The sequence below is a fragment of the Schistocerca gregaria genome, chromosome 7, assembly GCF_023897955.1.
Source record: "Schistocerca gregaria isolate iqSchGreg1 chromosome 7, iqSchGreg1.2, whole genome shotgun sequence".
Classification (NCBI taxonomy): domain Eukaryota; kingdom Metazoa; phylum Arthropoda; class Insecta; order Orthoptera; family Acrididae; genus Schistocerca; species Schistocerca gregaria.
This window is the reverse complement of record NC_064926.1, coordinates 79730100-79874278: the sequence shown is the minus strand read 5'-3', so window position 1 is coordinate 79874278 and position 144179 is coordinate 79730100. Positions and strand designations below refer to the sequence as shown.

At 42.2% G+C, this 144179-nt stretch overlaps 1 protein-coding gene across 4 annotated transcripts; it reads left to right on the top strand.

The window, feature by feature from the left end:
- The first annotated feature begins 44679 nt into the window (after nt 1-44679).
- Nucleotides 44680-129793, top strand: LOC126281694 (trans-1,2-dihydrobenzene-1,2-diol dehydrogenase-like). Of its 4 annotated transcripts, none has more exons than XM_049980862.1 (6): nt 44680-44756; nt 51532-51733; nt 79853-80144; nt 105032-105281; nt 119615-119762; nt 129524-129793. In XM_049980862.1, exons 1-6 carry the CDS (start codon nt 44724-44726, stop codon nt 129628-129630), a joined length of 1032 nt encoding a protein of 343 aa, XP_049836819.1. In that variant the 5' UTR covers nt 44680-44723; the 3' UTR covers nt 129631-129793. The 4 variants fall into 4 exon arrangements, with proteins under 4 accessions (XP_049836819.1, XP_049836820.1, XP_049836821.1 ...); XM_049980863.1 differs by lacking the exon at nt 44680-44756 and adding an exon at nt 45271-45509; XM_049980864.1 differs by lacking the exon at nt 44680-44756 and adding an exon at nt 45434-45527.
- The last annotated feature ends 14386 nt before the right edge of the window (nt 129794-144179 follow it).

The window sequence follows — 144179 nt, the reverse complement described above, 5'->3', positions numbered from 1 at the left end:
CTTTAAAATTATCCATTTTCTTTTTTAAATTTTCTAACCTACCTGCCCGATTAAGGGATCTGACATTCCACTCTCCGATCCGTAGAACGCCAGTTTTCTTTCTCCTGATAACTACGTCCTCTTGAGTAGTCCCCTCCCTGAGATCCGAATGGGAGGCTATTTTACCTCCGGAATATTTTACCCAAGAGGACTCCATCATCATTTAATCATAAAGTAAAGCTGCATGCCCTCGGGAAAAATTACGGCTGTAGTTTCCGCTTGCTTTCAGCACACCCGTTCGCACACCGGCCGCGGTGGCTGAGCAGTTATAGGCGCTTCAGTCCGAAACCGCGCGACTGCTACGGTCGCAGGTTCGAAATCTACCTCAGGCATGGATGTGTGTGATGTCCTTAGGTTAGTTAGGTTTAAGTAGTTCTAAGTTCTAGGGGACTGATGACCTCAGATGTTAAGTCCCACAGTGCTCAGAGCCATTTGAACCATCAGCCGTTCGCAGTACCAGCAAAGCAAGGCCGTTTTGGTTAGTGTTCCAAGGCCAGATCCTTCAATCATCCAGACTGTTGCCCCTGCAACTACTGAAAAGGCTTCTGCCCCTCTTCAGGAACCACACGTTTGTCTGGCCTCTCAACACATACCCCTCCGTTGTGGTTGCACCTACGGTACGGCTATCTGTATCGCTGAGGCACGCTAGCCTCCCCACCAACGGCAAGGTGATGGTCAGATTTCATGGGGGGTTGAGATGTGGTACTACAGACGAATACTGAAAATTATGCGGACTAATAAGGTAAGGAATGGGGAGGTTCCCTGCAGAATCGATGAGGAAAGGAAGATGTGGAAAGCATTGATAAGAAGAAGTGACTGAATGATAGGACATTTGTTAAGACGTCAGGGAATAAATTCCATGGTAGTAGATGTAGCGTTAGAGAACAAAAACTGTAGACACAGGTAGCGATGAGAATGCGTCAGGATGCATTTGCTACTCTGAGGCGAAGAGGTTGGAACACTAGATAAATTCATGGAGGAGGGGAGGGGGGGGGGGCAGCGGCACATCAAATCAGTCAGAAGACTGATTACCCAAATAAAAAGATAGGTGTAAATTCGAAGGCTAATCATAGGTATTTTTATACACTCCTGGAAATGGAAAAAAGAACACATTGACACCGGTGTGTCACACCCACCATACTTGCTCCGGACACTGCGAGAGGGCTGTACAAGCAATGATCACACGCACGGCACAGCGGACATACCAGGAACCGCGGTGTTGGCCGTCGAATGGCGCTAGCTGCGCAGCATTTGTGCACCGCCGCCGTCAGTGTCAGCCAGTTTGCCGTGGCATACGGAGCTCCATCGCAGTCTTTAACACTGGTAGCATGCCGCGACAGCGTGGACGTGAACCGTATGTGCAGTTGACGGACTTTGAGCGAGGGTGTATAGTGGGCATGCGGGAGGCAGGGTGGACGTACCGCCAAATTGCTCAACACGTGGGGCGTGAGGTCTCCACAGAACATCGATGTTGTCGCCAGTGGTCGGCGGAAGGTGCACGTGCCCGTCGACCTGGGACCGGACCGCAGCGACGCACGGATCCACGCCAAGACCGTAGGATCCTACGCAGTGCCGTAGGGGACCGCACCGCCACTTCCCAGCAAATTAGGGACACTGTTGCTCCTGGGGTACCGGCGAGGACCATTCGCAACCGTCTCCATGAAGCTGGCCTACGGTCCCGCACACCGTTAGGCCGTCTTCCGCTCACGCCCCAACATCGTGCAGCCCGCCTCCAGTGGTGTCGCGACAGGCGTGAATGGAGGGACGAATGGAGACGTGTCGTCTTCAGCGATGAGAGTCGCTTCTGCCTTGGTGCCAATGATGGTCGTATGCGTCTTTGGCACCGTGCAGGTGAGCGCCACAATCAGGACTGCATACGACCGAGGTACTCAGGGCCAACACCCGGCATCATGGTGTGGGGAGCGATCTCCTACACTGGCCGTACACCTCTGGTAATCGTCGAGGGGACACTGAATAGTGCACGGTACATCCAAACCGTCATCGAACCCATCGTTCTACCATTCCTAGACCGGCAAGGGAACTTACTGTTCCAACAGGACAATGCACGTCCGCATGTATCCCGTGCCACCCAACGTGCTCCAGAAGGTGTTAGTCAACTACCCTGGCCAGCAAGATCTCCGGATCTGTCCCCCATTGAGCATGTTTGGGACTGGATGAAGCGTCGTCTCACGCGGTCTGCACGTCCAGCGCGAACGCTGGTCCAACTGAGGCGCCAGGTGGAAATGGCATGGCAAGCCGTTCCACAGGACTACATCCAGCATCTCTACGATCGTCTCCATGGGAGAATAGCAGCCTGCATTGCTGCGAAAGGTGGATATACACTGTACTAGTGCCGACATTGTGCATGCTCTGTTGCCTGTGTCTATGTGCCTGTGGTTCTGTCAGTGTGATCATGTGATGTATCTGACCCCAGGAATGTGTCAATAAAGTTTCCCCTTCATGGGACAATGAATTCATGGTGTTCTTATTTCAATTTCCAGGAGTGTACATCATACTGGCATTAGCACCGCATGGTGAAACTTTAATACATCTGGAAAGACTGTGTTTCTGCTAGCCATAGCTGCAAGAGCTCAATACAACATGTTTCGCAGCCTTTGTTCTAAGAATGAGGACACATGAAATGATTTCAATTATCCAGCGGATCAGCTTGAAATCCCACCATCAGATCGGCTGTAAAGGACCTGCCAGAATCGCTGTTTCTAGTGTACTGTAATCGATTTCGACGTTATGTTTCAGTCATACAGCACATGGTTTTATAAACCATTATTCATAGGTCCTGATTGTCTTTTTCAAGTAAACTACGAAGGCATGTTACTCCATCTTGCCATTACCGAATAAACCATTAAAACTACATTCTTCCACAACATGTGCACATCCAGCTAAAAAATGTAACATTTAATTTATGTATTCTAATTTTATGAGCCATAACCAGAAAAGATGTCATGATCAACAACATATAACCTAGTATTATTTCCCAAGTCGACATATTACAGAACAACGTGAGAGCAGCGTATAAGAGAACTTTATCTGGTAATTGTCTAAGTCTACTCAACACTCATGGTCCCCTTTACGAATTACGAAGGTATAATTGGTTCTATAGATCTGTCAATAAGACAGCCAGGCAGTCTAGAGATGCACAGTTGTTCTCTGCGTCCTCATATTGACAGTGACCAGAATTTTCCGTGTTCTTAATGCCATCAATAAATCCTTATGCGGAAGTGTTGTGTCCCATACTGGGTTGCTTAAGTCGAATTGACAATCATCCAGCCTAGAGACATTCCACTTTAGAACTGTCAGCATCACTGTTTCGTAGCTCATGTAATCGATTTCCTGGTTAACTAACTAAAACTGTAGACATTTGGAATGTAGCTTTATAACCAATTACCAGACGAGACCACATGGAATGTATCAGCAGCCACAGAAGTCAACAGTATGTACTTAAATTCTCCTGAAGATGCCAGTTTAGACTTCAAGTCAGTCCTAGTATTTCGTAAATGTGAAGGACAAACATTGGAATGCAGCTTAGCATGGCATTATGACCACCAATAGCAAATGCTTTTTTACTAATGATGATTTTTCACTCTAGTAGCATAAAACCATCAGGTAAATGATGACACTACCACTTACGTCATCCTCTGCTCGTAACATTCTACAAGCGACTGGAGTTGTAATCCAATTACATTATTCTATGTGTGCTGAGGATGCCCAAGGACCACTGGGATGGGCCATGGTTCCGGCAACGACAAGCAACTTACACTCAAGACGGTAGCACTTTCAGTTATATCCTGTGAGTGCTGATGTATTTAACTTCCTTTACGTGTGCTGCAACGTGAATAAGCCAAGGATGGGGGTAGGGTATTTGTGAATTTTTTTAAGTATGCAAGATGTTACCAAAAACCCATACTAATGGAGAAAATCAACTTTAAAGGCAGGCATGCCACTTTATACCAAAACAGTAATTGCGTATTATTAGAATAATAATAACGTATTACCGTAAAACGTTAAACAGAGGATGGCGACAAGGGGTTGCAGGATGATAGATAAAACTATTGGGCGACCTTTGCGTTTCAGGTGAGACTAACCTACCGCAACAGACATGGCGATGAGGCATGAAGCGGTATCTACACTGACTGTCAATTCTATCATCCACGGCCGATGTGAGCTCACTTTCCTCCAACACAGCCCATGTCATATGCATCGAAAGCAGTAAATTTCCCAAAGCTGATCCTGCTGGAGGGAACAATCGGAAGAAAACATTAAATTTATGATAAACGGGCTTAAAAATGAGACAAACACTAAACAATAGTATTATGAGCTAATTTAAGTTATGTAGATAAAAATTATGCTATCCACGTTGTCCACAGAGCCTCTTTTTCTCCTCTATCAGCAAACTTCTCATCATTTCAGCTATAGCAATGTCAATATGCAATCAATATGTTTCGGTTCAGGAATCATGCCACTTTACACTGCATCCAAATATTTTTACGATTACATATACATATGACTTGGAACACACATTAATTAGGATTGAGACTGCCACAACATGCAGAATAAAATAACACTGCTAGTTCATCATGCACACACAGGACTAGCAGGAGAATGAAAATTTGGTCTTGTCACCATGTGTCTCTAGAATGCACCATCATGCAGCTATTAAGGCATATGTGATGTCTCCCTCTCTCATATCTTCTTGTTATGGATCCTCTCTTCAGCGAATATACAATCTCTATAACTATTTTGCTTTATTTCTACGAGTATGTGTGATATCATTCCTTTACCTTCCTCCCTCTGTATAAATAACAAAATATTTTTTCCCAAATGGTCTACGACGGACTGTATCTCTTATCCTCTAGTGCAGTTGTCTTATCAATTTGGAGGCAGATCTCTCATCCTCTAGCGCCGATGTCTGTCAGTTTGGGGGTAGATAGTGGTATGATTCTAACAGTTCCTTCTTCCTTGTAGCTTTCGAGGAAAGTATCCAAGATTTTTCCAGGCTGTGTGATCTAGTGCTCATGTCACTAAAAGTTTCGTCTACACACTAAGTACAAATACAGATATCCTGTATGACCATGTCTTATCCAGATATTATCGATATTTCTTCATATTTTACTATATTCCTTATGTAAATGTAGAAGTGTATAGATGCTCTTATTGCTCACATCACCATTTGTAGCTTACTATTTTTATACCATCCAGCTTCAATACAGAGTTCTAACCTAGCGAGAGTTTCTATGAACTATCGATCAGACACACTTGTATGTACATGGATTGCTTTAGGGATTGAGTGTTGACGTTATTCCTGTTGCAGACAGCCCCTCCCCTCCCCCAAATATAAACACATAGCACAGTAATTATGCTACTTAGTACTTATCGGGTGGCTGACGTAATATTACAGCGCTTCCTGGAAATTGGGATAAGCGACGGACGTAATATTATGTCACACCATTTATGATGATCTTCCACGCAGTCAAACGCATATTTCCAACTCCCGCTAACGTCTGTCAGGTCTGCATCCTTGGTAGTTTCCATTAGATGGTAGTAGCGGTGCCATTGGAAAAATTTGTCGTTTTTTTAAAAATTTGTTATCATCTCTTGTCTCGTAGGCATTAGCTGGTGCTCACGTTCTCTCTGTTTCGTGCGGTTTGTGTGCTTTTGTGTCGATTTTGTGTGCAAAATGTGCACTGAAGTGATGACGCGTCTCAGGTGGATTATTTTCAAGGTCCTTGATGATTCAATAGATGATGAGAATGAAATATTTGATGATGATTCGGATTACAAATTTATTTCATTATTCTCGCAGGTTGTGTTGTTACGGAGGATTATCCTGCAAGTAAATCGGGAAATCAGTCCTAACATATGATTCCTGCGAGTGCAATGTTGGGTATGTATCTCTCTACGTTTCAATTCAATATTCATATTGTACCCACTACGAACGCAAAATATTGCTTTTTTCTTGTGTTTTCTGTGTTTTTTTCAAATTTGTTTTACAGTCAATTTCAGTCTAAATAGAACGAACACTTGTTTGCTTACTGGGGCATATGATTTGAATACCTGAAGTTCTTTACAGTTTTTCTCTGGAATAATTTTTATTAAATTGAAGTTTCATCTGTGGATTCAGATCTGACTCTAGAAATGCTACAATATGCGATTTAAAGTAAAAAGACCAATAAACGTAAAGTGTTGAAGTTCCAATTACATATTTGTACACACGACTTCTAACTTCCAAAAAACCACGTATTTTAGCCAGTCCGCAGGTAGTGGTAGCTACGTACAAGACCAGCATCGTAAGTGTTAGTGTCTTGGCCTCCTGCAAGGGTCCCCCAAACCTCCCCCCACGCTGACGTTGCAGGCTTCTTTGGCCGTCATCATCAGGGCGGCAGCAGTGGTGGTAGGGGAGTCAGCAGCGCCAGACCTAATGTAGGAGGATCCGCCGTTAGAGGGCTACCCCCTTCTCTCAGATCACACGATGGTGGATACATAGCGAACATTATCCGTGAATTACCCTATATTATGCACATGGATTCAACCCAACTGTTACCCCGGACTTTGTCCAGGTGGATCCACCCCAAACAATATTCCCAGATGATCCATAAAATTTCGAGCCTGCAGCCGCATAAATTCGACTTCTTCTTCTAACACTACCTCTACAGCAACTGATGTACATGTGCAAGCATCTTAGTGATAATTTATAGATACCCTAGCTGGGTGGATGATCAAAAAAAAAAAAAAAAAAAAAAAAAAAAACAGCACGTCACACGTGGTGATGTAACCAACAGAGCATCAGAATATCTGTATTTATGCTTAGAGCGTAGTTTTGTGACATAAGCACTAGATGAAACTGCCTGGAGACATCTTGGATGGATGCTTTCAGAGAAGCCTACAAAGAAAAGAGACCTATTAGAATCATAGCACCATCTGCCTCCGAATTGACAGACATCTGCGCTAAAGGCTGAGAAATACAGTCCGTCATAGACACCTTGGAAAAAATAATTTTGTTATTTATACAGAGGGAGGAATGTAGAGGAATGATGTCCTACACATTCCTGGAATTAAATGCAGAATCAGTACAGAGATGGAGTAATCGTAAAAAAAATGGTTCAAATGGCTCTGAGCACTATGGGACTTAACATCTATGGTCATCAGTCCCCTAGAACTTAGAACTACTTAAACCTAACTAACCTAAGGACATCACACAACACCCAGTCATCAAGAGGAGTAATCGTAAAAGAGAGCGGCTGTAACAAGTAGATTCGAGAGAGGAAGTCACATCACACACACGTTAATAGCGGCTCGATGGTGCGTTCTAGAGACACATGGTGATGGAACAAAATTGTGATACTCTAACTAGTCCTGTGTGTGCATGATGAATCGGTAATGTTCTTTCATTCTGCACGCTGTGTCAGTCCCCCATCCCAATTAATTTGTGTTGCAAGTCACATGTATTTGGAATCGTAAAAATATTTGGATGCAGTGTAGAGCAGTTGTTGTTGTGGTTTTCAGTCCTGAGACTGGTTTGATGCAGCTCTCCATGCTACTCTATCCTGTGCAAGCTCCTTCATCTCCCAGTATCTACTGCAACCTACGTCCTTCTGAATCTGCTTACTGTATTCATCTCTTGGTCTCCCTCTACGATTTTTTCCCTCCACGGTGCCCTCCAATACTACCTTGATGCCTCAGAACATGTCCTACCAACCGATCCATTCTTCTGGTCAAGTTGTGCCACAAACTTCTCTTCTCCCCAATCCTATTCAATACTTCCTCATTAGTTATGTTATCTACCCATTTAATCTTCAGCATTCTTCTGTAGCACCTCATTTCGAAAGCTTCTATTCTCTTCTTGTCCAAACTATTTATCGTCCATGTTTCACTTCCATACATGGCTACACTCCATACAAATACTTTCAGAAATGACTTCCTGACACTTAAATCTATACTCGATGTTAACAAATTTATCTTTTTCAGAAACGCTTTCCTTGCCATTGCCAGTCTACATTTTATGTCCTCTCTACTTCGACCATCATCAGTTATTTTGCTCCCCAAATAGCAAAACTCCTTTACTATTTTAAGTGTCTCATTTCCTAATCTAATACCCTCAACATCACCCGACTTAATACGACTACATTCCATTATCCTCATTTTGCTTTTGTTGATGTTCATTTTATATCCTCCTTTCAAGGCACTATCCATTCCGTTCAACTGCTCTTCCAAGTCCTTTGCTGTCTCTGACAGAAATACGATGTCATCGGCGAAGCAGTATAGTTCCTGAACCGAAACATATTGACTGCATATTGACGTTGCTACAGATTAAATGATGGGAAGTTTGATGTTAGAAGACTGACAGGATATAACCGAAAGTGCTGCCATCTTGTGTGCATATTGCTTGTAACTGCTGGACTAGCATTCAACCCCATGTGTTCTGGAGCATACGCAAGACAAAAACGAAATAATGTAATTGGACAGCAAATCCAGCCCTGTATAGAATGTGTGAGCAGAGAGTCACATAACCGATAGTGTTATCATGTCCTTTACGTGATGGTTTTATGCCACTAGCGTGAATAATCATCATTACCAAAAATGCATTGCTGTTGGTAGTCATATTGCCATGCTGAGTTGCACTCCAATGTTTATCCTCTGACCGGTCTGCGATTTGTCAACTGGGGAAGTAATACTACCTTGGATGTTGTTGATCATGACTACCACAATTAGAATACAAAAGTGTTATATTTTCTGCTGACTGTGTATATGTTGAGGAAGAGTGTAATTTTAAAGGATAATTCGGTAATGGCAGGATGGAATATCATATCTCGATACTCAACCTAAAAGAAGGTGATCAGAGCCGGCCGCGGTGGCCGTGCGGTTCTGGCGCTGCAGTCCGGAACCGCGAGGCTGCTACTGTCGCATGTTCGAATCCTGCCTCGGGCATGGGTGTGTGTGATGTCCTTAGGTTAGTTAGGTTTAAGTAGTTCTAAGTTCTAGGGGACTTATGACCTAAGATGTTGAGTCCCATAGTGCTCAGAGCCATTTGAACCATTTTTTTGAAGGTGATCAGAACCTACTAGAATGATTTATAAAAATCCATGTGCGGTATACCTATAATTTTAATGTGGAAATAGACTCCACTAAAAATACTGGCAAGTGGTTTGCAGCCAACCTGATGGTGGAATTCGAAGTTACTCTCTCAGACGATTGAGATAATTTCAACTGCAGTCGCTATTTCCTATAGAACCAAGTCAGGAAAACAAGCTTTATTATACACTCGCAGCTATGGCTCGCTGAAACGTCGCCTTTCCAGATGTGTTCCACCATGCAGTGCTAAAGTCATTATTGTGCTGTAAATAAATACCTTCAATTAGCCTCCGGATCTGTAATTATCTGTCACGTACATACACTACTCTGCATTAAAATTGCTACACCACGAAGATGACGTGCTACATACGCGAAATTTAGCCGACAGGAAGAAGATGCTGTGATATGCAAATGATTAGCTTTTCAGAGCATTCACACAAGGTTGGCGCCGGTGGCGACACCTACAACGTGCTGCCACGAAGAAAGTTTCCAACCGATTTCTATTACACAAGCACCAGTTGACCGGCGTTGCCTGGTGAAACGTAGTTGTGATACCTCGTGTAAGGAGGTGAAAAGCGTACCATCGCGTTTCCGACTTTGATAAAGGTCGGATTGTAGCCTATCGCGATTAAGGTTTATCGTATCGCGACATTGCTGCTCGCGTTGGTGGAGATCCAATGACTGTTAGCAGAATATGGAATAGGTGCGTTCAGGAGGATAATACGGAATACCGTGCTGGATCCCAACGGCCTCGTATCACTAGCAGTCGAGATGACAGGCATCTCATCTGCATGGCTGTAACGGATCGTGCAGCCACGTCTCGATCCCTGAGTCAACAGAAGAGCTCGTTTGCAAGACAACAACCATCAGCACGAACAGTTCGACGACGTTTGCAAAATGGTTCAAATGGCTCTGAGACTATGAGACTCAACTTCTGAGGTCATTAGTCCCCTAGAACTTAGAACCAGATAAACCTAACTAACCTAAGGACATCACACACATCCATTCCCTAGGCAGGATTCGAACCTACGACCGTAGCAGTCGCACGGTTCCAGACTGCAGCGCCTAGAACCGCACGGCCATATCGGCCGGCACGACGTTCGCAGCAGCATGGACTATCAGCTCGGAGACCATGGCTGCGGTTACCCTTGACGCTGCATCACAGACAGGAGTGACTGCGATGGTGTACTCAACGACGAACCTGAGTGCACGAATGGCAAAACGCCCTTTTTGTGGATGAATCCAGGTTCTGTTTGCAGCATCATGATGGTCGCAGCCGTGTTTGGCGACATCGGACTGAACGCACATTGGAAGCGTGTATTCGTCATTGCCATACTGGCGTATCGCCCGGCGTGATAGTATAAGATGCAATGGTTACACGTCTCGGTCACCTCTTGTTCGCATTGACGGCACTTTGAACAGTGGACGTTACATTTCAGATGTGTTACAACCCGTGGCTTTACTCTTCATTCAATCCCTGCGAAACCGTACATTTCAGCAGGATAATGCACGACCGTATGTTGCAGGTCCTGTACGGGCCTTTCTGGATACAGGAAATGTTCGACTGCTGCCCTGACCAGCACATTCTCCAGACCTCTCACCAACTGAAAAATCTGGTCAATAGTAGCCGAACAACTGGCTCGTCACAATGCACCAGTCACTACTCTTGATAACTGTGGTATCGTGTTGAAGCTGCATGGGCAGCTGTACCTGTACACGCCATCCAAGCTCTGTTATTACGGCCAGAGGTGGTTGTTCTGGGTACTGATTTCTTAGGACTATGCACGCAAATTGCGTGAAAATGTAATCACGTCAGTTCTAGTATATTTGTCCAATGAATACCCGTTTATCATCTGCATTTCTTCTTGGTGTAGCAATTTCAATGGCCAGTAGTGTAACATGTTTAGGATTTTCGTCGTGTGTCACAATAAAATATAGGATCTAATCGACAGACACTTTCCAGATTTGATTAATAGATATGGGCTATATACATATCATAAAAACTATTTCCATAGAAGCCTATTTTACTGACTGTGCTGAACTTACATAGGCAAACTTCTGAACTTTTATTAGACAAAGATTCATTGCGTTTTTTTAAATGATTGTCCAAACTATAAATCACTTATTCTTGTCAGAGGATCACGCAGACATGATGTCTCTTTTTCTGAAACACACACACACACACACACACACACACACACTGGCTAAGAATGTCACTTCTTAATAGTATCTAGACGAAGAGAGCATTTCTGATTTGAGTTCCCGTAATACTAGAGTGTTGATTGAACCTACTGGTACCAATTTCAGCATTATGTTATTGGTTTTTTTTTCGGAAAAGTCTTCTACTTGATGACATGTACGTTATTGCTACAAAGTGTGACCAGCAAGCTTATAAAACCACATTGGTCATCTGTGTAAAACCAATATCAGGTTTGGTTAATAGACGTGGAATATAATTATCTCGCACCCTATATTAAACGAATGATCCCTAAACAAATTACCCCCAACAGAGGAAAATATCACATGCAAGGGTCACAGGCATTTTTCCAAACAAGATGTCGCATTTACCACCTTAGAAGAGAATGATAAAAAGATTTAGTAATATCTTATCTACAGGCATATCCTCTTTAGAGCATCATGGGCGGAACTTGACTTCGATATTAGCTGATTTGTACTTCATCACCAATAACTATGCTGTAGACGGGACACTGTCGAAGCTCTTATGACATACGTGAACCAAGAGAGAAGTGGATTCGTGGTAAAATCTTAACGTGCAACTCTTTACATCTACAGACATTATTGTAATGGCCGGCCGCTGTGGCCGAGCGGTTCTAGGCGCTTCAGTCCTGCTGCTACTGTCGCAGGTTCGAAACCTGACTCGGGCATGGATGTGTGTGATGTCCTTAGGTTAGTTAGGTTTAAATAGTTCTAAGTCTAGGGGGCTGATGACCTCAGATGTTAAGTCTCATAGTGCTTAGAGCCTTTTGAACCATTATTGTAATGAGTACTAGTGGGGTGTATTTCTGCTACTAAATAATGCATTTTTGGATGATAAGACTATGTGTAAATCCAGTAGCTCAAACAAGTAACAAAAATTTATTTAGTCTGTGTTTTTATTCATACAGCTCCAGCTGAATGCTTCATGCTGTCGCCAAGTGACACGCTGGTAGCCTTATCAAAGTGCTTCTTGCAATTAGAGACGTGGTTACTAGCGTGTGGCAGCTGCTCAGATCTCGTTTGTATAACAACTGCAGAGGAGAGCAGCCAATGGACAGCGCGATGAAGATCTGTGTGCTTTGGTGGGGAAGAATTCCTTGACCGTTAACTCTAGCCACACATGCAGGTCAATGATTCCCCCATCAATCAGTTTACGTAGGCCAATTCTTCCGATTGCCCTCAGCCAATGCCCACACCTTGAGGCTATGGACCCAGAGACTAGCTGTTTAACGTACGCTGAGAGTACCGTTGTTTCGACACCTGTGGGCTGCTTGGAGCTTTGTAATGGTCGCAGGAATCACGAAGAAATGGTGGTGATTCTATTGTTATGAGGTATGTGCAGCCCGATTTTTTAAGCAATGATTGTGTGTGTGTGAAGCTTGCAATTTAAACCACGTTGGTCGTAGGTTGATTTTAATAATTGGTGTTTGGAGAATATGCTTACTGGCAGATAATTCGCGAACCCTTCAGTAGTACAGCAAGAGAGGTATTGTCACCTCTGTGAGTCTATGACTTTGTACGTAGAAGCAGCTTATTTTTGCTGCACAATGGCCATTACTCAAATCAGATTTGTGTGTGGCGAGGACATACATATTTCGGATTATTTCTGCATCTGTTTACGAGTCTTATAGCGACATTGCACACTAATGTTGCGAGAGTTATATGTCTTTTTATTCTGCCTCGGGGCCCTGGTGGCTCTCGTCCACATTCATTGTTCTTTCAGGACTGTATTTAAGAGTGTCATAGTAACGCAACAAACTAAATATGTTGCAGGGCTTATTTGTATAAATATCGTGTTATGGTAGCTTAGTAGTAATGCCTTGGCTTTGCACTGTAACAGAATACATGTATGTCCGATGTCACTGAATATTTGTGCACAGATAAGTTATGGTAGCAATAATTTTTTTAAAAAATGCTGCAGTTTGGTAGCTGTACAGCGTGTGTCTGGAAGTCTATGGATCAGCCAAAGTTACGTTAATAGCGATGTCAATATTCGAATTTTCCCTTAGTTCATATACGAAACTTATAGTAATGTCGCCCATACTAATAATATTGCAGGCTTTATTTTGTTTAGATACCTTAAGTATAATTACACGTCTTCATTCAACCTGCGAGTGCTGGCTGACTGAAAATAGGATCGCCTATACATAAGCACAACTTTTAATAGCATGATGGTTGGGGGAGGAGAGGGATCTTGTTCCTATTGGTCCAAAGAAAAAGGAAGAAGTGTGATTCAAATGGTTCAAATGGCTCTGAGGACTATGGGACTTAACATCTGAGGTCATCAGTCCCCTAGAACTTAGAATTACTTAAACTTAGCTACCCTAAGGACATCACACACATCGATACACAAGGCAGGATACGAACCTGCGACCTACATCTGGGGCAGGTATGCACTCAGGGGTTAACCTATTGTTCTCCTTTGATTGACAGGTACTTAATCTATTGTTCTCCTTTGATTGACATAACCCATTGTTCTGTTAAGTGCTTTTCCATGTCACCCCCCTTTCGTTTTGATTGATAGGCACTTAAGGTATTGTTCCCTCCACCCCCTCCCCCTCACCCAACACTCTCCGCCCCCCCCCCCCGCCCCCCCCCTCCCCCCGCTTTCAGGTCTCAGTTGTTGGAATAAGCCCCCCGCTCACTCTTATCAATTGATTGACTACTTAATTAAATTAATGAATTAATTCATGGGAAAGTGCCACACCCTCCTGCCAAGCCTCCATGGCAGGAAGTTCAAATTCCATCAGGTCAATTCAACCTCTACTAACCTAATGAAATGGCAGGAAGATAAGTCACATGGACTACCTCCACTAACCTCAGTCATCCGACTGCCACCTCTTCCTAGGAACTGGCGGGAAGTTTGAATTTTGGAGGTAAGATAGGTCATTTGGGCTACCTCTACTAACCTAAGAAAATGGTAGGAAAGAAAGGGCAGTTGGGCTACCTCCACTAACCTAAGTCATCCAACCACCACCTCGTTCCAGGAAATGACAGGAAGAGGACTCAACATGTGTTGGACATAAGTCTCTATTTTGCATGCACTATTTCTTTAAACAATTAGAGGCAGTACCTCCATCCAATGTGTTAACCACAAGGTCCATACCTAGTACACAGTACTGCCACCAGAGGGCACTGTCGTCTGGTCTGTGGCGTAATCCAAGGTGGTGGAATGGTGATGGAGAGGAAGGGTCTCATAACAGGAAATTCAAGTGTATATTGTTTATTTATAAAGAAATCAATTTGTGGGGGTTGGATTTCTCTTGCGCATGATTCTCTGCTGTTTCGAAACATGTAGGTCTTGTGAGAAGGAACTACGCCAAGCAAACATGTTACATAACCTAATGTTCGGCACTGTACTCTAGGGGTCTTAACCTAATGTTTGGCCCTTTGTTGACACTTAACCTGTTGTCCTGTTAAGTGGTTTTCCATGTCACCCACATTTAGTTAAACTATTCTACCGCCTTTGATACCAAATTGAGTAATTAGTTATGTCCTCCCACCATTTCCTGGTACACTTTTCAAATTTCACATGCATTTGAAAGTCGTTTCTGGCGCATTCTTCTTTGTCACCCACCTCCTTAAACAATTGTAATGTGTTTTACATAAAAGTTATGCAAATTAACCTAGTGTTCTGCACTTAACCTGCTGTGCTGCTTCATTTCACCCACTCATGTGCACCCTCCCCTTAACTATTGTACTACTAACACCACATTGATATAAAAAATTATGAAAAATCATTAAATAGATATTTTTCACATGTATAGGACAGTTTCTTTTACTTTGCATCATCCTATTGGTAGGTGAAATCGATGGAATACAGTTTAAACAAAAGATCGCTGATAAAAAACACATCCCTCCACTCGACACCATACGCTGCCACTGCCCCAGGCCCCAGCCCCATAGCAGCCGCGGCCACCATAGCATCGCTCTGGTGTCCATGGGCCGCCCTCCTCCAGGCTAGTGGGTTAGGGCTGCAGCAGCCAGGTTGTTCGCAGCAGCCCAGTTCTGCAGCATCTCCTCCTCCAGCGCTACGTCCTCGCCAATCACGTGAGGTACAGCACACACTCCTGTCCACCTTGCCACAGAACTCCAAGGCATGCTCACACCAATCCCATATGCGAAACGCTTCTGGGCAGCACGTGTGTTTACCGTTGCTGATGCTATACCTACAGATACTGACGTCACAGATCGCACTATTGAAATCTGTTCCATAGTAGCATAGGCTGCTTTCTCCCTAGTGATACTAATGGAACATATGAGCTGCATCCAGCTGTGCTTACCTGCTACCCTAGCGTGATTGACACCTTGCTGCAAAATGTGGCGACTCACCATCTAAAAGGTTCTCAATGTTATTCTGACTTCACATGGCTATGTAAAATAAGAGCCAAGTCGACCTCTAGAAAATTGTATAGTGTCTCAGAAATAGTGAACGGTCGCCTTCGTTGGATCTTTTACGACCTTGTATGCATGGATATTCTTGTCCTAACAGAACCTATTTACGAAAATAACGCCGAATGCATTCCTCCTGATGGTCCTATCAACCCCTCCATCACGTCCTACACTTCCTGCTTTCAACATACACAAATGTTCTCACCACTATGTAAAGACCCCTTTATCCCAGCACAAAGGATGTCTTCTGAAATGACTGGAGCAGTGTGATTAGCTGTTATCGAATTTACCCTCTGAATTACTGATGCCGCCGGTGTGGAAGCACCGTCCAACCTTTTTTTTTTCTTTCTGCAGACCAGACTTTCAGCGGTTGTTTTACACAGTCGCCATATTGCACTGGCAATTAAACCTCACAAACTACCCTACATATCGTCAAATACGAAAAGACTCTTACTCAATTACACTGCTCTCCCACCAAAGACAGGAGCTTGAATATTAGAACGTGAAACCAATCTCCGACTCATTAATATATCACCACGCACTGTATCGATCTAGTAAATATGCAATTCGAATACTGCGCAATACGACGTCAGCCCTTTTACATCATTCATATGTATAGCTAAAGACTGATCTGCATCTGCTTGCTTGCTTGCTCGCTTTTCTACATGCATCTCCAGACTCTGGAATTACAACAACATATATAATTTCGCATGGCTTGCTAGAATATCATACCATTTCCATAGTAGTTCTCGATATCAACCACATAACAATATCGCTTGCATAGCAGTACTGCTTGCACGATATAATTCTGAAGATATAGAATGGAAATTATTTCGTTAGAAACCCGAAACTTTAGTCAGGTGGGTTCGTGCTGTAAACCACTGACTAACAAGAAACTTGTCATGTCTGCAAAGTCATTTACTCGAAAACTCGAAAAAAATTGAGAAAACTGGAATTTCCACTCGTGAATACGATTTAAAAGTGGACTGATGATGCATTCTATAGAGGAAGATGTTGCTGCAGGTCAGTTTTCCACTGTTCTGTCAGGATGCATCAGTCGCGTGACATAGCATGAGATCTACTCGTACACATCCATGTGTTCTGTATGTTGTTTAAAGCACTGTCTAATTGCGATAGTTAACAGTAAACCTTCCGGTCATCAGAGGACTTCCATCTCATGTGTGATGAAATGAGACGCATTCCTCTAAACGAACTATGATTTATGCAATGTACTCCATGCCCCTGTCGCATCTTGGCTGTAAATTCAAGACTTCAGCTTCATAACTAAGTTATCAATAGGTGCTTCTGAGGTGCTGCCATCACCGTGTATATATTTGCCTGACACATGTGCTGTTTACAGAGTTAGTGACGGAATGACTTCTAATTTACACATGTTGGACGTTGCTGCTATGCGTTTATCTGTTTCCTTGTAAGAGGTACTCGTCGTTACTAAGGATCATTTTATATAGGGCTGATGCAGGCTAGTATAATTTCCGACCTGTGATCGGATGTCAACAGTGGGCGTTGTACATCTCCGGAAAGCTATATTGTACTCGTATCACACAGAGACAATGTCTATGTCTCAATAACATAGTTTATCGTAGAGAAACTGCGAAGAAGGATGTATGTCAGCTGCTTGAAATATATTTCTTACATTGGAATATTAACAGCACTCCATTCCATATGACTGATAGATCGGAAACACAAGTGATCTGGCATTATAGCCCGTTTTAAGTGCAGAACATTGTAGCCTTAGGAGTGTGTGAGTTTACGTTCGCTCTTACCAATGCCTTCCAGGTACTGATCGTAGATCCTGGAATAGTATTTTAAAATTGATAGCTTGGTTGATTTATGTAAAAATGCTTCAAACTCCATCCATCTGCAGATCCACTGCGCATAAAAATCATTCGTTTCCTGTTCTTCTTAACCATATGCTATTACATCGCGACACTTTTAAATCTGTTACTACACATCGATAAAAGTACTAACCAACTGGACATGGGGGCATCTCAAGAAATCTTGCGCACTTGGATGGGTGAGGACTCGGCAAGCTCCATTCATTGACATGACATGGAAATTACAGGTCTACTGCTGGTTGGTTGCAGATTAAATCGGTAACTGTGCTGCACAACGGGTTGGTCAATGACAGTGTGAGGGAGTCTTTCACTCTCTAATTTTACCCTAAGACAGCGAGAATGCTCTGTGACCCCCATACGCAGATAGATAGATAGTAAATTAATCCCTATGCTCGACGTGTTAGAAATTTGTATAGCGCTGTCTGATATACTTTGACGGTTCATGTGTTCGAGAATTAACAATGAATGGACTAACTGTACAATCATCTATCCACATTCGTAATGATAGTCGCAAAGTGGAGAAGGGTGGTTTAGCTATTATACTGAAATTGGGAAACATGCTGTCACATCATTGGTCCGTGTTGAAATTACTCTAAAGTTGTTCACACTATCAACTGTGATGCTTAGTATTAGAGTGCATCGATCGTGTCTTTTCCTTCCCATCCATCCACTGGCACGCTGTTGATTTGCAAGTAATGATTGACTGACATCGCTTCTTCGAGTTGGAGAAAGGGTTCTGGTGGAGGGATAACATCCTCTGAGGTGTATAACACCGAAACAGTGATCAAGTACATGACTGCAATATGATGAATCAGTCAAAATGGAACATAAAGTGATCTACTATTCCATCACTATCAGTGATGAGCTTAAATGTAGAGCTCATGGATCACCTTCGGACTGTAGTTTAGAAACTCCACACAACACAACCGAATTCTTCCACTTTACTTATGCTGTAACTGTCTTTTATTTAGAATCATCCACTGTGTGTGCCATGTTATGTTAGCCGCAGTAGCAATATGATTTACACTGTGCGATGTCTAGTTTTCTGTGAGAGGCCATGGATCAGAACGTGTGAATGTCAGTTTAGAACCTGACACAGACCTTGTAGTTGTGGCAGAAAAACAAAATGTAAGGCAGTGTACAAAGCATGATACCACAGAAAAAAATAATGTTTCAAACGACGAGACAGGGCCGCAGGGAGCGTCTCTTGCGATTTACGGTATAGTCATTGGGATACAATCATCCTCCTACAATACAGGTGATGAAACTGTAAACTAGGCTCTGCAGTGGATTAATACCTGTATATTTAATAGGATCGTCCCACACCAACAGCAGCAGCAGCAGCAGTTTGACGGGTGAATTCAGTGATGGATGGGCTGTCCCATTAGAATTGCTACGAGGAATGCAACCTGTGCTATTCTGGGAAGCATTGCAACATCTCTCTCTCCGCACTGGACCCCCACCACAGCTATGCATCATCGGGCCAACATTGGTGCCTAGGTGAGTTCTATATTGGATGATGTTATTGGGGCTTTTATAGTTCGCAATTTTTCTCTGTTGACTCATACAGAATAATGATAATAGCATGTTGGGCTGATAGATGTGAATGGACGCAGATCTGCTTCAGACTGTAGTATCTGTAAGTATTGGAACAAGAGTGATTTTGGGACACAGTAACGCTGTCCAAGATGGCGGAGATGACGTCATCCAAGATGGTGGTGATGACGTCATCAAAGATGACAGCGATGACGCCATCCAAGATGGCGGATTTTGCCGGGAAGTTTGAATTTTGGCAGGAAAGTGCAACGCCACCCCTCCCACAGACAAATGGCGGGAACTTCAAATCCAACAAGATAATGCGTCACACCTAGGAAAATGGCGGGGAAAAAGGACTTGTCTTTATTATTTAATGAATTACAAGCAGGTCTGTTTGCCACTGAGTCTGGAATCCAACTGGTTTAGTTCATGTCAGTGCCAGCAGAGGGTGCTCTGCTGACGTCATGTGATGAGGCAATTACCGTCATTCAAGATGGGTGCACCCGATGTATCTACCACGAGCTCCAGAGTTCAAGTGGCTTAGTTCAAAATAGTTCAAATGGCTCTGAGCACTATGGGACTTAACATCGGAGGTCATCAGTCCCCTAGAACTTAGAACTACTTAAACCTAACTAACCTAAGGACATCACACACATCCATGCCCGAGGCAACGGTCGTGCGGTTCCTGACTGAAGCGCCTAGAACTGCTTGGCCACACCGGCCAGCTCTTAGTTCATATTGCTGCCGCCAGAGAGCGCTCTCCAAACGTCAGATCATGACGCAAGTACTGGTATTCAAGATAATGGCACCCACTGTGTTCACTTTGAGCTCCATAGCCCAACTGAATTAGTTCATATGGTGCCCACCAGAGGGTGCTACTGTGAAGTCACGTGATGACACAAGATCGTCTGCTCTCTATCGCGCGCACGAATTATAACCAGACACATGCCATGCCACCAGCCCATGGGCGTCCGACTGCCTACGTCAAACACCCTTGGCCGCCACCTCCATACATGCACCAGGCATAGTCTTCTGTAAATATGCTAACAAAAGTGTCACCAACGTTGTGCATCTAACCTGTCAATTAGCTAAGTACTTAATTCCATTTCAATTTTAATCATATTCAATAATTCAATTTAGAATTTCAATATTCAATGATGAAATGACAGGTTCCACATTTTCCCACTCTCAATACGGTGTCTATTCATGACCTAGCACCCCCTAAAATGCTGCACTCGTATTGGCTATGGCATTAGTCACGTGTTTCGACTTCATATAGGTAGGAAAAAGTGATCACTATACTTTCAACTACCAAGTTTCAACTACTTTTCAAGGTCCAGACCACCACCTCTTCCTAGGAACCAGCGCCAAGATTGAATTCTGACAGTAAAGAAAAGTCGCTTGGGCTTTCACTACCAACCTAAGAAAATTGTTGCAAACAAAGCTCACCTCCACTACCTAAGCCCCCAGGGCGCAACCTCTTTCTAAGGGTTGCTGGTCAAAGAACTCAGCCTGCACTAGGCTGATGGAGAGAGGAAGGATTGTACATTATTTATTTGAGAGCAATTTATTTAGGGATGGAGTATATGTATCACAGAACACAAGTTCTGACATGCCCCACAGCTTACAGACCTGCAAACTACTCCTTCATAACTCAAGTATAAGGATCTACACACACTCTTGCTAATAGTAAACCATCAAAAATAATGCATTGCACAACCTACAGATATGCGAACCACTCATAAATAATGCAATACATTTATGTCCAGATAGCTGAACAACTCCTAAATTGTCAAAATAATAATCCTTCTAAAGCAGTCTGCTTCCGAATCGTCAACTGTTGAAATCGTACACCAGTCTTTATTTAAACGATTAGAGGCAGCACCACCACCAAGTGTATTCGCCACTGCGTCCATAGCCCAACTGTCTTAGTTCATATTGAAGCCACTAGATGAGGCTGTAGTGACATCAGGTGATGATGCAAGTACCGTCATCTAAGATGGCGCCACCTAGTGGGTTCACCACGAGCTCCAGATCCCAAGTGGCTTAGTACATTTCGTCGCCACCAGAGGACGCCACCATGACACCAACTGATGACTGAAGTATAGTTATCCATGATAGCGGCAAACAGTGTGTTCTCCATGAGGTCTAGTACTCAGTACCACCAGCAGATGACGCTTTCGTCCGTTTCCTGACGTAAACTAAGATGGTTATGGAAAATGGTGGCAAAACTACTCAGCCTGCTCTGGGCTGCTGGGGAGAGTAAGGATTGAAACAACTTATTTAACGATAGAGTATATCTATCACACTGATACAAAAGATCCATCCTGATGTGCCTGGGGCCATGTTGCACAGCCCACAGACACGCAACCAACTCGTTATTTCATTACACAAGAGCAAACTGCTCCTAAATAATTCTTCACACTGATGTGTAGACACGCTCAGCACACGTAAACTTGAAACGTCCCCTTTGAAAAAATGTAGAAGACTGTGCTTAAACTGACACACAATATTTTTAGCGCAACGCAATCTGACTTTCAATAATCCCTACAAGAGAATGGCCCTAAATAAATTAACCTATACGTTTCACAAATCACTTACCTCACAAAAATCTTCGTTACTCAAACTACTGCAATACAGCGAGCACCACTACTGCCAGCTAAATAAAAGATTCAAACTACTGAAGGCACTAAGTACTGACAGGCATAGTTACCAAATGAAAGATTTTAATAGAGAACAAACAGTGTATTTACCTTAATAGTCAAAATATATACGGTAGTTCATGACATCCAGTCTTACAAATTACAAAACTCCGCCATATCTCTCCTCACATCCACCACTGCTGGCGGCTCGCCTCCAACTGCGCAACGCTACGCGCTGTTAGCATCCAGCTGCCCCTGCCCAACACTACAATGGCAGACAACAATGCAAACCAGCCACAGACTGCACACGGCACAGCCAGTGATTTTTCATACAGAGCGCTACGTGGTGTTGGCGTTACCAATAAAAATACTTAAACAGCCTACTTACAAACTGTCCAAATAGCGCATAGCACGGCCTACAGAGCAGCTCGCGAAATAATGCAATCAGCGCGTGCAAGCATAGTCCACCACCCCCTGTCCAGTAGGGTACACAGGTGGTAGCAATAAGTGACGCATCAGTCAGATGTCAAACCACACACAGGCTCCTGCTCGACTTCCACAAGCATGAGGTGGTGGCACCCCCATTCATACGTAACACCTGAGAAATTCCTATCCGCTAGACACCGATGATGACATGATTGCACGTACCGTCGACGCGGCCATCAGCTGTCAAAGCACTCACAGACCTCTATTTAGGGCAGCGCGCGTCACAACCATCTTCTCTTCTGGGTGAGAGAAGACCTTTAAAACTCCTGAATGACGACGATAGTATTTTGATTCTCCCAACTGACAAAGGAAGCACAACGGTGGTTATGTATGTGGCCGACTATCAGAGTAAAATTGCTTATCTACTGGATCTACAATCAAGTAGGAAGCTGAATAAGAACCCCACTAACAACATTCTTAGAACTGTGTCGCGGTTAATAAAAAAGCGCTCCATTGAAGAGAATGTACAGAAAGGTCTCTGCAATTCGGTTGCCCTACCACCGAGGCTTTATGGATTGCCCAAAATTCATAAAGAAAATATGTCGTTAAGACCGATACTAAGCGCCATTGGCTCGCCCACCTACTCGTTGGCCAAGTTTTTGACTACACTGTTAAAATCACATGTGGGCCGTTCGGGCTCTTATATAAAGAATTCGACACATTTCATCAGCAGATTAAATGGCATAGTGGTCCAGCCGGAGGACATATTGGTCAGCTTCGATCTGGTGTCGCTGTTTACCATGGTTCCACTTAATGATGTATTGGAACAGCTGGATAGAATTTTTCCTGCCGGTATTTCAGAACTGTTTAGGTGTTGTTTGACGACAACATACTTCAAGTGGAGTGAACAGTTTTATGAACAAACGGATGACGTGGCTATGGGAAGCCCCCTAAGTCCCGTAATTGCAAACTTCTTTATGGATAAATTCGAAGAACGGGCCTTAGGTACTGCCAGCAAAAAAACAAATGTATGTTTCCGATACGTGGATGACACGTTTGTGCTTTGGAGATATAGCAGGGAGGAACTAAGCTGGTTCCACGAACATCTGAACAGTATAAACTCGAGGATTCAGTTTACGATGGAGGAGGAGGTAGACGCAAATTACATTTCCTCGATGTGCTTGTTTTTAGAAACGAAAATGGTAGTTTGGGCCAAACAGTATACCGCAAACCCACGCACACGGACCGTTATTTGCACTGGGATTCGAACCACCACTCACAACAGGCGGGGCGTTATCAAGTCGTTAGCGGATAGAGCTAGAAAAATTTGTGAGCCTGAGTTGTTCGACGCTGAGATGGAACATCTCCACAAAGCACTTATGAAGAACGGATATTCGTCCGCCAAAATAAAACGTGCGTTGAGACAGCCACGCAGAAACCATAGTGACGTACAGACTACTGCAAAATCTAAGGTTTTCCTGTCGTTTGTTAAAAATGTAACGGAAAGAATAGGAAGAATCTTGACGAAGCGGAATATTACCGTAATTTACAAGGTCACCAGGAAGATACAGGAATACCTTAAGCCTGACAAGAACGCTCGCAAACCATTGGAAAAAGCTGGAGTGTACAGGATCCCATGCAGCTGTGGAGATGTTTATGTGGGTACCACTGAAAGAACTGTTTCAAAACATTTGGAAGAGCATAAGGGAAATTGTAGAAGAGGAGAAACGGAACTATCAGCTGTTGTGGAGCATGCTTTCCAGCCAGGTAACCACCATATTCGTTTCGAGGAGTCGCAAGTACTAGCGGTCACAAGCGGATATTACGAAAGGCTTTACAGGGAGGCAATCGAAGTCGCCAAACACCCTAATAATATCAATCGGAAGGAGGAGGGCGTGAAATGAAACGGTATACGGATGCCGGTGTTAAAGAAGATGTGCACCACCCGTCCACCATTAGGTGATGGCAACGGAGATCTACGGCAGCGGACACTTGCACTGACGTTCACAAAACACGTGACGTCACGCCTCGACGCGGGAGCGCGCGGACACGGAATCTAGCGGCAGTCAGTAGCGAGCCAGCGGGTGTGTTGGACCTTCCATCGGGCTACGGACCCCCTTGAAGATTTCCCCCGCATGCAGGGACGAAACGTTGGGAATTGACACAGAATTCCGACCGACCACAGCATAACAGCCCGAATAATTATAATGGACATGACATTTCCGGCCCTGAAAGTCTGCATTTTAGTATCAACTGCCATAGTCATGGAATATCTGATGACTCTACGTTCCGTTTCGACTGATTCATCATATTGCAGTCATGTACGCGATCACCGTTTCGGTGCTATCCACCTAAAAAGGTGTTGTCCATTCACCAAACCTTTTCTCCAACTCGAACAAGCGATGTCATTCAACCATATGTGGTAACCAAAAGCGTGCCAGTGGACGGATGGGGTGGAAAAGACACCGTCTATGTAGTCTAATTATAAGCATTACATGTTGATAGTGCGAACAATTTTAGCAATTGTAGAGTAATTTCAGCACCAAGCAATGATCCGTTAGCATGTATCTCAATTTCAGTATCATAGCTAAACCACCCTTTCTCCACTTTGCGAGTATCATTGCGAACGTGGATAGATGACAGTGCAGTAGGTCCATTCATTGGTAATTATCGAACACATACATCAGCAATGTATATCAGACAGCGCTCAACATATTTCTAACACCTTGAACATAGTGCTTAATTTACGATGCATCTCTCTGCGTATGGGAGTCACAGACCATTGTCGCTGGCTTAGGGTAAAATTAGAGAGTGAAAGACCCTCCTTACACTGTCATTGGTCAAACCGCCCTGCAGCACCGTTACCGATTTAATCTGCAACCAATCAGCAGTAGACCTCTACAACCCACGTCTCGTGAATGAATGGAGCTTCCTGAGACCTCACCCACCCAAGTGCACAAGATTTCTCGAGATGCGCCCATATCGAAGACGTTAGCACTGTTTGTCGACGTATAATATCAGAGTTCAAAGTGGCGTGATATAATAGCAAACAGTTGAGAAGAACAAGAAACCAATGATTTTTGTGATTGATGGAGGTCCAGACGGATGCAGTTCGACGCATTTTTACGTAAATCAACCAAGCTATCAACGCCAAAGTATTGTTCTTGAGTCTAGGATCGGTACCTGGAAGGTATTGGTAAGAGAGAACATAAACACACGTACTCCTAATGCTGCAACATTCCGCACTTAAAACGGGCTATAACGCCAGATCACTTGTGTTTCCGATCTATCAGTCATATGGAATGGAGCGCTATTAATACTCCAATGTAAGAAATATATTTCAAGCGGGTGACATACATCCTTCTTCGCAGTTTCTCTACGATAAACTATGTTATCGAACCATAAAACGAAAAAAGTATTTCCGTAAGATATTGGCTCTGTGTGATATGAGTACAATATAGCTTTCTGGAGATATGATCTCATTGATCCAGGGGGAGGTGGAGAGTCCCCTGCCATTTAATTGTGACCCCATTGGCTAGGAGAGACATGTTGGCGCTTCCCACCAGTCTTATGTCATGTAACTGCTATCACGCACTTGCCTGGAGGGATTCGTCTGGGTGACTTTGATCAATTCCTGGCCCTTTACCGGGAGGATGGGACCTTGCCCAAGAGTGTAACCTGGTACCAGATGTGATAAGAATGGAGTGTTTTAGAACCGGTAATAATAACCTACTGCAGGCTATTGAGATCCTGCAACTTTCCTCAGTGCCTCTCAGAGTGTTTCAGTCACCGGAAGTGATGCGTTTCCTAATATTTACCTGTCCTTGTATTGACCCTTCATAAGTACTTACAACTAGAGAAGGAACTTCGCCATTTTTTTTTTCTTCTGTCGTGAAACAAATGTTAGGATGAAGAGAGTTTAGAATTTAGAAGATCTAAAGATGAATATTCTTTGCTCCATTTTTCATGTCATGCATCCATAGACATGGTATGTTTCATAGATCATATCAAGATGGACAATCATCGGTATATGATCTGACCCAAAGTAGCCATTAGCAGAGAGAAATATTCGTCAGAAACTCAACGTTAAATTCGAATTTCATTTCAGCCGCAGATCCAAGGGTGGGGAGGAGGGGGGGGGGGGGGGACCTGTAATCGGAGTCATAATTTCGCCACCCACATAAGCAAAATTACTACTAATCAGTGATCTAGAAAAGTGATTATGATTAAATTAAAACATTTTGTCCTTTATTTTAGTTACTATTAAAATTCTAGGCATCTCTTCTGACGTACGTCACATGTGGGTATGACGGTATGTTATAAATGAATGCGTCAAGAGGAGGAACAGTAGGGGGAACAGTAAGAAGTAGAGCGCCTATATAGTAAAAAGTTGCAACGTATCACCCCCCCCCCCCCCCCTCTCTGCCCCCAAACCGAACCCTGGATTCGCGCCTAGCTCATTTCCATTACTACTGACTATAGCTTTCTCATAAATCCTCAGGTATTGCCAATATTGTAGCTTGGGAACCAATCCCTGAGCATGTAGCCTGGTGCACAGTTCGTAGACCTACAGTACATTGGAGGGGCTTTCTGTATAATGCATGCAATAGGGTAGTTCTCTGTTTTTCTCACTGCACTGACTGCGGGGTACCCACCATAAGATACTACCCCAAATACCGCACACAACTGTTGTTAGATTACTGTCGTACATCGAATATCGTGCCTTGCCGTGGATGGTTTCCCTGACGTACTATTGCGTAAGAATCACAGTACACTTGGCAGCGTCGATTTAAAGAAACGCGAGGCCCATAGTACTGATCAGTGTGTCTCCACCGTATAATCGCATATAGGCTCTCTAATGCCTTTTGCAATGCGCACTAATATTTTTAAATGTGTTATTTTATTTCCACATAGGACATGAAGATAACGTCTAATAAAATTTTGTTTTACTAATTTAAGTACAGGGTACCACACGGGGGACGGACAGTTTTGAACTGTGTAGTATTGAGGGCGCGGTGTTGGGAGGTGGTCGTGGTGGGGATAGTTCTGATCCACACAAGACGCCATATCATTTACTCAGTCACTATGGAGCAGTGGGAGTGTTTGTCTATGACAGTTTCCTGGAAAGTGGTGAGTCTATTATTGCTACGCAGCGATTGTTTCATGCGCAGTTTAATGTCGGTCGACATGGAGCTGTTCCGAGCCGTAATACAATCCTCAGATGGGTGGAAAACTTCAGATCAACTGGAAACATACTGGATGAGAAGCACCCTGGCCCGAGACACAGAGTAACGACACCAGAAAATGTTGAAAGGATAAGGCAAGTGGCAGTCAGAAGCCCAGGACGGTCAGCTTGGCTTAATGCCAGTGACTTACGAATCAATCGTGAATCGGTTAGACGAATTTTTCATAAAGAATTAAAATTCCATCCCTACAAAATTCTGAGTGTCCAACAACTTAAGGAAACTGATTTTGCTGTACGAGAAGACTTCGCTTACAGAATGCAAGTTTGCCGCGCTGGATTAGCTGAGCGGTCTGAAGCGCTGGAGTCATGGACTGTGTGGCTGGTCCCGGCGGAGGTTAGAGTCCTCCCTCGGGCATGGGTATGTGTGTTTGTCCTTAGGATAATTTAGGTTAAGTAGTGTGTAAGCTTAGGGACTGATGACCTTAGCAGTTAAGTCTCATACGATTTCACACACATTTGAACATTTTTTGAATGCAAGTGATTTTGGGATCGAATGGAAACGAAATTTTATTGATGAGCGATGAAGCTCATTTTCATTTAAACGGGACCATGAATAACAAAACCTACGTTACTGGGCTCCAGAGCATCCAAACCTTATCCACCAGCGTCCTCTACACTCAGAAAAAGTAACACTCTGGTGTGCTCTTGGCTCTGTTGGCATTATTGGGCCTTATTTGTTTGAAGAGAATGGAGCCACAGTTACTGTTAACTCAGTTAGATACATTCGTATGCTTGAAACATTCTTGAAGCCAGAACAAAGAAGATGACGAATGGGCCAACATCACCCACCACAAACACTTCAATGACAGTTCTTAGACGCATGTTTCCTGGCCGGTTTATCTCACGTTTTGGCAATGTTCCTTGGCCTCCCAGGTCTCCCGACTTGTCAGTATGAGACTTTTTTCTGTGGGGGCACCTTAAGAACTGTGTCTGTAACCACAAACACGAAATTTGGACGAGTAGAAGAATGCAATCATTCAAGAAATTGCTGCCATCCCTGCAGAGATTTTAGTCCGTGTGATGGAGGATTCTGAGAAGAGACTTGAGTCCTGCATTCGAAATGATGGACATCACCTTGACGACATTATTTTTCACAAATAACTTTGTTAACTAAAATGGCAAATAATGAGCTTTGATTTTGTGCAAATAAAAATGCATTAATTTTAAAGTTGGCTGAGTATTATTTCATTAAAAACCGCCCGTCTCCCGTGTGTCACCTTGTCTTAGATTGACTTGTATGGATATTAAGGCTGTTGACCATAAACCGAAATAAGAAATCAAAATATCCACGGGTGTACTGCCAGTCTACAGTGTCCAACGGGCACAATATTTCGGCGATCATACGTGTCGCCCTCATCAGGTGAACTGACGGACTGAGCTCCTGTGAACGTGCTGGCACGGAGATCCGTACGCTATGGCTGTTCAGAGGGAACTGGGTTCAGTCGCGGCGGCGGCCGATTTAAATACCCTCCGCCCGCGGCGCGCTCCCTCTGCCGTCCGCGCCCCGCGCCAAGGTCGCGCGGTGGAACACATTGCGACGGCGTCTGAGATGACGTCGGTGTGATGGCTCTGTCCGCCGTGGTCGTCACAACTATACGTTTGCTTGACATACTCTTGATTAACCCAATCGCTGGTTCCCAAGCCTTGCTAAGATTATAGCCACAGTCACGGTTTATGAGGTCGTCATTGGTGCGAACTTCGATGGCCTCTCTAACAACGCTGTCCCAGTATCTCGACGTCTGTACCAGAATCCTCGTGAGTTCATACTCCATAGCGTGATTTTCCGACAAACAATGTTCAGCGACCGCCGACTTGCTCGGATACATCAGTCGAGTGTGCCTCTGGTGTTCACGGCATCGATCCTCGACGGTACGCATCGTCTGACCAATATACGACTTGCCACACTGACACGGAATCTGGTACACGCTGGCCTTCCTCAAACCGAGGTCATCTTTGGCGCTCCCCACCAGTGCACGAAATAAGAAGTCTGTGACGACTACATACATAGGCATTTTATTCACTGAAACTAGCCGAGCGAACAGGGTGTTCTTTCTCTTGCTTTTACAAAGTGGGAAGGGCAAGGTAATCTCTATTCCATCCCCTGGACGGAACAGAATGTCGTGAAACGCGCTGTGGGACTCATAGCGTCACATGGATATGTCGACTCCGTGCGCGTACTTGGCTACAGAGGCGGGCTCATTATACCTGATAACTCAGAAGTAATTCTGGAGAAGCTAAACTGTTTTGTGTATTTAAAAACACCCTGAGTGCGATTTTGAAAAAAAAATCGTATAAAAACAGTCATTATAAAATTAGAAAAATATAATACTTTTGTTTCTCGCAGTCAGTCCGCCCCAATAGGTGAACGGTCAGCGCGCTGAATTGCCGCGCACGGGGGCCCGGGTTCGATTCCCGGGAGATTTTCCCCCTTCAGGGATTGTGTGGTGTACTGTCATCATCATTTCATTGTCGACGCGCAAGTCGCCCAATGTGGCGTCGCACTCAATAAGACTTGCACTTTTTTTTTGTTAATCTCATTTTGTTCATTTTCGTTCGTTCTACACTCCTGGAAATTGAGGTAAGAACACCGTGAATTCATTGTCCCAGGAAGGGGAAACTTTATTGACACATTCCTGGGGTCAGATACATCACATGATCACACTGACAGAACCACAGGCACATAGACACAGGCAACAGAGCATGCACAATGTCGGCACTAGTACAGTGTATATCCACCTTTCGCAGCAATGCAGGCTGCTATTCTCCCATGGAGACGATCGTAGAGATGCTGGATGTAGACCTTTGGAATGGCTTGCCATGCCATTTCCACCTGGCGCCTCAGTTGGACCAGCGTTCGTGCTGGACGTGCAGACCGCGTGAGACGACGCTTCATCCAGTCCCAAACATGCTCAATGGGGGACAGATCCGGAGATCTTTCTGGCCAGGGTAGTTGACTTACACCTTCTAGAGCACCTTGGGTGGCACGGGATACATGCGGACGTGCATTGTCCTGTTGGAACAGCAAGTTCCCTTGCCGGTCTAGGAATGGTAGAACGATGGTTTCGATGACGGTTTGGATGTACCGTGCACTATTCAGTGTCCCCTCGACGATCACCAGAGGTGTACGGCCAGTGTAGGAGATCGCTCCCCACACCATGATGCCGGGTGTTGGCCCTGTGTGCCTCGTTCGTATGCAGTCCTGATTGTGGCGCTCACCTGCACGGCGCCAAACACGCATACGACCATCATTGGCACCAAGGCAGAAGCGACTCTCATCGCTAAAGACGACACGTCTCCATTCGTCCCTCCATTCACGCCTGTCGCGACACCACTGGAGGCGGGCTGCACGATGTTGGGGCGTGAGCGGAAGACGGCCTAACGGTGTGCGGGACCGTAGCTCAGCTTCACGGAGACGGTTGCGAATGGTCCTCGCTGATACCCCAGGAGCAACAGTGTCCCTAATTTGCTGGGAAGTGGCGGTGCGGTCCCCTACGGCACTGCGTAGGATCCTACGGTCTTGGCGTGCATCCGTGCGTCGCTGCGGTCCGGTCCCAGGTCGACGGGCACGTGCACCTTCCGCCGACCACTGGCGACAACATCGATGTACTGTGGAGACCTAACGCCCCACGTGTTGAGCAATTCGGCGGTACGTCCACCCTGCCTCCCGCGTGCCCACTATACGCCCTCGCTCAAAGTCCGTCAACTGCACATACGGTTCACGTCCACGCTGTCGCGGCATGCTACCAGTGTTAAAGACTGCGATGGAGCTCCGTATGCCACGGCAAACTGGCTGACACTGACGGCGGCGGTGCACAAATGCTGCGCAGCTAGCGCCATTCGACGGCCAACACCGCGGTTCCTGGTGTGTCCGCTGTGCCGTGCGTGTGATCATTGCTTGTACAGCCCTCTCGCAGTGTCCGGAGCAAGTATGGTGGGTGTGACACACCGGTGTCAATGTGTTCTTTTTTCCATTTCCAGGAGTGTATCTGCTCGGGGCGGACGTCGCAAGACACCCGTTTCAGTTCGTCATTGACGCATTAACTCAGTTTTTTTTTTATTACAGAGGGCACCTAACCCTCTGACCGAACACGCTGAGTCACCGTGCCGGCGCACTTAGCGGTCGAACTTCCCGTCAGGGAACTCCCAGCCACTGACGCCATACGCTCATTTCCATTTGTCGCAGTCAGATTTAGGAGCAAGATGTATGAGACAGGCCAAACACCCGCAGACTTCAAGAACAATATAATAATTCCAATCCCAAAAAGAAAGCAGGTGGTGACAGATGTGAAAATTACCGAACTATCAGTTTAATATGTCACAGCTACAAATTACTAACAGACGAATGGAAAAACTGGTTGAAGCCGACCTCGGGGAAGATCAGTTTGGTTTCCGTGAGGCAATACTGACCTTATAACAAATCTTAGAAGAAAGTTTAAGGAAAGGCAAACCTACGTTTCTAGCATTTGTAGACTTAGAGAAAGCTTTTGACAACGTTGACTGGAATACTCTCTTTCAAATTCTAAAGGTGGCAGGGGTAAAATACAGGGAACGAAAGGCTATTTACAATTTGTAAAGAACCCAGATGGCAGTTATAAGAGTCGAGGGTCACAAAAGGGAAGCAGTGGTTGGGAAGGGAGTGAGACAGGGTTGTAGCCTATCCCCAATGTTATTCAATCTGTATATTGAGCAATCAGTAAAGGAAACAAAAGAAACGTTCGGAGTAGGTATTAAAATCCATGGAGAAGAAATAAAAATTTGTGGTTCGCCGATGACATTGTAATTCTGTCAGAGACAGCAAAGGACTTGGAAGAGCAGTTGAACGGAATGGATAGTGCCTTGAAAGGAGGATATACGATGAACATCAACAAAAGCAAAACGAGGATAATGGAATGTAGTCGAATTAGGGCGGGTGATGCTGAGGGAATTAGATTAGGAAATGAGACACTTAAAGTAGTAAAGGAGTTTTGCTATTTGGGGAGCAAAATAACTGATGATATAAAATGTAGACTGGCAATGGCAAGGAATGCGTTTCTGAAGAAGAGATATTTGTTAACATCTAGTATAGATTTAAGCGTCTGGAAGTCGTTTCTGAAAGTATTTGTAACGAGTGTAGCCATGTATGGAAGTGAAACATGGACGATAAATAGTTTAGACAAGAAGAGAATAGAAGCTTTCGAAATGTGGTGCTAGAGAAAAATGCTGAAGATTGGATGGGTAGATCACATAACTAATGAGGAGGTATTGAATAGAATTGGGGAGAAGAGGAGTTTGTGGCATAACTTGACAAGAAGAAGGGACTGGCTGGTAGGACATGTTCTGAGGCATCAGCGGATCACAAATTTAGCATTGGAGAACAGCGTGGCGGGTAAAAATCGTAGGGGGAGACCAAGAGATGAATACACTAAACAGATTCAGCAGGATGTAGGTTGCAGTAAGTACTGGGAGATGAAGAAGATTGCACAGGACAGAGTAGCATGAAGAGCTGCATCAAACCAGTCTCAGGACTGAAGACCACAACAACAGAAAACAGCAACAGCATGAACCTAAATAGGAAATTCTTCAAACCTCTACCAATCACAACCAGAGATTGTTACCGTACATTGATCACGAAATTTACGAATTTCACGCCTTCAGCTTGCTTACGCTGACATGAGGCAAGAGATTTGCTGTTATTGCAAGATTCTAGTGGTGTTCGATGGAAGTCTTTACGTATCTTCATAAATGTACGTATGCCCCTTTTTTTAACTATTGGAAATGGTTCACCCTTTCGCGTATTTAGCAGAACACTGAGCGAACGTCAAAACTGTTGTTCGATAGTTTCTTGGGAGTGGTCTCCAGGCTTGAAATCGAATTTTGATAATCGCCGATATCTCTCAGAAATCTTATGCTTCTCGCAGCGTTATTGCGTTACGGGGAAAAGATTGCTCTTTTAATCACAGATTGACTCCCATTATGCCACCCTCTGAGGCCTTTTCTTTTCGATTCTGAACGGCGGTGTGTCTGAATTGTTTTCCTCGGCCATGCATAAGAAAACTGCGTTATTTCAAAGCTGGTTGTCATGATGCTGATCTGAATCGTAGGAGAGAACACATTACCCGTGCTGAATGAATTAGTTTACTCAGTAGTTGTGGTGTGTGTACTGTAAGACCTTCGGTACACACACCATCAGATTATTTGACTCGTCACTCTAACGAAGTAGGCGAGTGTCAGAAATATCTTGTGGTCTTATCGTGGCGTGTTTATCTTCTGCCATTAGGTCAGACAATAGAAATGCCACTAGCACACTTAGAGTAGCAGATTGACGGTGACCAACTTTAAATAGAACTTGATTAATTTTCACACACATTTATTAAAATAATAACAAGCATAAAAATTACTCAACTTGGTTCTGGATGCTATTTACAATTGACAATCTGAAGTTCCTTTGGTATGGGTACGTTAATCTTATTCTCACATATATCTCTGATACTTGACAAAAGTGTCTATAGATTTATCTTCATGGCTATGTACAGAACATGGTAATCTTATTAGGCGCAGACTGAAACTTGACTATAGACTAGTACAGACAAATGTAGACTGGCACAGACTGGTGCAGACAAATGCAGACTGACTAATCGGAGGTCTGTACACTCGTTATAATACCTCGCGCGTTCATGTATCACTGCGCGAATATGTTCCGCGAGGAGAAAGGGTTCTACGTTAGCAACAATCTCATTGGCTGCATTACATATTAATATGTGGATCGGCGGAACCAGAATTTGGTCCGTCTCTATGGCAGCGCCATCTCGTAGTGCGGAGACGGACGAGCGCTGCACCTGTGCTGTTGTGCTTAGAGGGGCGCGCTCTAGTGGGAAAGTTGTGTACGCGCTGACTACGCAGAACTATGTACACAACAGTAGTGCTGTATGAAGGAGAAAGGGCTGATTTGTGGATGTGAGGATGGCTTCTGCTTCGGTCCAAAACAACCGGTGGGACTAAGTTTCAAGGTCTTTTTAGCGATTTTTCGGTCAAATGATTAAATCTTCGACCGAAGACAGCTTAACGCACAATCCCGTCATCCGTCATATCCGACCGACATCCTGACCAAGAAAAAGTCTTGTATCTACTATTGATTGTTGACCTGCTCAGAAGTAACATGCGCATATTTGGAGGCGGAAGCCAGTACAAAAACAAGTGCATACATGAAATAAGGGAATTATTTGGTGGTAAGATAGCGTCAAAAGATGACAAAGCTAAAATTCTTACAAAAAGGTAACTTTGACTGTTTCATGATTTTCAGCGTTGCTAGACGTATCTTTATCGTTTTGCCCCATCCGGTAAGGATGTGAAGACTTAGGCGACGCCGAGATGTCCTGTTAGACGATTATATGCTTGACTCAATACATTTCTACATACTAGTATTGTCTGTGGTCTAAATTCGACCAATTGTGCACATACATATCAACAATCTACTGCAAAAATAATTTTTGTGACTGATGTAAAAGGCTGAAACCACCTCTAATTGAAAGGAGACAGCATGCATATTGCAGCATAATAACTGTATTTCCATGCTGTCTCACAGTGGACACATTTGGTGTATTACGGAACAAATTAGCATGTCATCCAGTGTCTCCACTACGAAATGATAATGGATATGTTAATGGACCCAGTGAGGAATCTAAAACCAAGATGGTTCTGACTGTACCAGTATTTAAAAAATCACGCGTATTTCTTTCGGATAGTGGCTCATCATCAGCTATGGTAAAAATAGCGGACACATCAGTTTAAACTGCATCATTTCACGCTGAAGGTCTAAATTTTTCTTAATGATAACAACCATAAAAATCTCTCTGTTTTCATTTTCCACTCTTGTCCAACAATCTTTCATCGCAGTGAAAGATCGCACAAAAGGATTAGCGTGTTCTGATTCAACAGCGGTTCCATACGTTTCATTGTTATCGGTAGTACACACCTGAGCTGATTGTGTATTCAGCCTATAGCGAACGGTAGTGTCGACATCACAAAAATATAATTGCGCATAACATGGTAAACGGCCATGCGCAGAAGTCATTGGATCTGACCAATAATACAAAAAGTGCTGCACTTCACATAAAATTATGACTGAATTTTGGCCTCAGAAGTGACTGCAGCAAGTGCTGCATTGTAGCCACGAATATTAAGAATTCTAATTCTTTGATTTATCGTGAATTCTAGGATCATTTGAAGTACGTCATTGATAAATTGCGTTGAAAAAGAAATTTTCTGTTAACGCTGACAAGTTAACTTTTCCCTAATGCTGACAAGTTAATTTTTCCCTAGGCCGGCCGAAGTGGCCGTGCGGTTCTAGGCGCTGCAGTCTGGAACCGAGCGACCGCTACGGTCGCAGGTTCGAATCCTGCCTCGGGCATGGATGTGCGTGATGTCCTTAGGTTAGTTAGGTTTAAGTAGTTCTAAGTTCTAGGGGGCTGATGACCTCAGATGTTAAGTCCCATAGTGCTCAGAGCCATTAATTTTTCCCTATCACAATACAGTGCCGCTCTGCCACATACAGTAACGTCTGACACGAAATACGTTGCATTACAAAATCTGCTCCGTAAATTCATCAAACCGCGATTGTAACTGCCAAAATTATGTGTAATTACCTTCAGTGCACATTTAAATGGTGCGACAAATAAAGCAGCTGATCACGTATTGGAGATTTTAGTGCATGGTGAAGAAGGTGTCATCAGAGTTATGAAGATGAAAGCATCTACTTCCTTTACCACTCTTAACGGCTACGTACACACATGATTTTTTTTCTTTGTGCGCGTCTATGGTATAGTATCTTTCGAATTAAATAAGTTTAATTGGCCTCCTTGAATGGATATGGAAATGCCGTGTGGCTAGGGCCTCCCGTCAGGTACACCGTTCGCCTGTTGCAGGTCTTTTGAGTTGACGCCACTTCGGCGACTTGCATGTCGATGGGGATGAAATAATGATGATACGGACAACACAACGCCCAGTCCATGAGAAAATCTCCGACGAGTTAAATCCATGTTCATTGAATAACAAATGACGTTACGTGTGCAAGTGTGCAGATAATTCGCAACTGAATTTAGGTTTTGTAATTGTTACGATTCTCGTCGTCAGTTATTATGATGACAGGTGGCCCATGCTAAATAGAAACATATTTTATACTTAAATTGTGTTACAGGTTTCTTCATATGCTGCATACATATCCCTTAACTACTATCGACCGTCTCTCAGACCGGTACTAATTTTTTTGTCGAGATATTTCTCACACCCTTGCATGGCCAAACGGACTCTTCTTTGTACCTTCCTATTGGCTGTCAAGCTATACGTGTCAGCATTCATGCATTGTGTTTCGTAATTAGTAGCCTCTTGAAGGTCTCACAGACGTACCATAGTGTTTGCTTACCGCGTTTTTGTTGCATGCCACTACTTCCCCATGGCGGGGAAAGCTGGGCCTTATATGCAACGTGTGTTATGTGAGACAGACGTGGGTGTTCAAGAACGCCCTGTTGAATCTTCGGATGCAGACTTTGATGACAGCGATAATGACCCGGCTTTTGAGATATTTAGAGATCACGACACTAATTCAGAGCAGGAAGTTGAAAGTGATGAAGATGTGACAGCTGATGACGATGGAGCTTACTTCTTTGGTAAGAATACATGTTTTCGATGGAGAAAAAAGCAGCCAGCAGCTAACTTAAGAACAAGGCAACACATCATCGTCTTGCAGCTTCCTGGACTCCGACAGATGGCGAAAAGTCTTGGAGAAAACCCTGCTGTTTTGGTGGTATGGAAACTGTTCTTTACACCAGACATTATAGACGAAATCATTCGATGGACAAATCTGAAAATATCTTAGCTTAGAGCACAGTAAGATAACGATTGCTTATCCAATCTACAAGATGTTGATGCCACTGAATTGAAGGCTGTAATTGGTATATTCGTGTATTCAGTCATTTTCAAGTCGAGGAACGAGTCTGCTTACAGCTTGTTTGCAACCGATGGAACAAGCGGAGATGTTTTCAGATGCACTGTTAGTAAAGAAAGATTTCTGTTTTTATTGTGTGCATTACGAGTTGACAATCCAGATGATCGGGTGAAAAGAAAGGAAATAGACAAATCAGCAGCAATTTCACAAATCTTTTTGCGTTTCATCGAAAGCAGTCAACTTTGCTATTCTGTAGGCGCAGCAGTGTGTGCCGATGAAATGATTGTGCCTTTTCGTGGAAGGCGTGGGTTTAGAATGTACATGCCAAACAAACCGGCAAAGTATGGCCTGAAAGTTCAGTGTCTGATTCACGCTCGTACGAATTACTTGTACAATGCATACATTTATTCTGGAAAAGGCAGCGACGGACACACCCTTCCCATCCATGAGAAAGGTCACAGTGTTGCCACACAGGCTGTTCTTCGATTGGTGAAACCCATCGAAAACACAAGGCTAAATGTTACAGGTGACAACTGGTACTCATCAGTAGAACTAGTCAATGAACTTTCAAAAAACGGTCTCACATACGTTGGTACGCTGAAAAAGAACAAAAAGGAGACCCCACTGAACTTCTTACCTAATAAGAAACGTGGTGTGAATACATCTGGTTTCCTTCGTGCCCAAGAAGTCCAAAGATGCAATACTGATCTCATCTATGCACCATTCAGTAAACAATGATCCTGAGCCAGGAAAACCTGAGATCATCGTGTTTTATAATACAACAGAAGGTGGTCTGGACTGTCTCGACTAAAGGTGTGCAGCTTATTCGTCAAGTCACCGGACAAGAAGATGACCTTTGGCCATTTTCTTCACATTAGTGGATGTTTTTTGCGGTTTAAATTGTTATGTGAAATATCGAGCTTATCGAGAGGCAGAAGTAATGACGAGATTGCGCTTGATGTAGACTCTAGCAAGAGACCTAGTTGAACCTCACATGAAGCGTAGAATTTCTATTGGACGCTTGCCACGAGAGTTGAGTGACACCTTCAGAAGAATACTTCATTTACAAGATGAGCCTCAGACGCCGAAAGAAGAATTCGAAAGTCGAAAAACGTGTGCCTTTTGCCCTCTTCGTCTGAAGAGGAAAACGAGGTATCCATGTCAACAGTGTTGTGTTCCGATTTGTTTGGAGAGTTCTAGGAAGGTCTGCGTTAAGTGTTTGCAGGTGGAAATTGACTAAAGTATGATTCAGTGGCACATGAGAACAAGTACTTAGTTTTTACTTGTAATTTTAGAAGTGTGGAAAAGTTTCTCCATTCATAGACTTATGGACTGAAATATTCTCTCTACATTGCAATGATGAGTCGTAAACTGAAAGATGACTTCGCACTCAGTTGATCGAAAGTCAGGTTGGATTTTTCAAAAAATGGTTCAAATGGCTCTGAGCACTATGCGACTTAACTACTGAGGTCATGAGTCGCCTAGAACTTAGAACTAATTAAACCTAACTAACCTAAGGACATCAAGCACATCCATGGCCGAGGCAGGAATCGAAACTGCGACCGGAGCGGTCGCTCGGCTCCAGACTGTAGCGCCTAGAACCGCACGGTCACTCCGGCCGGCTTTGGATTTTCCCCCTAGTTATATTGCCAGTTTGTAATATAATCCCACTGATGAAAATCTGTGTGTGAGTAGAGAGCTAACTATTTGCTGTTATTTTCGTAACTCGTAAAATAAAAATATACTCCAGATTTCGCTTTGTTTTAATTGTCGAAGTGTTTAAAACACTGCATTGTTTGAAAAAAAATTATACAAAGGCCATCTCTAAGAAGTGTAATGAATGACAGGAAGTCAAGAAACTATATATATTTTGCAAAATTCTGCTTTAATATATAAAATATAAAAATGCGGCCTCAGAGACCCCTCCATAAGTAATTGTGTTCCTGTGAATGACCATAGTAGTTAAGGGATATAATTACAAACATATCTAGAGAGGCATTACTTATGCCATGCTTGACTAAGGGCCTTGTTAGAGGTTGCTTCCATCAGCTGAAGGCTATGCTACATTCCTAGTTGACGTCCCGAGCAAGAGTGGACGAGAACTCGCTAGATACTTGTTACAGGCCGCGGAGCGGGGCTCGTTGCGACTCGCGGGTCGAGCGATATCTATTTCGGACCCCGATCGATATCTGCAACCCCTAACAAGTATGGTATCGAAAGTTGGTATCACAGTGATAAGATCAACTTCCTTCTATTCATTGCGATGTAAAAGTCAGTAGGCTGAGCGGGGTTACTTGAAACAGCTTGGTGGTTTAACACGATTTGCATTTTAATGTTGGCGTCATGATTTGTTTTGTATTGTAATTGTTGGTTTTGCTTGTGATTTGACAATCAGACGATGAGTAGTAGTCCTAGCAAGAAATTTAAGTAAATGAATGAAGTTACTGTCTTCTAGATATCGTTTGTGTTGTTGACTATTTTAGGCCTCAAAATATACCGTTGTAAACTTCTTTTCCACAAGCCAAACTAAAATCCCTGGTAATTTTGACGAAAATATGAGCGTAGCCTAACCGGTTGCTGATGACGTCACAATAATTCATTGTTGTCTCACTAGCTTTGTTTAAAGTTCTTTTCTTATAATTCCATGTCTAAGGTGGAGTAATTCGGAATAGCTATCAATATTTTATATTTACTGAAAAACAGGTGAGGCCAGAAATGATGATGCTGGTCGATGTTGCGTTGATCACTCAGGAAAAAGGGTCAGAAAGTCTAATTTTTCAGAACTTTACAGTCTAAATGTGGATGATTTTACTGTAGTGTCCCGAAAATGCGATGGAGGCTCGAAGAAGGAGGCTACAAAGAGGTTTGTTGCTCAAATTAAAAAAAAAAAAAAAACTTTGGAGACTAATAGCTTTCTCTAGTCTTCAACGGTATGAAACTGTTTAAAGGACCATAGCTGCATGTGAAAGATTTACTTAAGTATCGAATAGCTATATTCTTAGATTCCCCATAATTTCTTGCACAGTAATTAATAATTTCACAGCTACATTATTTTTGTATGTTTTTAAAAACGTTTCTGCAGTGTTAATACTTACACCTGACGTTTTTGGATATAGAGGAATGTTCTATACGAGTCGTCGTCTTTGACGAGTGACACAGGAAACATGCAACAAATGCCGTAAATAATATAGTGACTATAACGTGGTTATTGGCGATTTACCAAACGGGCTAGGGTACAGATCAGTCTCTAACCACAACCAGGATTTATTAGTATCACATTCGTTGGCTTCACCAACTCACAACCAAGTTGTCACTTTCCAATCTAACCTGTGCCTCGGGCTAAGCTAAAAATCAATGTGTCACCGCAACTAGATTTTTTTTTTTTGCTCTCAAATTCGTCAGCTTCGCCAACTATCAGCAAAACTGTCAATATATGCGCCGAAAGATGACGTGACAGCAGCTATTAACATTACGTCACTGGCCAAAGCTGACAACTTGCATCGGTCGAACATTCCTCTTGGTCCCATCTTTACCATGTGATCTAAATCTAATGTCGGAAATAGAAGTATTTCAGAAATCCGCTACTGAGGTGTACCTTGAAACACCAATATATATATATATATATATATATATATATATATATATATATATATATATATATATAATACCGGTAGTAGATATTGACCTATAATTTTACCACCTACTGCATAAGTCACGTGTGAACATGCCTCAGAGTTTGGAATATATTTTGTCGTGTTTCCATTCATTGTTATGATGCAGGATGACTTCAGATTTCAAAAGTGTTTCAAGTAACTGCAAAAGACGTTAGCTTTTTTCTACATATGGTTAAATACGGGCTGGTTCAAAAGGCTCTGAGCACTATGGGACTTAACATGAGGTCATCAGTCCCCTAGAACTTAGAACTACTTAAACCTAACTAATCTAAGGACATCACACACATCAATGCCCGAGGCAGGATTCGAATCTGCTACCGTAGCGGTCGCGAAGTTCCAGATTGAAGCGCGCAGAACCGCTCGGCCACAGCGGCCGGCTTAAATACAGTCTGAACCTACGATATGTATGGACGAACACACACAGTCAAGGATGTGTGAGGAATATCCTACCATCATCACTTTTGAAATAACAGAGCTGAAGACAATTTTGGTAATACAGCTTAAGCTTCCCAGCGATTCACACCTTTCTTTTCTTTTTTTAAAAAAGTGGCAATTTCTACAGTCCCCTGATCGCGCTAGTAATCATATGCTACAGCCTATTATGTATTTTATTTTTATGATGCAAGATATAAATATTTCCATATTCTTCTCCGAGGAGTGGCGGTTCTGCTTCTGTGACCAGTAGCACGTGTTGTTTCCATATAGTACTTAGCCGGGCGATGTGACCGGTCGGTTCTAGGCGCTTCAGTCTGGAACCGCGCGACGGCTACGGTCGCAGGTTCGAATCCTGCCTCGGGTATGGATGTGTGTGATGTCCTTAGGTTAGTTAGGTTTAAGTAGTTCTAAGTTCTAGGGGACTGATGATGACCTAAGATGTTAAGTCCCATAGTGCTCAGAGCCATTTGAACCATTTGTATTACTTTCCTTATGCTTATCAATCGTAAATAATGAGGTGAAAAAACTTCCATCGAACATCGCTAGAACCTTCCAGTAACAGGTTAGTGTCAGTAGGCAGTGGGTGTGAAATCTGTGAATTCATGAGCAGTATAAGGAAACAGTCTGTCATCCTGCTTTTGTTCGGTAGATGTCGAAATAGGTCTCTAAATTCGTGCCGTCGCCGTTTACAGGTTTTCTGTTATATCTGGCCGTGTAAAACAAAACATTGCATTTTTAAATTTCGTTTTATTATCATTTTTAAACGTTTTTTTTTTTCAAAATCACGTTGTACATATTGCCTGTTTAATACAAAGTGTTTTTGAATTCACAAAACACTTTAGTTTCTCCATGAATATTTCTGAATTATTAAATACAACGAGGGCGATTCAGAGCGGGAATATCCGTATGATGCTACTGCCACCCGAGTGGCAGTATTCGCTGCCGCACACCATTAAACATTAAAAAACGCATGTAAACTTTACAGAAATACTTAGAATTGTGATTGACAACCAAATAAAGACTCACTATCTGAAAAAGGAACGTATAGTGGAATCGCAGAAACAGTACTAAGAGAGCTAGAGTATCCCGAACCTTAAATCAAGGAATTCTTTTTACGAAATCGCAGTGCGTTTCTTGTCAAGAAGAACGATGTAACGTTGCTCCGAACATGCGTTAATGTCCGAAGGAACATAGCCACATTCTTGAACAACACAGGCACTGCTGTATCGTTTATCGCCCGATGCCAGTCAGAAAATTTCAATTAAAAATGTCCTTCCCTATTCTTGAACAACACAGGCACTGCTGTATCGTTTATCACCCGATGCCAGTCAGAAAATTTCAATTAAAAATGTCCTTCCCTTGCGGGAACTACTTAATGTGTGTTCAAATACAGGTTGTGACCCTGGAACGACGCCATACATTACTCTGGGCCTGGCCGTTGGTCGCGCGCGGATAGCTGAAGTGATGAAGGCGACCGCTCGCATAAACGTGAAATTCGGGTTGGAGTCCCGGTTCGGTCAAATTTTCATTATCATCATTCCTTTATGCAAATGGTTGTTCGTATTTGCAACTACGAATACATTTCGCGAATTCTTTCTGTTCGCCTGTTTCACTTAGCAACGTTAAAAAGTACCTATACCAACAAATAACTGTTTAGGCCATTTCTTTCAACAATCTCTGAGGACGATATTGTGGTGGAAGTTGGTAATAATGTCAATAAAACCTTTCAATTTGTAGTGTGTAATAAGTGGTTTAAGGAACGAGAAAGCCGGCCTTTTGTGGCCCAGCGGTTATAGGCGCTTCAGTACGGAACCGCTACGGTCGCAGTTTCGAACTGTGCCTCGAGCATGGATGTGTGTGATGTCCTTAGGTTTGTTAGGTTTAAGTAGTCCTAAGTTCTAGGGGACTGATAACCTCAGATGTTAAGTCCCATAGTGCCCCTGTATTTGAACCATTTGATTTTTGAACGAGAAATGGGCCCAGAGTAGTCTCCAAACCTACGAAAACACACACTGTTGTATACCAATGGCCCATTACTTTCATTTTCATACAGAGCTGAATCCAGAAATCTTGTCGAGAGCCGGAGACGCCTGAACTCGTATAACTTTTGTCACTTTATTACTAAATTCTCTAGAGCAAACAAAAACAGTAACGAGCAGTCTTTCGTATTCCCTAAGTCTTAAAGTTATGTGGCTTAGATTTTTTTTTTAAGGATTAAAGATCAAGAAGAAAGAAGTGTGGTTATCGGGAGTGGGCTGCAGCCTCGTATCCCCCCTGGGATTCGCCCCTCTCCCCACTGTTCACATAAGCTTGTGCAATATTACTGCTTTCTGCTATTGGATAACTTACGATCCGACGAAAAACAGAGGAGTGAGGCTGCTGGAGTCTTGCCAGCGCGTCATGACTGTGTTAAAGATGGTTTGTGTATGTTACGCAACATAACAACCTGTTGACATGGAGAGTCGACGTAACGTATCACAGGTCCCTTGTGCTTTCCCCTCACGCTGTTATAGTATTGCCTGAACAAGTTATCGGTAGCTCGGGTGACCGAGTCCGGGTTCGTCGTTCAACACGTTATTTATACATACTCTACAGAATGCACCACTCATATCCATCAACGTTTACACTCTGCAAGCCACGCGATGCACAGTTTGAAATGTCATCGAAGAACCACATTTGTTACTCCCTTCTCGCCTTTAACAACAACAACATAATAATAATACTCTTCACTGTTGCTTTCAAATTGGCAGTGTATTGTCACGGACGGTTAACTGTAACCGGCATTAATGTTTATAAAGAACGGATTTGCGTGCTGGTACTTTCATATTGGCGGTTTTTAGAAGACTGATGACAAAGTTCATAGATTCGAATGTTTATCGCCGCTGAAGCGGAAAACTAAGTATTACTTTTATTGGTTTTGTTACTTTAATTAGCCTAAGGGTGCAATGTTGAAGTACAACAGAGCCACCTACAGTTCCGTTGGCTAAATGAATATGCCACTTCACAGCTTTGACAGTCATTTGGCGGTTTTTAGAAGACTGATGACAAAGTTCATAGATTCGAATGTTTATCGCCGCTGAAGTGGAAACCTAAATATTACTTTTATTGGTTTTGTTACTTTAATTAGCCTAAGGGTGCAATGTTGAAGTACAACAGAGCCACCTACAGTTCCGTTGGCTAAATGAATATGGCACTTCACAGCGTTGACAGTCATTTGTGGTGTGTTGAAAAGTTTGAAGACTTGTTATTGAGCAAATGTGGCTTCCTGTGACTTGTGAATGCATGGATGTGGGTCCATTACAATTAAGATTTTTGTAAAATTATAGATTTGTCATTACATGGAGTTGCAAATAATACCCTATCACATAATCTATTACAGTGAATACCATGCTCATAGGTACTGTCAAGGCCTCTTGAGGAATATGGAACAAGCCATTGTATAAATTAACTAAAAGTTAAGGAAATCATAGAAAATTTGATCTACATGCCTACCGGTACTGTTTTAACAGTATCATTATGCTATTAATACTCAGGCCAGCTAAATTTAATCCAATCAATTAGAATGAAATAAACTACTCTAATGTTATAAGCTGCAACTGTGGTACAATGAAGCTGCTGCCGTAATATGGAATAACGCTATTCGTTAGAGAAGGTTCTCTGTTCGCGGCCGGGCCGCAAATACACCATCAGTCCTGTGTTTTAGAAGAAGGGAAAACGTGAATTTAATACCGGTATGTAATGCTACAGTTCGCAAGCGTCTGCCGAAAATTCGACAATCGGCTTGTGTTCGCTAAGTCAGTTAGTCACAGTTTCTTCTAGCGAAGGCAGATTGTTGCTCTTACAGTCCCAGAAATTTGCATTCGAACTGGATATAGAACTATTGGGTCAGAGTTTATCATCGTGGAATATTATACGCCTCCATTATATAACGAATGATACCAGCGTCTGCTACTGATTTAAATAGTTAGCTACAAGGCTAAAATTCTCTGTTGTAAACGCAGATTGCTCTCGCCCTGGAGTGAGACTAATTCCTTCTAACAAGTAAGAAATTATGTAGCAGTAAGTTTCTTTTCTCATATTAGAGAGCATACGGTGCGCACATACTTAACGACTGCCTATTGTTGGTATTGCACGGTAGTCGCAAATCCATAGTTTGAATTATATTTTCCATGGATAATGTTTGAATGGTCCTCCGTTTTAGAAGATACCAAGTAGGATGTATTTCAGATGAATCAAGTGTTACTCTGAATACAGATACAGCATTGAAGAATTTCTGTAAAAAACAACATATAGAAGTGTGCACATGAAAGACCAGAGTAGTTATATTTTGTCTAATGTCACTCTATAATGTATGAAATAAACTGTGGGTAAATATCCTTTACATTACACAAAATATGGCTACCATATAATATGAAAATTGCGCTGAAGGCTCAATGAAACACCAGTATAATTATTTTCTGTCCATAAAGGGCCTATTACTTAATCTAGAGGGGTATAAAACTAAGCAGTAAATAGCTACTTATTTATTCCACAGTAAAGTTGTCTTTGCATGTAAATATAAATATTTTATAATCTGTTACTGTTGAGAAGGAATAATAATGACCCAATTATATATTTAAAAAAGTAAAAAGGTGATCATATTCATCTTTAAAGTTGTATGGGCGAAAATGAAGTGACAAAAACAATTTTGTTACTTGCCCAATGATAGCTTATTCAGCCAAAAGGATTCTTGTAACTTTAAAACCTACATTTTTCCTGCTTCATGAGCTCTTATTCTACAGATGAATAATTTTTTAGGAAATTGTAGGAAGAAATAACAGCACAAATGTTAACATTTTTCATTATTTTGTTTTAAGTATGTAGTGAGTATGGCCCATCCAGGTATGTGTAAGTTGAGTCGTGAAACATCAAGCTGTGCTATGCAAAATCTTTTACATACCAGTAACACACAGTTCTCCAGCTGTTCATAACAGGAAACTTTGTGGATGTAACACGTATTTGAGCACAAGAAAAGACCACAAATGTAAACACAATGCCACTAGCATCTTGGTGAATCCATCATTAATCACACTTCTAAACTTGGTACAAACCTGATTTAGTTGCTTCTCTTGTTCAGGGCATAGCTAAAATAATTTGTTTGTGTGTTTGAAGGAATGTGAATTTTTGTTGAGGTTTAACTGCAAAGACACTCAGAGATTTTGTGGTATCTATTTTCTATACAATGAATTTTGATGTACTGTTGACACCAAAAATGAATTAACAGTTAATGTTTCTACTGTTTGTGAAACCTTTTGCTTCAACAGGTCAAGAGTTTTGTTTTATAAGAGTTTGGCTTTGGCTAATGACGTAATTTTAATGGCTGCTGTCACATCATCTTTCGGTGCATATATTCACAGTTTTGTTGTTAGTTGCTGAAGCCAACAAATGTGGAAAAAGAACTGTTTGTGGTGACACATTGATTTATAGCTTAGCTCAAGGTATAAGTTAGGTTGACAGCTGACTGGTTGTAAGTTGGTGAAGGCAGTTCTGATACAAACAGAAAACCTAGCTGTGGTGATAGACAGATCTGTAGCTTTGCCCATTTTGTTATAGTCACCATATTGTTTCCAGCATTTGTTGCATGTTTCCTATGTCATTGATCAAAGCCAATGACTCATATCAAACATTTCTCTAAATCCTGCTTCGTTTTCCATTTGCTTCTCTTAGCAAAATAGTGCAGTGGTAGGACACTGGAATATTATTCACTAGGATGGCAATTCAGATCCGCATCTGCTATTCAGTTTTAAGTTTTCTGTACTTTTCCTAAATCAATTAGAGTGAATGTCAGAATAATAGTTACAGTGGCTCTCCTTTCACCAAATTTGTAGTTGGCATATGTTGTATGTAGCTATGTGACATTAATCATAATACTTAAGTTATTGGTCATTTGTCTGTTATAAATATTTTAAATTTATTTACAAAGGAAAATGTAATAGACCTTGGGCAACACTGCAGGACAGTCTTGGAGCACAATCTTAATTTCTCCTTCACTAATTAATAACCAGGTTGTCACCTTCTACTGTAGCATAGATCTCAGTCTTTGGTATAGATCAGCCACAAGTTAGAGGGGTGACTGTCTTACTGGGACCATTGTTGAGCATGGTTCCCTTGGAATAGCACAGCCATTTTCCTTCACCATCTTCTCTCAACCACAGCTTGCCCTTTGTCTATAGTGGCAACATCGTTGAAGGGGCATTTAACTCATCTTCCTCCTTTCCTTCAAATTTCTTCAGATACTAATTTAAATAGGCCTATTTTTGGTTGTGGTATAACATAATTCCAAATTCAGTAGTCTCTGATTCTAAGAGGGGACAATAACAATTGAGATGTTCTCCTAACCTTAATGAAGAACTATTCCGCGAGGGGGAAAAAGAAAGCTATACAATTATCTAAGAAGTTAATTTAGTGCAAAAATAATTTCTTACGCTGTATATAGGTTGCACATGTTTGTCGGGAGCTATCTGTCATTGGTGAATAGGAAAATCTTGTGCAGCCAAAACCATTTGGTATTTTTATTTCACAATGGCCAGTCTCAACAGAGTCTTGCTGTCTTCATCAGCTCTTCAGAATTTGTTGTTAAGATGCACACATGCTACCAGTACAGTGAGTGGAAAGTGTTGTGATTGTATTAGTGGCATACATGCATGTAAATATGAAGTTCCACAGATGACAGTAAGGTTCTGTCAAAACCGGTCATTGTGAAATAAAATAAAAATGCCAAGCGATCTTGGCTGCAGAAGATTTTCTTATCCATTTTTTTAATGTGCTGACATTATAATTGAAACTTTTTTCTGATGAACAAGTAATATTGACCTTATATATATTAAATACCAGATAATGCCACACTAATACTGAAAGCTTATGGGTAGAATGACAGCAAAAAAGAGTTTATCATTGTCAAGAATGTAAATAACTCTTTAAAATAAATTAAACCATTCTTTTTATTCTCATCATTATCTACCGAGGAGGGAAAAATAAAACTGCCTCATAAAATATTTATAAGACTGTCAAGGAAATGACTTTGACCAATAACAAAAAATTCTGGAAACCATCATTTTGATGCACCAGTCTGTTGCTGTCGCATGACTGCACATCTCCCACATCCTCTGTTTCAAGTAATGCGCTGTGTCATTATGTTTCAGTGAATGAGAGACTAGTTGAATACAACACAAAAAAGCACATTAATTATCAAGTGTTATGCAGAGCACAACTCTTGAGAAACATATGTGGAACTGGTTGTATAAGGTGTAAACACTGGAAGTGTTTTGATAGACCATGCAGTGCAAAATGTGGTGGAAAAATGGCACGAAAAGGGCTCTGTAATGAATAAAAACAATGATGCTCATTAACAAGGGTCAGTCCTGCACCAGTCACGTTAAAAAAAATTCTGGGCCAGTTTTGTTGTGCCCGTCCTGTTCTTTTATGCTCTGTAAACCACCGTGAAGTGTGTGGCAGAGGGTACCTTCCATTGTAAAGAAAATGTAGATTGCAACTTAGCTTAAAGATGACATGTTAAGTTGTAGACAGGCGCAATTAAGACATACTTGCACATAGGCTTTCAGTCACAGCCGTCATCAGAAAAAGAAAGAGAAACGCACACACATTCATTCACAAAAGCAAGCACACCTCACGCACATGTGACAGTCATCTCTGGCAGCTCGGACCCGAATGCAGCTGTCTCGTATAATGGAAGCAGCAATTTGGAGCGGGCAGGGCAGGGAAGGGTAAGAGATAGGAGTGTACATGTGTGGGGAGAGAACAGTGCTGTCCAGCAGTGTATGCAGGGACTAGACTGCCAAGAGGTTGAGCATCAGCAGGTTGTGGGGCAAGGAGGTGGGGAAAGGGAGGATGAACAGAATGAAAAAGTAGAGGAATGGGGAAAGGTGGGAGAGTGCATTGGCAGATGGTGGGACACAAAAAGGGCGGGAATTGAGAATGAGGAGGCAGTACAGAAAGTGTGTAAACTGTTAGGTGGAGGGTGTTGGAGACAATATGTTTCTGTACGTTGAAGGTGGAATGATTTTGGGAGTGGAGAATGTGTTGTAAGGTTATTCATTATCTGGTCCCAGCCTCAACCTACGGTAACGTCCTCTTCCCACACCCTTTACCTAATAGATTCCACTCACGCTGTCATAACACCACCTCCCTATTCTCATCTCCCACCCACTTTGTGTGCTCCCATCATCTTTCCCAGCTCCTCTCCTTTTTCGCTCTGTTTCCCCTCCCCACCTCCCTACCCCATAGCCTCCTGATGCTGGATGCAACATCTGCTGGCAGTCTAGTTCCTGCATAGTCGACTGGACAGCACTGCTCTCTCCCCCCCACGCATACACTGCTATCTCTTCCCCTTCCCCTTCCTTGCTCCCTCCAGATTGCTGCTTCCATTCCACATGACAGCTGCATTCTGGTCCAAGCTGTCGGAGGGTGTTTTTTTGTCAAGGCTGTGGCCAAAAGCTAATGCGCCTGTCTTAATTGTGCCTCTCTGCAACTTAACGTGTCATCTTTATGGTAAGTATCAAGCTATCTTTTTCTTTCAATGTTCATATTCCAATGTGGAGTATCCATTGCTTGATTGTGTCTTTCCATTGTACCTCTTATTAGGGCTCTTACCATTCTGTTCAAGCCAAAAGAATGATTGATTTAGTGCCTGTATGCACACTGTAATTAGCCTAGCCTAGCCTTGCCTCTGCGATCTCTACAGGAGCGATATGTAGAGGGTTGTCCATAGCACAATAAAGCATGTAGGATTCACTTACAATAAATCAGTGTGCGATTTGTGCTTTTACCAGAGGGGGGCGGGTGTCCTAGGGGGTTAGTATAATTATATATTTTACTAGCTTGGACCCTGGTGTTACCCATGGTTAAACAGTTATTTATAAATAGTTGTTAATGCCGAAAGTCACTATTCACACGTATGCACTATCAGGAAAGCCATTCCTTGTTACATCTTTAAAAGTACATTATAGGTAAAGCTTATTTACAAAATCATCTATGTACAGGTATATCAGAGGAGTTCAAATAGCAAAGGTACGTTTGTGAAAAGCTGTACTTATTCTGACGATAGAAAACTGAAACATGTGTTATTTTTCTACACAACATCCCTCAGCTTCAATGCAGTTTTCCCAACGTTTTATGAGGTATTTTTTTATTTCATCAGAAAAATACATTTATCTGTAACCAATATTGCACTGCAGCAATGGCGTCTTCATCACTTTCAAATCTTTCTTCCCTGTAGTGCTTCCGTTAAGAGTCCAAACATTTGACAATCGCTTGGAGCCAGGTCTGAACTGTATGGGGGATGTTCCAGCACCTCGAATCTCAACTCTTTTATTTAATCGGCTGTTGGTTTGGCAGAATGTGGGTGAGCGTTATTTTGCTGCAGGATGACACCTCTTCACAATTTTCCACACTGTATGGATCTGATTGCAAGTTTTAGTTTCGTACGCAACATGTCACATCCACCATACAATACAAACCTGGCTCTAAAGCCTCGTTTACGCTGGGGTGACGTCTTGCAACATTGTGGCATGCTACGAAAATGTGGCGTGCGTCGTCTTGTCATTTAGTTCTAAATGCTTTGAAATGCTTACCTACTGCATAACATTTTTTTTCAAAATTAATAAGCAAACATATTAATAGTATTAATATTAAGACTGTATTAAAAACTTTCAGTATTCGGCTCCACAAATTTAAATTATACATAAATTAAAACCAGAGGAGGGGATGGTCTGATGCAGAGGGAGGGGGGGGGGGGGGCGAAATCCCCCCCCCCCGAACGCCCCCCCCCCCCTGCAAATCGCACACTGTAATAAATTACCATACTGTCTCTTAAATTATGTGCATTGTAGTGAATAATTAACTTTACACAGAAATTAACCCACAATCAACATTTCCTTTTCTGTACAAACTCTTATTCAGTCAGTCTTTCATGGATCACTGACAGTGTGTTCCAGATTTTAGTGATTTTTTTTTTCCCTTGTGATATATGTGTCATTCAAATAATTGCAAATTTTAACATTTACAGATGGCAACCAAATGGGGAATTGCCAGTGCTGGCAAAATCAGTCATGATTTTGTTACTGCACTGAGCACTCTCCCACAGGAAGAGCATAAAGTAGTGGCTGTTGCTGCTAGGGAGCTGAAGAGAGCTCAAGATTTTGCAAAGCACCATTCTATTCCAACTGCATATGGTTCATACGAAGAACTTGCAAAAGATCCCAATATTGGTAAGTGAAATTATCATTACAGTGGTTTCCCTCTCACTGCAGTAAAGAACTGCTTAAGAAATCTACCTGTATTTAATAATATTACTGCTACAGTCATTCAGACTAATTTACTTGTGAATCCTGATAGTCATGCAATAAAAAATACACTCCTGGAAATGGAAAAAAGAACACATTGACACCGGTGTGTCAGACCCACCATACTTTCTCCGGACACTGCGAGAGGGCTGTACAAGCAATAATCACACGCACGGCACAGCAGACACACCAGGAACCGCGGTGTTGGCCGTCGAATGGCGCTAGCTGCGCAGCGTTTGTGCGCCGCCGCCGTCAGTGTCAGCCAGTTTGCCGTGGCATACAGAGCTCCATCGCAGTCTTTAACACTGGTAGCATGCCGCGACAGCGTGGAAGTGAACCGTATGTGCAGTTGACGGACTTTGAGCGAGGGCGTATAGTGGGCATGCGGGAGGCCGGGTGGACGTACCGCCGAATTGCTCAACACGTGGGGCGTTAGGTCTCCACAGTACATCGATGTTGTCGCCAGTGGTCGGCGGAAGGTGGACGTGCCCGTCGACCTGGGACCGGACCGCAGCGACGCACAGATGCACGCCAAGACCGTAGGATCCTACGCAGTGCCGTAGGGGACCGCACCGCCACTTCCCAGCAAATTAGGGACACTGTTGCTCCTGGGGTATCGGCGAGGACCATTCGCAACCGTCTCCATGAAGCTGGGCTACGGTCCTGCACACCGTTAGGCCGTCTTCCGCTCACGCCCCAACATCGTGCAGCTCGCCTCTAGTGGTGTCGCGACAGGCGTGAATGGAGGGACAAATGGAGACGTGTCGTCTTCAGCGATGAGAGTCGCTTCTGCCTTGGTGCCGATGATGGTCATATGCATGTTTGGCGCCGTGCAGGTGAGCGCCACAATCAGGACTGCATACGAACGAGGCACACAGGGCCAACACCCGGCATCATGGTGTGGGGAGCAATCTCCTACACTGGCCGTACACCTCTGGTGATCGTCGAGGGGACACTGAATAGTGCACGGTACATCCAAACCGTCATCGAACCTATCTTTCTACCATTCCTAGACCGGCAAGGGAACTTGCTGTTCCAACAGGACAATGCACGTCTGCATGTATCCCGTGCCACCCAACGTGCTCTAGAAGGTGTAAGTCAACTACCCTGGCCAGCAAGATCTCCGGATCTGTCCCCCATTGAGCACGTTTGGGACTGGATGAAGCGTCGTCTCACGCTGTCTGCATGTCCAGCACGAACACTGGTCCAACTGAGGTGCCAGGTGGAAATGGCATGGCAAGCCGTTCCACAGGACTACATCCAGCATCTCTACGATCGTCTCCATGGGAGAATAGCAGCCTGCATTGCTGCGAAAGGGGGATATACACTGTACTAGTGCCGACATTGTGCATGCTCTGTTGCCTGTGTCTATGTGCCTGTGGTTCTGTCAGTGTGATCATGTGATGTATCTGACCCCAGGAATGTGTCAATAAAGTTTCCCCTTCCTGGGACAATGAATTCACGGTGTTCTTATATCAATTTCCAGGAGTGTAGATGAATTTTTTTGTACAGGTATAGCTATGTCTCCCATTATTTTCACCTTTAAGTGTTATACTTGTTGATTACTTTTAAATTAAGAAACATCCTTAGTGTGCATGCATGTCACTGTTAAAAATCTTGTCACTGTGTTTTACTGCATATACCTCTTCAGATTGAAAGAATGTCTTTTTGGGTAAATTTCATCAAATCATATGATGAAATTGCCCAGATTTAAATAAAAAGATAATAATACATTTGGAATAGCAGACTGGTAGGAGAGTAACTATTACAAACAAAATCAAGTGATACTATGGGCTACTGTGCTAAATTTTTTGCCTATGTGCTTATCCATTCCTCAACGATGTTTCTGCGAAAGACAGATCACTAATAAATTACGAAACAAATTTGCTACTCAGTACTTACCTTCTGAAGGCAAAATGTTTAGTATTGCTATTAGACACACACAAAATACACACTCGTAAAAGTGATAGCAAGATCCTAACTTTTAGAATTATTATTTCCATCTTTGGGGAGCACAGAGGATTAAGTTGGGGAAAGTTGAAAGGGAAGGGCAAGTCACTCAGACATCAGAGTGAGAGGGATACACCTGTATTGAGGCCGGAGGAAAGGAAAAGAATGAAAGAGCTAGGTATAGGATTGATAATTGAATGAATGGTAGAAGACAAACAGTAAATCAGTAAGCAGATGTGAACAGAGAAAGGAAACACTAAGAAGGAATTGGAACAGATGAATAAATGGTAACAATAGAAGAGACTAATGTGAACCGTGTTCTAAACTTTCACCCTGCATCAACAGAAAGTTGTTGCAATTGGAGATCCAAATCACTTGATCGCTGATATAGAAAAATAAATCTATATCATATACTATAACGTGTTTCACAAAAGAGTACTCTCTGCTGTCAGGGTAGTTGAAACTAGAATTGGAAGCACGTCTATGACAACTAAGCGTAGAAGTTAGAGGGCCTGAGTGTGCCAACTGTCTCACTGTGTCACAAGTGATCCTGAGAGCAAAATGTTTGTAGAAGTGGTGCTAAAATCTACTGAAATAGTAGCCTGTGAATAATTTTATCATCTGTTGCAACAAGGACTGGATATCTATTTTTCAACAAACTAAACTGATGTACTACATAAAATGGGAACAAATTAGATAACGTGAGCAGGAACATCCATATCCAAGGTAGAAATAAATACTCTTACAGTATAGCACTAACAGACACACATACTCAGAGTTGGCCTTCATATTTTTGTCTTGGAAATATTGCCCAATAAATAAATCGAAAATATCTTCACTCTCGTGGTTCTACCCAAGGCCTGTTTTTCTTCAGTGCAAGGAATGAAAACTACACTGAGCAACAGAATTAAAGGATCACATTTTCAAAACCCCATAATTCCCACCCATTGCAGTGCTTAAATTTGAAATTTGGCTCAGAGGAGCGTAAAACTATCCCCTGTAATGATGCAAAGGCTTGGCAACCTCCCGATGTCAACCTCAGTTTCAGCAATGCTTCAAACCACAAGGTGTTGCAAAAGAAAGGCCACAGCTCAGAAGTTCATGTGGTGTGTAAGGTAGCTTAACGAATAACATGTAACTACCAAATTTTGCCACAATTCTGCCCAATGCCACTGTGAATATGTCGAATGACTGGAAGCTCGTTACACCCCCTCTTACCCACATTTCATCATTTCTTTTGACGCCTCTGCAACAGAGATCAGAACTGCCATGCCTAACATTGAAATCACATGATTTTCTTTTGAGTGACCGAGGAAAAGGTTCCAGACACAACGCCGCTCAGAATCTGTACAAAAATGCTGCAGGCGGTGGCATAAATGGCATTAATAAAACATTTCACAGTCGAAAATGACAGTTATCAGTGTGATGAGCAACAGGAAGATATTCTTCAAAACCTTTGACACTGCTGACACACTCAGGCATTTCAAACTTTCTGTACACACATTTTGGGGCTGTGTCCCCATTGAATGTTATCGCACTCATTTGGAGCATAGCGTTACTGCAGTTTTTGACCTCGTGTAGAGACTAGAACCACTTTGGATCATTCAGAACCATTTATTGTAATTTGAACATGATCTGAAGAAGTAAAGGGTGCCTGCGTAGGGCGCTTACACTTCCTCAGTGCTCCTATTTTGTGTCCTCCTGCAGCATGATCACAGGGAGATGCAAGATGGAAACATGCATGAATAAAATTGCAAAGGTTCCTCCAAGACCTCCCCATTCGGCAAAACCCTCGGTGGAACCTGCCCATCTTTACTGTGAATTTTAAAAATGTACCTGTGCAGACAGAATCCGTGATGAGATTCTCAGGCTCGTGCAGATGGGTTACACTGCTGGTCTTCCACCACTAAACTGTTGCTCTTGCACTTGATAGTAGGAATATGCCAAAGGAATGTTGTCAGTCTGCAAGTGCCTTGGACTTTGTCATGGGTTCTGACTGTACAGGTACATTTTTAAAATTCACAATGGAGGTGAGCGGGTGCCTCTGAGGGTTTTGCAGAGGGACCCTTCGCCATTTTATTTATGGATGTGTCACTGTGCATCCGCTGTGATCATGCCACAGGACAACACAAAATAGGAGTGCTGAGAAAGCAGAAACAGCTTTAACAGCTTCAGATCACTTTCAAATTTCATCAAACAGCTTTAAACAGTCCTCAGCGGTTCAACGTGTACACAAGAGCAAAAATTTGGATTGTGCTGTGCGCTCCAGATGTGTGTGATAAAGTTTGATGAGTGTGCAGGCCCACAATGTCAATGGAGAGGAATTGAAACATTCAAGGATGTCAGCAGTTTCAGAAGTTGTGAAGAACATCTTCCAGTTGCTCAACATACTGAAAACTGTCATTTTCGACTGTGAAATGTATGGGACACAATGCCCCTGGGAAAGGTGTGGTTCCAGTAGTGTCATTTATGCCACCCTCTGCGGCCTTTCCACACCTGTTTAGAGCGGCAATACATCAGGAATATTTTCCTGGCCACTGGTTAGAAAACCACGTGATTTCAATGCCGGTCATCGCAATTCTGATCTTGATCTCAGAGGCATCAAGAGGAGGCGTGAAATGTGGGTGAGAGGAGGTGTGACAACTTACCGACTGTGTGACATCCACAGAGACAGTAGGCAGAATTGTGATGAAATTTGGTGCCAATGTGATATCATTAACCCACCTTACAGGTCACAGAACATCTGAGCTGTGGCGTTTCTTTCATATGTCGACACCTTGCTGTTTCAAACATTGTCAAGCCCAAGGGTGATGTTGTAGGGTGCCATACTCTTGCCCATTACAAGGGAAGGTTGTACATACTGTTGACCCACTTTTCAAACTTTAGTGTCGCAAAGGGAAGTATGATCCTTTAATTCTGTTGTGCAGTGAATTTGAAAAAAATCTTGGCATTCTGAGTGATATAAGCAACGACAAAGTCTGTGAAAAAGTCATGTTAAGCAATGAAGTCCAGGATGAGATGATGATGATGATGATAATAATAATAATAATAATAATAATAATAATAATAATAATAATAAGCAAAGAATAGATTGCTACTCAGCACATAAAGGAGACATTGAGGCCCCAGCAGCCAGAAACAGTGTTTGTGTTTGTGCTTGCACGCACGTGCGCATGTGTGTTTTTTCCTATTTCACAAGGAGGACTCTTTTGTGCGAAAGCTTTCCATTGTGTCTACAGCTCAATGACTTTTCTGTGTGGTAAGTAACAATCTATTCTTTTTATAAAATGTCACCTGATAATTTTATGAAAAATTAAAGTGCAGTAAAAATGTGATACACATCCTAAAAATAATAGATTTGTTACTGCCTAAAAACAACAGATTAAAGTGAGGAAATGAAAATATTCTTGAAATCTCTAAATCTGAATACTGTAGGGCAGGTGTAGCGAAACATCAGACTGGCCCCTGTTAAGAATTGCTGGTCCAAATGTTCAGTTCATGAAAATGCTGCAACGAGTGTAATGACAGCAAAGATATCCAGTCTGCTTATGATGTTCTCCAGTGCAACATTGATCTAGAAGACCAAAACAACTGGACACTCATTGTCAACTAGGAACCAAAATTAGAGATGATAGGTGACAAAGGCATTATTGCTACTGTATGAAATGAGTGGTAAAGCAGATGATGGTGTCACGTATTTTGCAGTAAATGTTGTGTAACATAGTATTTTATTTGTAATTTCTATAGTGTTATTGTTGGTAATCATTTGAATGATGTTTATCTAGTTTCTGTATTTGGTAAGTTTTTAGGTGTTTTATGTGTAATGTTCTTTCAGTTTAAATACTGTACAATATATAGTACAGTATAATGTTGTGTTATGTGCTTTTCCAAACTTTCCATGCATAGTCAGTCATTCCATAGCTCTCTCTCTCTCTATTTACATGGATATATATGGAGGGTAAAATATGTCCCCTGACAACTGTGTTACTTCATATTGGAATGCAAATGACCAAAAGCTTACTTGGATGAAATGTTACTTCAGACTTCAGTTGCATTGGAGTGCAAATGGCGAGAAGCTCATCTGGGTGAAACGTGGATTCATGCTTATTAAACAGAGAGAAATACCAAAGCATTACAGTTGAGGAGAGCAAAAGATTGGAGTGCAGCCAATATACCAAATGATACAAAAAGAACAGATTTCAATTATTTGTTACAGAAAAACTATAAAAGATAAAACACATTACACATATCTCAGGATAAAGAAAGATTCAGTTTTGACACAGCTGCACTGTTGTTTGCTTTTAGCAATATGGTGGCTAGATGACAAAAGAAACCATTTTGTTATATTAGAATTTGCATGAAGTCAATCCATTATTCAAGTGCAACAAGCATTCTGTCATTTATTCAGAAAGAAGCCAACTCTGTCAAGCAGATTTATGACACATTCAAAATTCTTGGAAGTTGGTAGCATATACACAGGCAAGAGCACTAGTTGGCCATGCACGACTGACGAAAATGTCAAGCATATCCAAGATGCATTCACATGGAGCCCTCGGATGTCTGCAAGCTGGGCAAGCCAGGTACTTTAACTTCCTCACACAACAGTGTGGCGTTTCTGAAAGGACACCTGCATATGAAGCCTTACAGGTTACTGTTATTATAGCAGTTGTGTCCCAGTGTCCATAACAGGAGGTACGAATTTTGCCTTTAGGTTCTCCAGGGTATGCCAGAGGACACTTTCTTTGGATGACTCATCTTTTTGGACATGTCAATATTTCATCTATTAGGTAAAGTAAATTGTCATAATGCAATAATTTGGGGGACTCGTAATTCTGGTGTCATTGTCAAACATGAGAGATTCACTGAACCTGAATGTGTTTTGTACCTTTTCTGTTCACAAAGTTTATAGTCCTTTCTTTTTGCCAGATGAAGCTGACAGGAATGTCATATCTGGACATGTTGCCCAATTGGTTGTTTTCTGAGTGTCACAAACATTCCAATGATTCCATTTTTATGCATGATGGCACCAGGTCTCACTTTCACCCTGTGATACAGTGTTACCTGAAGACCACAATTCCAAAACTTTAGATTGGAGTAGGTTGACAACAAGATCTCGTTAATTGCTTTTGGCCACCCAGGTCACAAGCCCTCACACTTTGTAAATTTTTTGTGTGGAAGGGGGGGGGGGGGGGGGGGGGGGTTACAGGGGTACATAAGACAGTCTTTGTCCCACCAATTTCAGCTACACAAAAGAGCTGACAAGGGGACCGTATGAAGTTACCCTCACTGATTTGATTCATATTGACAGGATGTGCAGTGCATGACTATGACTGCAACATATGCAAACAGGAAGATGCAAGTCTCAGCCATGCTCGAGAAAAAACAAGTTTGAAAAGTTTAAGTTTCTTTACGTATTTTTATGGTCCCTAGTACTCAATAAGTCCGAAGTGGATGGAATATTCCTGCCTGCACTTTTTTTGTAATTATTATGACTGTGCAAACTGTCATTATTCAATGACTCATTTGTTATTTTCATATTCTTTATCCTGAGAAAAATGTTCATAATGAGATTGGAAAAAATGAATGTACAAGAACTTTCAATCAAGTAGTGTAGTCATTTTATTTGTATTATTTTATATATGTGTGGGGCAAGTGTAAAGTGTGACCAATGGAGCACTGTACAAATCAGGATGGTACTGATCATAGTAACATGAGAAACAATAATTATTGCAGTGTACAGCACTTGTACTGAACGCTGAATCTTTGCATGCATGTTGTTTCTTCAGTTTGCCTGTTGCAAAATAAACTTGGGTTACTCGCACAATGTAGGCTTTCATGGCCAGCATCTTCTTCAGTTAAAACTTCCAGGCTGAGAGGCCGTGGTCGATGTATAAAACTGCTTCCTGACTTTTGTCTCCAACTTCAGAAGAGTTCTTCTGAGGTAAAACAGCTGCCTCCACTAAGCTTAATGGGCTTCGCATTTAGAAAAGGCACCACCTTATGTCACATGACGCAGACTGTGTGACTCTCTGTGGATAGCATTGCTATTAAAAATAATATATTGTCATTCTGTTGGCACAAAGTCAAGATCCATATTTTGTCCAACTTCAGACCTCCTTCTTTTCTGTTAAAAAAATTTCTATTGCCTTTCTATACATATATACATGCACGCATGATAATGTATATAATTTCGTGGTTCCCATCTCGAAAAACATGTTCTGTTATGGGATATTTTTCGATGTGCCCCAGGTGAAAGTTCTTTTTGTGTTCGCCTATCCATTTATTGACACTTCTTTTCATAGTTCCAGTTTACAATTGTCTGCAATTGCACGATATTTTATATATCTCAGGTATTGCTAGGGTTGCCGTGCATCTTCTTTCATTCTTAAATATCCACTAATCTTGTTGGTATTGTAAAGGTTATTTTGACATCACATTTGACCAAAACTTTCCCTATGCAATCCATAATTTTATTAATGAACTGGGGAAAAACTTTTCCAGGTGGCAGCCCTTATTGGTCAGTACTTCTGGCTTCTTCTCTTCTTTGATGGATTCCTCGATCAATCTCTTTACTAGCATACCCATATTTCTTGAAGGCTGACATTAAGTGATGTAATTCATCTTGCAAATATGGCTCACAGATTTTGTTGGCTCTGTCCACCAATGTTCTAATGACAACTCGTTTTTGTCTAGGATGATGGTTTGATTCCTTGTGGATGTATCGATCAGTGTGTGTCCATTCTGTATACCTTATGGCCCAGAGTTGCATCCACCTGTTTGATTACAGATACATCCAGAAAATTAACTTGACCATTGCTCTCTTTCTCCATCTTAAACTTTATATTTGGGTTAATATCATTAAGATGCACGAAGAAGACGTCCAGCTCCTCCTCATCATGAGTACATAATACAAATGTATTCTCCACATAGCAATATGCCACTTAGCCGGTCTTTTACTGGTTGTCTGCAGTGCCTGCTGTTCAAAGAACTTCATAAATAACTTGGCTACCGCTGCACTAAGAGGGCTATCCATAGCCACCCTATCAATTTGTGCGTAAAATTCATTGTTGTACTGGAAATAAGTTATGGTAAGGCAGTTGGAACAAATCTGCTATGTTTGAAGTAGCTTTGTTTACAGTAACCATAGTAAACTGGGATGCTAAATTGAAACCTAACAAGAATATCACTTGGGGTGACATTTTCCTTCAGGTTTTCAGTGAAATGCACAGTGTTTTTAATGTAATTGTCAATTCTACCAGTATACAGCTGCATCAAACAGACAAGATATCGAGCCACCTCATGGGTGGAAGATACTGTGGCACTCACAGTTAGTCTGAGAGGAACCTTTGACTTATGCACCTTTGGCAGTTCATACAGTCTATGTGGATAAGCTTCCTTTCTGCAGAGTTGTTTTGTATCAGCTGATGAAAAAGAAGACTGTTTTACCAGTTGATTGGTGGTTCTCAAAACTTTCATTGTAAGATCCTTCCTGAGCTTTTTATAAGCAGTGGGATCCAAAAGGTCACTAATCTTCTTGTGGTAATCTTTGCTATTCATCTAAACTATGGCATTACCCTTGGCAGCTGTTAGTACATTCATGCTCTTATCCGATTTGACCTCCCTCACCACCTTCATTTCTACTTGACACATTACTGTTATGTGGCTTTGCTTTGCATAATATCCTTACTGTCTCTATCTTAATTTCACAGTGTATTGTAGTAATAAGATGGATTCCTGCCTCCGCATTTGTTATAATGTCCTGCGTGGGAACCTTTAGTGGTATTACTGCAAAATTACTGTTGGGATTGCGGGAGGACAGCGTAGGTTATCTTCAATCAGAAAGATTACCAACAATTAGTAATAAAATAATATTTATTTAGTATGAAGAAATACTCAACTTAAATGATACTTCTTCTTGTGAAATGTCGAGTACATTTAGGCATTTGAAGTTATTACCAGACCTTTCAAATATTAAAGTCCTGCCACTGTGGCTCTGACTGATGCCTAAGCAGAGTCCAAAGCTGGCCTACGGAGCCTAAGTCTTGGAGACAACTGACAGACACTGCAGCTTGTAGACTTGGCAGTAACTGGAGACTGTGCACGACTTGGCGCACTGGAGAGAACTGCCCCCCATAGCTCAGTGCTTTAGTATTTAATGAGATATTGACCAGTCGCTAACCACGCATTTGATACCTCCAGGTTGGCAACTGCGGCCCCTGGTGGACCTCAATGTAGTTTATACTGCCTACCCATACAGCCACTACACTACAGATTTTTGAGCTCAGCTTATCAATTGTGGTGCAATACTATCTGGAGTGCAAGATCTGTCACTACAAGTACCTCCATGCCTCAGAACTGGACTTTCTTCTTCAGTTAAATTCTCTCCCAGACAAGTTAATAACCATTAAGAAGTCACAGCAACTGATGTTTCACATCTGCCTTTCTGCAAGCCATCAAACTTATTCTTCTGCCTATTAGTTAACAGTTCTGCATTGAGTTCTACAGTCCTGAATGTTAGACCATCCACCTTGTTCTAGTCGCAACACTGCATTACACTGCTGATATACAGAATATGTAGATGGGGATACAACAGCATGCTGCTAGTTGCCACCAGTTCTCATCGCATCTGGTGGATCTGCTCCTATAGCATCACTAGTTCCATGCGGTTGTAAATACAGTTCACTTGTGTCAAGTGAAACATTCTCCTCACCTTCAGAAATTTCAAAACTGTTGCAGTAATCTGGCAACATAACAGGAAAATGAGGTACACAGTTGTTGAGCTTTTTTTTCTTGTGCAGTCCCTCCAGCTGCAAACCCAAAATTTACATATCCACTCTGCAGAGGCTGTACTGAACATTGAGGGTTTAATGCATCTTATTAAATTTAACCACTGTTTAAAGCTATTTTTCCACACCAAGGGTGCCAAGCATAACAAATATTAGGGTCGATGGCAAAATGTAGTCTCACATTAAACACAGATTTGACCTCTGCAATCTACACAGTGTGTTACAGTAAATGAAACTTCCCACCTTAAAGATGTGCCAGGATTATGAAACATGGTGGATTTTAGCTAGAAATATCCACAATCACTTTCCATAGCACAACTGACAGTAAGTTGCTTACCTCATATCTTCTAAATATGCCATCCTGCTTGGTTTCTTCTCCTTTGCTCACAAGCTCTAACACTTGTGCCATAAACAGTCAATAATAATGTGACAAGTTCATAGGTTTAGATGCAAAGCAGAATAATAATTTAACATGTTAAGATGCCAATTAATTTTGTTTTATTTCATTAATTTTAAAATTAGTAAAATTATTTCTACAGCCAGCCTGTCACTAATATTCATAACAAGACTCCCAGTCTTTAATCATTATTTTCAGAGAACTGCAGATGTCACAAAAATGCTTCATACAATCTCAGAATCAACATGAGATTGCACAAATATGTTTTCTGGGGTAGCTTTAACAGTTAATTCTGTTTTTATACTGAGTTGCATTTCACACACCAAATCATATGTTGCCACCTCAAAAACTGATTGTAGACTTCCTTGGATTAACATAACATTGCACAAGTACATCATCTGAGGCAATTTTTTAACAAACTGTTACGCCTTTACATGAGATCAGATTTTATACACAGATTCATGTATTAACCGCTCAGAAACTGATCATAGACCAGTAGTGAGCTATCTAAGCAGTTTGGCACCTACCCTCTCAGGACACTCTTGTAATTGGCCCATTCTTTCCATGAATAAGCACTGACAGTAACTAGAAACTGTAACCCTCATTTTCTCAGGAACTGAGAAATATTGAAATTATTATTAACAAGTAGTCGGTGCAAGTAATGTCATTAGCACAGTTGTAGCTGCATATTAACATTTAAACAATAAATATAAATAATAAAAGATTCACTACTTGGTGTTGAGCATTGCAGGTGAATTCACACTCTCTCTTTCTGCTCCAGTATGATACTGCTCTTGCTTGCCCAGCCGTTCTTTCGCTATGTGATCACCTGGCGAGTTGTTTGATGAGACTGCTTTGTGACCCTACGTACTCTCTAGCCTCCTGTAACAAAATCTTCCTATACTGTGCATTAAAACAAAGTAACAAAAATGTAGTAAACATGGGAAGGGATGTGGCATAAATGCCACAGGTTTTTGTAGCCAGTGTTGTTTTCAGTTAAAGATTTCAGGCTGAGAGTCCATGGTAGATGTTTCATCTCCAACTGCAGAACCTCCCCAGGGGGCTTACAGTTCTTTTGTGAATTTGTGTGTGGCGCCCTGCCCTCCCTCCCTATCCTCGCTCCTTCCCTGTTGCTCCCTCCTGCCCCTCTCTCGGTGTTCTGATTTATGTTGACCTGGCTATCCACCTGGTCTTCTGTATTGGTTGCAATTTTATTCCTTTTGCCTGTTCTTTAATCCTTTTTGGTGTTTAGGTCCCCCTTTGAGGTTTGACCTCCACTTCAAAATTTCCTGTTTTTAGTGTGAGCCATTTGGGGAAGAACTTCCTCCCTAGCAGCTACAGTGTGGATGACTCTCCCACTTCCCTTCTCCTCTCCCTTCCCTGCTGTAGACCACTTCCAACCTGCTATGTCATCAGCACATGTAACCAGTCCGTGTGGTGGGACTGGGATCACACTACTGATACCTGAAATGTTCCCTCCCCATGTATGCCAAGGAGTGGTTGCAATCTTCCTGAAGCATCAGAACTCCCAGCAATGGCCAGACAGCCCTTGCTGTGGCTGGGTGGCACCCATGGGCAGAGCCCCCATTTGGTGATATCAGGGCGGATGCTTGGCACATGAGGTGTATCAAGCTGCAAAAATCTGGCCGTTCTCAAACAGCCATCTCTTCGAATGGTGAAGGCGCATTGAATGCTGCTCTGTATGACCTGACAACCCTCCCTTCCCTGGCTACACCATGGGAGGCGGGCAAGGCTCACTGTCTTGGTATGAAACCCTTTCCCCATTACCTCATCTGTACTAGGACAGAAGGGGACACATTCACTGCCACAAAGCCATTGTTTTTCGTGGTAAATGTCGAGGACAAGTTTGGTGAAATGGAGTCTCTTAGTAGGATGCAATCAGACTCCACATTGATCAAAGCTGCTTCTGCTGCCCACAGCCATTCATACCTGTGATCGTCTTGGCAATGTTCCACAGTCTATTACTTCTCACCGATCTCTGTATATGGTCTAGGGAGTGATTTTTCATATGGACCTCATCTTGCAAACTGATGAGGAACTCCGGGCTAATCTGGAGTGGCATGGTGTAATTTTGTTTGATGTGTGCAGAAGGGTCACAGAGATAACAGCTCCAATACTGGCGCCTTCATTCTGGCTTTTGAGGAGGATACCCTCCCAGAGAAGGTCAAGGTTATGTGCTACAGATGTGGCGTGAAGCTGTACTCCCTCCACCTATGCTGTATGAGAGACTCCGTCCATTGTCACTATCTTCAACTTTTGTCTTTGTTACTTCATTTCCTCCTCCTACCTCTTCCTTACCCCAGCCTCGTCCCCATCCCTTCTCCCCATCCCTCCTCCCCTCTCCCCCTACCCCCACCCCCCTCCTCTGCAGTTCCCACAACCTCCCATCCGGGAGCCACTCCCCCTCCCTGGCTAAAGAAGTGCCCCCTTTCTTCGGCACCTGTTGGTGATCGGGGTCCCTCCTGGGACCCCTCACCCTGCCATCTCTCAGGCCGGAAGACTCCTACCACCACTCAGCCATGAGATGCACCGTCTGTGCGCCCCAAGTTCACCCGCTCTCTTTTGGTTCCAGATCTTGCAGATGAATGTACTCCCTCTGTGCCCTGCCCTCCTCCACCTCTGAAAGAGAAGAAAAAGAAACATAAAACCCGTGACAAGGCACCCCCAGTGCCTCCCGGAGGTGCCATCTCCCCCCTCACAACTTGAGTCCGATATTTTATTTGTGGATGTCACCCCATCCTTGATGATGACGACTACTGATCTAGTGACATAACCTCCTCTCAGCTTCTTTACGTCTAACTTGGACTCTCACAACATGATCATCCAGTGGAATTGCAACCAATACTATCGAAACCTACCAGAAATGCAACATCTTGTCTTCTACTATTCTGCGTTCTGTCTTGTTCTTCAAGAAACACATTTCCATTACGACCACTCTCCAACATTTTGTGATTATCGGGCATTCTATCAGAACCGTGCCATCCCCAGATTAGAATCTGGTGGGGTCTGCACTTCGGTTCGCTCCGATATCATTAGTGACTGGATACCCCTATGTAACAACTTGGAAGCAATAGTGGTTTGAGTGCAGACAGCTCTGACAATCACCCTGTGCAATGTCTACCTCCCTCCAGGTGGACCACTTCCTTTCCCTGAACTGTCTATCTTAATCCAGCAACTCCTGCCCCATTTCTCCTCCTTGGGGACTTCGATGCCTATCACCCACTGTGGGGAGAATGTCACTTCAATGGGTAGGGGTCTCTTAAATGACCAACTTATCGCGTACTTCAATTTGTGTCCTCAATAATGGTTCCACTACCCACTTAACTTCATTGCCGCTCATGGCACCTTCTCTGCTATTAATCTCACAATCTCCTCCCCTTCCCTTGTGACTTCCTTACATTGGTCATCCCATGTTGACCTTCACGGCAAGTGACCACTTTCCTGTGAGCCTGTTCCCCTGCTGCCACCATGTTGGGTATTCTGCAGTGCCAATTGGCCTTCATATACATCTACTGTGCACTAAGACACCTCCCTCTCGAATTCCATTGATGTAGTCATACAATGCATCTCTTCCAGTATTCCTCATGCTGCTGGCGCTGCTGTTCCCTGATCCACAGGCCCCCTCTCATTGTTGACCGGTACCATGGTGGATAAAGGATGTCGCAGTCACTGTCAAGGACCGCCGACTGGTGCTGCAGTGATTTCAGTGACACCCTTCACAGACCAACCTCCTCGCTTTGAAGCATCTCCATGCTAAAGCTCGTTATCTTATTAAGCAGAGTAAAAAGGAATGCCGGGAGCACTACGTTTCCTCCCTGGGGATGTGTGCCTCTTCATTGCAAGTTTGCTCCAAGCTCTGCGACAGTGAACTGTCCAGGGTCTTAACCTCCAAGGTGCTCTGTGCACTGATCCATTGGTCCTCACAGAACACCTCATGGGCACACTTTGCGATGGCATCGGCGTCACCTTCTATCCTGCTCCCTTTCTCCGGCAGAAATGCAGAATTAAACAGACCTCACTCTGTTTCATCCTGCACCATGCTGAGCCCTGTAATGCACCCTTCAATGAATGGTAATTGTTGCAGTCGCTCACCTGTTCCTGAGACACGGCCCCGTCCACAAATAGATGATATTCCCCAGAGGCAACCTCTCCTCAGGGTCTTCAACCGCATTTGGCTCATGGGTGCTTTTCCGTCACAATGGTGAGAGACTGCAGTTCACGAGAGGGAATATCTCCTCAGGGTCTTCAACTGCATTTGGCTCCCGGGTGCTTTTCCATTACAATGGGGAGACAGTCAAGTTATCTCCATCCTTAAGTCCGGGAAGAACCCAACGTCTCTCCACAGCTATCTCTCAATTAGCCTGACGAATGTACTTTGTAAACTGCTCAAGAGGATGGTCAGCTTCAGATTATGTTGGGTACTCAAACCTCAGGACCTTTTGTCCCCATATTGATGTGGCTTCTGGGCAGAACACTCTCCAACTGGTCATTTACTCAGATTGGAATCAGCCATCTGACAGGCCTTTACTCTTCGCTGACACCTTGTCACTGTTTTCTTTGACATACATAAGGCATACAACATGGCTTGGCACCATCACATTATAGTTACTCTCCATGACTGGGGCTTCTGTGGTCCCCTTCTGATTTTTATCTGCAAGTTTTTCTCTCACCGGCTCTTCTGGATTCGAGTCGGCACTTCTCAGCACCCCTCAGATTCAAGGTAACGGTATCCCACAGGGTTCAGTGCTAAGTGTCACACTCTTCCTCATTGCCATCAATGGCAATCCCGGCATGTACATCGATGATTTTTGCATCTGGTGCAGCTCCCACTCGGTAGCATCTGCTGAGTGCCAGTTTCAAGGTGCCATCCGATGGGCAGTTGCATGGGCCATCTGCTGTGGATTCCAGTTTTCTCCCTCCGAAATGCAGGTTATGCATTTTTGTCATTGACCTGCAGTACACCCTGATGCAGAGCTTTATTTAGGTGACCAGTTCCTCAATGCTATAGCACAGCCCTGTTTCTTGGGACTTATTTTGGATAACAAGCTGAAATGGTTGCCCCACATTGTCCACCTAAAGACTACATGTTTGCGGAAGCTTAATTCTCTCCATCTCCTAGCCCACACATCTTGGGGTGCAGACCGTTCCACTCTTCTCCATCTTTACTGTGCTCTGGTCTTGTCCAGACTAGATTATAGTAGTCAGGTTTATGGCTCAGCAGCTCCTTCCACTTTGAAACTGCTTGACCCTGTCCATCATTGCAGGCTGCGTCTGGCTATTGGTGCCTTTCACATTAGTCCTGTTGATAGTCTCCTCAAAGAAGCAGGGATTCCCTCTCCACAATCATGAAGGAGCCAACTCCTTGTTTCTTAAAGCAGTCACCATTCACCAATTCCCTTATTATCCTGTGTACCCTGTAATCTTTGCCAACGAGGGATATGACCCTCCTAACACCCACCCTTGGGTGGGATTGCTGGTTGGCATGCGTTTCACTTCCCTCTCTCAGGATCTCCATCTCCACTCACTGGTCTGCACCTCGTATCTTTCCTCCCATGCCTCCCCATGGATGGTTCCTAGACCATGGATTAGGTCCGATCTGTTCCAGGGTCCTAAGATTTCTGTCACTTCTATGATAGTTTTCCGGCGTCTTGTATGTGTCATCTTTGCAGAGTTCCAGAGTGCCACCGCATTTTACACTGACGGTTCTGTAACAATCGATGAAGTGGGGTATGCTTTCATGTCTCCTACTGGCTTTGAATACCATTTATTGCCGGGATCATGTAGTGTGTTCACAGGGCCCTCCTCCTTGTTTCTCAGCCCTCCCTCCACAGTGTTTTAATGTGTTCAGACTCCATGAACAGCGACCAGGCTATCGGCCGATGCTACTTTTGTCATCCTTCGGCCTCTTCTATCCATGACCTTCTCTCTGCCCTTGAGTGTTCCGCCTGTTCAGTCGTCTTTCTCTGGGTCCCAAGTCATGTGGGCATCCCAGGGAATGAACTGGCTGACTGTTTGGCTAGAGAAGCAGATACTTACCCCATCTCCTTTAATGATTCCAGCTGTGGATACGCAAATCTACACCAAATATCTCTTTTTCCCAGAAGTGGAATGACGTCTGGAGCACTACTGCTCATAGTAATAAACTCCACACAATCAAGGAGTATACTGCAGTTTGGTGCTCTTCCTTCCACTCCTCTTGGAAGGTGTCCACATTGGTCATACCCGACTCACCCATTGTTTCCTCGTACATTACGACCCACCCACACAATGTGGTTGTGGAGCCAGGCTGATATCATTTCACATATTGGTGGAATGTCCCTTTCTTTCGACCCTTCGTGTTAAGTATAGTCTTCCCGATTCCTTAAATTTAACACTAGCAGATGATCCATGGATATTTGAACTGGTCCTCAGTTTCCTCTGCGAAAGTGGTTTTTATTTCCAGATACTTTACTCTTTGAGCAGAGGCTGGTTAGTTGTGGTTGGGACTTCTTTTAGTCTTTACAGTCTGTGACCCCATGACTGCCCCCCTTTTTTTCCAGTTTTTAGATTTGGTCTCACCTTTTATGTCTTTACTGTGTGTGTTTAATGTTCATTATTTTATAATTTGACTCCTGTGACTGGATCCATCCACTTTTATCGGATTCTCTTTCTTCTGTGACTAACTTTGGAATTGTGGGACTGATGACCTTGCCGCTTGATCCCATAACCCCTCTCAATTAATTAATCCAACTGTGGGAGACATCTTCAGATGTACAACAGCTACTGTCACTAATACAAGAGGAAGATGTTTAAGTTAGATAAAATATAGATGCGGACTTCATGCCAACAGAATGACAGTTCATTATTTTTGTTCAAAAATAATGATGCTGTCACTCAGTTGGCATTACATGACATATGGTGGCGCCCTCAATTTGCTCTATAAATGTGAGAGCCCCCTCAAGCCTTAGTGGCAGTAGCTGTTTTACCTCAGATGATGTCTCCCGCAATTGGAGGCAAAACATCAGGAAGCTGTTTTATACATTGAGCACGGCCTCTCAGCCTGGAAGTATTAGCTGAAAAAACTTGAGTTTCATCAATAATTGGTGCTTGGACATCATGCAGTTTCACTTCATACGATTCATATCTGTTGTTGGAATAATGTGGGTATGAAATTTAAAAAAAAAAAAAAAAAAGTACCAGAAACGAGATTCGATCCACAGACCTCATGTTTATGAAACTAAATGCCTACTCACTCAGCTGCAGAATTCTTTATTACTAGTGATAATACTTAACATGTGTAAAATGTTCAAATTCAGTTTTCTCCTAAATGGCTTAGAACTGCAGCCTGCTATTTACGTATTGCTGGAAAGCAATGAAAATCTCATACCTCGAGTTTTTAAATTTTTGCGGGAGGGGGTGGTGGCAGGAAGTGCACCTGGCCACCCTCTGCAGCTAACACTGCCAAATCAATAGTAACATGGCCAACCCCGTGTGACGTGGTACCTAGGCTCCAAGAAAGAAAGAAAAAGAAAAGTGGTTTCTTAAAAAATAATATGAAGTGATACAGATAAGGTTGCTACATGTGTAGCTACTGTATGTAGTAGAATCCTAGTTGTTGACAGATTAGAGAAAGCCTTGCACTTTCACATCTCTTTTCGATAATGGAGCTACTGGTTACTGGACTTACGAGGTTATCTCAGACAGATAGAGTCAAAAGGTTTTCTTTGCCTCTCATTGATATGTTGATGTCCTAGTTGTGCCCTACACAGCCTGTCAATATGAAGCAAATCAGAGTGGGGGAAGTTCATACGGTCTCTTCATTAGAAACTGTTGTGTACATAGTTCCACGTAGGCAGCGCATACACAACTTTCCCACTAGATTGCGCCCCACTAAGCACAACAGTGCAGGCGCAGCGCTTGTCCGTCTCCGCACTATGAGATGGCGCTGCCTTAGAGACTGACAAAATTCTGCTTCCGCCGATCCGTGTATTAATATCTAACGCAGCCAGTGAGATTGCTGCTAACGTAGAACCTTTTCTCCTCGCGGATCACACTCGCGCAGTGATACCTGAAAGCGTGAGGTATTATAACGAGTGTACAGACCTCAGATTAGTCAGTCTGCATTTGTCTGCACCTTTCTGTACCAGTCTGCATTAGTCTGTACCAGTCTATAGTCCGGTTTCAGTCTGCACCTAATAAGATTACCATATTCCTGTACGTAGCCATGAAGATAAATGAATAGACACTTTGTCAAGTATCAGAGATATGTGAGAAGAAGATTAATATACCAAGACCAAAGGAACTTCAGATTGTCAATTGTAAACAGCATCCAGAATCAAGTTACGTAATGTCTATTCTTTTTATTACTTTAATAAATGTGTGTGACAATTAATCAAGTTCTTTTTAAAGTTGGTCACTGTCAATCTGCTACTCTAAGCATGCAAGTTGCATTTCTATCGTTTGACCTAACAGCAGAAGATAAACACACCACAATAAGACCACGAGACATATTGCTGACACTCGCCTACTTCGTTAGAGCGACAAGTCAAATAATCTGATGGTGTGTGTACCGAAGGTCTTACAGTACACACACCACAGAAACTGAATTGTTGAAGCTGTTGAAACAGTAAATAGGGACCTGTTGATTCAGGTTTGCAATGGAATGGATTACCATTTCGTTGTTCCTCAAACTATGTATGGTGCTCAAGTTGAGTGTACAGCATAGTGTCTGTGTCTTGTATGCTAAAACAAGATGCATGTTGCTTGCAAGAATAAACTTTGACATTTCCTTAAGTAATAAGAGTGAAATGGAATGTGACAGTCGGCTGCAAAATTCATCAAATCAAGTCTTCAGGTGATGGAAACAAGAAATAATGGTTGCAAAGTGAAATGGAATAATTATGACTTTCTACTAATCAGCAACCTGATGTGAATGTCATGTATTGTAACTTACTTTGTATGTAGATTTTGCTCTGAATAATACACTTTGACTGATGAGTGGGTACACAGTTTGACATTTATTGCATCTACATGTGAACTGTGGAATATCTCCCAGCATATAGACAGACCAAAGGCTGCAAGTGGTTAAGATGTACTTATTGTATGAGCTGCCTGGTGTTGAAAACTTCCGTCATGACTTCCGTCAGTCATAATTCTCAGTAACATCTAGCAAAATACTGGATGCTACTAACTCATTACATTGCAGTCCAGATGTAGACAAAGGTTGCTCATTAGGAGCTAAGTTCCTAATTCACCTGACATGATGTTGTAGTGTATTGTGTTATAACCTTTAATCACAATAATTGCGTGGATATTCACACTCTCTCTTAGAAACAATAGCTGATCACATGATTACAACTCAGTCTCTCGTATTCGAGACATGTGGCCGGCGCCGTTCGTAGCTAGATGGCACTCCCGCGCTCAGCCGATTTGCAGAGCGCCTCTATCGCCGTTTGTGGGTACTGTCGTGGCGGCACTGTTAAATGTCGTGGCACTATCACAACACTTTTCCCCCCTTGGAAAAAAAAAAACACTCACTTCCCTGGAGACATGGACAGCACGGAGACATCCTTGGCCTCTTGTGAGGCCCGAGGAGATCCCGTGCAGAGACACGAGAGTATGGTCGAAAATGTCCAGGACGGAAGCTCGTGCGTGGAACGTGCCTCCTGGATGAGATGATGGGTGAAAACTCCGGAGCAGCATCCATAGGTGTTATAGACCTGGGAGTGTGCTCCAGCGAGATGGGTCCCGGAGAAGGCGGCGTCCCGACTGGGGCCGGTTCCGGCATACTCGGAAGCGGCAGCGACGGCGGCTGCATCAACACGGATGGTAGATCGGCAGCAGCGACAGGACTGGCGTCTCGGGCTGGTGGAGGCGAAGGATGGGGCGGTGGCACCGGCGTGGCCACCACTCGTGGGCGCATCTGGTCGTAATGGCGAACAACCGTGCCGTCGCCCGTACGGATTTCACAAAGCCGGCGGCCGTGAAGAGCCTTGACCACCCCTGGAATCCATTTAGGGTGAGATCCATACCCTCGTGCCCACACGTCGGCGCCCACCGAGTATTTTCCCGCACTAGGGGACACAGTACAAGGCCTGACAGGGTGAAGCAGGTGCAGTAGAGTGCGCGGTTGGCGGCCATGCAAGAGTTCAGCAGGGCTGCGATCACCCAGAGGTGTGAAGCGATAAGAACTTAGAAATTGCAGCAGGGCGTCATCTGTGGAAAAATCACTAAGGAATTTTTTCATCTGGCATTTGAAAGTGCGGACAAGGCGCTCGACTTCCCCATTCGATTGTGGATGCAAGGGAGGTGTGGTAACATGATGAATCCCTTGTCCAGTACAAAAATCACGGAAGGCCTGCGAAGAGAACTGAGGGCCATTGTCCGTGACGATCGTGGATGGAAGACCTTCTAGCGCAAAGATTTTGGACAAAGCCAGCGTCGTCGCCGCAGTGGTGGGTAACGGACATCTAACAACAAACGGAAACTTCGAGAAGGCGTCAATCAACAGTAGCCAATAAGTACCGAGGAAGGGGCCAGCAAAGTCGGCGTGCACCCGTTCCCATGGCTGAGCTGGATCAGGCCACGGAGAGGGCATTGTACGAGGTGCCGCCAGTTGTTGAGCACACTGGCCACACGCAGCAACCATATGGGCGATGTCCGAATCAATACCGGGCCAATAAACGTGCCTGCGGGGCAGGGACTTAGTCCAAGAAATACCCCAATGGCCTTCATGCAACAGTTTAAGAACATCTTTGCGAAGAGAGGCTGGCACCATGACCCGTGGAGATGCGCCATCCGTGGCCAGAAGAACAACACCATCACGAACAGACAGACGAAGGCGCAAGGCATGGTAGTTGCGAAGGGGATCCGATGCCCGGCCCCTGGTCCTGTCCGGCCAACCTCGTTGAACAAAACCGATCACCCGACACAGGACCGGGTCCCGCACAGTAGCCGACGCGACCTGCGAACCTGTAAGAGGAAAGCCCTCGACCGCACTGTGTTCCTCCTCATCAATGTGGAAACAGAGGAGTTCATCACGATTGAAAACAGGGTCGGGGCCCATCAGCAATCGCGACAATGCATCAGCGTTGGCGTGCTGGGCCGTGGGGTGATAGTGAATCTCATAATGAAAACGAGACAAGTATAAGGCCCAACGTTTCAGGCGGGGAGCTGCCTTATCCGGAAGTGACACCGATGGGCTGAACAGAGAGACCAGCGGTTTGTGGTCGGTGATGAGGTGAAACTTAGAACCATACAAAAAAATGCTGAACTTTTTTAGAGCATAAATGATAGCGAGCGCCTCCTTTTCGATTTGAGAGTAACGCCGTTGCGCCTCGTTGAGGGTCTTGGAAGCATAGGCGATGGGTCGTTCCAACCAATCCTCATACCGATGGGCGAGAACAACCCCTAGGCCATACTGTGACGCGTCAGTCGCCAGAACCAAGTGCTGACCCGGACGGAATGTGGCAAGACAAGGCGCCGACTGCAAATTAGCCTTCAGGCGGACAAAAGCCTGCTCACAACCGTCGGACCAACAGAAGGGGACGTTTTTGCGTAACAGCTGATGCAGAGGATAAGCTACCGTAGCTGCGGATGGAATGAATATGTGATAATAAGCAATCTTGCCTAGAAACGCCTGAAGTTCTTTGACCGTAGACGGCCGGGGAGAGCGTTAATGGCCGCAACGTGCTGACGGAGAGGGCGTACACCCTCACGGGACAAGTGGTAACCAAGATACTCAATGGAGGGTTGGAAGAACTGTGACTTGTCCAGATTGCACCTCAACCGAGCCGAATGCAAAACCCGAAACAGTGAACGTAAATTACGAAGGTGCTCCTCAGTGGAGGCTCCAGTGACAACAATGTCATCCAGATAGTTTATGAAGCCGGGAACGGAAGCCGTGAGCTGTTCCAAAAACCGCTGAAAAATGGCCGGTGCGCTAGCGACGCCAAATGGTAATCGCTTGTACTGATACAACCCACAAGGAGTGTTGATAACGAGAAATTCCTTGGAAGTAGCGTCCAATGGCAACTGATGGTACGCCTCCGATAAGTCAAGTTTGGAAAAGAACTGGCCCCCAGCAAGCTTGGTAAACAAGTCCTCAGGACGGGGAAGAGGATAAGTGTCAATGAGGCTCTGAGCGTTGACGGTGGCTTTAAAGTCACCACACAATCGCAGACTCCCATTTGGTTTAGAAACCACCACGATCGGCGATGCCCATTTGCAGGAGGTAACTGGAAGGAGAATCCCTGAAGCTGTTAACCTGTCTAGCTCAGCCTTGACAGGTGCACGCAACGCCGCCGGAATAGGGCGTGCCCGGAAAAACTTACGGCGAGCCGTAGGTTTAAGAGTAATGTGGGCTTCAAAATCCTTGGCACAACCCAGACCAGCAGAGAACACGGACGAAAATTCAGAACACAATCCATCCAGCTGTTGATACGGAATATCCTCAGATATGAGGTGCACATCATCAATGGAGAACCCAAACAACTGGAAAGCATCATAACTGGACAGGTTTTCAGTGCCCGCATGATCCACCACATAAAACGTGAGGGGCCGAACAACAGACTTGTAGGCAGTGGAAGCATCAAACTGCCCCATGATAGGAATTTTCTGTTTATTATAAGTCCTCAGATTTCGCGTAACTGGAGACAAAGGAGGGGAGCCCAACGCCAAACACGTGCGAGAATTAATGAGAGTTACTGCAGAGCCAGTGTCCACTTGCATGCGGATGTCTTTATTCAGAACACGAAGAGTAACAAACAACTTATTTGTTTGAGAAAGCACACAGTGAACATCCATATCCGATGCCTCGTCCCCGTCGACAGGAACTTTATGGGACTGACACACAGAATCAATGTGGCCTTTTTTTCCTACATGAATTACACGTGGCCCAACGTTTTGAACACGCTGCCCTGTTGTGCTGTACGAAACAACGGGGGCAAGAAGGAAGTGCGGAACGAACCGGCTTCTGTGGTTGCTGGTTTTGCTGCGAGCATTGCGGCCCAACGCGACGTTGTTGACGCGAGTGAACCGCCGCCACATCGTCGTTCTCCTGTGAAACAGGCAAATTGCCCATGTTGAGAGTTGACTGTACAGCGCCTACATCACACCATGCGTCGATTTGTTCGCCAGCAGCGTGAGACACTTCAAAGGATTGAGTGATGCTTAGAAATTCCGACGACGACGGGTTTGGCAGTTGGAGGGCACGTTGCCGAACTTCTTTATCAGGAGCAAGCAGTAGAATAGCATCCCTAACCATTGAGTCAGCATAAGACTCGTGATGTGTGTCCGTGACAAACTGACATTTCCTACTCAGACCGTGTAGTTCCACCGCCTAAGCCCGGTAAGATTGATGGGGCTGTTTACGACACCGGTAGAACGCCAAAGGGCGGCAACGATGTGGGTGTTTTTTCGATAATAGGCAGACAATAAGTCACACATTTCTTGGAAGGACAGGGAGGCAGGTTCCCGCAGAGGGGCTAACTGAGATAGCAGCTGATAGACTCGAGGGGAAATCCAAGATAGAAATAACGACTTACAGATAGGAGCGTCGACAACGCCGAAAGCCAAGAAGTGTTGCCGCAAACGCTTCTCATAATCCTCCCAGTCTTCAGTGGCCTCATCGTAAGGAGGGAATGGAGGCGGAGAAGAGGAAGACAGACGATGAGTAAGCGACGTTGACAACGCCTGAATCGCTGCCGTCAGCTGTGTTTGTTGAGCCTGAATAGTAGCCGTCAGCTGTGTTTGTTGTTCAATGAGTGCTTGCATAAGCTGTTCCATGTCTGCCCCGTCACGAACACGCAAATCCACAACGCAGTGAAAATATCCCGACCTCGTCGCCAAAAAGTGTTATAACCTTTAATCACAATAATTGCGTGGATATTCACACTCTCTCTTAGAAACAATAGCTGATCACATGATTACAACTCAGTCTCTCGTATTCGACTGCTGTGCCGTTCGTAGCTATGTGGCGCTCCCACGCTCAGCCGATTTGCAGAGCGCCTCTATCGCCGTTTGTGCGTACTGTCGTGGCGGCACTGTTAAATGTTGTGGCACTATCACAACATATTGCCCAAGAAAACAATTACAAGAAACTGTTCCTTTCTAACTATTTAGAATAAGCAGTAAGTATTATGTTAGTATCGTGGCTCAGAAATAATTTAACAGTTAAATGGGAGTCTTAATTTCATATTTTGTGCACTGTTTGCATGATGTTTATCAAAATGATGCTGAATTATGCTGTTGGCACATAAACAATGCTGCCATTGTCCAAACTGGATAAAATGTGTGCTTCATAAAAGTTTAACAAAACTTTTTGAAGCACAACTCAGGAACCTGTTACCAAGGAAATAGTGTACAGTGTTCCTTATTGCAGGAAGTCATGAGTTGCCTTATATATAGTAACCATATAAGTTCGTTATCAAGAAGTAGTCCTACAAAATGGTACTGGTCCACTACTTCCTGCATTTTGGAGAAATAGTTATAGACAGGGATGGGCAGACCATAATCTACAAAACTGCATGATGCTTGTTTTAGTTGGTGAGAAATTGTATTCATGGTTTTGCAGCCTTTTTGTATCTTCTATACAGCTGTCTGTAGTTGATGTTAGGCTGGACACTGAGTCACATCGACATTCCAGGTAGTGAGTTGACTGACAAACTAGCCAAATAAGCAAAGAAAATTTAAACACAAAAACTGCTGTCTGAAGGATATACATTAGGTACCACATTCTCAAGAAATGTGAAGACAAATGGTAATATAGTACACAATTCAATAAACTATAGTTGAGATGGCGTAAGAAGATTCTTGACAGCTTTCTGCAATGTTACCACTTTCAGCTGTGGAATGCCAACAGCTGCTGGCGAAATCAGTAGCTGTCGATAGAGCTGTGACAACACTGAGGTGTTGTCACAGAGACACAAAATCATGTTACTGTGCCTGATTGAAGTAGGTATACAAAGCTACTACACCCAGCCTCTGCGACTGTCAGGTATTAATTTATGCCGACTCAACTATAAAGATCATCAAACATTGTCTTAGACCACCTTGGCGGTGGACATAGCAAAATAACTAATGAATTTCTACTAAGCCAAGAAGCAGCTCCACAATGCATCTGTATAGAAACACTGATTTACCATATCCTCAAAAATTGTACAGCTACCAAAGACCTGTGATGTCAAATAGACTTAGGACACTGTCTGTCAAAGATTATAGCAAATGATGAAACAGCTGTAAGCCATGTGCTACACTCCTAAAAAAGCATGGATGTTATAGCAAGATTTAGAGGCAACATCATTGTATGTTGGCCTAAGGGTGGAGGTGGGAGGATGGACTTCTCCCCACTGGTTTAGCCCCGAGGATCCACCCAGTCTGTTCTCATGAGAACCTGTCATGGGTGACAAACCATCTCTATTTTTATTTCTGAATACAATAGAATAGCTTCATATACTTGTTTGCCATTTTAACTTTTACCATGTGATCTTAATTTTATTTTTGACAACTGAATTTTAGTAGGGTAGTTACTCATTCATGTACCTAGTGCAAGATATATGATACTCTTATTGCTATTAAACAAAGAGAGGGAAAAGAAGGCTTGTACCTACATCTTCAGATGCCACGAGAGGATCAAGGGGCTAATAACCACATAGTTGAGTCCTTTTATATTTACAAACATCTCTTCCCCGTCCTCCTCCCCATCCCTTCCCCTACCCCTCCTCCTCCCCCATGCAGTTAATACACACTCTTCTGTACACAGTGTCATTGACTATAAACTAGTATACAGTATGTTTCAAAATTCCAGCTAGAGATTAAAAGCATTTGTACGGTGTTCTGGAGAGATAATCATTTTGTGTATAAAGGTGTAATGTGTCCATGTCATACGCCAGAAATCAGTAACTCCCACATGGGCGAAGGGGAGACTGTAAGTTACTGTAACTGGTAATTTTTAAATATGTAACCAATTAATGTGTTAACAATGCTCCATGATGCTAACCACTGTGATAGAACCAGAACAGGAAGCAGACCAACTGTGGAAAACAACCCCCACCCCACCCCACCCCACCCAACATGCCCGTGCACACGCACACACGAGACAGAGAGAGAGAGAGGGGGGGGGGGGGGGTGAATACTGTGGATTGTGTTTGCCTTAGCACCTATTTATGCCTTACCACATTAATTAATTTATTACAAAATGTAATTACTGCTGTCCCCAACTGATGTGGAAGAGAGGAAAGCATTGTTTCACATTAATCATATCTGTGTAGTTAATACTGTGTGTTGTAAAGGGATACAAACCACGATCTCTTCCTTTTGTGGAAAATATGCTGGCAGTTGAAATATCACAACACACAAAGACCATCTCAAAGCTCCTTCTCACCTAGGCGACTCGCTGCTAAGTCTAGAAGGAGAATCGAGCAGCTGTTGTCAGACTGAAGCTTCCAAAGCTGCTAAAGGTAGAGATTCAGGTTCATCTTTCAGTCTGGCAAATAGGTTTAATTTGTCACATATCACCCTCGCACCATATATTCTACATTGTGTAAAAGGTTTTTTTCCTGTTATTTTAAATGTTTGTGCCAGAGGTGTGGAAGCTGTTTTTCCCGTGCATGGCTAAATATTTGAATCATTGCTTACATAGTTTCCTTGTACATATTCTTAGTGTTTGGAAGGTGATTTTAGAAACATTGTGAATATTCTTTCATTGTATTGATTGATCCAGTGTACTATGGTTTTAGCTATTCATTTTCAGATTGACATTATCTTAAACATGAAAACTACTACTTTACTTTAAATGGAAGAGATAAGACAATTATTTATAATTTGCTTGACAAAAACTTTTTAATTTTGTGTCATTTGATCAATTTTAAATAGATATATCCAATAAAAATTCCTTTGTTGTTATTTTTGTAGATGTGATTTACATTGGAACCATCCAGTCACAGCATCTTGAAGTTGGAAAATTGATGTTGAATAATGGAAAGCCTATACTCTGTGAAAAGCCATTGACTTTGAACTTAAAAGAAACAACTGAGTTGATATCATTAGCAAAGCGGAAAGGATTATTTATGATGGAAGCAGTCTGGTCTCGTTTCTTCCCTGCATATAGCATGCTGAAGAAAGAAATAGAATCAGGTAGCATAGGTGAAGTCATTCAAGTGATGGCAAATTTTGGCTTTCCTATAGAAGACTTGGAGCGTATAAGGTAGATACAGAACTTAACTGTACCCATTGTAATTAAATCATATGCTTTAATTAGTTACTGATAACATCTTTTATTCTTTTTATAAGGCTTATGTTTCTAGGGATGGCAGCTTCTGTGCTACCATTAGTTGCTTAGATTTGGGATAAAGCATGGAATAGTTAAGCATTCATGCAAGTTTTCTACCAGCTGTTTCTAATTTGGGTTGAAGACATTGTTGGCATTCAGCCATTCTGGATCACTCTCTCCCATGCCTTTTGATCTCTGTGAGGTATTTAATTTTTGCTTATTACCTTTACTTGGAAAGCCTTCTATATTTGCCATCAGAGTATAGCCTCTAAAGCAGATAGAGGCTTCCAAGAGAAAAACGCACATGAGGGGAAAGTAAATAAACAAATATGATACACAAAAAATTGAGAAAATGAAAGTAAAAAAGTATAAACAGGGGAAAAGAAACAACATATAGTAGATATATGTGGGAAAACCCAGGTAATCACTACTTCAAAACTTCCTGTATGGGAACTTGGTTATTAGCACATACTTACTTCCCCTGTATGGAAACTTGGTTATTAGCACATACTTCTTCCCAATAACTACCTTGGTCCAGGTTAAACAAAGCTTTGCTATAGCCCTCTGTCTTGATGTCACAGCCTCAGTCCTTTCTGCCATGTTCCTGTCATTATTTTCCAACTGTTTTGCATTTACGCATTCGATTCACCCATACTCCATATGCTGAGTCTTCTACTGTCATATTTTGTCTTTTATTGAGAATCTCCTCCAGTGTCAATTTTTGATTCTAGAGTGAAGTTTCTTTAGTTATTCATTCTTCTTTTCCATCTTGCAGTCTATTGTGTTTAATTTGTTAATTGCTCACACTGCCATGTTTTACTTTAGAGTGGTGATCTCCTCTGTTGGTGTCATTTTATTGCCGATTCCACTCTTATCTTGTCTTACAGTACCTCCCGTGTGCATTGAAGACCTACACAACTTACCTCAATTGAATGTGAACAATACCATTTACTCCTAGTTTAATTACATAAGGCCACAACTCAAATTGCCAGGGTGCTGTGAAAAACATTCATAGCAATAATTTAAATTGTATCAAGTTTGCAGCAATATAACTGTTATGTCAGTGCATTTAAATCCAGTCGCCCTGCTGTCCATTGCTTTTGTTAATACCAACCTTTAACTTGCCCCAATACTCTTGTTTTGTTTATTACTGCACAACAGGCATAACATTTATTTTCATTGAAAAGTTCTCCACTTGTTCTAGGGCACAGGATTAACATTGTTGAACTTTGGTAACATACTTTTTAACAGAACTAGTTCAATTTACCTTTCATATTCAGTTTCACTTCTTCCTCTTCTTCCAACAATACAAAGATACTTTACTGACTGTGCCAAAGAGTTAAAAGCTGCAAAATTGTTTGATATAGATACAGACCTTTGAGTATATATAAAAAGTGTGTTTCCATTAGATGTCACGATTGCATCAATTGCAAATTTATATTGTTTTGGAAAAATAAATGAATTAAATGTGTAGCTAAAATACATTTTATGGGAATACGTGCAAGAGCTTCTGGAAGAGAAAGTTAAGGTGACTCACAACATACATGACATGGATTGCTCATGTGGCATGTGTTATTGATACTTGTGTACCAGGAAAAAGTTGAATACGGGTGAATAAAACTACTACTATTGCTCCTACTCCTGCTGCTGCTGCTGCTGCTGCTGCTGCTGTAGTAAATGGCAGTAAAATTCAACAATATGTGAAAAGTGGACTTAGTTTTTTTTATTTTTAAAAAATATCAACCATTGTTTTAAGAAGATTAATATGGGACAACATACCAGCTCCATATGTTGTCGTATGACATGACATAAAGTTTTTAATAAAGAGCAAATTCGAAAGGTTTTTTTTATTATTATTTTTGCTCCTGGCTTAAATTCTAAGATAAATTATATATTTTCTATGTTGTTTAAAATTCAGTTTATAGATAGTTGCAGAAATGAACAAAAATGCTGTTGTAACAACTAAAGTCGAGGGTAGAAACAGTAAACAAAACTTAGAAAGTCGGCTATTCATGTGTAGCTGATTCACTGGCATGTAGGTGCATGTAACAGCACAGAGATTGCAGGTCTTCAAGCAACTTCCTTTTTCTAGAATAATTGCAAACATGCACACACATGCGCACACAGAAGCCCAGAGCTGCCTTAACATTTACTATACTGAAAGCAATCATAATCGCAATACTGAAGCAAAAATAATTTCCATATAGAGAAACATAATTTAAGATGTGTTATATGCATGTTCTAGTTAAAGTAAATGAACATTTTTACAAACAGGGAACTCCTTAAAAGAAGGGGGTGACAAGAAAAGCCTAGGGAAGTCAGTTTTCAGAGGAAGAGTGCAACTTACTTGCTATCTGATGAGGCATGAGGGACTCCTGAATACAACAATACAATAATAGAGGGATTTGTTAGTGGAAAGAAATCTAAAGGAAGACCACAAGTAAGGCAGATAGACTAAATTTTGAAATATGTGGGATGTAGGGATGTATGGAGAAATGGAGGAAACTGGAAAGATGTGTAGAGTGGAGATCTGCTGCCAATCAGTCCTCGAATTAATCACTACACGGAAAGAAGATAGACTGTGCAGCCCAATCTAGGGTTCAGAATGCAATTTTATATTCTTATGCAACAGGTTAAAATAAGGTTATGTGCAGGCATGAGACTGGAAATTGAATTCCCCAGGAATTCAGAAACTAAGTAAAGGAATATTTCAGTATACTCTCCTACACTCAGCAGAGTATTTGGAATTGTGGATGTAAATTATGCGCAACTCCAGTCTTCATATTAAACAGATTTTTACCATGCATTTGTATTAATATATCACAATGTTCTATTTAACATTACATAATGCTTCGTTTGGAGTGCTGTTGTTTGTCGTCGTCGTCGTCGTCGTCGTCGTCATCATCATCATCACCATCACCATCATCATCTACGGTCTGAAGGGCGGATTTTTGCAAGCTCTCTACCTCTCCCACAAGGGGCTCACCACTCTTAGGGGAGTTCAAGCTTGGCTACCACAGGGTGCTAGCCTTTGCAGAACCTCTTCCCTTCCCATGCTGCATGTCTCTACTCCTTGTATTTTTTTCCCCTCCCTTGGAATTGGGGACCATGTCTTGGATATTTTTGGGAATACATGTTACAGTTTCAATAGCCCAGCATTGGTATAGTCCCTCATCTGTTTTTCTTTCTTTCTTCATTCTCTATCTCCTTCCCTTCCTCCACTTAAGTGTTTGACATTTCTCTTTGTTTCTTCTCTCTTCCTGTGCACTCCTGAAGGCTGGCTCATGCATTTGACACCAGTCTCAGGTCAACAGGTATGGCTCGCACATACCCTTGGTACAGGTCAGACCAAAGGAAGGGTGATTGCTGGAGCTGTTACCTTTCCAATCGCTGATTGGCCCCTCTTTCAGGGGTTTGGGAGATCTGACCTGAGGTGTGAACAATCACCTAAGGTGGTTGAGACCCCTTTGAGAGTGCCCCTCCCCCCCCCCCCCCCTTGCCCTCATCAGTTGGTTGGAAGGAGTGCCCCATTGGAGACACTGGCAATCATGGGGGATTTTTTCACAATGAACCAATCACCATCTCACACCATCTCAGTCTGTCTCGTAACGTAAACAGAATGAGGCTAAAGATTCAAAGACTCTCCCAGATGCGTTCCTTGCGGTAGGTATTATGTTCCAGAGGTGGTCAGTCCTTCACTACTGTTAATCTGCGTATTATTAATGAAGGTGGTGATGCAGTTGCAGGCCCTGTGAAATCCTGTTCTTGCTTCTGGAGACCAATTGCTTCTGGACTTTGCTTCTGGAGACCAAATGTGATTTTCAAGTCCAACATCTGCTTGCAGCTTCACTCTTCCACAGCTGTCCTGTTAGTGTTGAGGCCCATTGAATGCTGAATTCTTAGTGTGGTGTTATTTACACTAGGCTGCTCGAAGGTCTGACTGAAGCAGAAATCTAAACTTACCTGTCTGATCAGGGCATCATTGCAATCCATTAGGTGATGAATAAAGTAGATGCATTCTTATTGCCCCCATGCACTCTTTTTCTCACATTTGATATAGTGGTGCTTCCATCAAAGATCAAAGCAGGCTATGAAGTTATCACTGTCTGGACTTGGCGTGCTGTCCAGCCTGCTCCAGAGATTGCCCATGTATCTCAATGTGTGGGCCATCTGGGAGATCTGGGTGTAGGAAAAAGTGCCTTACCCTGTCACTCAGAAGTTATTAGCTGGTCAGGAACTCTGCGTTTTACCATCCAGGACTTACAGTACCATTCTTGCTACATATCACTCCACAAGGGACATGACCACACATTCAACACCATGGTTGAAAAGTTGCTCAGTGTTGTGGTAGCATCCCCATCTCCTTCTCCTCCAGCTGCGCAACAACCCACCAAATATTTGTCTCACAGCAAAATCACCTGCTACACAGCTGGCAGGCCGGAAAGGACAGAAGAAATACTCCAGCGAAGACTTTTTACGTCCCTCCAGCTAGCAAACAACTGAATCATTATCTGCCAGCCACAAAGGCTGCAAGAAATCAAACAAGGGCAAACTGTCTTCTCCTTCACCAACTCGAAGATCCTTTTCAACAGTGTTGCCATGTGATACCCTCACCTAGTCGGCCTCCGTGTTGCCATTGTACGCCACCAACCATTTTCCTGCCTTGGACTCTGCAGACCAACTAAAGGCGAACTGTGATGCCTCTGTAGATCTCATCAAACAGGATCGTCCAGCCTCTGCTCCCTGTAGCAGAGAATCTTTGAAGGCAAGCACTCAGCACCTATCAAGGTGATACCCCTTCCTTTTCTCCCTCCTCCTCTTTCCTCGTCATGACTCTACTCCAATGGAACATTCCTGGTCTTCAGTCCAATAAGGAGGAATTACAGCTGCTCTTGGAATTGCAAAGTCCACTTGTTCTCTGCCTCCAAGAAACAAAATTGTATCCTCCCAACTGCTTTGATCTCTCACATTTCTTTCCACCGGAGGGTGGAATTCCAACTCATTTGTAATGACATTCATAGTCAAACATTCTCCCTGAACACTCGGCTGCAAGCTCTAGCAGTCCATATTGTCCTTCCCACTTCACCAATTCCCTTTGTACCATTTAAATTTTTCCATCATTTGGTGTTACCAGGACAGACTTCTTCCAGCTTGTTGGGCAACTCCCTGCCCCCTTCTTGGTGCTCAGTGACTTAATTGTGCACCTTCCCCCCTCTGGGGCTCTCCCAGAACCTGTCAGAGAGATGCCCTCTTGGCTGACCTTCTCAATCAACTCAATGTCATCTGCCTTAACACTGAAACACCCATGTTCCCATTCAGACTCCTTGCACACCTATTTCTTTTTAGACCTATCCTTCTGCACTGCCCAGCTTGCCCATCATCTTGAGAGGTCCATTCTCTCTGACACATACTCGAGATCTTTTCTTGTATGCTATCAGTTTGCTGAGTCCTACCCACCTATGTGCAAACCCAAATGGCAGCTTTTCAAGGCCAATTGGAGGCTTTGCTCCTCTCTGGCCACCTTCGACAAACAACTTTCCCCCATTTGTGATGATAAGCCAGAATAACTTAGAATACCTTACCAGCTAGAATACTTTACCTTACTGCCACAGAAAATTTCATTCCCTGCACTTCACCTTTACCGCGCCATGTCCTGTGTCTTGGTGGACTGAGGCATGCCGCGACACAGTTCGCACATGGAGACATGCTCTCTGCATTTTTAACCATTATTCTACGATGGTGAACTGTATTTGTTGTAAACAGTTGTGTGTGCAGTGTTGTCATGTTTTTCAGGATAGCAAAAAAGCTAGCTGGATTTCATTTACTAGTTCTTTTAACAGTTTCACCTGCGTCTTGTGGGCCAACCTCCAACGACTCACTGGGACCAAGATCCATTCCCCAATTTCCAACTTGACTGTAGCAGATGATGTGTACCCTACTGCTATTTCCAACACCTTGGGTCGCTATTTTGCAGAGATTTTGAGCTCCACCCACCATCACTCTGTCTTCCTCCATCGAAGATGAGTGGAGACGGCTCAGGCAATACCCTTCATTCTCAGAATCGTGAGTGCTGCTATGACACTTTTACTATGAGGAAGCTAGATAATTTTTACTTCATGCCAATCCTCCACCCCAGTTTCGGACGATACTCATGCTCATGTGTTGCAGCACCATTCTCTTGCGGGCAAGCACTTTCTCCTTCATACTTACAGTCGCATTTGGTACGAAGGCATGCTTCCCAGAATCTGGCATGAAGCCACTGTCATACCCATACCTAAGCCCGGCAAGAACAAACACCTTCCTTCTAGCTGTCGCCCCATTTCTCTCATCAGCTGTGTTTGCAAAGTGACGGAACATATGATTCATGCCCAGCTGATATGGTGGCTCAAGTCTTGCAGTTTACTAACCACTGCACAGTGTGGATTTTGAGAGTGCCGTTCTGAAGTTGACCATCTCATAACTTTGTCAACCCATGTCATTAAAGATTTTCTGTTTAAATACCAGACTGTGGCCGTGCATTTTGATTTGCAGAAGGCCTGTGACACCTGCTGGAGGTGTGGTATCGTCTATACTCTGTACACATGGGGCTTCCGAGGCCACATGCCCCGTTTCCATCAGGAATTTTTAAAAGACTGAGTTTTCAAGGTATGTGTGGGTTGTGCCTTGTCAGACAGCTTTATCCATGGAAACAGTGTGCCTCAGGGTTTCGTCCCGAGCATCATTCTCTCTGCTGTCACTATTAACCCTGGCCTGTCTCCCACCGAGCACCTCTGGCCCCCTTTCCCATTGATGATTGTGATACCTATTGCAGTTCTCCATGGACTTGTCTGCTCAAGTGGTGTCTTAAGTGTTGTCTTGATCGTCTTTACTTGTGAAGCATCGACAATGGCTTTCGCTTTTCCACTGACAAAACCATTTTGTATGAATTTCTGTTCACACAAAGGATTTCTCTTCCACTGTCTTTATGTCTTGGGCCTATTGCTCTTCCATTCCTTGAAACTTTGAAATTCCAGGAGCTCATGCTCTATAGGAAACTTTCTTGGTCCTCCCACATGTCTTACCCGTCTGCCTGCTGTACCAGTCTCTCAATGGTGTAGGTGACCTCAGTGGTTCTTCCTGTGCAGCAGATTGGATCACCCTTCTCCATTTGTACTGATACCTTGTCCTTTCGAAACTAGATTATGGGTGTAGCGTTTATGCATCTTCCATCTTCCACAGTCTCAGTATAATCTGCCACCATAGTATCCATTTGGTCACTGGCACCTTTTACACTAGCCCAGTTGAGAGTCTGCATCCAGAAGCCACCAAACTATTGCTATCATACCAATGCAATGTTCTCCTCAGCAGATATGCATGCCATTTCTCTGTGATGCCTGGCCACTCATCCTGTGCCTCCTTCCTCAATGACTTCCTTGACTGCCAGTCTGGGGTGTGTCCGTCTTCTCTAAAACCTCCTGGAGTTCGCTTTCAGCTATTGCCCTGGCAACTTAATTTCACACTTCCTGCAATTTGCCTGATGGATGTGAACCCTTCACCACCTTGGCTTTCCCCCCTGCAAGTCCGGGGTTAGAATAGGCCCAAGGTATTCCTGCCCATTGTACGAGGCTACAAAAAGGCGTTTTACACATTTCAGCCTTTGTGTGATGGTCCCCTGTAGGATTTGACCATTCTTCAAAATTTTCCCAAAGAGTGAGCCAGTTGGGGAAGGGTGCATTGTGTTCATCGTGCATTGAGATCTTTGGCCCACTTTCTCATCATCACGTTGCAGTCCTGCCCATTCTCCATCTCTTGGGCGAGGACACTTTCCTGGGTGTGTTTTCCACCATGCGCCATGCAGTGCCAATTTGTGCGTCGATGATGACCATGGACTTCTTTGCATCTGATATCTAGCACGGTAGCCAGTCCTTTGTGGTGGGGCTGCCATGTACCCATTGATTGTAGCCCCCTGACCACACAGGTATCGCTCTGCTGATGCCTGAGCTGTTAACTCCCCACGTATGCCAAGGGGTAGATGCCCACCCCCGTGGGCATCGGGACTCCCAGCAGTGGCCATCCTGCCACGTGGCCTTTGCTGCAGCTGGGTGGTGCCTGTGGAGAGGGCCCCTGGTCAGAATGCGAAATGGGTGGCATCAGGGCAGATGACACGCAATGAAGCATAGTCCATCATCTCTTGCTGGTTGTGAAACACCAGCAATCTCTAAACGTTCACAAGCTCAATTCAACACAACAGAAGTACAACCCCAAATCATTCCCCTCCCTGGCCACACCATGGGAGGAACATCAGGCTAAGAATGACAGCAGATGTTATTTGCCCCAGTACCTTGTATGTTTGAGAGCTGATGGGGAATCTTTCATGATGATGAAGCCTCAGTTTTTTGTTGATCATTTAGAATACAAGTTTGCAGAGGTGGAGGGCTTTTCTAGAATGAGATCTGGGTCACTCTTGATCAAAACAGCATCCTCTGCCCAGTCACAGGGGTTACAGGACCCCAAGAGATTCTGGTCATCTGTTAAGGCTGTTAGTGGCACCAAAGTTAGCGTCCAGTGCCTAGTGAATGAGACAGGAACTGAAACTGATGGTAGCACAGGAATAGCTGAAGTGCTTAACTACATTTTCAAATGTTTCTTTACAAAGCAAAACCCAGTATTCTGCTACAGTAGTCATTGAAGGGATCTTGCGTTGCTCTTTTGACAGCTAAATGCGTTTCATTCAGCTTCTATCTATCTCCAGCCTGCGCTTAATTTTACAACTATTATGCAGTAATCTCTGTTTTCTTTAGAAGTTTCTTTGCAGTGACTTATACCATGAAGGTTCCCTCCCATTATGAATTGTTCTACTGGGTACATATCTATCCAGTGAATGGCCAACTATTCTTTTAAGCATGAGCCTTGGTTCCTCTACATCTTCCTGCTCTGCACTGAATGTTTCAAGTTTCTCATTGGGATATGAGTCTACTGATTTTTTTATCTAGTTTACTGAACATCTTTATTTTCAACCAGCTTTCTATGCCTAGTATTATGTGAGCTTCACTGCTTTTCATTAGTACTTCAAAGTCTGACACTTTGTTGCAAATGCTTTGTCAGTTTACCATTAGGATTTTAATACTCTAACCTATGTTAGGCATTTCTTTCAATCTTAAACTGATATGTCTGAGTTTCCTACAGCTATTGTTTCTGGATTGGATGTAGAGTTGCCTAATCTGAAAAAAAACCTTGTGTGCACTCCACACACAGTCAGTTACCTGAGTAGCTGCCTCTTAAGCGTAGTGCACACCAGACCCATTTAGGGGGTCTCAACAGTTCTCAACTCTATGGCGCAAATCCAGGAAGTCTCAGCTTAGTGTGTCACAGAACCTTTGAAGTCTCTGGTTCAGTCCTTCCACTCAACTCGGAACCAAAGGGCCATGATCAGTTTTGAGGACAGTGCTGCAGATTGTGAGCTTCGGTGAAACTCCATGAACAAGGTTGGCCTTCTCAGCCTTTTCTGCCAGTCACTGGAATGACCCAAGAATGACCTCAGTGTCTAGACGACAGGCATTGTTTGTTCCAGCGTGTGGAATAATCTGCAGTTGGCTGTCCCCTTATCCCTCAGTGGCTGCTGGAATAGCCTCTTTTGTGTGCTGAATGAGGCCCCCAGGTGTACACTCTGTGTCCTTTCCTGTCCCTTGCTTCTATTTCCCTAAGGGGTACTGTCATTCACCGTGTGTTTGAACTGCCAGTGATTAATAGACCCCTACCCTTTCGTGTTTACCTCCTCCTGACACCCAACAAAACAGGTTTCCCCAAAACAGGTGAAATGAGTCCCGCTAGTTCAGTTTCAGTGGAAGACAGCACCTCAAACTTGTTGACTAGGGAGATAGGTACAACACCAGGAGTCTTTCCTGGTCCCTGTCCACTCTCTACAGGATGCCTAGATCTCTAATTCACATGCCACTTGCAGTCAAGTGGGCAAGTAATGACAGGTCCTGTACTTTCTGCAGAGAAGACAGGATCCATTGGAGAGGATAGTACTTCAGGTACCTCTGATACTGGTATCATAGGTTACATGGCTCTCAGGTGCTCCTCCAACACACCAATTTGCAGCAGCTGCCAGTCGTTTGACAGTAGTCAGGGCAATTTGCAGCTGCTTATGAATGTCAACCAACTCGTCCCGTGTTCCAGAACAGCATTCACAATGGGGCTGCATTTTAGGTGATGCAGTGTATTATGAGGCAATGAAGAAATAACTTTAAATTATGACTGCTGATTACCTCTTCATCTGTTGAGCTAAAATGTTGCTAATTCTCTATTAGAATTGAACCAAATACACAAACCAAGATTTCTATTAAGGCAACACAGAAGCTTGTGATAAAAATTACTAGTTTCCTAAAACATTTTGATGTTAATTATATTTGTTAGCAAACTCAAAAACAGAGAGAAATTCAGATAATATATAGAGCTACTCCTCTTTAAGAAAACTAAATGTAACACAATATGTTAGCTAGAAAATCTGCTACCGTAACTAAATCACAAACTCTGATTTGCTACAAATTGTTTGTAGATTATGCAAAGGATGGTGGTAGCTTCAGAAAATTCTCAAATGCACATTTATTTGCATTGATATATGACTAAATTCGGGGGTGATGTATCGTTGGTGGAACTGTGAACCAGAAACGCTGAATTGCTACAAAATAAATTATGTATCCAAAACAATTGTACCAGTAAATTATGAAATTTTAGTTTTGTAAGTGCACGAAAATTCTCAAAATAATCTGTTTCTCAAGTAATTGTACAATCAAATTAGAGAATAATTGTTTTGAATGAGGATGGGCCTATTGTTCTCAAAATTTGAAAAGGGCACAATTAAGGTTAAGCCTACAAATGACTCACTGAACACCCGGCTGCAAGCTGTTGCAGTCCGTATTTTCATTCCTTGTTTCACCTTTTCTCTTTGTAACATCTGCATCCCTCAGTCATTTGCTGTCTCTAAGGCAGACTTCCTCCTCTTTATTGGTCATCTCCCTCGCCCCTTTTTGCTGCTCGGTGACTTTAATGCATTCCATCCCCTTTGGGACTCTTCAAGAACCCGTCCAAGAGGTGGCCTCTTGGCTAACCATTTCTCAATCAAGTCAGTGTCATCTGCCTTAACACCAGAGCACAAATGTTCCTTTCAGACTCCACACACATCTGTCTCCATTTGCACCTCTCATTCTGTGTTGCTCAGCTTGCTCATCTCCTAGAGAGATCCATTCTCTGTGACATGCAATTGAGTTACCATTTCGTGTGAGCTATCTCGCTATTGAGGGAGCCATTGTGATGTTCTTGTGTGTTCCTGGTTACATAGGTTTGTTGGAAAATGAGGCTGCTGATGCTGCTGCCAAGGCTGCAGTCCTCACACCTTGGTCTAATAGCTCATCCATTCCTTTGCTGACTCCTATTCCACCTATGTGTAAACCCAATTGGCAGCTTTCTACGGCCGACATGAGGCTTTACCGTTGACAAACATTTCTCCAGTTGTGATGACCAGATGGGTATCTTAAGAATGTTATCCTTATTGCAGCAGAACATTTCATACCTTGAACTTCATGTTCACTGTGCTGTGTCCCAGTCCCCAAGTGAACTGAGGCATGGCACAATGCACATTGAGACATGCTCTCCACATTGTTAACCTCATTCTATGATGGCAAACTTTATTCATTCTAAACAGTTGTATGTGCAATGATATCACATTCTCTGGAAATAGCAAAAAGCTAGCTGGATTTCATTTACTAGTTCTTTTAACAGTTTCACTCCCTCTTCCGTTGTGTGGGGCAATGTCCATTGGCTCTCTGGGACCTTACGTCAAATCCCCAATTTCTGGCCTGCCCGTAGCAGATAATGTCATTGTGGACCCTATTGCTATCTCCTACACCTTAGGTTGCTATTTTGCAGAGACTTCCATCTCCACCCACTATCACCTCCCGGCTTCCTCCCTCGGAAAGGTGTGTACGAGTCTCAAGTGATATCCTTCCCGTCTCAGAAACAATGCTACAGTGCTGCCTGTACTGTGAGGGGCAAGAGCATGCTCTCACTTCATGCCGCTCTTCTGCCCCAGATCTGTACAACGTTCATTCAGACGTTGCAACACCCCTCTCTTGCGGACAAGCACTTTCTCTTTCATACATACTTTCACATTTGGGCAGATGGCACTTTTCCCAGACACTGGCATGAAGCCACTTTCTTACCCATACCTAAGCCCAGTAAGGACAAACACTTTTATTCTAACCACTGTTCCCTTTCTATCACCAGCTGAGTTTGCAAGATGATGGAATGTATGATTCACACCCGGCTGGTATGGTGGCTCAACTCACAATCTACTGACCAGTACACAATGTTGATTTTGAGCATGCCATTCTGCAGTTGACCATCTCATCACTTTATCAACCCATGTCACGAATGTTTCTGCAGAAATAATAAACTGTGGCCATGTGCACGTTACCTGGCATGTTTCCAATGGGTGTGAACCCATCACTCCTTTGGCTTTGTGTGACGGCCTGTGTTCATCTTGGACTTCATTTTCTTCCCAAGGAAACTACTCCGGATTCAATGTGTTGCTGTAAGTGTCTTGATCTATGCACACAACTTAGCAATAGCACCTTCATATACACTGATGGCTCTAAGACTGACTGGTGTCAGGTGTGCCTTCTTTATTGGCACCGACCGTTTTTGGTATCGACTTCCAGAACAGAGCTCAAGATTTACAGCAGAGCACTTCACTATCAGGCCACCCAATACATCCGCCAACACAGGCTTTGTGTCATATTCTCCAATTCTCTCAATTGCCGTCAGAGCATCTGTGTGCTGTACATAGTCCATCCCTTAGTGCACTGGGTTGAAGAAAGCTTCTTCACTTTCTCGCTATTGAGGGAGCCATTGTGATGTTCTTGTGTGTTCCTGGTTACATAGGTTTGTTGGAAAATGAGGCTGCTGATGCTGCTGCCAAGGCTGCAGTCCTCACACCTTGGTCTAATAGCTCATCCATTCCTTTGCTTGTTCTCAGTGTTGCCATCTGTTGGCAGGTGGTGTCACTTTGGTGTCACAACTGGTCTTCACTGCACAGGAACAAACTCCAGGAAATTAAACCTCTCCCAACAGCTGTGCTGACCTCCTTTTGGCCCTCTCATCTTCAGGAGAACATTTTCGCTAAGTTGTGTATTGGGCACTGTCTTTTTAGCCACTGCCATTTAAGTAGTAATCCTTAACCACTTCACTTCATAGTAATTACCTGTTATAACGTCAAGTTGAACACATATATTTCAAAAACGACACAACACATGTGAGTCACAGAGCAAGTTGACAAAAAGCAATACCTGTGAACACGGTAAAATTCAAATCAGCACTCAGTCGAAGTCTAGCGGCCGCTGGCTGGCTGGGCGCTTAGGTGGTATGGCTGCTGCATGGCTGGCAGACAGTGCCGCATGTAGGGGACGCGCGTAATTGTGCGGCGGCACTTTAAATGATCGGCGAGTCACAACATTACTGTCAACCTTTGACAGTTCACAATTTCCTGACCGAATGCCCTTTTTTTAAGTGCTTATGTTCTAGTAAATGTTTGCCATCTGAGTTATCGGCTGTTTTAGTGAAGAATGTATTTTTCTTTTAGTGTGTCATAGCAATATGACAAAGAACATTTAATCTTTGTTTTGGTACATCTGCTGTCTCTATGGTGTATTGCATGGACCTTTCTCCAAGAGGAAGTCTTTGTTTTCAGCTCTCCTTCCTTCCGTCAACTGGGCTTAACATGTAGTCACTTTTAACTTCTTTTTCTTGTTAGTGTTCTAATGTTATGACATGTGCGCTTATGACCTCAAGTTATTTTTGCACCCTAAAAACCAACTGCATCTCTGTGTAACTATTTCAACCTGCATCCACTTGAACCTACTTAGTGTGTTCATCTCTTGGTCGGCCTATACAATCTTTACACTCCACACTTGCCTCCATTACCAAATTGGTTACTTCTTGATACCTCAGGATGCATCTCTTCAACCCATCGCTTCTTTTAGTTGAGCAGTAATGAATTTAATTTTTCCTCAGTTCCTTCAGTTTCTCCTCACTAGCTACTTCATCTACCCATATAATATTAAGCATTCTTCTCTGGCAACACCTTTCAAAAACTTCAAATTCTATTCTTGTGTGAGCTGCTTATTGTCCACATTTCACATCTGTGCACTGTTATTCAGAGCAAATACATTCCGAGAAAACTTCCTTGCACTTATATTTATAATACACATTAATAAATTCCTCTTTCTTTAGAAATAGGATCTTTTTAGGAAGACAGGAGATGACTCTCTGAAAGGCAGAAGTGCTGATTCATTGATAGGTGCACAAACAAAAGATACAGGGCGTGGCTAGCTTTCAGAATGCACTTCCTTTTTCAAGCTTGCAGGAAAAACACACACACACACACACACACTCACACACACACACACACACACACACACACACACACACACAAATCTGTCTCCTTAAATTGTGCTCAGTCAATCGACAGCTCTTTCCTGGTCCACTGTTAGTGAATTGGGGTGAGGTCGTGATGTGTGGGGTGGGGTGGGGTGAGGGATGGAGTGAGTTGGGAGACAGGAAGAAAGTTGTGGGTAACTTTCTATCAGCTCGTGGGAGAGGGAACGGGGACTATCTGTGGGCTAGCTAGAGGTGTAGGTAGAGGGGGCAGGTGGCATATGGCTGGGCATGTGATTTTATAGACTAGGGTGTCAGATAACAGCACACAACTGGGTGATGTGGGGATACAAATTGGGTGGAGCTACTGGGGCAGGGGATGGTTTTGTGTGTGTGTGTGTGTGTGTGTGTGTGTGTGATGTTCGTGTTTGTTTACACACATGTGTGGGTTGAAGGGCAGCAAGTTACTTTAGGTTTAGGCCAGGAAGCTTGTGGGAGCAAAGGATGTCTTCCATCTTTTCAGCTCAGAAAAGCTGATGGTGGTGTTGGGAAGGATCCAGATGGCAAGGGTTGTGAAATATCACATATCATTCTCTGTTGCTTGATGTGCTATTGGGTGGTCCATCTTGTTTTTGGCAACACTTTGGCAGTGGTCATTCATTGTAGTTGACAACTGGTTGGTTGTCATATCAATGTAAAATGCTGTGTATTGGTTGCAGCAGATCTGGTTATGTAACATGGCTGCATTTACAGGTGGCCCAGGCTCATATGGGGTAGGATAAGCCTTTGGCAGGACTGGAGTAAGTGGTGCTGAGTGGGTGGATTGGGCAGATGTTGCACCTGGGTCTTCTACAGGGGTATGATCCCTGTGGCAGGAGATTGAGAGAGGGAGTGGCATAGGAATGACCTAAGATATTGTGGAGGTTGCACTCTGGTTTCTGTTCAAATTGTAAATAACTTTTTGCTTACTGTTTTATATCTCTGCTACTTTCTGTATTTCAAAACAGTTATTTCAGTCGAAATTGTCAAAAGCATTTCTCTCATTCTACAAATGCTATAAACATAGATCTACCTTTCTTTAACCCATTTTCCTAGGTAGGTCAACGTGGCCTCAGGTTTTTCTACATTTCTCTGGAATTTAAACAGATTTTCCTGAAGTTGGCTTCTAGCAGTATTTTTATTCTTCTGTAAATCATTTGTACCAGTATTTTGTGACCGTGCCTTTTCAAATTGATAGTTCTGAAATACTCACATGTCACCATGTGCCTTCTTTCTAATTATAATAATTTCATTGCTCTTGATGTCTGAAGGTATTTCGCCTCTTTTGTATGCTTTGCACACAATGTGAAATAGTTCGCTCATGGCCGGCTCTCTCAAGGATCTTAGTAGTTGTAAGGGATGTCATCTACTTCAAGGGCCTTGTTCCAACTTAGGTCCTTCAGAGCTATGTCAAATTCTCCTCAGAGTACCATAATTATCTTCATCTTGTATTCATCAAATTCCTCTTCCCTTTCCATAAAAAGTCTTTAAGTTCATTTCCTTTGTATAGCTCTTCTGTATGCTCCTTCAACCTTTCTCTTTAATCTACATCTAGATACATACTATGCTAGCCACCATATGGTGCATGGTGGAGAGTACCTTGTCTAATAGTCATTTCCTTTCCTGTTACACTTGCAAATAGTGAGGGAAGAACAACTGTCTATATGCCTCCCCTTGCTTAGTACCTGCTTTCCATCTGCAAACTTAATATTCATACAACTGTTCCTTTTCCTCTGGAAATCTAATTTTCTTATATGCGGCATCTCTCTTTACCCTACTGATGCATCCCTCTACTGCCTTGCATTTGTCCTCTGGCTATTCCTGCTTAGCAATTTTATGCTGCCTGTCACCTCAGGTTTTTTTGTCTCTGCAGCTCACTTTGCATGTGTATTTGTTGCATTTTAATATTTTCTCCTCTTGTCAATTAACTCAATATTTTGCATTTTATCCAAGGATTTCTACTAGGCCATATCTTTTTGCCTATTTGATCCTTTTCTATTGGTCATCTTTACAACCTCCTCCCCTCCCACTTTCCCCTCCTACTGCCACACCAAACCATGATCAAGAGCACAGTTGACCAGAGTTGACAACCTGGTGGCAAACACAATGCTGAGCACAAATAAGTTAATTTCAGTGGCTGCTTCACAACCTATGTTGTTTGGATCCTTCTCCCTGCTTCTCTGAACTACTTGGATCAAAGTTATCCTGCAAGACATCCTTAGTTGTTGCACTTCTCACATCAGCATCGTTTGCTGCATTGACTCACTGGTTCCATTAGCCATTTGTTGCATTTTCACTTCATGCATCTCATGTCTATCCCTTCTGCATTGTTATCTCGCACTCCTGCTCCCTCTCTCCGACACCCAAACCTCCAGATGTCAGACACTCAGATCAGTTCCAAATGTCACATGTCGATAGAGTATCAACAAAAACTCCAATTTAGTTCACGCTATGTGCTGTCATGTAGTAGAAGATGTGTAAACAGTAATTAAAAGTAACACCAGAACTACAAAGTGCAGGAAAAGTGTATCTGTGAGTAATTGTTTGTAGATTTTGCTTGGGTAAGGTGGAAGACCGTGCGAATTGGTATGGGTGGAGGTTATACTTAACAGCCGAATTATGTTAATAATTGGCTCCTTCTACCGACCCCCTGACTCCGATGATACGGTTGCGGGACAGTTCAGAGAAAGTTTGAGTCTCGTAACAAATAAATACCCCACTCATACGGTTATAGTTGGTGGGGACTTCAACCTACCCTCGGTATGTTGGCAAAAATACTTGTTCAAATCCGGTGGTAGGCAGAAAACGTCTTCTGAGATTGTCCTAAATGCTTTCTCCGAAAATTATTTTGAGCAGTTAGTCCACGAACCCACGCGAATTGCAAATGGTTGCGAAAACACACTTGACCTCTTAGCCACAAACAATCCAGAGCTGATAGAGAGCATCATGACTGATACAGGGATTAGTGATCACAAGGTCGTTGTAGCTAGGCTCAATACCATTTCTTCCAAATCCATCAGAAACAAACGCAAAATACTTTTATTTAAAAAAGCGGATAAAGTGTCACTAGAAGCCTTCCTAAAAGACAATTTCCATTCCTTCCTAACTGACTATGCGAATGTAGACGAGATGTGGCTCAAATTCAAAGATATAGTAGCAACAGCAATTGAGATATTCATACCTCATAAATTGGTAAGAGATGGAACGGATCCCCTGTGGTACACAAAAAAGGTCCGAACGCTGTTGCAGAGGCAACGGAAAAAGCATGCGAAGTTCAGAAGAATGCGAAATCCCAAAGATGGGCTAAAATTTACAGACGCGCGAAATTTGGCACGTACTTCGATGCGAGATGCCTTTAATAGGTTCCACAACGAAACATTGTCTCGAAATTTGGTAGAAAATCTGAAGAAATTCTGGTCGTACATAAAGTACACAAGCGGCAAGACGCAGTCAATACCTTTGATGCGCAGTGCCGATGGTACCGTTATCGACGACTGTGCCGCTAAAGCGGAGTTATTGAACGCAGTTTTCCGAAATTCCTTCACCAGGGAAGACAAATGGAATATTCCAGAATTTGAAACACGAACATCTGCTAGCATGAGTTTCTTAGAAGTAGATACCTTAGGGGTTGCGAAGCAACTCAAATCGCTTGATACGGGCAAGTCTTCAGGTCCAGATTGTATACCGATTAGGTTCCTTTGGGATTACGCTGATACTATAGCTCCCTACTTAGCACTCATATACAACCGCTCACTCACCGATAGATCTGTACCTACAGATTGGAAAATTGTGCAGGTCGCACCAGTGTTCAAGAAGGGTAGTAGGAGTAATCCATTTAACTACAGACCTATATCATTGACGTCGGTTTGCAGTAGGGTTTTGGAGCATATACTGTATTCAAACATTATGAATCACCTCGAAGGGAACGATCTATTGACACGTTATCAGCATGGCTTCAGAAAACATCGCTCTTGTGCAACGCAGCTAGCTCTTTATTCGCACGAAGTAATGGCCGCTATCGACAGGGGATCTCAGGTTGATTCCGTGTTTCTGGATTTCTGGAAAGCTTTTGACACCGTTCCTCACAAGCGACTTCTAATCAAGTTGCGGAGCTATGGGGTATCGTCTCAGTTGTGCGACTGGATTCGTGATTTCCTGTCAGGAAGGTCGCAGTTCGTAGTAATAGACAGCAAATCATCGAGTAAAACTGAAGTGATATCAGGTGTTCCCCAGGGAAGCGTCCTGGGACCTCTGCTGTTCCTGATCTATATAAATGACCTGGGTGACAATCTGAGCAGTTCTCTTAGATTGTTCGCAGATGATGCTGTAATTTACCGTCTAGTAAGGTCATCCGAAGACCAGTATCAGTTGCAAAGCGATTTAGAAAAGATTGCTGTATGTTGTGTCAGGTGGCAGTTGACGCTAAATAATGAAAAGTGTGAGATGATCCACATGAGTTCCAAAAGAAATCCGTTGGAATTCGATTACTCGATAAATAGTACAATTCTCAAGGCTGTCAATTCAACTAAGTACCTGGGTGTTAAAATTACGAACAACTTCAGTTGGAAAGACCACATAGATAATATTGTGGGGAAGGCGAGCCAAAGGTTGCGTTTCATTGGCAGGACACTTAGAAGATGCAACAAGTCCACTAAAGAGACAGCTTACACTACACTCGTTCGTCCTCTGTTAGAATATTGCTGCGCGGTGTGGGATCCTTACCAGGTGGGATTGACGGAGGACATCGAAAGGGTGCAAAAAAGGGCAGCTCATTTTGTATTATCACGTTATAGGGGAGAGAGTGTGGCAGATATGATACACAAGTTGGGATGGAAGTCATTACAGCATAGACGTTTTTCGTCGCGGCGAGACCTTTTTACGAAATTTCAGTCACCAACTTTCTCTTCCGAATGCGAAAATATTTTGTTGAGCCCAACCTACATAGGTAGGAATGATCATCAAAATAAAATAAGAGAAATCAGAGCTCGAACAGAAAGGTTTAGGTGTTCGTTTTTCCTGCTCGCTGTTCGGGAGTGGAATAGTAGAGAGATAGTATGATTGTGGTTGGATGCACCCTCTGCCAAGCACTTAATTGTGAATTGCAGAGTAGTCATGTAAATGTAGATGTAGATCATTGTGCAAAAGATTCCGCATTCAAACTCCACCGGTGACAATTTCTTTTCAACTGTCTAAGCATGAAGCTGTTATATGTAATGTGCTTCACACACTTCGTGGTATGCAGCCATTATTGTGAAGCCTTTGTGCCTGAGTGACACTCTCTCTCTCTCTCTCTCTCTCTCTCTCTCTCTCTCTCTCTCTGTGTGTGTGTGTGTGTGTGTGTGTGTGTGTGTGTGTGTGTGTGTGTGTGTGTGTGTGTGTGTGTGTGTGTGGTATTGTTGTCATTACTACTGCTAATTCCTCGTGTGTGATACAATTGTTCTGTTATTTTTCCATTCTGATTGCATCTTCAGTGAAACTATAAATGTACTGTGTAGACTTACTACTTTCAAAGAAACAGAGTGAAAGCAGAATGCCAAGAGAACATTGCTGTGAACCCCAAACAGCCCTTTTACACATCATAAACATGTTGTCCCATATGATACTTTCACACATAATGTAGCAAAAAAAAAAAAAAAAAAAAAAAAAAAAGTCATCTCAGTTCATACCCAGGAAGCTTCGTACAATGATTTATCGCTCTATCAAATTCCTCAATGAAGCTACGCCTAAAAGTTAGCTTTTCCTGTGCTCGCTAGTGCCGATGTTGCTTTTAATGAATTTTTATGCTTGTTCTGCTGGAGGACAGCACATAGTACAATCTAAATCATAGTTTCAGTTGATATTCTGCCAACATACAATGTTTGGTATCGATCTGAGTGAGTGTCTGACATCTGGAGGTTTGGGTGTGAGCTACTAGCCACCCTTCTGTGACCCTATCTCCTGCTCCCCACCTGTATTTCTCCCTCTCTCAACACACCCATTGCAACCCCTCCCCACAGTCTACCATAAGAGTACTGTTTCTCTTTGTCAAGTTGTGCCATAAAGAGTGTTTCTCTTCAGTTCAGTACCTCTTCAGTGGATACTCAATTTCCTCAATCTTGAGCATTCTTTTGTAACAACACATTTCAAAAGCTTTCTATTCTTTTGCCTTTGCCACTTACTATACCTGTTCCACTTCCATTAAAGGTTACATCCCATCCCAGACAAATACTTCTAGAAAAAGACTTCCTAACACTTAAATTTATATTTGATATGAGCATATTTCTCTTTTTTCAAAACATTTTTCTTGCTATTACCGATCTGCATCCATGTCCTGTTTGTGTCAGCCATCTTTACTTAATTTGGTAGCCAAAATAGCAAAATGCTTCTGCTTTTAGTGCCACATTTCCTAATGTAATTCTTTCAGCATCACCTTATTTGAGTAAACTAACATAAATACACTCTCTGCTCTTGTTTAAGTACTCGAGGAAGAAGGGGCTGTCATTATCCTCCAAAGTCATTGACACCTCGTTGAAAGTGTCCCCCGAAGAGTTCAAGCTGTCATAAAGGTGAAGTGTGACACACCCCAAAGTAACGCTTTCTATTAGGTGTCTGAATACTTTTTATCAAAGAGTTGTATTCCATCACTTCAATTAATTTTCATAAGCCAAATCGAAGCAATTCTTCATTGGGTACTTTATGTGTGTTTATTGGGGCTTACTTGCAAAAATTAGTAAATGTTTTACATATTGTAGAACTTGCATCCTAATCACCCTTCTTCTTCCTAGCCTTGGGGCAAAGAGTCCCTTTGTCCAGCAACAAGAGAGGAGTTACGTGAAAGAACACAGCCCATGTCCTCCTCTTTTCAAACAAAATTCAAAAACTAAATCAGTTCAAAACCTTTGAGATAAATATTCATGTTACAAGTCACCAATTTAATTTGAAATGATAAAACTTAGCTTAATAGGATCCCTCTCACAATAACTTCACTGAATTCTCTCCATCATATGGCTACACTTACCACTTTCACTCAACCCCCCCTCCCCTGTCCCCCCTGCTGTATCCATACCATGTACAGCATTTTCAGGCAGTGTCACCAGTGATTTTAGTGCACGTGTACACTTCTGTGTGCAGTTCATTCAACACTGAACATTTCCTTTAGGAACGTGTTTCATAATGTGCTAATATTTTCTCTTGTGTGTTTCCCTTGATTAACATGAAGAAGAGATATAGAAACTGATCTCTAACATGGAAATAAAGCATTTCCATACGCACGTTCATGTAACATATTTTTTACCTCTATGTATCAGAAATGTTTTGTGGAAATTTGGCCATACCTTTCTGTTAGACCCTGTATTGTGCATTTCTCCTTTCTCCATTTTCAGGTTTTCATGGTTTGGTTTTAATATTGTGTGCAAATCTCTCTTTAAATTTAACTGTTTATTTTTATGGTTTTCACTGTGTTTTGGTTTCATTGCCGAAAATAATTTTTGTTTTTTTGTTTATGACAACATATTTTGACCATCTTTTCCAAAGTTGTCTGTTAAGAATGTTTTGTGAGCAACAAAACCAGTTGACAAGACAAGTAAATACTGCTGAATATTTGGTTTTTATTTGCAACTGTGAAATTGTATCCTTCCTTTAATAATTAATGGTATCTGTCATTGCAATTATTTCTCAAGATAAGAAGAGAGGCTGATTATGGTTTGTACAGAAAAATCCTCCAGAACTGAATGTGATGATACCATGGTTAAGGTACTGAACACCACTTGATAGATCTGCGTCAAAATTTGTAAACAAACAGCTAAATTTATTGTTCCCAAAGGTCACTTGAAGGAGAATGTTGGGATGATTCCTTTGAAAAGAACACTGACAGTGTCAGTACCCTGCTCCTTTCATGTCCAATTCATGTTATGTTCCATCTCATGACATTGTTCTAGATGCAGTGTACTACGTCTGCCATTCTCAGGCGAGGAGAGACATGTGGAAACAAGATGATGGGAAGGTCAATGGTAGAACATTTGCATCAGATGACTTTTGTAAACTAAATGCTCCCTCTGGCAATTCTGAGTAAGAGGTGATGGAAGGAGTGAAAGAGATTACAAATGGAGACAATTACGTAAATGTGAAAGATGAGAAAACACAAGCTTTGATTATGGGAGAGGAGAGTCACAGACCACATTGTTATGCATGGATGAGGAGGAAGAGGGAGGGGGGGGGGGGAGGAGTAGAAATAGACAACACTGTAAGGGAAAAAAATCTAATTAGCAGGAACCCTCCACAATTTACAGAAATTCTGAAACAACGGTGCTAGGAGAAAGACAGCAAATTAACAGTGCAGTGTAACAGAGAACAATATCCTCATATGTATTGCAGAGCACGCATCTACCTTTAATATTCACAGGTTCATTGTATCATTCGTTTAATAATTAATGATATCTCTCACTGCAATTATTTCTCGAGATGATAAGATTTTGGAGTAATTTTGCATATATATACACTGCCCATTAAAGAAAAGTGGAGCACCCAGAAGGGGAGGAGGCAATGAAACTTCATGGGTTGAGAGGATGTGTGAAAGAATAGAGTACCCCCTCTGGCTGGGACGCATGCTGTGATTCAGTTGGGAAGGGCTCATAAAGTCATATTTTTTCCTCAGGGAAGCTGGCCAACAATTGTTGTAAGCGATCCATGATATCTGGGATACTGGCACTGAGAGTTGACATCCATGCTGGTCTGACCCATGTTCTATCAGAGATAGATCTGTGAATCTTGCTGGCCACTGGAGTACTTCAATGTCATGCAGACAGATTGTAGCAGCACATGTCATGAGTGGATGAGCATGGCACAACAATGCTGTCACAGGAGAGGCAACACATGAGGACACAGGATGCCTGTGACACTTTGTGCCATCAGTGTTGTTTCAGTTACTACCAGCTGTGACAAGAAGTCATAGTAGATGGCTTCCCACACTGTGACACCGGGAGTATCACTGCTGTACCTGTGCAAAACATTGCAAGAATAGGATCTCTCCCCTGATTGCCACCATACTCATGATGATGGTCGTCAAGGACATGCAAAACAGCGATTCATCCCTGAATGCAATGTGACACCATCAACCAGCAGTTCGTGCTTCCCCGTCACGGCACTATTCCATACTCAGCTGTTAAATGTAAATGTCATATGACTAGGGCTTCCTGTCTGATAGACCGTTCACTGGGTGCAAGTCTTCCGATTTGACGCCACTTCGGCGACTTGTGCATCGATGGGGATGAAATGATGATGATTAGGACAACACTACACCCAGTCCCTGAACGGAGAAAATCTCCGAGCCAGCTGGGAATCAAACCCGGGCCCTTAGGATTGACATTCTGTCGCACTGAATACTCAGCTACCGGGGGCAGACACTCAACTGTTTGTGTTGTGGGCTTAATGACAGCCTATGCATGTGACGGTAATGCTCTAGTCTGGCTGAGGCTAGTATCTAACCAGTGGTATAGGATGACACAAAATGTTGCAGAGACTCCACTACATGGTCTCGGATGGCAGGCACAGATGTGAAGTAATTAAGATGTTCTTGGTGCACAATACGATGAGCTTCCCTTGTAGGGTTTAGATGTGGTCAACCAGAACCTTGACAAAGAACAGACCTCCTTAATGTTCCCATGCAGCTGAACATCAGGCCACAAATTTGGATAACACACAATTTTACCAGCCAGCCAACTGGAGACCGGCAGTGGGGACCATTTCCAACACTGTCAGGTGCTTGTAACATTCTCACACGAGGACACAGCATATGTGCCCTTCACAGTGATCACTCAACATCTGATGCTGTTTATGCCACTTATATGCCCGACCAGTCTGGTAACAACACTAGCGCACTCTAGTGGCCATTCTACTTCTCATAGAGAACTGCAGCTCTTAATCATTTGCACATCTGTCGATGATGTGTATATATACAAAGTCGTGTTGATATCTAACTGTGCCTTCTGAGGAATCACCTTTTTTTGGCAGGTAGTGTATATACTTCTTGTCTATTGCTCCTGGTGATTAAATGCTTGTAAAGGTTCCAATAGTCATTGAATTTCTCCCTAGTGCTTTTTGTGTGCACCTGCCACCTGTGCTGTAACTGCTTCTGTTTTTGCTGTTGGTTAATGGCTGCTAATCTCCTGCATGATTTGAGTGTTAAATATCACTTTCTGCATTTGATCAGTAAATAAAACAATAGATGCATTAGAAACAGACATTTAAAATGTAACTTATAAGTCTTGAAACATCAGCTGCAATAGTAATTTCCGCTCTTGGAGTTGTTTTTACTTACTATATTTTGAAATAATTTAAGTCACTTCTGTCACTAAGTATTTAACTGATTGATAATTAATTCTTGTTCTCAGACTGCGAGAATTTGGGGGTGGCAGCATCCTTGACCTGGGAGTTTATTGTCTGCAGTTTGCTTTATTCATATTTGGACCTGTGCATCCAAAAGAGATTGTAGCTGCAGGGGAGTTAAATGAAAATGGATGTGATAGGAACATGGCCTGTGTTTTAAAATATGAAGGTGGTAAAACTGCAGTTCTTAGTTCAAATGCTCGTGTAACTCTTCCAAATGAAGCTTACATAGTTGGGACCAAAGGCAGTATAAAAGTAAGTACTTTTATTATAGTGTAAAAAATATATATATATATATTTTTTTAAGTGAAGCAGTTTCCATGGGTCAATCATTTGTATCACTACACACCTGGAGCTGTGAATCGCAAAGTATTGAAGTATTTTAATTTTATTATTTTATTATTTATATTTGTGTGTGTGGGCGGGGGGAGGGGGGGGGGGGCAACTGAACAAAATGCAAAAATAATTGTTTAGCTTCAAATGAAACTTAAATTTGTTATTTGATTCAATGTGTAATTCATGCAGCTACAGCATCAAATGTCTGAGTTATGAGCTACATTACCATAAACTGCCTCTGTAATTATAGTCTGTAAATGAAAAGAGCAAAAGGAGAGAAATGTTAATTACAGAAAAGAATCATGAAACATGGGGCACGAGTGTTGGCAATAACAAATTTACTGGGAAAAGCAGTTTACTATTTTCCCCCTTATGTTCAGTATACAGATCTACAATTTTCCAATACTGAAGGAAACGTAATTTTACTATGAATGTTTTTCTATTCTTTTTGACTCTGACTGCACTCACAAATATCCACCTTTCATTTAAATGTTCTTCTTACTTAGCAATATAAATAATAATAATAATAAAATTATTATTATTTATTATTATTATTATTATTATTAACTGCGTAGTGATGATACCCTTACAGAACACATCTTTTTCTTTCCCTTGCTTTGTGCTTCTTGTCTGGCAAGTGTCATTAAGGTTAAGCTGTTCTTTCCTTTCTTCATATTTTACAAAACAATATACTTCATCATCAATCAGAAAAAAGCTAAGTGTACACAATGTTCATGTATTACTGTATAAAAGATAAAACTACTGTTATGTGGTTGTAAACATATAGCCACACTGTATATGTTTTACAAATACTTAAGGTCTAAATTGCACAGTCTTGCACTGGTACAGGCTTTTGTGGAATCTGCAAAATTATTAGGTGTAAGTCTACAGTGTTTGCTCTGTATTTGGGAAAACTAAGCAATTTTTTGCTCTTACATTTCAATCTTATACAAAGATGTGTTCAGCTCTCCTGCTGGCATTGAAGTTGCTTTTCATGCGTGTCCTTCTTTGTCTCCAAAAAAAAAAAAAAATTGTTATCTCTCTGCCATATGTTAGAAAGAGCAGCTTTAGGAATCATAAAAGCTGTAATAGCTCATATTTTCCAACTTTTTACAAGGGGTTAAAGAGTTGGAGAACATGAGCAACTACAGCCCATGACGACTTCCTTCAGGAGTTAATTCACACAGTCTTAAAGTTTATTGTCATTCTGTTAAGGAAATCATAGGTACCATTTAAAATTTGTCGCTTTCTACACTAGATTAATTTTTCGTCAGAGGCATTTTCCTGGAAGATTAATTTCCATTTCCCACATCCATGCTCGACCAGTTTATGTATATTTCACAATAACGTACAGTGTCTTGCTGCTTGTTCCATTGTCACATTCTGCTAGTAAATTCAACTGCAATTAACGTGGTCTTGCATCTTTATTTCTCTCCGGCTACATTTTTTAAAATCTGTATGTTTGCTCTGATGTCTCCTTCTATCTTTTTTTTTTTTCTTTCTCCTTCCTGCTACTGATAATCAGCACTGTTTGATTAGAAGATCTAGGCCACATTATTATAAATTTATGGTTTGTTTAAGCTAACTGTTCTTTCCTTGTTCTCCAAGAGAGAGCTAGCTGAAACTGCTTTGGTATATTCTTTGGTTCTTAGGGCAGATAAAACTTATATGAGATAACTGTTGCAATTTTGTGTGTGATGTTTAGAGCTGATTAACGAGACATTTTTTAATTTTTGTAACAGTTTTCCTGTGGAATGTTAAACAGCTCTTGTGGCTATTTTATTTCCTTAACACACTCTATGCAGAGCTGTTGTGACATCCCACATGGTTGTGGAATTCCCATCAAGCACTATTCTTGGATTCACCATATACATTCTTAAACAGTGTTTCTAAGCTTATGGCCCTGAAAGATGGTCTGCATACAACACCATGTGGGAATTCCTCCATTATATGTTTTTTATCACTTTTCCGAAATTCAAATTTGGACATAATACACTTGCAGTCATCAGTCAGTGTCTTTTTTTGATGCACTATTTGCCTCAGTCTTGACCATGAGGCATGCTATTGGAGGCTGCCTGTACCATTACACCAATTTTATAACTCATCCAATCAAATGTTGGTCAGTTTTAACAATTGAGGCACGGTATCCTTAGTTACGCTTATCTTCTCTAAATCCTAAGAGATTTTTGTACTCTTTCACATGCCATGCAATAGTTTGTATTGTATTTTTCTTTATTCACTTCAAAATCTTAACGACCTAGAAGAGCTTGGGTCTTCCCTTTTCTTAAGAATATTTACCTGGGCTTGCTTCCTGTGGAAGAAATCCTGCACTACAGTGAGATGAGTACTGCAAATTGTGAATTATGTAATTGGTAGAGACTTGTAGTAAACTTAACATAAATTGCATTTGGACCTATCACATTTTCTTTATTGTTGAAGATACTTTGTGAACAAATCAAAATTGCCCTTTATTGTTTCAGTAAGGATTTCCTAGTGGCAGTTCTGTCTCATCAGAATTGTCATTGGGAAGTAAAACTGCCATTAAGACATCCACTGAGGATTCCCAATAAGTTGTCGACCTTCAGTCTTCTTTCTGTAATGCAGAAAGAACAGTTGGTGATTTTACTTACTATCGTTTTATAGGATACTCTTCAGATCTCTGTGACATTAGTCTTCAGAATGAGCTTTCCAAAGCTCTGGTTTCATTCTTTTTAAAAATCTTTATATTTCTGTAACTATGTGAGAATTTATTGGGTAATTTGTGTGCAGAAACACAGTCATTGTATGGGATTTTACTCCATAGCTTTCTAGTGCCTTTCCATTACTGGAAGGTGGTAATGGGTCACACAGTGACTTGGAGCTTAGATTCCTGTCACTATTTCAATCACTAGCGAATAAGCACTAGCTCTGTTGGCTGATAAGTGAATTTCCTTTGGCCTTTTTCCTCGGACCATACCGACAATTATTCGAATTGTATGGAGTGATTTAGGAAAGTGAAACTTAAGAGGACTGTCAGTTTTATTGACAGACTGGATAGGGTGTTCCTCAGATATCTTTCTAAAATTGCTCTTCAAAATAAGTTTCCCAAAGCACTGTATTAGGGGTATTAAAAATTTAAAGGAAGTGGTTAAAATCCCATGAGCTTTTGATTGAGCTCTCCTCAGCCATTGTCAAGAGTTAAATGACTATCATTGACTCACAGGTGTGATGGCCAAGTACCAGGCTGAGCTGAGATGGTGTTTTCAGATATTTTTATTTCTATAGCTTATTTTATGATGCTATCCCAGAATCTTTCTGTCCTCATGACGACAGAAGTTTTGTCAAAGATAATCCAGTTTCGATCTTCTAAAGTGTGTTCTACCAAGGCTGATTTTTCCTGATAACATAGGCATAAGCGCCTCATGTTGCATCTGACTTCTTCTGCAGTATGTAATGTTTGCCTGAAATTGTAGCAGCCACATTGACATAGTATCTCCTATGGTGTCCTGAGCCCTAGGTCTCCTTCACAGGCCTCATTATCTGTCATGTTCTTGCTGGGGGTCTGAATACTAATAAACTGTTGTCTGTCTTCAGCTGTCTGCTGATCTTTCTCGACACTATGCAACAGAAAGACAAAAAAGCACATTTCATGCTCTCTTCTTTGGTGGAGTTTCCCTGTGCATATCACCGGAAATGGGCTGTGATACATGGCAGTCACTGTAGCCATTTGCCCAGAAGACTTTCCAGATGTGACTTAGTTCTAGTGGCAGGTTTTCTGTGTCTGAGATTACTTTAGCATGATGTATGATGGTGTTTGTAATGCTACATATGTCAGATGGTGGTGGCTCAGATTGCAGATACCAATCTCTGTGTATGGGTTTCCTGTAGACACTGTGGCTGAGGTGCCCATTGAGTTTTTGATGAACAAGGATGTCAAGAAATGCATCTATCTCTGCATAAACCTGATGTGGTTGTGAATGCCATCCAAGTGTTTTGAGAACTCTCCCTGTCCATGTGCCAACATCTAAGAAATAGGACAGTGTCAATGTGTGCTTAAACAATCTCACAATCGTACTATCAAACAAGTAGGTGAAGAGATCGATACAGTCTCTGACAGGAATGCACATAAATGGAGAGACCACATCAAAGTTGACTGTTATTTCACTTTCCCCAAAACAAAGATGCATAACTCAACTGATAAACTCATTGGTGTTTTCGATGTGATGTACACAGTGACCCATATGTAAGGAGGCTAGCCAAATATTTTTCCAGTCTATAAGTTGGGGACTTAGGGGTTTTTACAGTGGGACAAAGAGGTGAATTTAAAGACATCACCTTTGACACGGCTCCAACTAAGCCAAGTTGCTTTTATTGTTACATCAATGACACATCATCTGCCAGTACCACTAGAACTAAACCACATCCGAAGATTCTTCCAGGAAAACGGCCACAGTAGTCGCCAAGCACCACATGCCATTTCTGGTGATATGCACAGGGGAATACCACTAAAGAAAGTAGCAAGAAACATGCATTTTTGCCTTTCTGCGACACTGTATCAAGGAAGATTAGCCAGCCCCTGAAGAGAGAGAGCAGTTAATCAGTGTTCAGGCCCACAGCAAAAATAGGATGGCTAATGAGGACTGTGAAGTATGATCTAGGGCTCAGAATGCCAGGAGTGTAAAATATACCATGTCACTGTCACTTCTGTCAGGCAAACAGTACACACTATAGAGCAAATCCAGGTGGGAGATGAGGTGTTTACCCCTATGCTATCTGAAAAAATCAGCCATGGCAGAACATGATTCAGAAAATCTGCCCAGGATTGTCTTCGATGAAACTTCTGTTGTCATGAGGACAAACTGATCCCGAGATAGCATTATAAAAGACGTAGGAATAAAAATATCTGAAAACACCAACAGTAAGGGTCGTGGTTTGCGTCTCAGCGTATCCTGGAACCTGGCCATCATGATGGTGAAGTGGGACACGGGTGAGGAAATGAGCACCATGGACTTCACAGCCAGCACTGCAGCTGTATAGCAGCAAGGCTATGGCTGTCATTTACCACCTGACAGCGGCAGAGGTGAACTCTGTTGATAACACTTGATTATCATTACAGCTACTTCTTTGGAGGCTAGGCTGTAGAATTAAACATAAGTCTAATTAACTGCAGTTTAAGTGTAGGTTTTATGGAGGAGACATTTCTTCATTGCTGTTTTATTCTGCTTACAAAATAGGGCTACTAGAAATTATAAAAGGTATGAAATTGGATAGTCTGTGTATCCTCTTCCTCCTCCTCATTTTTATTTCTGCACATTCTCGTTCAAAGACTATTTCTGCATTTACTTCTTCAAAGACTACATGAAGTAGCAAAGGGATATTTTCACAGAACTGTTTAAATGCACAGAAAATACTCCCAGTGTTGCAATCTAACTGCAGTGGGCAGAGATTGTTGTGAAAGTAGTGTCACTGCGGACGACGACTTGCAGGTTATGAATTATGAAGCAGTTGTTGAAGTTAACTGTATATTACTGAACAACATGCTTGCATGAAACAGACCTTGGCAATGGCTAATATATAACTGACTCGTGGTCATGAAAATGAAAGTTATGACACAGTTGCGTTTACAAGGGAACCTGCTTCTGAGTATAAGGAACAGGTCTTGCAGATGAGCTCTCTTGTCCATGATCTGTGAATGTGCGAAAAGGCGATTGCCAATGGGAGTGACAAAGGATAGATAGAGGCAGTACATAGGAGAGTATTGTGAAGGAGAGGGGCAGAGAGAGAGAATTTTAGTGTGATTATGTGTCATCTGATAGGAGAGCAAGCTATATGAAGAAAATACTGTCAGTCTTTACATGTGTGAGAGATCTTATGCATTCAAAAATGACTGCTCATGTTCATACATGTGGCCTGTGGGATGTGGGATTGAGCATCTTCTGGTGTAAAAGGGTGGCAAGTGTGTATGAGAATTGTCAGTACTTGGTGTGTGCAGTTTTCTTAATTCGCCATACTGAACATACAAACTTGTTTTTAATAAATCGACCAAAGGATCACACTAGCACTGGAACAGTCTCAGAACTAACTACAACAGAATTATTATTGCTATTTATTAATTTATTCTGTGAAACTTTTTGGTTTGAGGGCAGACAGTTCTATTTTTATTAATGAAGCAATATATTAAAAATTGTAGTCAGAGCTCCTGCCACCAAATAAATCAAGATGACCAAATGTAGCAGGAAGAGGTAGATGGCACAATATTAAAGCTTGTCCGAGCTTTCCAAATGATTTATTGTTTCCAACCACAGTGCCCTCATGAACCTCGGTCTGCGTCACAGGGCCTCATTATGCTGAGGAAGCCCTCCAGTGGCCCATGCAATGCAATACTGTGTTGAGCCGGCCTTGGCCAGCTGTGGAGTTCCAACGGCATCAGGATGTGCCAGCTGCTGACTCTGCTGTCCCCGTCCTCATCGCTGCTCTGAGGAGCCACCGAGTGGCCCACTGACAACTGCAAGATGGCCCACGCTGTGTTCCCTCACCGACGTGGCTGAGATCGCAGCAACAAGAAGGGCCTGTGATCTGGCATCTGAATCTGCGGTCCTCGCCTGGGGATGCCTCCAGCGTGTGTTGGAAGCCAGGACGACTGCCCGCAGTAGTGAGCCATGGAGTGGCCTGCTGCTGGCTGGCTACAGACCCCTCGTTAGCCTCAGAGTTGAACCAGCGACCCACTGTGGACTGGAACATTGGTGCCCCATCTGCTGTTGCATGTAGCTGGTGATGTGACACACCCTGCCATCCAGGAGAGCTGCCACACTTGAATAAATCTCGTTAGAAACCTGCACCTACTTATACACGGGTGTGCACCTCTGTTTTGCCATATGCACTACTTCGCGTCACATACTCGTAACACACTAGGTTGGCCAGTGGTCCCCTTCTGCAACATGCAAAACTGCTATGTGTGCTCTATTCTACTTCGCAACTGTTGGTATGCGTAACTCACTGCGATTCGACACCTGGCAGTAACTTGTGCTCAGATTATTCCACAAAACTAACTTTCCCTGTCTGAAACTGTGTGCCGCTACATTATTTCCTTCTTTGGAAAGACCCGGTCGGCAACTATGACATATTTTCTTACTATTAGAAAACTTAAATGTGGTCTAGTGGCCCTTAAAACCATGACATGAAACCAAACGTAAAAATTCCTTACTGGACGACCACTGCTCGATCAACCCCTTGCCTACTTGTCTCGTGCCCTCAGTATCCAATCCACTGGGACTTGGACTACCCTTGGTTCCCTCTTGGAATGAGCTCTCCACCTGATCAGAAAGAAAAAAACACATAACAAAGTTAAGGCTACGACACTTGGCACAGAGGTGCTCAAAATGATCGTTATTTGCCTTTATCTTTCCCTGCACTGAGCGACAAGTTGCACAAGCTGTTTGGCTGATATGCGCCCCTCTTGCTCTAAAATGAACTGGTTTACGGATCTCAACAGACCTGGCTCCAGAGTTTGATTTAACAAGGTCAGATTCTGCCTTGGAAAAAACTCTGAAAGTGGCTTCTGGCCAGTACAACTGTGGCTGCCACAACATTCAATTGCATGACTCCTGAAACTGATGCTGGCAGGTGGAAGGTTGGTCATATTATGTCACACTTAGTTCCATTGATTAAAATTCTGCTCCCCTCAAGCTCTATATGTTTCACTTCTGCAAATACTCCCCACTCAAAACAACTTGCTACTACTACCAAATTCTCGTAGGTGGAGAAGATCCAATGCATCCCAAACTGTTGCAAGTGCAACTTTGGCTCCACAGTGTCCCCTGGACATTCTGTTCCTTTCCCCTCTGGTTAAAACCAACTGCACCGCGCACGTTTCCCATATTTGTTGCTTCACAGATTTTCCTCCAAAATTCACTATTTTTTATCCAAACTCAGCACTGATTGCATGACTACTTTCATCCTTAAATTTACATTATATGAACTGGTGCAATAAACAAGACATTCCTGCCCCAGCACTTTCGATAACTAAAAATTTAAACAGGGAATCGTATGACTCTGACATCGTTCAACACATATTTATTACAGCTTTGTCACAAGATTCACTCAGACGCATTTATTTCTCCAGAACTGTGTTTGATTTCTCCTCCAACAACACTCCACGTATGTCAGACGCTACACTTCCATTTTCAATGACCTGAGGACAGGGATCGCCATCACCCTTACTCCCTCTTCAAAAGGACTGTTGTCCACAGCAAGCTATATTTAAAAATACATACAACATGTGAAACTACAGTGTCTAATTACTTTACGCAAACCCAATGCTACACAACACGGAGAAAAAAAAAGAAAACTACAAATACTCTATCTTCCTGGTTTTCTCCCTGCTTAGCACCCCTCTTCACTCTCTCTTTCTTCCTCGTTACTTCCTGTGACACACGTCGAATCCAAACCGACCAATTTGTACTATTGTTGTTCTAGTTAGCAGCGGAAGCTTAACATTAAAGGGGGATGTGGTTTCAACAACTTGGTATGGCCCTTGGTACCTCATGAGGAACTTCTTCGCTTTCCCTTTTTGCGTATAGGAGCTGGACAGCATTACCCATTGCCCCACTCTATTTTGCAGCAAACTTCCTTTCTGCTTTCCTGCATCTTCCTGCCTTTCCAAAGCCTTTGTATTCGCCTTTTGTACCTGTTTCCAAACATCCTGAATTGTCCTTGCGAATTGACGTACAGATTCCCCGGTCCTTCCTTTCTGTAACTTCACCAAACCAAACAGCGACGGCCTTTTTCGCCTGTACACTACCTCATATGGAGACAAACTGGCATTTGTATGGAGTTTTGCACTGTATGCTCGTACAATATACTTCAAATACTCGCCCCACTGATGGTGATGAGAATCCACGTAAAAACTCAACATCTTCCCGGCTGTTCTGTGCACGCGTTCTGTCCTTGAGTTTGCCTGTGGATGCAATGCGCTCATCCTCAACTTCTATACACTCAACAATTTACACAGTTCCTTCATTAAGTCTGACCTGAAGTTGGTCTCTTCATCAGTAATTATTGTTTCCAGTACACCAAACCCTCAAAATCCACTTGTTTACTAACACTTGTGCGACCACTGCTGCCTGTTGATTTGGCACAGCCACTGTCTCCACATACATTGAAAAACGGTCTATTATTTTCAGAACGAATCTGTTCCCTGATGGTGTTCGCATGATAGGTCGTAAGACATCAGTCCCCAGCAAGGAAAATGGACGTGTCGCTTCTGGTATCATTGTAGCTGTATCCGTTTCCGGCTCGAATCTGCTCTCTACGCACATGGTGCACAATTCTTGACATACTGATCCACATCTACTTTCCTACCTCTCCACCAATACCTCTCCACCACTCTCCTAGTCATCACTCTACACCTCCATAACCAGATAACACGTGATCATGTGCTTCCTTTAAAACATCTTCCCTCAACTTTGATGGCACTATTACCCTTGGCCCTAAATTCGTTTCCCTGCACAGAAGACCATCGTACATATTAAATTGAGTCTGATACAATATAAAATTGTTGTGCCCGTCCTGTAATTCTTGCCATACCGCTAGGTCATAACCTATGACTTTGCCACCTACCTACTTAGTGCCTCCGCATTACCGTGCTTCTTCCCAGGCTTGTGCACCGCCTCGTAGACAAAATCACTAAACTCCTTTTGAAAATCTGGAAACTCAAGAACCAGACTTGATGTTAGCACTTCTTTCAGTTTGTCAAATACTTTCTGACACTCTTCTGTCCACTCAAATTTCATACCCCTCTGTAACAATCACGTCAACGGCTGTGCTAAATCTGCAAAACCCTTCACCAAATGTCAATAGAAATTGCAAATTCTGATGAATGACTGCACGTCCTTAACTGTTTTCGGTTCTTGAAAATCCCTTACAGCCTGTAGCAACCTCGGATCTGTTTGCACTCCGTGCTTACTGATAATATGACCCAAATATTTTACTTCTTCTAATGCAAAATGACAGTTCTCCAGACTCAACGTCAAATCAGCTGCTCTTAACCTCATAAAGACTTCCCTTAACCACTGTTTATGTTGCTTCATACTACTTGAAAACACTATAATGTCATTCAAATAGACCAGACATTGTCATGGTTTCAAACCCCTCAAGACAGTGTCTAGCAATCTCTGAAAAGTTGCCAGACTGTTTTTCAAACCGAATGGCATTCTAATGTACTGGCAATGGCCTCCAGGAGTAGAGAAAACAGTTTTTGGACGATCCTCTGGAGCCACCTCTAACTGATGATAACCGTTTGTCAAATCCATCATAGAAAAGTACTGGTACTGTCCTAAATGATCCAAAGTCTCCGATATGTTTGGAATGGGATATGTGTTTGTTACTGTCTTATTATTGAGGTATCAGTAGTCACAACAGAACGTGTATTTCTTAGTTCCATCTGTAGATTTTTTAGGCACAACGACAATGCCCACTCCCCAGCAACTATTACTATGCTCTATAATACCGTCCGCAACCTGCTGATCAATGAAATCCTCCACAATCGGCTGCAAATACCTCAGTATTCTTTATGGTTTACGGTAAACAGGTGCTTAATTCTCTGTCGGTATCCTATGTTGAACTAATGGAGTTGCTGGTAATGCCCCTTGTGGGGAAAAAACAAATCCTTAAATTCCCACAATAATTCTTCCATATGCTCTCTTTCTCCTCCTTTCAAATGCTTAATTTTGTCACGCAATGCAGTTCTATCAGCAGCTAGTGGTTGATCGCTTAACCTACCTCTCAAACACCAGTCTTCGCCATCTGGCACATCCAGATTTGCTACTAAAATTCCTTTCCTCAAATTCTCATCTACAGCGCTAAAATTATCAACGTTCATGGGAATTACTTGCCCGTTGTACACGTACAATACTACATTTCACAAAACAATCCAATGGACCCAAAACTTCATTATCCTGTAATGGTTCAATAACACATACTGTACCCACAGGTAGATTTTACTCCACACCTACCCAAAGCGATTTCCCAGTGGCACTAGACACACACTCATGCGAATTAAGCCTTAATGCTAATGTACACAGTTCAGTTGGTTTGTTCATTATGTTGAATGCCCCTCGCGACAGCTCTGCATTGACAACAGTTTTCCCTAGCTGAAATAACACTCCACCAAGTTCCACTGTTCATTGTCCAAGGTCAATTTTGGCATGATGTTGATGCAAGAAATCTACTGCTAGGATCATGTCATAGCCCTCGCTTACCCATGGTACTACCTCCATGCATGCATTAAATCGGACTTTCTCTATTCGAAAGTCAACTGTCACTGACCCCAAAGGCATGACCTTCTTATCCCCTACGCCACGCAACCTATAACATGGTGGGTCTAGCTTCCTTCGTCCCATTATATTCCTAGTAGCCACTGACACTTGCACCCCTGTGTCCAACAAAATCTTAAACTTTTTAGTTCCTGTGGATCCTACCACTGAACATTCCACCTCTGCATACGTATTCGTAGCATTGAAATTAAACGAGAGCTACCTTAGGTGGGTCTTGGGCCCCCTCTGCCATTTAACACTTGTCCACCTCTCCTATCTCCACTTCTCCATCCTCCTCACTGCCGATTTCCACCCCTTCCTTTATTCCTCGGTGACTGGGTACATTGCCTGTGCACATGTCCCATACAACCACACTTAAAACATTTCACACCTGCTGCAAACACTGTTTGCCTCTTGCGTACCCCTGTTGCCACATCTATTTCCTCACATTGAAGTGACAGCTGAATGACCGAATACAAAGCTTTCGGAATCCCTTCACGCACTTTCCGTGGCATATGTGCCGGTACCCTCTCAAAAATACATAAAGTGCCCTTTGCTCAGCCTCCTGCAACAGAACATTATTCGCTTCATCGCTCTGACCAAACTCATAAGTATACTCATTAATTTCCCTTATCCTGTCTGTAAATTTCTCTATCAACTCCCCCTGCCTCTTTGGCATTTTACTTAACCTCTCTCCAAAGTACCAAGTTCTATTCTGTTTTTTGTGCCTTTGTAAAAGCCCTTCCTTTAACTGGTTAAACTTTCCTGCATTCCTTAAGGCCTCAGAACACCATAATATGTATTTGTTTCACCCATTAATCTAATCTTGGCTATATGTAACAACTGTTCATGAGACCAACCATCCATCACCACTGAAGTCTCCAAGTCCTCCACAAACGAACGCACATCCTCAGGTACCTTGCCAGAAAATGGAATAATCAAACTCGCAGCAGCTGGATCAGTCCCCTGCACTCTAGGCAACGACGACTTATCAGATGCGGTTTCCCACTCACTTCTAGATGTTAATTCATTTCTCATCTATGTATTGTCTGCTGTCAATTGTGCTACTTTGTCCAACAAAATCTGTACTGCTTCTGGTTCCGACACACCTCGCGTCCCTGACTCTGCTATTGTGTTGTTTTCGTTCCCAGTTGGTTCCGAAACAAAACATTTAAGTACAAGAATAACCCAACTCCCTACTCCTCGGTATCATCATACTCTGTAACATCATACTCAAACCAATACAAAAGTAACTAAACGCCAAGAAAAAAAAATAATAATAATAATAAATCTTACTGCCCCAAATACACTATTCTCAAACTACTACTGCTACTACTACTAATAATAATAATAATAATAATAATAATAATAATAATAATAATAATAATAATAATAATAATATACCTACACAAAACATTTAAAATGTGGCTCCTGGCAGGCCATACTAAAAACACAAACAAGAAAGAAAATATCCAGCACTCAAAAGAAAACTCACAACAACTTGTGACTGTAATGCAGGCAGTGGGCTTGAACATCGTACTGGACAGACGCTATTCTGACACCAAATGTAGTGGGAACCTCTGCCACCAAATGTAGCAGGAAGAGGTAGAAGTCACCGTATTAAACTCGTCCAAGCTTTCCAAGTGACTTATGTTTTCCAACCACATTGCCCATGTATACCTCGGTCTGTGTCACAGGGCCTCGCAATGCTGAGGAAGCACCCCAGCGGCCCGTGCAATGCAATGCTGTGTCAAGCCGGCCTTGGCCAGCTGCAGAGTTCTAATGGCATCAGGATGCGCTGGCTGCCAACTCGGATATCCCCATCCTCATTGCCACAGGGCTACTACGAGGAGCTGCCGAGTGGCCTGCTGAGAACTGCTAGATGGTGCGCGCCATGTTCCCTCGCTGGCGTGGCTGTGATCATGGTGACAACAAGCGCCTGCGATCTGGCATCTGAATCTGTGGCCCTCACCTTGGGATGCCTCCGGCGTGTGTTGAAGCCAACACGACAGTCCAGGCTGGCTATGGACCCCGCGTCGACCTCAGAGGGTTGAACCAGCGACCCACCGTGGTTTGGAACACTGGCGCCCCATCTGCTTCTGCATGTAGTTGGTGGTGTGACATGTCCCACCGTCCATGAGAGCTGCCACACTTGAATGAATCTCGTTAGAAACCCACACCTATTTATAAGCGGCTGTGCGTCTCTGTTTTGCCATACGCGCCACATCGCATCACGTACTCAAAACACGTTAGGTTGGCCAGTGGGCCCCTTCTGCCTGTGATTTGCGACATCCAAAACCACTACGTATACTCTTTCAGCAATCTGATGGCCCTGTGGCCTCTTTTCTACTTCGCAACTGTTGGTATGGGTAACTCACTGCAATCTGGTCCACACCTGGCTCTAACTCGTGCTCAGAATATTTCACAAAACTAACTTTACCTGTCCTAAACGATGGTGGAAGAACAAAATGAAGATTGTTTTGTATGATAGGAAAGGATTGTTTGAAGTACTTGTTGTGTGCTGTTTTCTGCTTATGATGCAACTATGTTTTATATCTTTTTTAAGAGAACTGATGAAAGGAAAGCTTGCTCTTATAAAATTATCTATCTTTAATGGAACCCAGAAAACTCAATCCAAATTATGTGAAGCAAAACAAGACAACACAGTGTTCAAAACTAAACTTGTCTTGAAAAAAGAATGAGTCAGTTGCAAGTTGATTCACACTGATTTATATTAGTTTTCTGATTTCCCAAAATTACTAATTGTATTCCCTTCCAGGCACAACCAGTATGATAAATTTTATCATTTTAAATGTTACTGTCTTTTTTTTCTTCATTCACTCCGTGCCTGATCATCCAAATTAGTCAGTGTCATATTTTGTGTAGCTGAATGGTAAATATGTGTTACAAAACATTCATATAATTTCCAATGATAATAATAGTTTTCCTTTGTGTGTGCAGTTGCCGAGCTTCTGGTGTCCTACAAGTTTATCAACACCAGAAAAGAACTATGATTTCATTTTGCCAACAGCATCAAAACCTTTTAATTTCAACAACAGTGCAGGTTTACGTTATGAAGCTATGGAAGTTCGACAGTGTCTGAAAGAAGGTAGGATAAATTTACAAATTTATTGGTGAAATTCTAAAACAGATTCTGACTCCATACTTTTCTTTCTAATGTTTTAGCTGTTAAATTTGGTACTGATTGTGATTTTGTTGTACAAGGGGTAGCATATGAAACTCTTTTCATATTTGTATATCTAAAAACAAAGATGATGTAACTTCCAAACAAAAGCGTTGGTATGTTGATTCAAGCTTTTGCAACATACAGTTGCTTCATCAGGAAAGAGGGAAGGAGAGGGAAAGACGAAAGGATGTGGCTTTTAAGGGAGAGGGTAAGGAGTCATTCCAATCCCGGGAGCGGAAAGACTTACCTTAGGGGGGAAAAGGGACAGGTATACACGCATGCGCGCACACCCACACACACATATATAAAATAGAAAGAAACTTCCACATGGGAAAAATATATTAAAAACAAAGATTCCAAGACTTACCAAGCGGTAAAGCGCCGGTAGATAGGCACAATAAATAAAACACACAAATACACACACAGAATTTCTAGCTTTTGCAACCGATGGTTGCTTCTTCAGGAAAGAGGGAAGGAGAGGGAAAGACTAAAGGATGTGGGTTTTAAGGGAGAGGGTAAGGAGTCATTCCAATCCCGGGAGCGGAAAGACTTCCCTTAGGGGGAAAAAAGGACAGGTGTACACTCGCGCGTGCACACACACACACACACACACACACACACACACACACACACACACACACACACACACACACACACACACATCCATCCGCACATACACAGACACAAGCAGACATTTGTAAAGGCAAAGAGTTCGGGCAGAGATGTCAGTCGAGGCGGAAGTACAAAGGCAAAGAAGTTGTTGAAAGACAGGTGAGGTATGAGCGGCGGCAACTTGAAATTAGCGGAGGTTGAGGCCTGGCAGATATTGAGAAGAGAGGATGTACTGAAGGGCGAGTTCCCATCTCCGGAGTTCGGATAGGTTGGTGTTGGTGGGAAGTACCCAGATAACCCGGACGGTGTAACACTGTGCCAAGATGTGCTGGCCGTGCACCAAGGCATGTTTAGCCACAGGGTGATCCTCATTACCAACAAACACTGTCTGCCTGTGTCCATTCATGCGAATGGACAGTTTGTTGCTGGTCATTCCCACATAGAAAGCGTCACAGCACTTCCTTTCACGCCGATCACCTGCCACCCTACCTAAAACCTCTTTCCTCGTCACCTTAGCCAGCTTCATCCTGACCCACAACTTCTTCACTTTTGAAGGCCAGACATACCAACAATTAAAGGGAACAGCCATGGGTACCAGGATGGCCCCCTCGTATGCCAACCTATTTATGGGTCACTTAGAGGAAGCCTTCTTGGTTACCCAAGCCTGCCAACCCAAAGTTTGGTACAGATTTATTGACGACATCTTCATGATCTAGATTCACAGTGAACAACAACTCCTGAATTTCCTCTTCGGTTCCATCAGATTCACCTGGTCCTACTCCAAATCCCATGCCACTTTCCTTGACGTTTACCTCCATCTGTTCAATGGCCAGCTTCACACATCCGTCCACATCAAACCCACCAACAAGCAACAGTACCTCCATAATAAAAAGAGGTTTTAGGTAGGGTGGCAGGTGATTGGCGTGAAAGGAAGTGCTGTGACGCTTTCTATGTGGGAATGACCAGCAACAAACTGTCCATTCGCATGAATGGACACAGGCAGACAGTGTTTGTTGGTAATGAGGATCACCCTGTGGCTAAACATGCCTTGGTGCACGGCCAGCACATCTTGGCACAGTGTTACACTATCCGGGTTATCTGGATACTTCCCACCAACACCAACCTATCCGAACTCCGGAGATGGGAACTCGCCCTTCAGTATATCCTCTCTTCTCGATATCCGCCAGGCCTCAACCTCCGCTAATTTCAAGTTGCAGCCGCTCATACCTCACCTGTCTTTCAACAACTTCTTTGCCTCTGTACTTCCGCCTCGACTGACATCCCTGCCCGAACTCTTTGCCTTTACAAATGTCTGCTTGTGTCTGTGTATGTGCGGATGGATATGTGTGTTACAAAAGTGGCATGTTGACTTTACTTTTTGTTTCAAAAACTACTGCAAAAGACTGATAATTGTGCTGTGGTGTTACATTTCAGCTTGCCAACTGATGACATTTACTGTTTGTGACTAATTCTGGGCGACTAACATCTTTTTCAATGTTCTTTATAAATATTGTAACTTCTTTAACATTTGATAGCCAGTTAAAGTCTGATGATGGTGTTGCAAGCTGAAAATGGTTAACTAAATAGATTAATCTTGTAGAATTGGCATGGACAACCTTTGGTGATCTACAGGCCTGTTTCAAATACTTAGTTAAGCTTGCAGGCCAACTATGCACGTGTAGCAATAGCAGTGCTCCTAGTGCATAAAGGTGAAACTTTGGAATGTGCTATTTTAATTTTAGGGGTTAACGCCCTGATATGAATGACACCCTTTCATGACATGCCATGCCAACAAGTTATGTCTTAGAACAGACTTTTTGAGTATATGCATTTTACGTTCACTCAATCTTCAGGTGTTCACATTAATTAACAAGTCATGTACAATGTATATTTACTATTATTTACATTTTATGGCCTTCATTGGACCACTCTAGCCAACTCTATACAAAGAATTTTTCAGTTTCCTGTCGGCCCAGTACTTCTTCATTCTCTCGGATCTCATCCTTCTTTCTGTATCGGAAATCACCGTTCCTATTGTCTGTTTGTTGATTCTCATTTGCAGTCTTGTTTGTTCCCTGATTTTCTCAGTTTTGTTTCTTAGGTCTTCCATGTAATCTTTAGCTCATCCATATCTTCCTTGATTCCTGTAATCCACTTAATATTGCTCTTGGTATTACACAGTTTTTCTATTATTCTCCTGATGATCTTGTTCTCTGGTGTTCTGATTAGATGTCCAAAAAATGAAATGTGTTTCTTCTTGATTGTACTCATTACTGGTTCTATTTCCTTGTAGACTGTTTCATTTGTAGCTTACTTAAGACATTTTACATTAGCTGTCTTAAAAATTCCCTCACAAAATTCTTCAACACTTTTAGTAAAGGAACTTTCTTGATGAAACATAAACAAATATAGACAACTGAAGATAAGTTCCCAGGAATCTGGAAATGTCATCATAGGAAAATAACATCTATGAAAACAACTGGTTGCAGCTAATTCACTATAGATTACCTTCAGTTTCAACAGTTGCAGTTTTTTTAATATGTCCACTGTGGACAATAACTATTTACTAATGTTAACAAGACAGAGACTAGGAAAACAAAATACGGCATTGAGATAGGCAAGCTCAGTCAATAAATAATTAGGAGTAGCTTTGTGAATTTCTTCCAGATGGAAACCAGTCGCAGACTGGATCCAGTCTGTGGGCCACTGGTTGCCCAACCTTGCTGTAGAATATACACAATATTGTGCTTTTTCATTTATAATATTTATATTGCTTTACCAATAAGCGACAAAAGGATCGCTTAACATCTCCATAAATCAGATAAGTAACATAGTGCTGTAATTTAAGTACCTGGAAGAAATCACCATGCACAGCCTAAGCAAGACAGTAACATCAAAAATAGAATCAGTAAAATAAAGAATAAAGAAATATTCACCTTGTGAACATGGGATAAGAAATGATTGAAAAGAGATATTGAAATCCAACAATATAAAATGGTAACTATCTCAAAAACAGCATCAGCTTGTGAGGCTGCTCCAAAATAAAAATGAAATAACTGATCAGGTCCTCAAAATTGAAAAAAGAATTATCAGACCTCGCGTAAATAGAAAATAGATGTTGAAGGAATTTGGCGAATATCCTTGGGAGAGGAATAACAATAGCCTGTACACTATTGCAGTTGCTCTAATCTCTTTAATTTTATTATTTCCTCATGTGTACACTGGGTAGGTGAGGGTGCAGTGGGTGGTAGCATGAGGTAACATTTTCTCAGTCTCTCCTGTGAAGTCAGTAAACCTGAAATTCATAGATTATGATTCGTTGTAAACATGTTGTGACAGTGTTCATGATCTCTAAAAACTATAAACGCAGAAAATGAAAGTTTGCATACTAAATAATGATAATGAACCACTTAAAAGAAAAGTTCTTAAAAAAAGAAATTAAGAAACTGAGGAGAGGGGGGGGGAATGTGTGTGTGTGTGTGTGTGTGTGTGTGTGTGTGTGTGTGTGTGTGTGTGTAAGAAACAATGAAAAATAAATGGATGCCATAAAATACAAGGAAACAAAACACACACACACACACACACACACACACACACACACACACACACACACACACACACACCTGTGCCCCTACATGGTGCCAGATAGACCGACAATGCCAATGCTGTTTCATGGTTGGCGGGTTGGTTGTGGTGCGCATAATGTAGAGTAAGGTGGAGAGAGGGAGATCGACTGTTAGTGAGTGACTAGCGGCTCAGAGGGAGGTTAGTTTGCCATTTAGCAATGTGGGACAGAGGGTTGACAAGTAGTAGAGTTGTAGTGGCCAGTGAGAAGTGGCACACACTGAAGGCACCTTGGGGACATTAATTGGGATGGAGCAGGACTAAAGAAGGAGAAACAGTTGGGTGTAGGCGGCAGCGAATAAATTCTCGAAACACATTTTGCTCAGCGTGAATAAAATATGTAACCCATGCTGTGTTTAAACTGAAAGTATTTGAGCATTGCAAAGTGGATGACGGTGTCAACTAGCGCTCCAAGTGGCCATACACCGAAACACACTAAATATGGTTCGACAAAGGTGTCATGATCACTACAATCACAAAACTGTGTTTGCACAGTAGAGATAGTTTGGAAATAATTGTGATTGGTCATGATATCTTTATTTGAACGAACCTGATTACTCCCATCATGCGCTACGCCAAGTAGAGCTTGGCAGCAGCGGGAGATATGGCACGAATTCTTCCAACTTTTAAATGTTTACTGGTTCAAATCTGCTGAGTAGAGTGCCATGGTGTCAAGAAATTTAATCATGTAATATTTGTAAACACTATTGGATGGCCAACATCATGCCAGCATCATTTTTTCTCCACAAACATTTTTTCGTAAAGAGTGAATCGCAGGAAAATGATAAATATGTTGATGCAAAATTGGGTGCAGATTAACATTGTGGGCATAGCAAATTTGATGGGACTGATAAAAAATGTTGTGAACGGTGGGAAAATGTTAATTCTGGGAACATAAAAGTGGTGTTATACTGTAGAACTTATCAGGAGAGTCTCAAAATTTTCGATAAAAATTTACCAGTCATAACAAAATAACTCGTCAAAAATTATAGAAAAGGTTACAGAAACCAACATATCCAGTTTACAAACAGTAACAGTAACAGTTTTCCTTTTTTACAAGCAGTACAGACTTGTTTTGAGTGTGTCCATTTCCCTTAGGCCACACACAGAATGGTCAAGCCTGCCCGTAGTTACCCACTGTCACAAACAAACCTGTTGCCACAAGCCCACACAGTTCCCAAGTGCAGCTCACCAAGTTGTTGCTTGTAAATATCTGCAATGACAACATGTTTCCAGAGCAACTGACAGCACTAGTGCATGTCCTAGACCTCCTCACAGCCACCTCGACAATTGACTGATGTCTCTCTGTATGTGGTGTGCTATTTTATAGATTTCACACTCCATAGAGCCTACATCCCTAAGTGTGATGTTGCATAGTACGAATTGACAGGACAGACTTGTGAAAATGATGTGTTACAGTTAGATTGTACAACAACAAAATACGGTAAAACAATAATCTATTGTAGTATAATATTGAGGAGTCAGCTGTGCAATGAGCCACTTTTTTAACTTGTGTGTTATGAGAGAAGAAACTTTTGATTCAGTTTCCTGTGTTTCTTTGTTTAGTCCAATCTGATAAGGACTCCAGACAGATAATCAGTTTTATAGGATCTGTTTCATAAATAATTTTTATGTACTTCATTTTTAGGTAAGCTGTGCATTCCCAAAATTATATCAGTGCATCATAGTGGCCATTTGTGTTTCCCTTTAGAACACTTGGGTGCATATGGTGATTGTGGCCTAATGCAAGTCTCAGAGAATAACATAGTTCAGATTGTAATGAAAAATGTAAATGCTAAATGTGGTATAGGTTTAATGTACCATGGTACCTTTAAAAAAAAAGTAAAAGCTCAGCTTAAAAAAGACTAGGAAGGACATCAGTCACCATCCACACAAAGAGATTTAGGGAGATAACAGAAACTCTAAATATGGCTTGTTAGACAGTAATATGAACCCTGTTTTACATCTATGCTATGCAAACTGATGAAGTGCACTGTGGAAGGCACTTCCCATTATACCATACATTAGATTCTTCCTGTTCAATTTGCGTGTGGGGTGTGGGGAGGAGGAGCTGTTGAAATGCCTCTGTTCATGCTTATTTAGTCAGATATTGTCTTTGCAGTCCCTAGAGGATCAGTATATAGTGTGTTTGTATGTCCCTCACTTACTCCTGGTTCTTGATACTTTGTAAGTAGGTTGTTTTGTGGGATACATCGCATTTTATCTTAAAGCAGCTGTCAGTTCAGATATTTCTTGAGAATTCATGCTGCTGCCTCCCGCCTCCTCCCCCATTAATCCTATTTTGTTTGGGTCCCATACAGCAATATGCGGAGGCTCACAATTATTTGGTGAATACATGTGTGACAAACATTGAGCCCTAAGCCATTGCAGTACGTCTTTCTTTTCTGTGCTGAGGTCTCAATACCCAACTATATATTTTCTAAAACTTTTTCTCTAGGATAGATTCCCTGTTTGCTCATAGGATGTTAATTGTGGATTTTCTCACTTTGTTTCATGACTTTATACCACGTATATTTGGTCCCTATATCTGTCTGACCTCCACGATTCCAAAAGGTTTTAGAGAAGTGCTGGCCATACGGGCGAGTTCGTCCAATGACCAGCATTGCAGCCAGTCCATGTGAAACCTCATCAGGTACCCATGTGGTGGTAGCATACTGATTACACAGGGAACATAACCATTCATGCCCTAACTTTTACCTCACTGCGCATGCTGAAGAGTGGGTGTTTGTCCATTTGGGGGCACCAAGACTCCAGACAGTGGCCATCAAGCCATTGTTCTGGCACTCGTGGGGAGAGCCTTCATTTGGAGTAGGGGAGTATATGGCACCCTGAAATGACCTAAGCTATTGGCAAGTGACTGAAAGGCTCTTGGCAATCTCTTCATGAAGACATGAATTCTTCAGTGTAGATCATTATGATTTAAGGGACTTTTCCTTCCTTAGTCACATCATGGGAGGAAAGCAAAATGAAGTGGCTTCCGGAAACTTGTTCCTCTCATTTCCTGGTTTTCGGTTAGACATGTGGAGGATCCTTTCTCTCTAATAGAGAGCCAATATTTTTTGAGGGGGAAATTGAAGATGTATTTGGAGAACTCTCTTCTCTTAGTAAATAATAAAGTTTTTCCACCTCAATTAAAACACTGAACATTACCCAGTCTTGGATGTTACTACCTTGCAAAAAGGTTGATGTACCTGTTACTGTAACATCCCATAAGAGTGTAATGGTATGGGTATAATTTTACACCAGGGCTTAGCACGATGGATGAAGAAACACACAAACACTTGAAGTGTAGAATCTGTTTTGCATGTTGAGACCTGCCATACAACAAGGTTGACACTTAGAGCATTCGTTCTCAGTTCTGAGGGAGATTTGCTTCCTCATAAGATCCAAATCTTGTTTACAGCTGTGATGTGTAGCTGTATTTCCCACCCTTGATGTGATGCTTCAAATCCCAACTCTTGAAGTTTTATGTCTTCCTGTTGTACATACAACCCAGTTGGTAAAGACTGTGGTTGGCCATTTCATCAAAACTTAACTTGTGCACTGCTGTCTGTCTGCAGACAGTTGTGGAAATTATCACCATCCCCAAAATATGCTACCCTAATTAAACTCCAAGAGCTGTAGGTCTTATTGTCCCTCTTGGTTTGAAGCTCAGAAAAATATGATTCTATCCTGTCTCAATGATACTGACTTTTGCCACTACTGTGGCCACGTTGTTGACAGTACCTAAAGTATCTATTTCTTCAACATGGGCTTTCACTAGTCACACAATTAAATTACACCCTGGGAACAATAGGCTCTCCCCTCTCATGGTTCATCCAGCACCATCTGTAGGAACCTCGACTCCCCGCATCTGGTTGGAGAAGAAGCATCATTTTCCAGGGGCTGAAGGTGGCGTGGACTGTGGGTCTCATGGTTGCTCACTCCTCTTTGGTTCCTACAGCCATGCCAAATAAGGTCTCACAAGACACCATTCACCAAAAGTAGTGAAAGAGAGGAAGAACAACTCTCAGGAGTAGGCTACCCCAGTGACCCCGGAAGCTCCAGATCTTCCTTACTCCACCAGTGTCTGAATCAATTTTCATTGTTCTTCCACCTCCGTTGGTTACATACAGTGATCCTGGTGTGTGACCTATCCTTTTGGGCCCATCACACCTAACGAGGACACCCATAATGTGATAATTCATTGGGGGTGCAGTGGACATTACTGTCACCTGCCAGAACAACAACACTAATTTACTCCTGTTCGGTGATATCTGTAGTTCTCCAAGAACCACATTTCACTGAGAATTCCCCATCTCTTGGAGGTTACCTTGCATTCTGTCAGAACCATACCGGCCCTGAAAGAGCCTCTGGAGAGGTCTGTACATTGGTACACATGTGTGTTGTCAGTGAGTGGACTCTCCTCTGTACCACATCAGATGGAATAGCAGTGAGGGTGTAAATGGCCTTTATGATCACCAATTGTAATGTTTATTTATCCATATCCAGGGTGTTTACCTTTTCTAATACTTGAAAAATTCAGTACACACCACCCCCTGTGGGGGAAGTACCTCATTGTCTTGTAGAGGCCTTCTGATTGTCCAGCTTCTTTCTGATCTTTATTTGTCCCCTCAGTGATGGTACTCCTATCCACTTCAGTACCACCCATGGCACCTTTTCAGCTATCACTCTTATGATCTCTTTGCCCAATCTCTTGGCTTTACTACAGCAGTTGCCATACAACAATTTTCATTACGGTGATCATGTTGCTGGTGATCCTGTAATTTCATTGTTATCACCTGACAGACCAATTATCATGTCAGGCTCCTGGAGGGGAGGAGAGGAATTTGTGGGACTGCTTGACTAGAAGAAGGGATCGGTTGGTAGGACATGTTCTAAGGCATCAAGGGATCATCAGTTTAGTATTGGAGGGAAGTGCAGAGAGTAAAAATCGTAGAGGGAGACCAAGGCTTGAATACACTAAACAGATTCAGAAGGATGTAGGTTGCAGTAGTTATTCGGAGATGGAAGCAGCTTTTACAGGATAGAATAGCATGGATAGCTGCATCAAACCAGTCTCTAGACTGAAGACGACAACAATAACAACAACAACAACGACAACAACGAGGAGTAAGGTGTAGTTCTTAGATTGTTGTTTTTTAATGTTAAATAGTAATATGTACATGTTAAAGTGGAACCTCCTTCCCACAATCCTCCCATCCTCTATAAAAGGTTGTAAGAGGAGGCTACCCATCACCTCTGTCCTGAAAACTAAAATATGTATGTCAAAAATGTGTCCCTATTCTTCACGCACCTCTTTCTGTTCAGTTCTTCTATAAAATTGTTGCTAATTACTTACATTTTAGTATGCGAATGTTACATTATATTTCAGGTCTCTAAATCCACAGAAGTTAACCATATCATTCTGATATATTATGTTTCAGGGTTGTTGGAGAGTCCCAAAATGACTCATGCAGAGAGTTTACTTCTGGCTGAATTAGAAGACAAACTGAGACACATAATAGGAGTGAAATTTGATCAAGATGATTAGAAAACCTTGTTGTTTGTATAGTGATTGACTAATGATATTTCGTATTGTATAATTGTGCTCTTTAGTGGAAAAAATTGAGTATAAAACAGTATATTGTATGTTCCATATAAAGTGATGTTTTGTATACATTTTTGCAGACAAGATAAGGCTTCAGAAAATCAAATTGAAATTTTTCTCTTTCCCCTCCCCTCCACACCCCCCACTTATCATCATCTCCACCCCACCCACAACCCTCATCTGCGTATCCTGCGTATTCTAGTGACCAGTTGTGACAGCAAATTTAATGTAACAAACAGTTTACTGTAATGATTGATTGTTTTTCATATTAGGGTACCCAGAGTCATACCATTAGAGGCATTACAAAATTCAGATGCACAGAATGAAGTCTTATGAATGTAACCATATGATTGCAGGATAGTATACTGCAGCTGTGTTCTTGGCTTTGCTCTCCACAGCTTGTTTCCTGTCAGTTCCAAATACTCATTGTCCTATTGCCACATCAGAGATCTGCTTGACAATGCAAGTTCAACAGCAAAGTACATGGTTTGAACTTAAAGCTTCCTTGGTTGCAGTATTGCAAATCATTCCCCCCCCCCCCTCCCCCCCCCCCCCCCCCTGCCCAACACTCCAATAGCCTGAAAATGTTGTGACCCAACTTTCCCCTGATTTTGACCTGAAGCATATTCTAGATGTTTTGTATTGGTTTAACTGCTGGATGCCTCAGCAGAATTTCCATCACAGTATTTTGGTAATAAAAATAGATCAGGATTTGTTGTACCTAGTCACGTGTCATCTACTCCTCGTCCCCAAGGTAGCAAAATATTTAGCAGCATCAGGAGATGCAAATTCTGAGCATACATTTGTGAAAATGATAGAGCAGCTAACTACATCCCTATCTTTTCCACATTCTTTTGCATCATCTTAAATTGTGATGCTTGCTTAGAAATCATAAAAATTGTCTTTAGGTGTGTAAACTGAAACACACATCCTTAGGCTCAATTGCCACATGGGGTGTAGATGGGATGTGAGCAACTTACACTGAAGTGGTGCTGCCACAAAGCTGTGAGATGGTTGTGCTACAAATGGATCAGAATGTGTTGTTCATATGGATATATTGATTCCTTGGAACTTTTGTAACTCACAAATCTTGAGCAGGGAAGATGATGTTGGGTACATCTGTTATGGTTGGGGGGCAAAAAAAAAAAGGAAGGAAGGAAGAAAATGGCACATCCAACACAATGAAAAAACTGAACACATGTCCCACATGTCTCCAGCATTTTTACAGAGTGTCTCAAAAATGTTTGCTTATTGCAGTAAACAATGAGAAAGACAGCATTCAGAAAAAAACAATAAAACTGGAACATTTTGATCCTATTTCTTATTTTTCATATGATATTCATTTGAACATAAGTCTAAATATTGCTGATTGCGCGAGAGATGTTCAAAATGTTGGAACCCTTTTTCAAAGCATGGTCATCTGTTTGTAGAACTTAAATTCCTTGTTGCATGGCTTACCTTTACTACCATGTGACAGAGATTTTGCCCTTATAGAGAGGTACAAAATATCCTTTCACCCAGAAAACTGGTTTCCAGTCATTTCCTATATCAAAGGCAATGGATTCCTTCTGTGCAAGATGAAACTACACAGAGGCTCATTGTATATAACTGATATGTCTGCCTACACATTTCATCTGGGTACCCTATTACACTAAGGGGAAGGAGAATGGTTAATTCTCAGCAACCACTGATTCGTCAAAGCATTGCAGACAAGCCAGGAAGTGCTGGGAAAAGAAATCTTCCACTAGATAACACTAGTTTATGTATCTTGTGTGATAAAATTCTGCCAGTAAAAAGTACCTAGGAAAAGTCCATACTTGACGTATGTCAGTATATGCCAACCAAAAGATGGAATTTCTGTGAACAAGTACCAAACGAATAGTGGATTTACATGTCTGTCTGGCAAAACCCATTGGTTGAGGACAGAGAATGTAATGCTTGACTGTGCATGTTTAGTGTAATTGCAACAGGAATAATGTTAAATTTTTCTCTGCCTTCTGCTGCTACTGCTTGTGAAGATTTTTAATGCAGTAAACCTTGTGTGTTTTGACTTGGGTTGTTGTATTTTCTCAAAATAAAGTTTCTATTTCTGGAATAAATAACACAGAAAAACCAGTGATTTAGCAGCACAATGTTGTAACTACACAGATTCAACATAGTTTGTCCAGGAAAATAAAAAAGATAGTGCTAGTTTCTGGAAAAGAACAAGTACTTGTGTTACATTCTTTTCAAGAAATATGCAAAATAATGTTTTACCTAACACACCATTTATGCTTCAAGAAAATGCAAATATGTAAACATAAAATAAGTAAGTATAAAATATCCAGAATACACAGTACTTTAGCTGCAGCAATAGGAAAATCCTATTTCTCATTCCTTGCTCTCTGGAATAGATGTCATTTGTTTGGCAATGTGTAAACAAAAGCAGTTATTGAATGTGCCATTAATGAACTTGTTAACAGTATACTGTATACATAAATTTTTCTTGTCTACACTAACTCTGTTGCTGGATCTGTGGTTTTCTACCTCTAGTTTTAAAATGAAAATAATTCCTAAAGTAATATTAACTTAAAATATGACTTCATGAACCACATAGAACAGAGAAGCTCAAACCACAAATCTGTGTAGTGTGCGACCATAATATGTCAAGTGTTGCATGTCATAGCTCCTTGTAACCAAACATCAATTTATATCGCTTATTTACTCTGGCCTCCCCCCATGAACCATGGACCTTGCCGTTGTTGAGGAGGCTTGCGTGCCTCAGCGATACAGATAGCCGTACCGTAGGTGCAACCACAACGGTGGGGTATCTGTTGAGAGGCCAGACAAAAATGTGATTCCTGAAGAGGGGCAGCAGCCTTTTCAGTAGTTGCAGGGGCAACAGTCTGGATGATTGACTGACCTGGCCTTGTAACAATAACCAAAACAGCCTTGCTGTGCTGGTACTGCGAACGGCTGAAAGCAAGGGGAAACTACGGCCGTAATTTTTCCCGAGGGCATGCAGCTTTACTGTATGATTAAATGATGATGGCGTCCTCTTGGGTAAAATATTCCAGAGGTAAAATAGTCCCCCATTCGGATATCCGGGTGGGGACTACTCAAGAGGATGTCGTTATCAGGAGAAAGAAAACTGGCGTTCTACGAATCGGAGTGTGGAATGTCAGATCCCTTAATCGGGCAGCTAGGTTAGAAAATTTAAAAAGGGAAATGGATAAGTTAAAGTTAGATATAGTGGGAATTAGTGAAGTTCAGTGGCAGGAGGAACACGACTTTTGGTCAGGTGACTACAAGGTTATAAACACAAAATCAAATAAGGGTAATGCAGGTGTAGGTTTAATAATGAATAGGAAAATAGGAATGAGGGTAAGCTACTACAAACAGCATAGTGAATGCATTATTGTGGCCAAGATAGATACGAAGCCCACACCTACTACAGTAGTACAAGTTCATATGCCAACTAGCTCTGCAGATGACGAAGAAATTGAAGAAATGTATGACGAAATAAAAGAAATTATTCAGGTAGTGAAGGGAGACGAAAATTTAATAGTCATGGGTGACTGGAATTCGAGTGTAGGAAAAGGGAGAGAAGGAAACGTAGCAGGTGAATATGGACTGAGGCAAAGAAATGAAAGAGGAAGCCGCCTGGTAGAATATTGCGCAGAGCACAATTTAATCTTAGCTAACACTTGGTTCAAGAATCATAAAAGAAGGCTGTATACATGGAAGAAGCCTGGAGATACTGACAGGTTTCAGACAGATTATATAATAGTAAGACAGAGGTTTAGGAACCAGATTTTAAATTGTAGGACATTTCCAGGGGCAGATGTGGACTCTGACCACAATCTATTGGTTATGACCTGTAGATTAAAACTAAAGAAACTGCAAAAAGATGGGAATTTAAGGAGATGGGACCTGGATAAACTAAAAGAACCAGAGGTTGTACAGAGTTTCAGGCAGAGCATAAGAGAACAATTGACAGAAATGGGGGAAAGAAATACAGTAGAAGAAGAATGGGTAGCTTTGAGGAATGAAATAGTGAAGGCAGCAGCGGATGAAGTAGGTAAAAAGACAAGGGCTAGTAGAAATCCTTGGGTAACAGAAGAAATATTGAATTTAATTGATGAAAGGACAAAATATAAAAATGAGATAGACAGGAAGTGCAAAATGGCTAAGCAGGGATGGCTAGAGGACAAATGTAAGGATGCACAGGCTTACCTCACTAGGGGTAAGACAGATACTGCATACAGGAAAATTAAAGAGACCTTTGGAGAAAGGAGAACCACTTGTATGAACATCAAGAGCTCAGATGGAAACCCAGTTCTAAGCAAAGACGGAAAAGCAGAAAGGTGGAAGGAGTATATAGAGGGTCTATACAAGCGCGATTTACTTGAGGACAATATTATGGAAATGGAAGAGGATGTAGATGAAGATGAAATGGGAGATACGATACTGCGTGAAGAGTTTGACAAAGCACTGAAAGACCTGAGTCGAAACAAGGCCCCTGGAGTAGACAGCATTCCATTGGAACTACTGACGGCCTTTGGAGAGCCAATCCTAACAAAACTCTACCGTCTGGTGATCAAGATGTATGAGACAGGCGAAATACCCTCAGACTTCAAGAAGAATATAATAATTCCAATCCCAAAGAAAGCAGGTGTTGACAGATGTGAAAATTACCGAACTATCAGTTTAATAAGTCACAGCTGCAAAATACTAACCCGAATTCTTTACAGACGAATGGAAAAACTAGTAGAAGCCGACATCGGGGAAGATAAGTTTGGATTCCATAGAAATGTTGGAACATGTGAGGCAATACTGTCCTACGACTTACCTTAGAAGCTAGATTAAGGAAGGGCAAACCTACATTTCTAGTATTTGTAGATTTAGAGAAAGCTTTTGACAATGTTGATTGGAATACTCTCTTTCAAATTCTGAAGGTAGCAGGGGTAAAATACATGGAGCGAAAGGCTATTTACAATTTGTACAGAAACCAGCTGGCAGTTATAAAAGTCGAGGGACATGAAAGGGAAGCAGTGGTTGGGAAGGGAGTGAGACAGGGTTGTAGCCTGTCCCCGATGTTATTCAATCTGTATATTGAGCAAGCAGTAAAGGAAACGAAAGAAAAATGTGGTGTAGGTATTAAAATCCATGGAGAAGAAATAAAAACTTTGAGGTTCGCTGATGACATTGTAATTCTGTCAGAGACAGCAAAGGACTTGGAAGAGCAGTTGAACGGAATGGACAGAGTCTTGAATGGAGGATTTAAGATGAACATCAACAAAAGCAAAACGAGGATAATGGAATGTAGTCAAATTAAGTCGGGTGATGCTGAGGGAATTAGATTAGGAAATGAGACAATTAAAGTAGTAAATGAGTTTTGCTATTTGGGGAGCAAAATAACTGATGATGGTCGAAGTAGAGAGGATATAAAATGTAGACTGGCAATGGAAAGGAATGCGTAACTGAAGAAGAGAAATTTGTTAACATCTAGTAGAGAATTAAGTGTCAGGAAGTTGTTTCTGAAAGTATTTGTATGGAGTGCACCCATGTATGGAAGTGAAACATGGACGATAAGTAGTTTGGAAAAGAAGAGAATAGAAGCTTTCGAAATGTGGTGCTACAGAATAATGCTGAAGATTAGATGGGTAGATAACATAACTAATGAGGAAGTATTGAATATGATTGGGGAGAAAGAAGTTTGTGGCACAACTTGACCAGAAGAAGGGATCGGTTGGTAGGACATGTTCTGAGGCATCAAGGGATCACTAATTTAGTACTGGAGGGCAGCGTGGAGGGTAAAAATCGTAGAGGGAGACCAAGAGATGACTACACTAAGCAGATTCAGAAGGATGTAGGTTGCAGTAGGTACTGGGAGATGGAGAACCTTACACAAGATAGAGTAGCATGTAGAGCAGCATCAAACTAGTCTCAGGACTGAAGACCTCAACAACAACATTTACTCTGGACTGAAAAGATGTATCACTCTCCTTCCATCATTGAAAACAATTTCAATACGTTTTCTATATTTTCTATGCAACAATATATGTCCTAAAAGCCACCAAATATAAACTTACCAGTGACTGCAGACTTTTTAAAATATGCTCATTGATTTACATATTTGGTAAAAATCAAAATTATAAAAATAAAAGCAGTTCACTATTGAGCTGTGATTTTGGACTATAAGACATGGAAGAATCATTTATTACATACTGATTAGTTTACTCAAATGAGAGAGATTGTGTAGCAGAGAATGTGTGTGAATTCCAAGACAGTGATTTTTAATATTTTATGTGAAAAGTAAATGTTTCACTGAAAAACTATCTACAGAGACAATTTTTAATGTAGAAGTAGTGCGGAACAAAACCTCATTGTCACCAGACATCTGTGCCACATCATTCCTGTGTGAATTGGGCCTTAGAACCCCTTCATACGCCAACTAATTCATCATGAAAGGAGTGCAAGAAACGTGTTTTAAAAGGCCACCTGTTGTGGAAATGCAACTTCCTGTGGCACAAAATGTGCGCAGAAGAAAGCTGAAAATTTATAAATGACAAGTTTTTGTGCCCGTCTCATAATTGTGTGTGTGGTAAACTGTTGACGCTGAAGACAGCTATAAATTTTAAAAAAAGCCAACTCTACTTAACAGCAACATTGAAATCCTTACGGAGGATTACTAAAAGAAGAAAATATGAGACTTTCAAGTGGAAAGCAATTTAATTCCAAAGCTACTAAGGGTATAAGTGTATGCAACCAAGAATTCAGACATCAAAATATTACACACATCAAGATAAATATTCAGCTTAATCTGTTGTGATGAATTAATCTTCTCACATTATTCTTGACAAACCCTTTATTTGTACAAAATCGTGCACTAGACCCAGGTTTCAGGCTGTAAATCCCATCTTCAGGTGCTTATAAAAAGGAAAACTAAGAGGGATTCTTCATAAAATTAATGTATGTCAGAAGGGCTCATAGAAATGTGAACATCGGGTGATACCTTGTTTGCATATGATAAAGTCGCCCCACTCATGAAATAAATCCAGCATTTATCAAGTAGTGTGTGAGATCCTGTGCAAATGGGGCATAGAAGGGTACTCCTGGGACAACCAGTACCAAAACTAGCAAATGGGACCTATTGAAAAAAACTTGATTGTAACAACAAATGAGCACACACTACCAGCCTACTGTAACGTATGAACCAACTGCAAATGACGACACGAGGTGTGCACTTAAGAAATTGAAATGAAGCCATAAAAGCAACAGAATGCCAATTTGTGAACTTCAAAAGTAGCTTTCCATATAAGTCTCAAGTCTGCCACATATCATATAAACCCAGCAGGATTGGTCAGCAGACTGTCATGTGAACCGTGATGAGAGACTTGTGGACACACATGTCAGAGAGTGTCCGCCAGTGGAACCACCAAAGAAATCATAACCAGAAACAGATGCAAATCCACATTTCCTCCTAAATGCCACCAACTACTAATAGCACTAAAACCACCTTATGCATGGTGTTAGCTATGGTATGCCTAGTACAGAGCAAACAATAAAAGCAAGGCAAGCAATATATAATGCATTTGTCAAGAAATAAAAATAATAAAAAGGTATAATGAAATTGACAAGAAATGAAATTAATAAAACCATAGATTAAGTTATAAAAGGAGCAAAACTGACATACTACAAATTAAACATAATAGTGGAAAAGTCTCTATACAGAGAGTGCCATACTGAGGATGCACAGCTATTGATGCAGATAGTGCAACAGAACATACAGGGTAACCCAATGCCCTAAATGAAGTTCCAGATGAGTCAGACTTGTGAAACTGACAAACATATAATTATACTAGTGAAGAGCAACAGTATACAGCAGCAGTTCGGTGTGCAAGTGAATGTACCTAAAAAACAGCCATCAAAATATTTTACAGTGTGTGAGAAACACTCTAAAGGAAGCGAAAAAAAATACAGACCATGTAAAATCAACAAACATATATGAATGGACTGATGTATGCACTGATAACACAAACAGGAGAGGTAGCCACAAAGAAAGAACAAAGTGTCAAAAACCAGTTTCTGTTACTCGCCACTTGTCTTTTGAAAGCCATCATTGCTCCACGCAGTGAAATAGATGTTTGTCCTGAGATAAGAACACATCAGATAAGCAGTCTTTTTGCGATACAGGCATTGTGACTCCAACCTATCAGTATTGTTTTCAAAGTCTGCTATTAATTGACTTTTGCCTATAATTTTGTGATATATTTTTAATACTGTTTTTTAAGTAATATGCGGCATTTGTATTGATATTCCAAAAATGTAATTAAGCCTTCCCCCTTTAAATTTGTTCAGATATTCCTTTTGGGTGGGCTATTGAACATGTTTATTAAAAGTTGCAATTAATTTATAGTTAGTGCTATACTTCAGTACAAGGAAACCTTTGTGAGCCAATCGGTATAATTCTGTATACTGACCCACATATAAACAGAAAACTAAGCATTACAACTTTCCTGTAAGGTTCTTTAAATTATTAGAAACTTATGATTTGAAGAGATAATTAGCATTCAGACTCATAAGCAGCCCCATTTTCCATCTCACAGTCTGTCATAACCATTGTTATATTCCAAACCTTGACTACAATTTCTATTACTTTAATTTCTATTACATCTATACAAGATGACAATAAAGCACCAATACTAATTCACTAATTAGAAATTTTTTGAAATTTACTATCGTCTGTAATATGGCACTCCTACATGTAAACAAGGGGATTCACGTTGTATTAACATCCAGGTATTTTTCTGAATTTCTAACCAGCAACTTTTTCTATAAGCCAGAATCACATTGGTTCTTGGAGGTCATCCAAATACAGGAAAATCCAGACTAGCTATTTTTGAGAGTCTAATGTAGTTTATGGAATAAGTTTATTCTTATGCCCAAAATTGTCAGTTCACAGTTACACAGCCCATGAGTAAGATCTATGTTGGATGCACATTCAGTGTTGGCCCCTGCCACAATCATGTGCATTCTTTACACGAAAATACATGCACTGACAACTGCAAAATTCAAGAATTTTGCACATTAAAGACTGTCGAATGATTTCTAAAGCCCAAATTAATTAAAATATTTATTGAACTGTGTTTAGCAAGTGGGGAATGTTATGTCATCAAAGCTAGTGATTCTTGGATATAATTTCATTATAGACAGATTTCATTTAATTACCACAGAGCATTTTTTTCTTTATTAAGTTACTAAAGAACAGTGCCAAGTGAGAACTGTGACATTTTCATGTAAATATGAATTGCTTTGTGCCATAATAGAACAATTGACTTCATCACTGTAATTGTAGGTGTTGTTCTGTTTCAGTGTGCTTATAGATTATCTTAAATGACAAACTGGTCACCATTACTAATAGTCTATCTTAGTGAAGAACAGATGTGTGTGTTAGTGCAAACTAAATTGAGCTGTCATGTACAACTTTGAGCAAACACTATCCCATCTTTTGTGGTGGTCACGAGTGGTACTATTGAGGAGAGACTTTGAGAATCAAGTCATTATGGCTACAAGATGACAAGTCGTATAAATGATAAACAAAGCTCAGCAGAGGATAATCCGATTCAGAGCAATGGAAATCATTGAGGTGTCTTTGTATATGCAGGGGGTAGGGTGCGGGGGGGGGGGGGGGGGGGGGGGGTAGGCACATCGACACAGCTACAGTGAAATAGGAACATTATGGGAATAGCAAAAAAGGTTTTGCTAGGAACCAAGATGGTGATAAGTGGAATTGTACATAGAACAATAGTTAGTGGCAGCTATAAACTGATCAGCCAGAATGCTACGAACACGGGCCTATTTTCGATATAAAACCATCCAGGCAATAGCAGCGTCACCTGACTAGGAATGACAGCTAGTCAGACAAACACATGGTGCATGTAGCATGTAGTATCCATGTGTGTGCTGCCCATGCATAGAATGGGAAAGATGCTTGATTAATCTGAGTTTGACCAACAGCAGATTATGATAGCCTGGAGGCTTGGCATGAGCATTTTGGAAACTGCATGTCTTTTTGGGTTTTTGAGGAGTGCTGTGGCAAGTGTGTTCAACACATGGCGAAACCAGGGTGAAACCTCGTCCAGACATCATTGGGTTGGGTGGCCAATAGTCGTTACATATTTCGGATGTTGTAGGCTGGATAGACTGGTAAAACAGGACAGGTGCCAAACTGTGGTGAAACTGATACCAGACTTTCCTGCTGGGCAAAGTAAAAGTGTGTCTGAACCCACAGTGCACTGAACACTCCCAACGATAGGCCTCTGCAACTGGCAATCCATGCATGTGCCAATATTAACACCACAACATCTATGACTGAAATGGGCACATGACCATTGGCACCGGATGTTGGCACAACTGCAGAGCATTGCATGCTCCCATGAATCCTGATACCTTACTTATCATACCAAGGGGAGGGCATGAACCCATCATCTTCCAGGGCAACAACTCCTTGGTATCAGCTCCATTATTTTCTGGCAGACATTCACGTGGGCATCCATGGGTCCAGTGGAGCTTGTGCAAGGTACAATGAGGTCCAAGATGTTCCGCATACTGATTGCAGACCACGTACACCCCTTCATGACGATCCTGACAGCAGTGGCATTTTTCCACAAGATAATGCACCATTTCAGTGCAGATCAGGAGTGTAATGGAGTGGTTCAAGGAACACGTTGGTGAGTTTCAGTTGATGTGCTGCACCCTGACTCACCATATCTGAACCCAATCAAACACATCTGGGATGTGACTGAACGTGACGTCAGAGCTCATCTCTGCCTCCCTGGAATTTATGGGAATTAGGTGCCAACTCCCTCCAGTGACCTACCAAGGCCTCATTGCTTCCGTGCCACAATGGGTCACCTTTGTTATCTGTGACAAAGGTGGACATGCTAGAAATTAGGTTAGTGGAATAATGTTCTGGCTGGTCAGTGTATAGACAGGATAAATGACTTTCAAAAAATTAATATATTGTTTGTTTCTCCGTCTCAGTTGCACAGTTTTTACTGTGTAATTAGTTTCAGTCTTCCTGAAAAATCTTCAAATCTGTGTAGTTGTGTCAGCAATGTGTTGTGTCTGTATCAGAATTACACATCAGAATACTAAAGTTCTGGTATCGACATAATGTGTTGCTGATGCAACTACATAGACTTGATGATGATCCAAGAAGTGCGAAGCTAGTTATATGGCAAAAGTTGTGCAACTGGGACTGAAAAATAAGAAGTATACAAAAATTTTATAAGTATCAATACCATTACTGAATTCTCTCGTAATGAATATGTCAGCTATAGTGACAAATGATTGTGTGCGAGATTAGCATGATCCTTCAGGTGCAGTGTTGTTAGACCTAAGTAAGTTCATTAGTGATAATTTCCTGGCACACTGTGACATGCACATGGGGAAATAATGATTAGTGAAAGGGATGAAAATTTAAACATGTGTTTCAAACCATGAGTAAAATTAGTGTCAGTGTATATGTGAAACGATGGCACTGAGATGCCTCCCAGTAAACAGCAGGAACATAATCAGGAAAGAAATAGAATTCAGTATATTAGTTGGAGGAATTGAACATGATGACGGGATAGGTGTAGAATCCTAGCTGATGGAGGATATTGATGACACAAATTTTTTGTAAGAGGGACTGCGGGTGGGGAAATTAGAAAATCTGGTATATCCAGTCAAAACTGAAGCAGATTACATCAGAATATGAAGCAAAGCAATTTTAGTGCGAGAAGCATATGCAAGGCAACAATCTCAGCCAAATGCAAGATGTATGGCTCAGCACTTATTGAGACAAAGAGTGAGGTGTAATAGATGTATAGAGAGGCAAATGGGATGACAGTATAGTTGATTGTTGAATTGTGGAAACTTGGCTGAAAAGAGGGGCAGAAATGTAATAACTGGCACACCTAAACAGGTGAGGAGTATATTGGAAAGAAAAGTGAACTCACAGGGCTGGGATCAAATTGTAGCAAAGAGACTGACCTTGGAAGGGAGCTATGAGGAATTTGTCACAGAAAATACAAGTAGTAATAATTTACTAGACTTTTTATGGATAAAGCCTGCTGATATAAGGCAGAAAACGAACATAATTGAGGTTATAAGTAATCATAAGGCTGTAGTAGTTGAAGTTTGTGTCGAGCAGAAGGCTGGCAAAAGTGTGAGCAATTTCACACACTTTCAGTTGGTGATTCTCCATGACCATTTTGTGCACTTTTGCAATGATTTCTGGAGTAGTGACACATCTTGGCTGACCACTGCACAGATCATCATCTAAGCTCTCCCGACCAAATTTAAATTCATTTGTCCACTTGGCAACAGTTGAATATGAAGGAGCAGAGTTCCTCAGTGCAGTCTGGAAATTGTCATGAATGTCCTTTTCTTTCATATCTTTTTTTATGAAGTACTAAATCACTGCTCAAATCTCGATTTTTTTTTTTTTCCCCGTCTTCGCAAAGCACTACATGGAAACAACAGCAGAGCCACGTCACCACCACAGCTCTCTTCCAAGATCACTGATGTGGCATGTGTTTACAGGCAACAGTCCAATGAATATCATGTGGATAACTCATTGCACTATTGCTGGCCTCTCGTGGTGATTCCGAGAACTTTTCAAACCACTCTCGTATAAGCATAAATGCGAACATCTGCTTAATGACATACTTTGTCACCATTGCCGTTATTCTTTAATGCTTTTCTTATGAGTCACACTTCATATGCTTACCACCATTAAAAGTGTTGTTTTAGGCTTGATGAGAGAAACAGAGAAGTGAAAAAATTAGTTTACTATACCAATTGACATTACAAGCTTATTAGAAGCCAGCTCATTGAATTTCTGTACACTGTGTAAAATGTAAATTTGAAAGAAAGCTCAGGTGATACAGTTTCACTTCATGCCCTCTATCACTGCTGCCAGCCTATGTGATCCACTGTGTTTGGTGTGCATATGGTGCGAAGTATGTATATGAGTATTGTACGTAGTTGTTGCAACTGGAGCACATCAGATACACAAAAGTCTTTATAAAATGGGCTATTGCTAAACCTTTGTTATATTTCCATGTGAAATCTCTCACAAAAGCTCATCTGCACAAAAAGTATATTTTCAGTATTTCATAACACACATCCAGTACGTGAGCTCTTTTTCTGTGTGTTAATTTGGTGTGGTGGCTGCGCTAGCTATATTGGATGACTTAACAAATTGCCAGCCAATAAGAGTTCACTAGCTGGAAATGGGCAACGTTTCCTCAATTATGACCAAATGTATTCATTGAGACTCAGTGTTTGAGTTTAAAAGGTTGATGATTGATATTGTTGCTTTTCAGTAGATGCATCATAATTGCACAGTGAAGCTAAATGTTGCAAGTTATGCTGGCAACATTTATCATGGATTACATCAGCATTTCCCTTCTCACGTCTCCCCTCTCCACAACAGCTTAAAATATTCCTTCAACTCTACCACCACCTGCGGTGTGAACCAGCTGTCTTTTGTGCCACTTGTAACTCATTCATTCACATCAAATATCAATAGGAAGAAAATGGGATGAAGTCAAGCAAGATGTTGAGTAAGAACTTAGAAACAAAGTAAACCCTACTAGGAATAAATGTAAAATCAGGCAAGTTTTAGCATTGATCTTATGGGCTTTTCACAGGGACTGCAAATTTATGGTGTAGAACCATGTGAAATGTAAAATCGGAGAATGTAAAATTGAAGTTCCACTGTATTCGGAAAATAGTGACAAGGAGAAGGAACAAAATGATAGGACATCTGTTAAAACATCAGGGCATGACTACTGTGGTGCAAGAGGGAGCTATAGAGTGCAAAAACTGTAGAGGGAGACAGATATTGGAATACATCCAGCAAATAATTGAGGAAATATGTTGCAAGCACTACTCTGATATGAAGAGATTGACACAGAAAAGGAATTTGTAACAGCCCACATCAAACCAGTCAGAAGAACGATGACTCTGAAAAAGAAAAACAGCTGGCACTTACCCTTACCAAGGGTAAGTGTTTTCTGTCATTGTAGACTTAATTTTAGTATTGATATTAACGACAGTTTCTCACATGGTAATGGTTGGCTCACTGTAGCCATTATACGTGGAGGTACCGGAGTTCCTAACATACCTGGACTTGAAAGTTTTGTGGATAGAGACATTATCGCCCTACCATATGGCAGAACTTGCAAATAAAGACTTTGGTAAATCAGCTTATATGTCACCTTCAGATTTGTCTTTGTATACTCGTAACAAGAGAAAAATATCTGTAAATGAGTCTGTATTCATTTGGGTTAAAGGTAAAGGTGTATGTGAATATGTAAAGTTTGTTGGTGACTGTACTGTATATTTTCATAAATAAATTCATCTCTATGCAAACTGATCTGTAGTGTCAGCCATTAACCGGACTTACCCTTACCAAGACCATCCTGCCACCACTGCTGTTATTGAGCATAACATTT

Bases quoted from the DNA above. Each gene is read 5' to 3' on its own strand.
- LOC126281694 (XM_049980862.1), top strand. From the start codon at position 44,724: ATGTGGCTTCCTGTGACTTGTGAATGCATGGAT. The intron at 80,145-105,031 runs GTAGATACAGAA...TCTTGTTCTCAG, and splicing joins GAAGACTTGGAGCGTATAAG to ACTGCGAGAATTTGGGGGTG. The intron at 105,282-119,614 runs GTAAGTACTTTT...TTGTGTGTGCAG, and splicing joins GGACCAAAGGCAGTATAAAA to TTGCCGAGCTTCTGGTGTCC.